General features: G+C 44.1%; 2 protein-coding genes across 5 annotated transcripts; both read right to left on the bottom strand.

The window, feature by feature from the left end:
• Window positions 1-15,528: 15,528 nt before the first annotated feature.
• On the bottom strand, window positions 15,529-19,486 carry LOC140916917 (aquaporin-12-like). Its single transcript, XM_073358814.1, has 3 exons — window positions 18,880-19,486; window positions 16,556-16,672; window positions 15,529-15,689 (listed from the first exon to the last, which is right to left on the bottom strand). The coding sequence occupies exons 1-3, from the start codon at window positions 19,484-19,486 to the stop codon at window positions 15,529-15,531; spliced, it is 885 nt and encodes a 294-aa protein (XP_073214915.1).
• A 17,052-nt stretch (window positions 19,487-36,538) lies between these two features.
• Window positions 36,539-112,741, bottom strand: PAK2 (p21 (RAC1) activated kinase 2). 4 transcript variants are annotated; one of them, XM_073360381.1, is made up of 16 exons: window positions 112,460-112,741; window positions 90,881-90,962; window positions 70,251-70,461; window positions 64,775-64,875; window positions 63,784-63,934; window positions 62,795-62,826; window positions 60,950-61,057; window positions 59,201-59,330; window positions 58,323-58,386; window positions 55,933-55,981; window positions 52,600-52,712; window positions 50,253-50,370; window positions 46,342-46,441; window positions 41,029-41,225; window positions 39,355-39,492; window positions 36,539-38,772 (listed from the first exon to the last, which is right to left on the bottom strand). In XM_073360381.1, the coding sequence occupies exons 3-16, from the start codon at window positions 70,435-70,437 to the stop codon at window positions 38,686-38,688; spliced, it is 1,575 nt and encodes a 524-aa protein (XP_073216482.1). In that variant the 5' UTR covers window positions 70,438-70,461; window positions 90,881-90,962; window positions 112,460-112,741; the 3' UTR covers window positions 36,539-38,685. The 4 variants fall into 4 exon arrangements, with proteins under 4 accessions (XP_073216482.1, XP_073216483.1, XP_073216481.1 ...); XM_073360382.1 differs by lacking the exon at window positions 90,881-90,962 and adding an exon at window positions 111,393-111,443; XM_073360380.1 differs by lacking the exons at window positions 90,881-90,962; window positions 112,460-112,741 and adding an exon at window positions 101,582-101,604.
• Window positions 112,742-132,629: the final 19,888 nt, after the last annotated feature.

The following is a 132,629-nucleotide window of genomic DNA, read 5'->3' on the forward strand; positions in this document are numbered from 1 at the left end:
GCTGCTGCCCATTTTGTACATGCTCTGTGGCTAAATAGAGAACTCCAGGCTCCAGCATTGGCCCTGGGGCCCCTTTCACAAGCACTGCACTGATCCTGGGCATCTGGGCATATCCCTATTAAACACCCATCCTACAGTCTGTAAAGCCCCTTCCAAAGTAGCCGGTGGGTAGGACTTGCTACTCTGCCCACACACTCTAACTCACCAGTGAATTCAACTGACCTGTTAACCCGACTCCCATGGAAAGGACACATGGGTATATTAGACTGGCAGAGTAGGCTTCCCTCATTCTCTTCACCCCCTTCCCCTCACCCCTCCAGGTGCAGAGAGTGATGCCAAGCTCCACCTTCTACTTCTCCATCCTACAGAACCCCATCTGCCTCATGGAGTCCTCGTTCACTACAAAGGCAGGTCCCCCTTCTCCCGTGCCCAGAGCCTGGAAGAATTTCTCAGCCAGCCAGCCAGGTTTTATAACTCCTCGGCCCCCGACAGCCACTACGCCAAGAACCTCATGGCTTTCGACTTCAGCTTCAACCACAATGGCAATTTCTCTGCCAAGCACATGCAGCTGATGCTGCAGTACATCAAAGAGGCCTTCGACCTCCTCCTCCTCTCTGAGTACTTTGACGAGTCCATGGTGCTGCTGAAGGAGGCACTGTGCTGGGACCTGGACAGCATTGTGTCCTTCTCACTCAACAGCAGGGAGGGAAGCACCAGGTCACCCCTTACTAAAGATTACTTTAGTAAATAAACAAAAACTGCAGACTCAGCTTAACACATTAGATAGATGGGTGGGAGGGATAGCTCAGTGGTTTGAGCATTGGCCTGCTAAACCCAGGGTTGTGAGTTCAATCCTTGAGGGGGCCATTTGGGATCTGGGGCAAAAATTGGGGATTGGTCCTGCTTTGAGCAGGGGGTTGGACTAGATGACCTCCTGAGGTCCCTTCCAACCCTCATATTCTATGATTCTATGAGGTAGGATACAAATTAAATTCTCACCCTGACTGATAAACAGGCTGGCAGATTCTTAAGGCACAAGATGCCTTGGCTTTCCTAGGTTTTCTTACCTAAAGATCTTAGCCTGGGAATATAACTTGTCACACTTCAGTCTTTGTTCCTCAGGTGTTTTCAGGTGTTGTAGGGAGAGTGAGGACCACTCATGTTGTCATTGTTCTTTTATATCTTCCTCCCACTTGCTGGAAAGCTTTTTTGCTATGACCTGGGTCAAACAGTTCCCATTGTGTAGAGCTATCTCTGAGGGGTTTCTGTTTCACACAGTTCTTGGGATAATCTTTATGCTTGTGTGCATTTCCTCAATAAGCCACTAACATTGTTTGGCCTCATCCACCGTAACACATTTGAAATACAGAGACATGGTCAATATTCCCAGCTTCAGATACAAAAATGATACATACATACGAATTGGATAAACACATTCATAAATCATAACCTTTCCAATGATACCATACATGAGCCATCTTGCATAAAGTATATCTAATACTCAAGATCCATAAACCTGGAAATCCTGGGCGCCCCATCATCTCAGGCATTGGCACCCTGACAGCAGGATTGTCTGGCTATGTAGACTCCCTCCTCAGGCCCTACGCTACCAGCACTCCCAGCTACCTTCGAGACACCACTGACTTCCTGAGGAAACTACAATCCATTGGTGATCTTCCTGATAACACCATCCTGGCCACTATGGATGTAGAAGCCCTCTACACCAACATTCCACACAAAGATGGACTACAAGCCATCAAGAACACTATCCCCGATAATGTCACGGCTAACCTAGTGGCTGAACTTTGTGACTTTGTCCTTACCCGTAACTATTTTACATTTGGGGACAATGTATACCGTCAGATCAGTGGCACTGCTATAGGTACCCGCATGGCCCCACAGTATGCCAACATTTTTATGGCTGACTTAGAACAACGCTTCCTCAGCTCTCGTCCCCAATGCCCCTACTCTACTTGCGCTATATTGATGACATCTTCATCATCTGGACCCATGGAAAAGAAGCCCTTGAGGAATTCCACCATGATTTCAACAATTTCCACCACCATCAACCTCAGCCTGGACCAGTCCACACAAGAGATCCACTTCCTGGACACTACAGTGCTAATAAGCGATGGTCACATAAACACCACCCTATACCGGAAACCTACTGACCGCTATTCCTACCTACAGGCCTCCAGCTTTCATCCAGACCACACCACACGATCCATCGTCTAAAGCCAAGCTCTGCGATACAACCGCATTTGCTCCAACCCCTCAGACAGAGACAAACACCTACAAGATCTCTATCAAGCATTCTTACAACTACAATACCCACCTGCAGAAGTGAAGAAACAGATTGATAGAGCCAGAAGAGTTCCCAGAAGTCACCTACTACAGGACAGGCCTAACAAAGAAAATAACAGAATGCCACTAGCCGTCACCTTCAGCCCCCAACTAAAATCCCTCCAATGCATTATTAAGGATCTACAACCTATCCTGAAGGATGACCCAACACTCTCACAAATCTTGGGAGACAGGCCAGTCCTTGCTTACAGACAGCCCCCCAACCTGAAGCAAATACTCACCAGCAACTACATACCACACAACAGAACCACTAACCCAGGAACCTATCCTTGCAACAAAGCCCATTGCCAACTGTGCCCACATATCTATTCAGGGGACACCATCACAGGGCCTAATAACATCAGCCACACTATCAGAGGCTCGTTCACCTGCACATCCACCAATGTGATATATGCCATCATGTGCCAGCAATGCCCCTCTGCCATGTACATTGGTCAAACTGGACAGTCTCTACGTAAAAGAATAAATGGACACAGATCAGATGTCAAGACTTATAACATTCATAAACCAGTCGGAGAACACTTCAATCTCTCTGATCACGTGATTACAGACATGAAAGTTGCGATATTACAACAAAAAAACTTCAAATCCAGACTCCATCGAGAAACTGTTGAATTGGAATTCATTTGCAAATTGGATACAATTAACTTAGGCTTGAATAGAGACTGGGAGTGGCTAAGTCATTATGTAAGGTAACCTATTTCCCCTTGTTTTTTCCTAGCACCCCCCCCCCCCCGGACGTTCTTGTTAGGCCCTGGATTTGTGCTGAAAATGGCTCACCTTGATTATCATACACATTGTAAGGAGAGTGATCACTTTAGATAAGCTATTACCAGCAGGAGAGTGGGGTGGGAGGAGGTATTTTTTCATGCTTTGTGTGTATATAAAAAGATCTTCTACACTTTCCACAGTATGCATCCGAAGAAGTGAGCTGTAGCTCATGAAAGCTTATGCTCAAATAAATTGGTTAGTCTCTAAGGTGCCACAAGTACTCCTTTTTTTTTTGCGAATACTAACATGGCTGTTACTCTGAAACATATTATAACCATATTTCCATGAAGAATATTGGGTGTAACATCACACCTGTCCCCTTAAATTACTGCCAGAGGATTGGTCACTGACCAATGCGGAGGCAGTGTGCCCAGCTTCCTCTTTTCTACACAGGGCATCTGCTACCATATTCTCCTTCTCTTTAATGCACACAATCTCCATGTCAAATTCCTGCAGCACTAGGCTCCAGCGTAGCAGTTTGGAGTTTTTGCCCTTGGTTCTGTTCAGTCATATTAACGGTGAATGGTCTGTTAGAATCTTGAACCTCCTGTTAAAGAGGTAAGGCCTCATTTGTTTAATAGCCCACACTATGGCATAACACTCCTTTTCTATAAGAGAGTAATTCTGTTCATTAAGGGATAGCTTCTTGCTTCCTCCCGTTTGCAGCAGTAGAGCACCCAACCCAGTGTCGGATGCATCAGAGCACAATTCAAAAGTCTTATCAAAGTCAGGGCTGGCCAGCACAGGCTCTGCAGACAAGAGTGCCTTTGCCTTATCAAAACCCTTCTGGCATACCTCTGACCAAATTACCTTAGTAGGTTGATGCTTTTTTACACAAGTCCGTGATTGGGGATACAATGTTGCTGAACACTGCCCTCCCCCACCACCCACCCACCCAACCTCCTGTAATAGTTTGCCAAGCCTATGAAGGCTTGGCCCTGTCTTTTAGTTTGGGGCACAGGCCACTTGACAATGGCTTCCACCTTGAGAGGGTTGGGGGTTCCACCCACCCCCCCAACCCAATGTCCTAGATAAGGGATGCTGGCCACCCCATCTTGCACTACGGCCATGTCTACACTACGAAAGTACTCTGATTTTACAGAAGTCAATTTTTGGGAACAGATTGTATAAAGTCGAGTGCATGCATCCACACTAAGCACATTAATTTGGCGATGTGCGTCCACAGTACCGTGGCAAGCGTCGACATTGCAAGCGGGGCACTGTGGGTAGCTATCCCACAGTTCCCGCAGTCCCCGCTGCCCACTGGAATTTGGGGCTGAGCTCCTAATGCCTGATGGGGCCAAAAATTTGTCATGGGTGGTTATGGGTAAGTGTCATCAGTCAACCCTCCCTCCCTCTGTGAAAGCAACAGCAGACAATCATTTTGCATGCTTTTCCCTGGATTGCCTGAGCAAACACCATAGCATGGCACGCATGAAGCCCATTCAGCTCACCGCAGCAGTTATGACCATGGTAAACACCTCACGCATTATTGTGCGGTTTATGCAGAACAAGCACCTGGAAAACCCGGTTAGGAGGCGACAGCAGCGCAGTGATGAGGACATGAACACAAATTTCTCTAAAACCGCGGTCCCCAGCAATTTGGAGATCAGGGTGTTACTGGGGCAGGCTCATGACATGGAATGCCGATTCTGGGCCCAGGAAACAAGCACAGAGTGGTGGGACCGCATAGATTTACTTCCCAGACCAGAAAATAACTGTCTCCCAGCTACCTTCGAGACACCACTGACTTCCTGAGGAAACTACAATCCATCGGTGATCTTCCTGATAACACCATCCTGGCCACTATGGATGTAGAAGCCCTCTACACCAACATTCCACACAAAGATGGACTACAAGCCGTCAAGAACACTATCCCCGATAATGTCACGGCTAACCTGGTGGCTGAACTTTGTGACTTTGTCCTTACCCATAACTACTTCACATTTGGGGACAATGTATACCTTCAGATCAGCGGCACTGCTATGGGTACCCGCATGGCCCCACAGTATGCCAACATTTTTATGGCTGATTTAGAACAACGCTTCCTCAGCTCTCGTCCCCTAAAGCCCCTACTCTACTTGCGCTATATTGATGACATCTTCATCATCTGGACCCATGGAAAAGAAGCCCTTGAGGAATTCCACCATGATTTCAACAATTTCCATCCCACCACCAACCTCAGCCTGGTCCAGTCCACACAAGAGATCCACTTCCTGGACACTACAGTGCTAATAAACAATGGTCACATAAACACCACCCTATACCGGAAACCTACTGACCGCTATTCCTACCTGCATGCCTCCAGCTTTCACCCTGACCACACCACACGATCCATCGTCTACAGCCAAGCTCTGCGATACAACCGCATTTGCTCCAACCCCTCAGACAGAGACAAACACCTACAAGAACTCTGTCAAGCTTTCTTACAACTACAATACCCACCTGCAGAAGTAAAGAAACAGATTGATAGAGCCAGAAGAGTTCCCAGAAGTTACCTACTACAGGACAGGCCTAACAAAGAAAATAACAGAACGCCACTAGCCGTCACCTTCAGCCCCCAACTAAAACCCCTCCAACACATTATTAAGGATCTACAACCTATCCTAAAGGATGACCCAACACTCTCACAAATCTTGGGAGACAGGCCAGTCCTTGCCTACAGACAGCCCCGCAACCTGAAGCAAATACTCACCAACAACCACATACCACACAACAGAACCACTAACCCAGGAACTTATCCTTGCAACAAAGCCCGTTGCCAACTGTGCCCACATATCTATTCAGGGGACACCATCACAGGGCCTAATAACATCAGCCACACTATCAGAGGCTCGTTCACCTGCACATCCACCAATGTGATATATGCCATCATGTGCCAGCAATGCCCCTCTGCCATGTACATTGGTCAAACTGGACAGTCTCTACGTAAAAGAATAAATGGACACAAATCAGATGTCAAGAATTATAACATTCATAAACCAGTCGGAGAACACTTCAATCTCTCTGGTCATGCGATCACAGACATGAAGGTCGCTATCTTAAAACAAAAAAACTTCAAATCCAGACTCCAGCGAGAAACTGCTGAATTGGAATTCATTTGCAAATTGGATACTATTAATTTAGGCTTAAATAGAGACTTGGAGTGGCTAAGTCATTATGCAAGGTAGCCTGTTTCCTCTTGTTTTTTCCTACCCCCCCCCAGATGTTCTGGTTTAACTTGGATTTTAACTTGAAGAGTGGTCAGTTTGGATGAGCTATTACCAGCAGGAGAGTGAGTTTGTGTGTGTATGGGGGTGGGGGGGATGTGAGAACCTGGATTTATGCAGGAAATAGCCCAGCTTGATTGTCATGCACATTGTGTAAAGAGTTGTCACTTTGGATGGGCTATCACCAGCAGGAGAGTGAATTTGTGGGGGGGGGTGGAGGGTGAGAAAACCTGGATTTGTGCTGGAAATCACTTTAGATAAGCTATTACCAGCAGGACAGTGGGGTGGGAATAGGTATTGTTTCATATTCTCTGTGTATATATAAAGCCTGCTGCAGTTTCCACGATATGCATCTGAGGAAGTGAGCTGTAGCTCACGAAAGCTTATGCTCTAATAAATCGGTTAGTCTCTAAGGTGCCACAAGTCCTCCTTTTCTTTTTGCGAATACAGACTAACACGGCTGCTACTCTGAAACCTAGAGTTATCCTTGGGGACCCAGCATATCCCTTAATGCCATGGCTCATGAAGTCATACACAGGAACCCTGGACAGTAGTAAGGAGCTGTTCAACTATAGGTTGAGCAAGTGCAGAATGGTGGTAGAGTGTGCATTTGGACATTTAAAGGGTCGCTGGTGCAGTTTACTGACTCACTCTGATCTCAGCGAAACCAATATTCCCATTGTTATTGCTGCTTGCGTGTGCTCCACAATCTCTGTGAGAGTAAGGGGGAGACATTTATGGCAAATCACCTGGCCACTGAATATGCGCAGCCAGACACCAGGGCGGTTAGTAGAGCACAGCAGGAAGCACTGCACATCAGAGAAGCTTTGAAAACCAGTTTCATGACTGGCCAAGGTACCATGTGACACTTCTGTTTGTTTCTCCTTGATGAAAAACCACCCCCTTGGTTGCCTCTAAATTCCCTGTAAGCCACCCGCCCTCCCCCCTTCGATCACAGCTTGCTTGCAAAGGAAATAAAGTTACTATCATTTAAAAACCATGTATTCTTTATTAGTTGATCATAAAAATAGGGAGATAACTCAAAAGGTAGCCTGGGTGGGGTGTGGAAGGAGGGTAGGAGGGAAGGAAAAGGCCACTTCAAAACTTGTTAAATGACAGCCTTCTGTTGCTTGGGCTGTCCACTGGGGTGGAGTGGTTGGGAGTCCGGATCCTCCCCACCCCTCGCATTCTTGGGCATCTGGGTGAGAAGGCTATGGAACCCGGGGAGGAGGGAGGGCGGTTAAACAGGGGCTGCAGCAGCAGTCTGTGATCCTGCTACCGTTCATGAACCTCCACCAGACGCCGGAGCATGTCCGTTTGATCCCGTAGTAGCCCCAGCGTTGCCCCATGCCTCCTCTGATCTTTCTGCCGCCACCTCTCCTCAGGTTCATTGGCCACTTTCCTGCACTGTGCTACTGTGTCCCTCCACACATTCTGCTGAGCTCTGTCAGTGTCGGACGACTGCATTAGCTCAGAGAACATTTCATTACGCTTGCACTTTTTTCGCTGCCTTATCTGAGATAGCCTTTAGGACGGAAGAGGGAAGCTTGAAACATTTGCAGCTGCAGGAGGAAAAAAGGGAGTGATGTATTTAAAAAGATACATTTTACAGAAAAATGACTATGCTCTTTCACGGTGAACAACACTATTCACATTACATAGCACATGTGATTTTAGTACAAGGTCGCATTTTGCATCTTATATTGAGTGCTTGCAGCTTTGGTGTTAGAGATCATACATGCAGTGCCGGGCAACAGAATTCAGCTTGCAGGTGGCCATGGTAAGTCTTTTGCCTTCTGCAACCTTCACAACAGCAGCGCCCTCCTCTCCCATACCAAACAAAGCACGTTGAGTTGGCCATTTAGTGCTGTGATTTTCCTGTTAACATGCAGGGGCAGAAACCAAACTAACTCCTCCCCCCCGCATCCAATTCTCTGGAATGATTGCTTTACCCCTCACCCCACTGTGTGGCAGGTATCAGGGAAGATCACTGCTAGCCAAACGTGAACAGCTCAGCGCCAATGCCCTCCCCCACCTCACCCCATCCCGCCGCTTAGCTAACTGCAGGGAGGATTTCTTTTCAGCCACAGGCAAACAGCCCAGTAGGAACGGCCACCTCTGAATGTCCCCTTAATTAAATTCCCCTATTTCAACCAGGTTACCATGAATGATATCACTCTCCTAATGATAACACAGAGAGATAAAGAATGGATGTTGCTTGAATGCCAGCAAACACCGGGACCATAAGCTGCCAGGCTTTGTCATGCAATGATACCAGATTACTTGCTACTAGCATGGCGTGGTAAAGTGTCCTACCATGGAGGACGGAATAAGGCTGCTCTCCCCAGAAACCTTCTGCAAAGGCTTTTAGAGTACCTCCAGGACAGCTTCATGGAGATGTCCCTGGAGGATTTCTGCTCCATCCCCAGACATGTTAACAGACTTTTCCAGTAGCTGTACTGGCCACGAATGCATCCCAAGTCCTCAGGGCTACTTAATCATTAAAAAACACTTGCTTTTATAACATGGATTATATTTTAAAAAGGTACACTCACCGGATGTCCCTTCTCCGGCTTGGTTGGGTTGGGAGGGTATTTCAGTCAGGGTGATAAAAAGATCCTGGCAGTCAGGGAGAACAGTGTGCTGTGTGCTCTCCTCAAGCTCATCATTGTCCTTCTCATCCGCAAAATCCTCAGGCATGGCGGAGAGTACCCCATCATCGGAGTCCACGGACAGGGGTGGGATAGTGGTGGCGGCCCCCCTGAGAATTGCATGCAGCTTTGCATAGAAGCGGCATGTCTGGGGCTCTGTCCTGGAGCATCCGTCTGATTCTTTGGTTGTCTGGTTCGCTTGTCTGAGCTCCTTAAGTTTCACACGGCACTGTGTTGCGTCCCTGCTGTAGCCTCTGTCCCTGATGGCCTCGGAGATTTTTTAAAATGTTTTGGCATTTTGTCTTTTGGAACGTAGTTCTGATAGCATGGATTCCTCTCCCCATACAGCAATCAGATCCAGTACCTCCTGTTCGGTCCATGATGGAGCTCTTTGATTCTGGGACTGCATGATCACCTGTGCTGATGAGCTCTCCTGACCAAACAGGAAATGAGATTCAAAAGTTCCCAGGGCTTTTCCTGTACACCTGGCCAGTGCATCCGAGTTCAGAGTGCTGTCCAGAGAGGTCATAATGGTGCACTGTGGGATAGCTCCCAGAGGCCAATACCATCGAATTGCTCTAATTCAAAACGGTGATGTCGATTTCAGCACTAATCCCCTCGTCAGGGAGGAGTACATAAATCCATTTTAAGAGCCCTTTATGTCGACAAAAATGGCTTTGTTGTGTGGACAGGTGCAGGATTCATTCGATTTAAAGCTGCTAAATTCGACATAAATCTGTAGTGTAAACCAGGCCTAAGTTTGGTTTTTGTCTGTCTTTACAACTTCACATTTTGCCCTACAGATTTCTGAGAGCAGTAGAATTCCAGTAAAGATATAGCATAACTTGTAAATCCAGTTTTCCTTTCCCCTAGAGTTTCTGGAGCAAAATATCTTGTTCACAGTCCATGCAAGAAGCTGCACTGAACTTTGTGGAAGTTCAAAGGGTGAAAATTAGTGTCAATCTACCACCTGTATTTGACATTGAAAGGTTTTGCTTTTACTTACAACTGAATGTTTGAGCCTTCTGCCGATAGCCCCCGCTTGCCAATAAGTGATGTCATTTGTAACCCAAGCAGCGTCAGCAGCATCACCAATACATGTTTAGGACTTGCTTCCTACTAATCCACAATGTTCAGTGTTCAAAGAGTTTTTTTCCAGCATCACAAGAGATTTACTCAGATCAATTAATAAGTGGAACTACCTGCAATACGCTGGAAGCTGCACATCAACCATCTTTAATGGGGTTGCATTACCCTTAAAACTCCAAATAAATAGGGTTGGAGTATTTCGGCAAATGAGCAGTTGAGATTTATTTTGGGGAAAAACATTTAACTTGATGTACTCTATTATCCTTCACATTGCTATCTGGGGCATTCAGTGCCTACTACAGGGCTAACTCTATCCAATGGCTGGAAGTTGAAGCAAGACAAATTCAGACTGGAAATAAGGCGAACATTTTTAACAGGGACAGTAATTAACCACTGGAACAATTTACCAAGGGTCATGATGAGCTCTCCATCACTGACAATTTTTACATCAATACTGGGTGTTTCTCTAAAAGCTCTGCTCTAGGAATTATTGGAGGGCTGTTCTGCAGCCTGTGCTATACAGGAGATCAGACCAGACGATCACCACAGTCCCTTCTGGCCTTGGAATCTATTAATTTACTTGTTAAAAAGGGCTGAGATTTTTCAAAGCAGTCTGTGGGATTTAGACACATCTTTCATTGATTTTAATGGAATATGAATCTAAATCTCAGACCGTTTTGAAAATCTCAATCTGGGGTTTAAAATACCTTGCAGGTCCCCTTTTGCCCTCCCTGGAGCCAACAGGACAGGATGCAATGAAACAGACAGAATCAAGTCCTAGCAGTTCTGTGCAACTCACATTATTCACCAGTTTTTATCTCCAGCGCAAACACTCCTGGTACCAGAGTTTTCAGTGCTCGGTTAAACAAGCTCTCCCAGCGAATAGCTGCTGCTTCTTGAAGGATCCTTTGAACCTCGCAGGGTCTCATTCAATCCTGCTGCTAGATCCCCTCCCTGGCACATTTCTGGCTATGTTTGAACATGCAATTGTTTTATTCAGAGATTCATAGATACTAAGGTCAGAAGGGACCATTATGATCATCTAATCCGACCTCCTGCACAACGCAGGCCACAGAATCTCACCCACTCACTCCTGTGAAAAACCTCTCACCTATGTCTGAGCTACTGAAGTCCTCAAATCATGGTTTAAAGACTTCAAGGAGCAGAGAATCCTCCAGCAAGTGACCCGTGCCCCATGTTACAGAGGAAGGCAAAAAACCTCCAGGGCCTCTTCCAATCTGCCCTGGAGGAAAATTCCTTCCCAACCCCAAATATGGCGATCAGCTAAACCTTGAGTCTATGGGCAAGATTCACCAGCCAGGAACGAATTCTCTGTAGTAACTCAGATCCCACCCCATCTAACATCCCATCACAGGCCATTGCGCCTATTTACCATGAATAGTTAAAGATCAATTAATTACCAAAAACATGTTATCCCATCATACCATCTCCTCCATAAACTTATCAAGTTTAATCTTAAAGCCAGATAGGTCTTTTGCCCCCACTGCTTCCCTTGGAAGGCTATTCCAAAACTTCACTCCTCTGATGGTTAGAAACCTTTGTCTAATTTCAAGTCTAAACTTCCCAATGACCAGTTTATATCCATTTGTTCTTGTGTCCACATTGGTACTGATCTTAAAATAGTTCCTCTCCCTCTCTGGTATTTATCCCACTGATATATTTATAGAGAGCAATCATATCTCGTCTAAACCTTTTTTTAGTTAGGCTAAACAAGCCAAAAAAATAGGAACTATGTTAGCAATTCTCCAATCATACAGTACAACCCCTGAGTTTACAGATTCATTAAAAATTCTTGCTAATGAGCTTGCAATTTCGGGTGCCAATTCCTTTAATATTCTTGGATGAAGATTATCTGGGCCCCCTGATTTAGTCCCATTAAGCTGTTTGAGTTTTGCTTCTACTTCAGATATGGTAATATCTACCTCCATAACCTCATTCCCATTTGTCATGCTACCATTATCCCTAAGATCCTCATTAAAGACTGAGGCAAAGTATTTGTTTAGATATTTAGATCACATAGACCTGCCTTTTCCTGGTGACGGTGCTATTCTCCAGTCTATCCCCTGTTCCCTCTGGCTGCAAGTTCTTTCCATTCCTATTCTCCCTTTTAATCCTCTTCAACCCAACCTGTATCCTCCTGAGGCTCATATTTGGTGTAGTCTCCATTGACTCTTCCTCTTTTCCTATAGGACTAGCTGCTCTTTTCCTCTTCCTTGCCCTTCCACCTTCAGTGACTACCTGCTGAGCCCCTTCTTCATTTTCCAACTCTGCAAACCTGTTCTTAAGCTCTATTTCTCCTTCACTAGCCTGTCTTTTCCTCTACCTGGTTCTTTTAGTCACATGCTTCCACTGACCACTTTCCTCACCCAGCAGTCTCCCCTCAGAATTCCTCAGTCCTGCTTCCATCTGCAAGTCTGAGCTTTTCCCTTCAGATACTTCATGTCTTTGCTCCATAATCTGCTCGAACCCCTTTCTAAACTCAACCAGACTTTCCACCTGCATCTCCAAACCTCCGATTTTTATCTCCATCAGCTCTATCAGATGGCATTTCATGCAGAGAAAACTCTTACCAGGTACCCCCTCCAGGATCATGTACATACCACAGCTTCCACATCCAGTCATCTTCATTGTGTCTTCCACTACATGGGTCACTCCCACTGCTGCCTCTGTCACAGCCTTCCCACCTAAATCCTGTTAATCTTCTCCTCCAACAGAGCTCCCACTGAAACTCCCCTGTTTACAGCTCTCTTTGCTAGCTCCTGTGCCACTGCAGCTGTCTGTTATTATTTGTGCTCCAGTAGCACATAGGAGTCCAGCCAGGGACCAGTCCCCTCACTGCGATTTTACCAAACCAGCTCTTAGTACCAGGTAGGAAAAGGGGCTGATGGTAAACCACGGTTTTGCCCTTAAAATGTCTCCTGAGCCCTTAAAATGCTCAGTTAATTCTTAACTCTGCACCCTTGAAGGACTCACCCCAGTATCTGCACTTCTAGCAGAGAACTGGCCAAGCCACACTCTTGTAGCTCAGTGCAATGCTCAAATTGGGCCCAGGGAGCACTGTTGAGCAGCACATGGTGTTCCTTCTACAGCCCTTCCAAGCCCTGCTGTCCAGCTGGGTCTTGGGTCTGGAGTGGTCACATGAGGTGGCCCTGTTTACAGCTTAGACGCTCGTCTTGACCATTTATCACAGAACAATCACATGTGCTGGAGGGATGCTGCCAGGGGTGAAAGTAACTTAAAGGACTTACCGGTACGCCAGAGTCCTGAGTGGGGGCGTGGTCTCAACTGGAAGAGACGATTTAAAGGCCCCGGGGCTCTGGCTGGGAGCCCTGGGGCCTTTAAATCACCCCGGAGCTACCAGCTGCAGAGGCGGCTAGGAGCCCTGGGGCTCAGCGGTGAATTAAAGGGCCCGGGGCTCCAGCCGCTGCAGAGCTCCAGGCATTTGAAATCCCTGCTGAAGCCCTGCTGCCAGAGCTCTGGTGGTGCTTTAAAGGGTCCGAGGCTCCCCGCAGTGGAGCACCGGGCCCTTTAAATCATCACCGGGGAAGCCAATCCGGTCTGGCATGGCGTACTGGCTTTTGCCGGTAAGCTTTATCAGACCGAACCTGCTTACTTTCACCTCTGGATGCTGCACGTGTAAACCCAGCCCATGCTACACAATCACTGTCTCATGACCCCCAGAGAAGAGAATCACCTTGCACACTGCAGGAGTTGATAAAACCATTTGAAATTCACAAGTGAGACAACAGTTTTGTCCTCAGTTTGTGCATTTGAGAGTTCTTGGGCTCTGCACAATATTAGGGACTCTCCCATGAAGGGGCAGGTATTGCATAACAATTGGGGAGCTTGATCACAGGGCCCTCAGATCATAGAACCTCATCATTTCCCTTGTCCCCTTCTGGGTTCTGCGTGCAGATGGCAAGGCTGGGCACAAGAGCTCAAAGTCAGCGTGCTGAATGAACCAAATGGGGGCCTCATTTGGGAACAAGACCTAGTGGAGCCTCAGATTAGTCTGTATAACTTCCCTGGCATACAGCACAGCAACAGAGGAGCATGACTGGCTCGCATGTATTGCAAACCCACTCTGTTCCCTAGCACAGCACAGCTGCAGGGCCATCCCGGCGCCCTTGAGCAGGACCCAGCACTCACTTTGCCAGCCAGTCAGTGCAGTCAGCAGATGGGCTGGATTTACAGATAGGCTCTTAAGGCACATGAAAATAATAGTTTCATTAACAAGGCCCGTCCCCTCTCCTGCTGGGTAACAATCTCTGGGGTGCTAATCAGTGGCCAGACTTTGCCAGCTTTGTTTCTCAGCTCCACAATCAGGAGAAACCATAACTGAGAAAAACAGCAAGTTCAGTCATCTCCAGAGCACACCGAGCTGTTCTCCAGGGCTGGGGCTGCTCATGGTCCACCTGATCCTGTAACACAGGGTGTGGGAGTGGGTGTGGGTGTCTCCTCTGTGGTGAATTTCCCCCTTAGAGTACAACCCGTTATCTAGGGGCAGCAATTACAGCCGACTTTCCTGCTCAGCTTGTATCACTGTTGGCGAAGGAGAAACAGACAGCCCCTGTGGGGCTGGGCTAAGCCTGGGACTGGATTCACCATCAAGGCTGGAGTGAAGCAGGAAAAACTTTCTGACACCCAAGCCCCTCTAGGACAGAGGGGCCAGTTGTGAAACGGTGCAGGACACTTTGGAATGGGCTGTTTCACTGAGCAGTCACTGCTTTGCCTTTCTATTTTTAAAAGGACAGTGCATGGATGTTCCAGGGGAAGAAATTAATGTGCCACTAGAGACAGATGCCTAGTGGGGACTTGCTCCACTATCTGGAGGTAACATTTGTATTCAATGACAGTGACATGACAGAGTTTGAGCCAGAGAGTGGACAGACACGTGTGGGCGCAGCCCTGAGACCCTGCAACAGCAGCAGCCCTTCTGGTGGGGAGCGAGATGGGTGGATGCCTGGCTGCACTGAGGGAGCAGAACGGTGGTGGTGATTTCGTTCCACCTGGGGAGACGGGCTGGGGAAGGTCAGGAAGGAGGGGTGTGCACTGGATGGAAGGCACATGCCCTTTAGGTCGTGCTTATGGCACAGTATTGGAGCCTGTGATCTGACCAGCAGCAGAGTGGTGTGGTGTGCATGGTAGCTGGCGACGTTCTCTGGGGGCTTTCACAGCCAGATCTCCACAGGCCAGCACTGAGGGATTGCTCTCATGTGGCCAAAACAGCTGGTACACTTACACAGTGGCATGAAAAGCCGGTGGTCCCCCCAGCGAGCGCTTGCTCACACATCACAGAGCTGGCCAGGTGTCTTCAGTCCCAGCTCCTGTCACTCTGGCCATGGGAGGAGCCCAATGGAAGGGAGAGATGGGCAGCGGCTAGGGGACCCTCTCACACCCTTCACTCAGCTCTGGGGCTTGGTTCACAGCTGCGGCTGCCCTTCCCCATTGTCTTCTGTCTTTTTGAGCCCAGGCACAGCCTTCCCCTTGGGGGTCCGGTATTTGCTCTTCGGGCTGTAAAGAAGGTTCTTCTGGAAGAGCCTTGGGATCGTCCCCTGGTACAAGAGAAGGGATGCGAGCATCCCTGAAAGCAGAAACAGGGGGATTAGGCCATGTCATTTACCATCTCCCTGTCCCATCCTTTGACACACACCACACAACCTCTCCTCGGGCCAGATGGCACCTGCCCCAACTGAACCAAAAGCCGCTGGAGTCCCTGCTACTAGCACATGGTACTGTCAAACGCCAGAACAGCAAGAGGATTTAACAGAGAAGTGATCCACCTGCAAAAGCAGGGCTGGGATTGGTCCAGGTCACAAAAGAATGGCCTAAGTGAATCAGTTTTCTTTGGAAGCAGCCGTCTGGTGCTGCAGAATATAAGCTTCATTTCACAAATTACAAATCTGGGGTTTATGGGTGTGAGGATAACCTTCAAATTACAGACCGAGTGAAATTGCCACAGCATGGTCTTCCTTCCATGACAGCCTGCAACAATATAGCTCCACGAGATGTGATCATCACCATGTCTTTAACCCTGTCATCTCTCCCACCCCTCTCAGTCCCATCTGCCTCATGCTTTGCAAAGTGCCCCCCCTACCCTGGCCAGTGTTTGGCAAATGACATTTAATGCGGCTCATTTTTGGTGTGGCAGAGTTCCAGCCTGGCTGATGGGGAAGAGGGGTGCTGGGAAGGGCAAGGAGCATCTGGCTCCAATGGCAAGACTAGCCTCCCCCCATAATAAATAAGAACACAAGGAGTTGCCACATACCAGCCGGAGTTCCCAATTTCTATGCTCAATACTTGTCCCTTTCATGCAGGTTCACTAACATGGCAGACATGCTAGGGAGGCTCCACCCCAGCCACATCCTCTGCCCCACTCTCTAGGTTGTGGTCCGGCATGGCCAGTCAGCAATACCTCCTGCACCTACTCGTACCCTGAACATAGCTCACCTGTGAGGGGTCCCAGCCAGTAGACCTGGATGTATTCTTGCAGGATGTTCCCAGAGCAGTGAAAAGTAACCATGGAGGCCAGGGTGGGGTTGAAAAAGGCCCCTGTGAAAGGCCCAGCTGTGAAAGAAGAAAACAAATAGTGTAATGAGTCTCACTTGTTTGACATGGATTTGAAGAAATGGGCATTGGGCAACAGGCAGGATTTGAGAAGTTCTACTGCCAGAACTTTGTGTTTGAACTTTCTGAAAAAGCAGAGTCAAGTCACCTTGAACATCCTTAACTCAGCCCAACGCGCCTGCCTCCATGTCAAATAGATACACACCCCGCTTCCTAGCTGCACAATGTCCAACCTCTGAAACCGACACAGTTCAAACCACAAACCCTACTAGCACCGGACAGCCTGACCCTCATGTCCACTGTGGCTAATGCGGCAGAGTATACATTACCTAACTGCAAGGGTAAACAGCATACAAGATATCTGCAAGGAAAGGTGATGAGTGAGAAGTAAAGGGTTAAACTGGCTGTAAAACATCACCGCCTAGCAGTGGAAGGTGAAATGACTCTTGTCGAGGAGCTAGAACTAAAGACGATCTCTGGAGGAGACCCCACTGCCAGAGATGAGTGGGTGGGTAACGTGCAGGTTCACATGCTGAGTACATGCAGCGCAGCAGGGCTGAGTGAGCGAAATTGTTAAGAGGTGACTTGGTCACAGTCTACAAGAACCTATGTGGGGAAGAGATTTCTGACAGGAGACAGACAGCTTTTCAGTCAATAAGAAAAAGGCAAAACAAGGGCCAGTGCTGGGAAGCTGAAACTAGACAAATTCAGAATAGAAATACAGGGTTTAAAAAAAAAAAAAAACATTGAAGGTAAATAACGACTGGAACTGACTTGTCTAGAGGCACGGTGGATTCTCCATGACTTGAAATGTTTAAAATCAAGACCCGGATATTTTTCTACATTGGTTAGGCACAGAAATCCCCGAGTGAAATCCTTTGGCTTGTATTACACAGGGGGTCTGGCTAGATGGTCATAATGGGCCCTTCTACCAATGAACTACCAATCCTGGAGATGTACGGTGCATAGGCAGTGCTTAATTTGTGCTGGGACTTGCCAGGGCTGAGCCCTGGCACCTCTGGGCCTGGCAGTTCAGAGCCCCGGCAGCACCACTGGGCTTGGCCCATCTGTTATGAAAGTAAAAAGAATTGCTTGAGCCCCACCCCCTCTTTCATTACACATTAAACGTTGTGTCTAGGTGTCTAACTACCAAGATCTTGGGAGGAGAGTGGGTGGTCACACAAAGGTGGGGTTAAGATTGTTTTGTGGGGGGAGGTGAGGAGTGGAGAAGAGAGGTGACGTTAACTGTGCATTGCTGAGCTTCCTGATGTTTATTTTTGGAGTGTAAGCTTCCCTTTGAATTTTCCTGGCTTCGAGGCACGTGTGTTGGTAACTCTTCCCCTTTGGTTTATGGATCTAGAATTACAACCTTATCTCCATATTAGCAGCTGGGTCTGGGAACTGCCTTTGGTTCTGAGCTATTTTCCCATCCCCTGAGCAGTAGGTCAGCAACCCCCTGATGTACTGCACTGATTTGAAAGCTCAGTGCTGGTCGGGAGCTTGACAGTCCCATGTGGGCCAGTCCTCCAGCTATCTCCTTTTGACCAGCCAGAAACTCCACCGAACTGCACCCTAGCTTGGCTCCCTCCCACTAAGCCCCTTTCCCCCGTGACAAACACATCCTTCTGTGTCCTGGGCTGGAGGTCTCCAGGCTTCACAGAAGGCAGCAAAGCTCAGTGTGCAAAATGGTACTGTGCTTTGGGTCCTAGCTTGGGATGTAGGTTCAAGTCCCTGCTTCATCACAGACTCCGTTTGACTCAGGCAAGTCACTCAGTCTCTCCGCTCCCATCTGTACAATGGGGATAACAGCACTCACACGCCATGCGGGGGGCTGGCTGATGCGCTCGGATATTACTGTAAGGGGGGGCCATACAAGAGCCACAGGTAGGAACATTTGTCCTCTATTCAGTGCTGCACTCTGTTCCCCTAGCATGCAGGGGGCTCCTAATATGTAGTGGATGTACCAAGTTCATGGGAAGCCCCATCTTGAGTAAAGACTGCCAGCTGTACCTGCTCGGATGCTGATTTTAGCAACGTGAGTAGAGTTGAATCCAAACTAGCACTGGCTGTGAGCTAACCACTATGTAGCTGTAGGTCCCTGGAGCTGAAAAGCCAATGCATTAGCTCCCTGAGTTTCATCCATGCTCCTTTCCTGTATTTACACCAAGGTGTTACAGGGGGGAAAAGAAATGTAGAAAGCTTCTCACCTGTGTAAGCCAGGGTGGTCACAGTTGCTGCCAGGATGGGCGCTCTGTACCAAGGGTCATTGTGCTGGAACTTGAGAGCCACCAAATGGAAAAAGAAAGAGCAGATGCCTTCCACAAAGATGCCATGGTACAAAGAGGTATGGATAGAGGAATTGCAATCCAGGGCCATTAGATTCTGGATGAGGTGGAAGTCAGTCAGCTCCCAGGACCAGTAGTGTGTGGTGAGAATCCCAGCTGCCTCCATTCCCACAAACTGGACCAGAAGTTTGACAGCAGTAACCACAAAGGAGGAATCCATAACCAGGAATTCTTGGAGAGAGACAGTGGGGTTAGCAGAAGCTCCATCAAAAGACACACCATGAATCAAGTAGAGAATGAAGTGGAGGGTCAGAATCACATCTGGGCCAAAGCCACCACCCCAGGGACCAATATCCATCAGCATCCTCAGCTCAAGGCAGCAAGCACACAACTGTAATGAGCTGACCAGTTCTCTGACAAGATCATGGTACACTCCAAGAGGCAGAAGTCTCTTGGAAACCTGCCTGACCACCTCACAAATAGCCACAACTGAGAGAAAGAAGGCAATGGAAACATTCAAACCCGCCATAACAAGCCCAACAGAGATGGCAAAGCATGAGTGTCACCGTCCAAAGAACAGATCAACCTTTTCTTCCTCTTCTTTATAAAGGCACTTTTAAGCCAACGTGGCACAGCCTGACAGGCCCCCAGTCAGCAGGGTCAAGGGAGTCTTTGGGAAAATCCACACGTGTGGCTACGCAAAGCTTTTAAGGAGCAGACAGTGAGATTCTCCTACCTACAGTATCAGCTGCAGCCAGTGTTGTTAATGCTTGCTGCTCTCTGCTACCCCCACCAGCCTGCCTGTCCCTGTGCCTTCACCCCTAATCAGAAGGGAGACAACCACAGACCCCATGTGACTCACATATCCTCTCCCCTCCTTCTGCTTTAACCATCAGCACTTGCTGCAATTAGAGAACCAATGACCTGCAGCCTGGGGTTTGTTCAGAACTTGTCTTCAAAGTTACGCTGCTGGTTTGTTTTACAACTGGTTCTAGCAAGTGGGTCCAGCAGCTCTCACCCCATGGCAGTAAATCTGGGAAAGCCCAGCTCCTGCCCCAGGGTTATTTTTTGCGAGGCTTTGTTATGAGCCTTTGGCTGCTTTGTTCTGGCCCAGCGGGTCATTCACTGCATAGATTTGCAAACTGGAGCAGAAAGCAGCACTTATGTTGTCTTTGCTTCGGGGGGGCAGAATATTTGGGCAGCTTCTCTCTTTGTTTCAGTGTTTGGGATTGGTTATTGTACAGCACCTTAATGGTTTTTAGATAGTTAGGAGCAGGGAGCTCACGGTGAAAGCCCTGCGCAGTTAACAAGGTGGTGATGAAATGCAAAGGCAGCACAGAGCTTGGGTATGTGTAGGGAAGGACAACAGATGGAAATCTCTTTGCATACCCAGGCCAGGGAAGGCTAACTACATGGAATCCTGAAGAGTCTCATCACTGCATTCCTTTTAGGTCTCCTCCCTCCTCAGCTTCTAAAATACAACTGTATCCTCCAGGCTTGAGAAGTGAAAGGCTCTCCTCTGAGAACCAATGTTCCATGTTGATCAGGTGCCAGGAGACACTAAAGTTCAGGTTTGTCTTTCATTGCCCTCTTGCCCCAGGAAGACAAAGCATACCCTAGGAAGCAGCATAGAGTCCTTATTGCATGCTGGATACAACAGAAAGAGGATGGAGGGAACTGAGACACCAACAAGGAAAAGGAAAACCAGAGCAAAGATGATTTAGGCCTGGTCTACAGTAGGCTTTTATATTGGTATAGCTACCTCTCTCAGGGGTGTGAAAAATCCACATCTGAGAGATGTAACTAAATTGATCTAACCCCGATGCAGACAGCACTTGGTTGATGGAAGAATTCTTCTGTCGAATCCACCTTGGGAAGGTGAATTACCTACACCGACAGCATAGGTAGCATCTACATTAAAGTGCTACAGCAGCTGTAGCATTTTCCCCGCAGTGATCCATTGGTAGGAGACAAGCTCAAAGACAAGTTCCCAGCTCATTCTCCCAAATGTGATAGATTTATTTGATCCCTGTCTCTAGAGGAGCAGTGGAATGGATATGCTTAGCTATGCACTCCACCACCATGTCCTGAATCCCCTGAAACCAAACTCCACACACACTGGTCTTTAATCCAGAACTGTTTTAAATCCTGGAATACCTGAGGAAAGCAATAGCAACTAGCAGTGACGCGATGCACCTTGCTTATTGCATATACAATTCCAGAGGCCTATAGCAGTGGGTCATCTCTTTAAGTAGGGTTGTTCCTAGTGGGCCACAGAAAGACATTAAGAACTAAACTGTGGCAGGGTTGAATGAAGGAGATATGTGATTTGAACTCTTATGATGTAGACAATCAAATGAACAAACTGAAGCACAGACCTATGAAAAAGACAGTTACCTTTTCCATAACTGGTGTTCTTTGAGATGTGTTGCTCATGTCTATTCCACAATAGGTGTGCATACTCGCCACATGCACTGGTGCTGGAAGTTTTTCCCCTAGCAGTACCCATAGGGGGAGTGCCCTAGCGACCCCTGGCGTGGCGCCTCCATGGCACAGCATAAGGGGTGCTGCACTCTCCCCCCCACCTTCAGTTCCTTCTTGCCAGGCAACTCCGACAGAGGGGAAGGAGGGCGGGATGTGGAATGGACATGAGCAACACATCTCAAAGAATATCAATTACAAAAAAGGTAACTGTCTTTTCTTCGAGTGATTCGGGGGGAGGGATAGCTCAGTGGTTTGAGCATTGGCCTGCTAAACCCAGGGTTGTGAGTTCAATCCTTGAGGGGGCCATTTAGGGATCTGGGGAAAAATTGGGGATTGGTCCTGCTTTGAGCAGGGGGTTGGACTAGATGACGACCTGAGGTCCCTTCCAACCCTGATATTCTATGATTGCTCATGTGTATTCCACAATAGGTTATTCCAAGCTATATCTGTTGGAGGTGGGAAGGAGTTCATAAAGTCTCAGGACAGAGAACAGCCCTACTGAACCCGGCATCCTCCCTGGTCTGAGAGACAACTGCAAAATGCGAGGTGAACATGTTAACTGAAGACCACGTGGCAGCCCTACAAATATCCTGAATGTGGACATGGGCCAAATAGGCAGCCGATGAGGCCTCTGCCCTAGTCGAGTGCGCCTTCATAATTGGTGGCGGAGGGATTCCCGCCAGGTCATCATAGGTACGGATGCACAAGGTGATCCGGTTGGAAAGCCGCTGAGTGGAGATCAGCCAACCTTTCAATGCACTCGGCCCAGGTGATGAACAGTTGTGAGGACTTTCTGAACGGCTTAGTCCGCTCCAGGTAAAAAGCCAGAGCCTGTCTCACATCCAGCATATGGAGGCGGTGCTCCTCACTGAACGCATGGGACTTGGGGCAGAGGACCAGCAGAAAAATGTCCTGACCCATGTGATAGACGGAGATCACCTTCAGGAGGCATGAAGGATGTGGGCGAAGCTGGACCTTATCTTTATGAAACACTGTATACGGGGGCTCAGAGGTCAGTGCCCTGAGTTCCAAGCTGAAGTGATCGCCACCAGGAAGGCCACCTTGCACGAGAGGTGTGACCAGGAGCACATGGCTAGCAGCTCAAACAGGGGCCCCGTGAGACGGGCCAACACCAGGTTTAGGTCCCACTGGGGGCCTAACATACGGGAAGAGACAATCCAACCCCTTAAGGAATCGGCCAGTCATAGCATGGGAAAATACCCTTTAGCCCTGTACCCGCGGATGGAAAGCTGATATGGCCCTAGGTGCACCTTGACTGATGAGGGTGCCAGGCCCTGGGCTTTAAGGTGAAGGAAGTAGTCCAGAATAAGATGGATTGGGGCAGCCACTAAGGAAATGCCCCACTTGTCCACACATCTGGAAAACCGAGCCCACTTTGCCAAGTAGGTTCAGCATGTGGAGGGCTGCCTGCTTTCCAGGAGGACGCGCTGAACCCCTTCCGAACATGTCCTTTCCTCCCTACCTAACCATTGAGCAGCCATGCTGTGAGGTGGAGTGCCACTGGGCTGGAGTGGAGGAAAGCAAGTCCTGGTCCTAGGAGATCAGGTCTGGGCGAGATGGCAATGGCCACGGCGGGGCGACCGCCAGGCCCATGAGGGTCCCGTACCAATGCTGCCTGGGCCATTCTGGGGCAATCAGAAGGACCTTGGCCTTGTCTAGTCTTTATCTTTTCCAGGACCTTGCTGATCAGCGGGAATGGGGGAAAGGCATAGAGAAACTGACTTGACCAGGTCAGGAGGAAGGTATCAAAGATAGCGCCCCGTCCCAGCCCCCTCCTGGAGCATAACCGGGGACAGCAACGGTTCTCCTGAGTTGCAAACAGGTCCACTGGGGGAGTTCCCCACACGTGGAAGAGTCTGTGTACCACCTCCGCGTGGAGAGGCCACTCGTGCTGAGTGGAGAAGTCCCTGCTCAAGTGATCCACCCGTGCATTCCGGGCGCCCGGCAGATGGAAGGCCTGTAGGAAGATGTTGTGGGCTATACAAAAGTCCCAAAGCCTGCGGGCTTTACAGCCGAGGATCGGGCCCCACCTTGCCTGTTAATGTAGAACACTGAGGCTGTGTTGTCTGTGAGGACCCTGACCACCTGGCCCTCCAGGTGCGAGTGGAAGGTCACGCATGCCACCCTGAGCTCTTTGACGTTTATGTGGAGGGTCAGATCCTGAGCCAACCACAGACCTTCGGTCTGAACGTTCCCCACATCCCGTGAAACGGAGGAAGCATCTGTGCCCCTTGAATATATGAACGTGGAACTACGTGTCCTGCAGCTCAAAGGTGGTGTACCACTCCCTGGCATCCAGGGAGGGGACGATGGAGGCCAGAGAGACCATGCAGAACTTGAGCTTCACCATGTACTGGTTCAGGCCTCACAGGTCCAAGATGGGCCTGACCCCCGTTTTGGCCTTCGGGATAAGGAAATAGTGGGAGTAGTACACCTTGCCTTTGAACTCCCCCGGTACTGCTTCCACAGCTCCCGGGCCCAGAAGCCGCCCCACCCCCTGCTCGAGCAGAGCCTCATGTGAGGGGTCCCCCAGGAGGGATGGGGGTGGAGGTCGTTGGGCAGGAAGGAAGTAAACTGGAGGGTGTAGCCCTGGGAGATGGTGTTGAGGACCCATCGGTCTGAGGTCACCCGCGAGCACTCCGGGAGGAGAAAACACAACCAATTGGAGAAAGGAAGCTTTATTGAGGGTGGATCCCTGATGAGAACTGGCAGGGTGCCCCTGGGCGTCCCATCAAAACCACCTTTTCCCCGCTTGCTTGCTCTTGGAGGACCCAGGCTGGGGGGGCAGGCAACGACTGCCTCTGTGGGCACCTCTTATAGTCCCGTGACTTCTTATAAGCAGTCTCGTATTTTGAATGGGTGGCCTGAGCGAGAGTCTGCTGCGGCTTGAAATGAGGTTTAGCCGGAGCCAGAACATAGAGACCCAGAGTCTGGAGAGTCATGCGGGAGTCTTTCAGGCCATGCGGCTTTGTATCCATTTGTTCCGCAAACAGAGCTTTGCCGTCAAATGGCAGGTCCTGCAGGGAGGTCTGTGCCTCGATGGACAGCCAGAGAGCAGGAGCCATGACACCCTTCTCATGGACACTGCAGAGGCCATGGACTGCACAGCCGTGTCTGCTGTATCCAAAGCTGCGTGCAGGGTTGCCCTGGCAGCCACTGTGCCCTCCTCCACCAGCACTTTGAACTCCTTCCTGTTGCACTCCTGGAGGGAGTTCTTGAACTTGGGCAGGGAGCCCTACAGATTGAACTCATACTGGCCCAGGAGAGCCTGGGTGTTCGCCACCCATAACTGAAAGCTTGAGGATGAATACATTTTTCTTCCAAATGAGTCCAGCCTCCTTCAATCTTTATTTTTCAGGGTAGGGGCTGGTTGGCCCTGCCATTCCCTGTGGTTGACCGACTCGACCACCAGGGAGTTAGGAGCAGCGTGGGTGTATAAGTATTCATGCCCCTTTGTGGGTACAAAATCCTTGCATTCTGCTGTCTTAGAGATGGGGGCCAATGAGGCCGGGGTTTACTACAGGGCATTTGAAATTTTCACCACCCCTTCGTGGAGAGCCCAGGCTACCCAGCACAGCGCAGAGGACGACAGTACATTAAACAGGGAGTCAGAGGGGCTCCTCCATCTCCTCTGCTTCGAGGTGGAGGCTTGATGCCACTTTAAGAGTTCTTGATGGGCCCGAAAGTCCTCCTGTGGGACGGAGGGAGGAGCGGCCGTAATTGCCTCATCCGGGGAGGGTGAGAAGGACGGTGTGGTACTTGCATGTCCACCGGCACTGGAGGGTCCACCACCTGGTCCGTCTCCGGGTAAGGTGCCGAGGAGGACACTAAACTGGGAGGAGTGGTAGATACGCTGGAGGATAGGGATAGGATACAGAGGGACCTAGACAAATTAGAGGATTGGGCAAGTAGAAATCTGATGAGGTTCAACAAGGACAACTGCAAAGTCCTGCACTTAGGATGGAAGAATCCCATGCGCTACTACAGACTAGGGACTGAATGGCTAGGCAGCAGTTCTGCAGAAAAGGACTTAGGGGTTACAGTGGACAAAAAGCTGGATATGAGTCAACAGTGAGCCCTTGTTGCCAAGAAGGCTAACGGCATTTTGGGCTGTATAAGTAGGGGCATTGCCAGCAGATCAAGGGACGTGAGCATTCCCCTCTATTCGACATTGGTGAGGCCTCATCTGGAGTACTGTGTCCAGTTTTGGGCCCCACAATACAAGGAGGATGTGGAAAAACTGGAAAGCGTCCAGCGGAGGGCAACAAAAATGATTAGGAGACTGGAACACATGACTTATGAGGAGAGGCTGAGGGAACTGGGATTGTTTAGTCTGCAGTAGAGAAGAAGAATGGGGGGGGGATTTGACAGCTGCTTTCAACTACCTGAAAGGGGGTTCCAAAGAGGATGGAGCTAGACTGTTCTCAGTGGTACCAGATGACAGAACAAGGAGTAATGGTCTCAAGTTGCAGTGGGGGAGGTTTAGGTTGGATATTAGGAAAATCTTTTTCACTAGGAGGGTGGTGAAGCACTGGAATGCATTACCTAGGGAGGCGGTGGAATCTCCTTCCTTAGAGGTTTTTAAGGTCAGGCTTGACAAAGCCCTGGCTGGGATGATATAATTGGGGATTGCTTTGAGCAGGCTGTTGTACTAGATGAGCTCCTGAGGTCCCTTCCAACCCTGATAGAATCATAGAATATGATGTATGTCCCACCGGCTCCTTCCTTGGGGGTCTGGAGAGGGAGGCCGATGGTCCTTCTGAGGCTCTGGTCACTGAGCAAGCCCCCACCAGGGCTGCTTCGGGGGCCATGGTGCCCACTGGTACCACTGGGCCAGCCACGGGGCCCGGTGCTCCTGCACCTGCTGGGACACCGGTGGAGCTGGCTGTTCGGCCTGGTCCATCGATGGATGACTACGAAGAAAGGCTGGGCTGACATACGACCTGCTGCTGTCCCTGGACAGGGAGGAGCGGCGGCATTGGGAGCGATGCCGACTATGGGACCACAATCCTGACATGGAGGACCAATACCGTTGGTAACAGCTGCTCCGCGATCGGCTCCAGCGGGCAAACCCGCGAAGGCAGTGCCGTAGCAGGATCCTGGAGCAGGACATCAAACAGGAAGGACATTGACATTCATGCCGTGACCAGCTGTGATAGGCCCTCCGAGACAAGGACCCTTACCGTTGTCTGCCTCGGTCCCATTGGTGTTCGCTACTCAAGGCGGAGCCGTGCTGAGGGTCTCAGTCACACAGAACCCAACCAGCCTGGTGGGCATCGAGGGCAATCTGTGTGGACTTTGCCCTGAACGGTTGCTGGGCGGTGAATGGCATCATGAACGTTCCCTCAACTGAGACCGGTACCGAGCTGCGGGTGACTGTGGAGATCCCAGTGGCGGCTTGCCTCTGGACCGTGGGGCCGATATTGGCTGTGTTCCTGGTATTCACATGGACATAACATCCTGGGCCGCCTGCAGGGCCTCCGGTATGGAGGTGTCAAGGTTCCTTCCCCACTCTGAACTGTAGGGTACAGATGTGGGGGACCCGCATGAAAGACCCCCTAAGTTTATTTCTACCAGCTTAGGTTAAAACTTCCGCAAGACACAAAGTCTTTGCCCTTGGATTAGGTAAAACACTGCCACCACCAAGTGTTTTCGACAAAGAACAGGGAAAGGACCACTTGGAGTCCTATTCTCCCAAGCCCTACACCCCGTTTCCTGGGGAAGGCATGATAATATCATCGTCACCAATTGGTACAGGTGAACACAGACCCAAACCCTTGGATCTTAAGAACAATGAAAAATCCATCAGGTTCTTAAAAGAAGAATTTTATTTAAAGAAAAGGTAAAAGAATCACCTCTGTAAAATCAGGATGGTAAATAATTTACAGGGTTATCAGATTCAAAACAGAGAATCCCTCTAGGCAAAAGCTTAAGTTACAAAAAGACACAAAAACAGGAATAAACATTCCCTCCAGCAGAGTGAATTTACAAGCCAAAACAAAGAAAAACCTAATGCATTTTCTAGATAGATTACTTACTAACTTTACAGGAGCTGAAGGGCTTGTGTCCTTGATCTGTTCCCAGCAAAGGTATCACACAGACAGACAAAACTCCCCCCCCCCCCCCCAAATTTGAAAGTATCTTGTCCCGCATTGGTCATTTTGGGTCAGGTGCCAGCGAGGTTACCTTAGTTTCTTAACCCTTTACAGGTGAAAGGATTTTGCCTCTGCCAGAAGGGACTTTATAGCACTGTATACAGAAAGATGGTTACCCTTCCCTTTATATTTATGACAGGAGGGCATCCAGACATCCGGGGAGGCCTGCTCCAAATGGGCCGGGCTACTCCGCTCGACTTGAGTCGGAGGCCTAGAGGCTGGTGGGGATCAAGGACTGCCTGACATTGATCTAGCCTCTGTCCCAGGTTTACTCTGGTGCCGCGGTGAAGAAGTCCTCTTCCTAGCCTTCTTGGTGTGCCCCGTGGATGGGGAGCGGTGCAGACTAGTCGATGGTGCCGAAGGGTTGCCGCGCACCAACACTGTGGCGCCCAGTGCCAACTTGGAGCGGCACTCCAGAGCCGGGGTCAGAGCCAACTCCATCAGAATAGCCCGGAGCCTAATGTCTGTCTCTCTCTTGGTCAGAGGCTGAAACAACTTGCAAATCTTACCGTGATCGCTGAGATGGGTTTCCCCCAAACAGCATAAACAGTCAGCGTGTGGATTCCTCACTGGCATAGATCACCTGCAAGTGTCGCAAGACTTAAAACCTGGGGCACAGGGCATGCCCTGGCCCGGGCGCTCTAGCCAAACTAAACTAAACCAAACTAACTACAGGTACCAACACTGAACAAAAACAGTTTTGGGGACGAGCTACAGCAAAGCTCGAGCAGAGCAGTTCTGAAGCACCTTCACTGGCCGCAATAAGGAACTGAGGGTGGGGGAGCACACAGCGCCCCTGATACCGTGCCATAGAGGCGCCACTCCAGGGGTTGCTAGGGGAAAAACTTCTGGCACCAGTGCACATGGCGAGCATGCATACCTATTGTGGAACACACACGAGCAATCACTGGAAGAAGAAATCAAGTTTGGTATTAGTATTAAATATTTACATGAAAGCTAACAGAGAGGAAGAATGACCCAGTGCTTTGGGTATTAAGTTTGGGACTCTGGAGCCCCAGGTTGAATTCCCTGCTCTGCTACAGACTTTTCCATAACCTGGGGCAAGTCACTTTGGTGTTTCTCAGTATCCCATCTGTACAATGGGGATAAAAGTACTTCCCAACCTTACAGAGTGCTGAGAGAATAAATACACTGAGTGCTCAGAGACTATGCTCCTGGGGAGCATACAAGTACCACAGAGAGAAATGGCAACACCTAAATACCCCAACAGGGATCATGGCCCATTGGGCCGGGCACTGTACAGACACAGAAAAGAGAATCCCCTTAACCAGACACTATCACCTTCTTCGCAAGGGTAAGTCTCTCACATTGTGTAATCAGCATTTTAATATCCACAAAGAAACCAAGGTCCCAACACAGCTGTATTTAGTTTTATTTTCCCCTTTGTACAATCCCAGAAGACAGGTATTGAATTAACCTTGAGCTGAGCTTTAGGCACTTTACAGTTCAAAATGGCTCCCTTGTTACTGAGTTAACTTGCAGAACACACCAGGACATGAAGACAGAGTATGTACATATTAAACCAATCAGAACAACTCCTTGACCCCTCCTCCCACCTAATTGTTATTGTGGTGGAAAGGAAACAAGGGTTCTTTTCAATGAAGGCACAATAGTTAATTGTGAAGATATAAACAGCCACCCTGGGTTTCTTCCCCACACCGGTGTTTGCAGAAAGAATGCTTATGTCCCTCTATTTTCACCTTTGACTGCTGCTGAAATAAGCATGTGTTGTGCCAGGCATTCCCCTCATGTCTGTTAATACCCAGGCACCCATCATGGCAGCAGCACAGTGCTCTTGTTTTAGAAATTCTTGTATTCAAAGTATGGGACAGTGCAATCTCCCTATCATGGGCTGGGCCCCTGAAAGACAGAAAGCCAGCTTGGGGGGTTCTAAGGAAGGCCTCCCCACAAAGAAAAGCCTCTTATACTGGGTTCTCTGCATAAGCTTTTCAAGCTCACAATACTGCAGCCAGGCTGATCTCCAACTAAACCCAGCTGACCTGTAAAGAGGCCCTGTGAGGAGGTGAGAAAGCACCAGGAAGTATAGGGGGCAGTTCCAGCTGGAACAACACACCACACATCAAATCCTGTTGTTCTTATTCAGGGAAAACTCCTTTCGTGAGTCAAAGGAGCTCCCCATGAGTAAGGATTGCAGGAGATCCGGGCTTACCACCATAAAGGGCAGGTCATCGTGTCTGAATAGAGAAGGTTGAAAGACTGTTTGTACAGATAAGTAGTAACTTATTCCTTAGCTCAGAGAAAGGGATTCTGATGGTAGCATACTACTGGTTAGGCCAACCCAGAGCAGACAATTCCTGAGATCAGAATAATTCACTTCCCCTAAACAGATGTTCCCCACAACCACCATTCAGGACAAAACCACACTCCTTATAAGGACTCAGCAGCTAGTGACCTCCCCCAACTCTGCCATCACCAATTAACTTGAATGCTTTGCTACAGAATGACCCCTTCCTTAGGAGCAGGAGGCAGAGTGGTGAGCCAGAGTGCCCACAAGATTTTTTTTTCCACATCTGAATCTGTCACATATGTCCTGAAGGACAATCTGTCTGAATTTTGGTTCCAACACAACAGGGTGGGTTTAATATTCCAGACACACAGTCTGTGTCTAGGCTAGAGAAGTTTACTGTTCCAAGAACCCCTTGATCCTGCTGACATACTGATATTAACACTCCATGTTCCCACACAGAAGTGCTCTTCCTGGAGTACGTGTGTACCAAATACTATTCAGCAAGCATGAACACTGGCTCAGTCTACACCATTAGAGAGGACACAGGCAGCTGAGCTGACCTGAGTTCTTGATTCTCCAGTTACAAGACTGGACCAGGATACGTTGTTTTAGGAGGAACAAAGTGCTGAACTCCTGGTAGGAGCCTGGAGGTCATCCTAGTTCGCTCCTTAAGTACATGGAGTCTGGTGTCTTTTGACTCATGCTACAGTCGCTCAGCTCAACACCATAAGCCAAGGGTGGGCAAACTTTTTGTGCCGAGGGCCACATCTGGGTGGGGAAATTGTATACAGGGCCAGGCCAAGGGGTTGGGGTGCGGGAGGGAGTGCGGTGTGCAGGAACAGGCTCAGGGCAAGGGATTGGGGCAGAGGAGGGGTGCGGGGCGTATGAGGGGGCTCAGGGAAGGAGGCTGAGGTGCAGGAGGGGTGCGGAGTGCAGGAGGGACCTCAGGACAAGGGGTTGAGGTGCAGGAAGCGATGGGGGCTTAGGGCAGGGAGTTGGGGTGCAGGAGGGGTGCAATGTGCAGGCAGGGAGTTGGGGCTCTGGCCTGGGCCGCCTACCTAAAGCGGCTCCGGGGTGGCATCAGCACGCACGGAGCCAGGGCAAGCTCCCTGCATGCCTGCCCTAGCCACACCACGCTGCTCCAGGAAGTGGCCAGCACCACATCCCTGTGCAGCCCTTGGGGAGGGGAGGGGGGAAGACATGGGCTCCGCGCACTGCCCTTGCCACGCCTCCAGGTACCTCCCCAGAAGCGCCCATTGGCTGTGGTTCCCGGCCAATGGGAGCTGCGAGGGGCGGTGCCTGGAGGCAAGGGCAATGCACAGAGCCCTCTGCCCACCCTGGGGCCCCAGGGACTTGGTGCCGGCTGCTTCTGAGAGTGGCATGGGGCCTGTGGCACCATGGGGGGCAATCCTGCGGGCCAGATCCAAAGCCCTGATGGGCTGGATCCGGTCCGCAGGCCGTAGTTTGCCCACCCCTGCCATAAGCATAAAAGCACAGAAAGACCTAACAAACACTTCTATTGCACTGGTTCAATTTTCCAGTGTAGATATCGCCGTAGGGAGCTGATGTTAATATATGATCCTTAAAAACAAACATTTTTAACCACTGTTACAAAAAGCAGCCACTCTAGCAACCTGCCAAACTCCCTCATTTCTTCCTAGCTTACAGCAAGAAGAATATATTTACCAGCAGAATGAGGGAGGATTTATGCCAAAACTTTTCCAAGACTGAAAGGGTAAAAGTCCAATCATCTGTTCCTTTTAAAATGCATGAAATGGGCAAGAATGAGAAGGGTTTGTTTTAAAAGTAAAACTACCTTGGAGCATGCTTTAAAAGCCAGGCTTAGGAAATCACATTGAGGCCTTCAAAGCTATGTCCTATACCTAACCTGTAATAATGTGTATGTCATATCCTGCAACTGAATGGCATTTAACTCAGGCTCAAGGGAGGACTTGGAAATACATTAAGTTACTAAGAAACAATGAATATAATTACCAAATTATGTAACGACAGCTATAGCATCAATTAGTTTCCTATCTCATGTTAGAGCACAGGAAACGCTACAGAACCAGGTACGCAGTACAACTTGAGTGCACTGAAATTCAAAGGCAAAACCATCTGGGAAGCAGTCCAGGATAGCTCCATTTGTTGAAGTATTATTGCTCAAAGCCTGATAAATATGGCCCTGTTCCCATTTTCATTGAAATCAACAGTAGCTTTGGTATTGATCTGAATGAGAGCAATGAATCAAAGTCACCTGTACACTTGTACTGGAAACCTGGACCCAGTGGGAACCTTTATCAGCCAGATTCCCACTTTCACAATTCTGGATAATCTGGGACCCCCCCACAAAAGGCCTAAATATGCAGGTTACAGATGAGTTTTTTCAGCCTTTCCCAATGAACCAAAGCTTTGTATTTTCACTTGCCTTTCCCAGTTTCCAAAGACAGAGGTAAATTAGCAACCCTAGTTTCTCTCCTTCACTGAATTTATCTTTAGGGCTGTCAAAATTTGCAACAATTATTTTTAAATACTTATTTTAGGCATATGGCCAATTTTAGGCTGATGTGGGACATTAAATGGCACTGATGCTTCCATGAAAAGCAAAATAAAAGATTTGAATAAACTGAAAAGTAAAAAAAAAAAAAAAATCCACAACCATTTCCTATCATCTTAGCCAACACTTGGACAAAAATGAAAGCTGATCCAGATCAGCCCTGTAGGAAACTCCTTCCAGCTAAATTGCCACAATGAAAGTAGGTACTCAATTGCCCCTGAATCTTAGGGCTTTCTCTGCATGCAGGGTTGCACTAGTTTAACTTAATATGAAATTTCAAATTTAGTTAAACAGATGCAAAAGGCTCTGTGGATGTGATTGTTCTGGGTTTAGACCATGCTTATTTTGGTTCACCCGGTAAATAAGAAATGGGTTTATAAAGGACTTAAACTGAAACAAGAGTGCAAGTTTCTATGCAGACAAAGTCTAGCTCTCCTTAATGAGACATGAACTCTAATGTCCACATAGATTACATAAATACTATCAAGCAGTTTTTCTACAAAATTTTTAAAAAACCTAAAATTAAATTCAAGATCTAATGCAACGTTAAGAACATGAAATGAACAAGGGGTCTTGCATACATAAAACCAAAGCTACCATGATAAGGAAAATAAATAATCTGAATAGGCAGAATACTGCACAATCCAATGCCCCAATGTTTTGAGGGTGTAAACATTTCTGGAAGACCACTTGTTTCCACACTTCGCTTGCTGACTGGACATTTGAGAAGGGAGAGAAGCTATTTCCTGAAGTATGTAGAAAGGGGGCAGTAATGGAGATATGCATGATGCATCCTTGATGTTCACAGCAGAAAAATTGTTAACAATGGAAACTTCATCCAGATTTCAACCAAACGAAACTTGGCCCCTAGAAAGGTTCACTTTATTTGTCCTTTTCTTAGTGACAGACTTCAGTACTGATAAACAGTTACTAAAGAGAAAATCCTGATAGTCTATCAACAGGCACTTCTGATCCAGTACCAAAGCCCAGGTAAGTCATTGACTCCTGAAGACTTCTCAATGCTAGCATAAAGCTGATCAAAGAAGATCATAGTCTGTTTAGACGAAAGGGTAGCATTTGTGTTCCATACTACTTGTACTCTATTCTGTGTATCACTTAAATGTGGCACTTGAGGAAATTTTTAATAAAACAATATTCCAGTCTCGTTACGAATAATTTTACTGGAACTTCATACTGCTAGCAGCTCGATCAATGACTACTGGCTTGTCAATTCCAAATCCCATCACTAACAAAATACTACTTTACAGTGCTCTCTCTTGGAAGGTGCAGTGCAGACAGTCTGGTCAGTTCTTTACTATTGGTGCTGCTTTAGCAACAGCCTCCCGGAAAGACCTTGTTAGTTATCTGCTCCATTAAGAGATGGGAAGACAATCCAGATCTGCTCTCCTGGTTTCAAACAGTCAGGAATGGTTATTGGAGGCAGGACTGACTTGCAAATGGAGCTCAGTAGCAAGAAAAGCCTGCAGTTATCACCTGGTGTTGCTGTTATCATTGCTTAGGAAGATTTTGAAGACAAAGGATAACTAAACTGAGATGCAGCTCAAAATAAAAATCATACTGAAACGGAAGTGTGCATGAACAATTTACATTTCTCGCTTAAATTCAAAGTTACACAAACAGAGAACATTCCCCTAAACCCTTTAAAATATCTAACCATTTTTACACTACTTTTACACTACTCTGATCTTAAAAAGATAAAACACTCAGAAAAGGGAAAAACAAACATTTTAAAAAGTTTATTTCTAGCCCTGAAAGATCAAAGTTAATAAACAAAGTAATCAAATACAGTAGTTAATATCGCAGAAACAATTAAATAACAGAATGAGATTAAATTAAACAAAAGAAAACATTAAAATCTGCGTACAGTAATAAAAAATAAAGCTTGAACCTACATCCATTTCCATCTGGCAAAGCGAAGGAGAGAGAGAAAGCAGACCAGAGAGATTTTTCAATTCCAGCTATAAAGACCTTAAACAGTATCCTTGATTTTCCACCCTTTTCTGACAGCAGAGTTCAATTACTCTGATGTGCTGTGAAGCACATCTCTTGCAACTACTCAGCACAGATCTACTTGTATAGTGAATATTCAGATGGGAATGTGTGACCTCATGTGTGAGCAAGCATGTCTACTTGGTGAGAAGTCGGGTTTATTCCAAGTTCTGTGCTAAAAAAATCCTAGAAGACAAACATGGCCTGTTCACTTCCTTTCAAAACAGTACGCTGCCAATCTCTACTCCCGACTAACTATTGTGTTGTGCCACTGTTGCATTTATTCATATGCATATTTGTGATTGTGCCTGTCATCTGCGGTCACCTAGAGATCTGGGAATTCTGGCATGTTCCGAAGCGGTATTTTGCTTTCGGCATCCACTCAAACTCTGACTATTCTCTCTTCACCTGCACTAGTTATTCATCTGGGCTGGGGAGAACAAATGAGCTAGTCTCAGTTCTAACCTGGTCCTTCCTGGGAAAAATGGACACTTGGAAGACATATGTAACATGTTCAGTTAGAAGACTGATGGCCAACCTACTGACATGCAAACTGCACAATGGTTACACAATGAAGCACAGAGCAGCAACTTCCCTATGATTTTTTTTGCCAGCTTACTGACTCTACTTAACTATTTTCCCTCACTTTGCTGCAGAAATTAAAATGTTCCCAATATTTCTGCTCTTTCCTTGACCTCTCCCCTTTGTCCTGATTACTTTCTGGCAACAGGAGCAGAAGAAACCTTATTGTAGAATCATATACATACAAGGGGCACTCTTGTGCGCTTTTTAACTGTAGTTCACAGTACTCTAGGCCACATGAGAAGCAATAGGATGCATTTTGGTAACTCCTGGTTGAGGTTTATTTTTTATTTTTTTAAAAGAATTAAAAGTTTAGAAGTCAGCCCTTAAAGAGATACAGATACTGATCTAGACAGATTTGCTATTGCAAGATCAGAAGGAAGTTTTCTTTATCAATAAGACTGAATTAATAAGTTAAAATTACTTCATGATTTTAAGTTTACCTGCTAATTTCAGAAAAAAATTATATTTATATGGTAGACTAAGTTTTGCTACCTGGGCGTGGGGGGGGGGGGGGGGAGCACGCAGCAGAGGCGCAAGGAAAGCCAAGTTATACTGCTGCACTAGGAGTCTGATTTTCACAAAGTCCATTGCCAGCAATGGACAAACAGGGAGCCACTGATGAGAAAAGAAAAGATAATCCAGTACTCCTTGCTTCTCTCTATGGACAGGAAAATCTTTCACTTTGAGTCACATGTATTGAAACCAGGCCACTGCCATTCTACTGTTTATGGTATCAATGGCTTTCAGTACATAAAAAGTTTGTAAGAGGGGAAGCAGATCTAGAGTATTCAGCCCATGACATGACACTTCCTTGGAATGAAGCATTCTAGTGCTTTATGGCTAGTGGGCTGCGTATTCTTTTGATTTATTCTTCTCGTTAAAGTAATTCAGCTTGGTAGCTGTTACACTAGTGCAGGGGTGGGCAAACTACGGCCCATGAGCCGTTTTAAGCTGGTTCTTGAGCTCCTGTTGGGGAGTAGGGTCTGGGGCTTACCCTGCTCCAGCGCTACAGCTGAGGCACAGGGCATGGGGCTGCTCTACACAGCTCCTGGAAGCAGCCGAATGGCCCCACTCCATCGCTCCAGCTGGGGCGCAGAGTCGGGGGCCACACTACACAGCTCCCAGAAGCAGCGGCATGGCCCTCCTCCGGCTCCTACATGCTTCGCAGAGGTGGTGCCAGCAGACGGGGCAGCATGCAAAGCTGTCTGGCTGTGCCTCCACATAGGAGCCGGAGAAGGGACATACCACTGCTTCCAGGAGCCGCTTGAGGTAAGTGCCGTTCGCAGCCTGCACCCCATAGCCTCTCCCCACGACCCAACCCCTCGATCCCAGCCCGGATCCCTCTCCTGCCCACCAAATCCCTCGATCCCAGTGTGGAGCACCCTCCTACACCCCAAACTCCTCATCCCCAGCACCACCCCAGAGCCTGCACCCCCCGAGCCGGAGCCCTCACCTCCCCCCTGCACCCCACTCCCCCACCCTAGCCCGGAGCCCCCTCTCGCATGCTGAACTCCTCATTTCTGACCCCACGCTGAAGCTCGCACCCCCAACCAGAGTCCTCACCCCCTCCTGCACCCCAATCCCAATTTTGTGAGCATTCATGGCCCACTGTACAATTTCTATTCCCAGATGTGGCCCTCGGCCCAAAAAGTTTGCCCACCCCTGCACTAGTGTTTACAAGAAGTCAGACTGAAGTGTGGTGTTTCTATTTCCTCCATGAATAAGGTATCTTGTTGGCGCAAAGCAATTTGCTAGTGCAATTTGTTGAAGGATAAGTTCTGAGAGAATGAAATCCATGATATATAGGCTCAGGAAGTGAAAGATAATTTGTTCAGGTGCTCTAGGCAGAGCTATCTCTCAGTTACCAAAACCCAGAACAGCCATTTCTATCCGCATATAAATATTGAAATTATTCGTACACAGAAGAAAATAGCCTTCCCACAGTAAAAAGAACATGTGTCAAACTCTGGTTTACACAATTTGTCAGACACCAAATGGAATCATCTCACCCCAGGACCCGGACTCTCTCTGCTTGACATGCACTGCCAGTTGGGAATGCAACACAACTGCTTAGCACCAAATTAGTGGCTATTCTTTCATGTGCATCGTTTGGCACATTACAGTTACAAATTGATCCTTATGAAAATAATCTATAGGTATAAATGCAGCAATCCAAGGTTACTTCTATGGTTTCTACTGTTACTTCAGTTGGCACCATCTCAAGAACTCAACAACTCAAGTTACTCACTAGCTCTTATAGGAAAGCACTTTTTTCTTACACTAAATGTTGTCTTCTGCCATCCTAGCTAGTAAAAGGTCTTTAGTGAGAAGGGGCCATCCTGACATGACGACTCTCTCCAGTCATGCATCAGCCACTCCAGTAAGCCCCTTTCATGTCTGGTGAAACTACTTTCCCGCCTCAGACTGTCTCTCCATAGAACAGCACTTTGGTGTTCCCAGGTGTTCATAAGCTCCTGTTTGAATTATAAAAAAAGAGTCTTGGATCTTCATTTTCCTCAGCTCTGATGAATTATTTGTTCTTTTGATTTCATTAGTAGAAATGGAGCACATATAAAAATGGAAAAAATAGCTCTAATACTTAAATCTTGACAACTCCAAGGTTGTTGCATTATTTGCTTTTGGGAATAAAATTACAACATATACAAAAATTCATTTGATACAAAGGAGGGAAATGTAAAAAAAGTCAAAGGCACCAGCATAAATCCCATAGCCCAAGTAAGAGCATAGATACAACACTTGGTTTTAAGACCAACCGCTACACCACACAAGACATCCCTTCTGCCTTGGCCAACAAGTCTAGGGAAGTTTGGGAGAGGGGAGGGAAGGGGAGGGGGAGAGAGGAGTGGAGAATGGAACCAAACAATGGGGGGGGGGGGCGCGTTTCTTTCCTCAAACATCTGCTCCCTTTTCCTCATATGTGTAGGCTGACCTCCCAAAACCTGAACCACCACAATTTGCTACACTGAGATGTGTCTCTCTTGGATTAGAAGTCCCTGGAGCAGCCACAGATCAGAAAGACAGCTGAACTCTTCTCTTCCCCCTCTCCCTATACTCTACTTACAAGCAGATTTCATTTAAAGTTAATTTTTTAAGTATCTGAGTCATTAATTCTACAGTACAGTCACAGCTAAATTGTATGGTAAGGGGGTAGGGGTAAAATGTACCTTCACATTTCTGTCACACCTGCTGTTAATCTAGTCATACGGGAGATGGCCAATGCAACTTGAAAGAGGACAGGAAAAGGGGAGGAGAAGGAAAGATCAGCAGATAAAATTAATGCCTCTCTCCAAAAGCTTGAACCTGTCATTCAAGTATTGAAAGTACCCAAGAGGGCACAATGAATGGGAACTGTTACAGCAAAGTCATCAAAAAACTTAAAACCCCAGGCATGGGAAGCAAGATTCCTGGCCTGTCTGCAAAAGAGGTGAAAGACCAGTGATTCAGTCCACAATTCCTTTTGGACCCTAAAAAGGGTTTACTTAAAAGTCACCATATTTCATTTCGAGTGTCTTCTGGGTGAGCGTTTTTCCCTTTTGCAGACTTTTTTCAACCCCCCCTAACGAGTAACAATTTTCATATATTATAAAGATTTAAAAAAAAAAAAAATGAAGGCCATGGCAACAATGTTAGCGGTTACTCTTCATTGCTTCTTTGGCTGCCAGGATCAATGGCGTCAAGCTAGACAGAGGTTTGGCCAGTTTCAGGAAAGGATGCTGCCAGGAACAGAGAAACACAGTAAGTTAGTAAGAGTCAAATTTCAAAAACAAACTATTGTATTTACATAGCACTTTCTATCCAAGTTAAGAAAGCACTTCACAAAGGTGCCAATATGCAGCACCTCAAGGAGATATGCCCAATGAATGATCCCATAGAAGAACAGATTTGTTGACAGCTATTCCTCCACATAGCAATATCCAATATCCCTGGCTAGTCCCTGCCGTCCTCTTTCCAGCAACCTTCCCCATGCAGAGATATTCCTTTTTTTGATATTTTCCCTCTACCCTTTTCTGTGTTTGCTGTGCTGGCTACAGCAGCCTCTCTGTTTAACTAAGCTGTGGTGTCACTGAAGAATCACCGCTGGCAAAAAGCGGCCAGTAGTGATTTCAGTAGAAGAATCATCTACATTTGTGTTGCAAATTTTGATTCCTGTGTTTCCCTCCCACTATTCCCCATTAAATGATTCTTCAGTAGGAAAAGGAAGACAAAGACAAGCGTCTGTCAGCACTAGCTGACTACAGTTTTAGTGACCTCCGAATTTCAAGCTTTTGGGAAGACCCCAACATACATATACTTACCTGTAACAGTTCTTTGGCTGATCCTCTTTTCTCTACATCCATCTCTAAACAACGATTTAGAAAATCCCGGAATATTGGGGACAGTTTCTCTGGATTCTGCAGCTCTGGTGTGCCATTAGTTGCTATTAAATACAAAGCCTGCAAACCGAGAGAGAGAGAAAAAGGTCATTACACTGAAGTCATCAGTTAAAATTCTAAAAAATGTGATTTGCAATGTATTAGTATTTCAAGTTAGAAGAAGCATTTATTGAATGGAAAAAGGAAAGGAGATTGACAGAGCAGACACTGACTAGCATATGACAATTAAGTTTCCTCGCTGAATCTTCAATTTGGATGCCTGATGCAGGTACTGAAATGTCATTTTTCTTTTTTCCTGTTATGATCATTATACTAATCATGTAAAACAACCAGGAAGTAAACTTAGACTTTATCACATATATTCTCAAAAGTCTCCCCCTTAAGATGATAAAACAGGAATATGCATGATGGACCTAGGCAGGGTACCTCATTTGAGTATGTATAGTATGCCTTTGTATACTTTGCAACCACTATTCACCACTAATCTAGCTCCTACAAATGAATACATGGGCAGGTTTCGTGCTACAAAACAATAACAATGAGCAACTATGGAATAAGAGCAGCCCAAAGACAGACTCCCACCACAAGGACGCTGAGATAAAGAGCGTTGCTCTATGTGACAAACTGTGGACAGACTAACACTACACATACCTGATTTGGTTAAATATTTGGGCACAACTTCTGAACTCATCTCTCCATTAAGGGCTGGGAATATTAGAGGCAATGCAGTAGGCCTGGTCTACACTTAAGTTAGGTCGGCATAGCTCATTCTCGGGGTGCTGTAGCTATGCTGACCTAACTCTCCAGTGTAGGCACAGCTAGGTTGACAGACAAATGCTTCAGTCAACCTAGCTGCTGTTGCTCAGGGAGGTGGAGTTCCTACAGCGATGGTAAACCCGTATCCACAGCGCCATAGCAACCTATCTGTGCCCCTGTAGCACCCATAGTGTAGACATGGCCTGAGTCTTGAGGGGTAGAAGGAATACAACCTGCTTCTCCTCACATTGGTAGATGCTTGTAAGAGTGGCATTGCACAGCTTTAGCAACTGTCGCTTGCTTTTGTTAGTAACAAGATGACTATAGATACTTAAGAATTTACGGTGATGGACACTATAATAAACATATCCTTATATAAGGAGAAAGAGCACGCTTTGTACTTTGTTCTTTGTAATTTAATTGGATTTACTTTTCTGAGCCTACAGAAGTTTATTGCTGGCAAAAGACTGTCAGTACTCAGATATGAATTCTACTATTTAACTAAAAACAGGTACTGTCAAGATGCCTCAACCATGTTCTGGAGAGACCATCTCTCAGGGTGAAAGGGTAATATCCTCCATGTCTATTAGATCATCCTCCTTTATACTGAGAGCTACCTGCACTAATTACCCTTGATTTTTTCATGTAGATTCCTGTCTATTAGGGACTGCCTTGACTGTACTAAACAGCCATCAGCTGATAACCATTTAAACACTTCTAACCTGGTTTGGATTCAAACCTGTAATCTGTAAATTAAAGGTCCCAAATCTCTTCACATTTCTGAGCCACTGTTTTATATTCATGATTGATGCAGCACTCCTAAAGGATGAAATATCTTACCCTCAGAGGGTTTTCATTGAGGTATGGGGGCTCTCCTTCCACCATTTCAATAGCCATGATACCCAGAGACCAGATATCCACTTTAGGGCCATAGGCTTTCCGTGTGACCACCTCAGGAGCCATCCAATAGGGAGTCCCAACCATGGTGCTGCGCTTGCTCTGCTCTGGGGTGATCTGAGCACAAAAACCAAAGTCGGCTGCATGATAATAAAGGAATTAGTTAATGACAGTTAATTCAGTGCATCCTAGTCTGCTGTGAATCCCATCTCAAAGCCCCAATTATCGAACTACACATTTTTCTATTACTATAGAAACATCTTTTGCATCTGTACATTTGCAATCTCAAAGTTTTCCTATATTTTTCATGTCACAGCAGAAAGTCCAACCAGCAAGCTGATACAAACACTGAAGAATATAGCCTACAACAAATAAAATCATACTTAAAGAATTAAGTTCTTTTTTATAAAGGTAACTCGTGGTCTCCTATAAAAGAGTGATGTTTTGTCTAAGCCCTCTTCAAGCCACCCAGAATTCCAACAAAAAGGGACCAACAACATATGTGAAAACGTTTTTGTGCACTGGTATAGACTTTATACTATGTTGTGTAATGTAATGGTCCTGAACCCGAAAGGATGACACCATCAGACTGGGCTCCAGTCCCAGTACAAAAATAGGGTTACCATATGTCCAGGTTTTCCTGGACAGAGCCTTTTTTTGAGCCTCCTTTTTCTGCCCAGGCAGGATTTTCAAGTAACAGCCATGTCCAGGTTTTTGCAGAGCAGACAAGCTGCAGCTCAGAAAGAGCCCTAATTGGTCCCTCCCCTGCATCCTCAGCTGATTGGTCCATTCCCCTACAAGTCATAGCTGCCAGACCCCACCCACCCAGGTCTCATCTCTCCTTCCTTGTGAAAGGATCTCACAGGCAGGCGCTGACTGCTGGCTGTCGCTGTGTCCTGGGCTTGTGCCAGCTGCCCTGCCACCATGACAGTTTCCCCACCTCCAGTGGGCATCCCCTCCATCACCTCCCATCATTCCTCTTTTTGGGAATCTGAAATATGGTAACCCTATACAAAAATAATTTCGGTATTTATTTTTGTATTTACCAACTTCAGTATTTTAATCACAGGTTTAGCTACTGAATCATTGCACTATGGTTAACAAAGGTCTGGAAGTGAGGCTTTAGATATATGAAGCTACTATAAAGTATATTCCACAGAAAAAGCTTAGAGGAACAAAGCCATCACCTAGATAAGGAAACAACTGAAGAGCAAGCTAGACTCATTCTATATAGATTCATTCAAGGTCTCCATCTGCTGGCTGGAAAAGTGCATTTTCTTATTAGCAGCTCAGATCTTAGACACAGCAAAATAAAGACTTTGCAATGGGGAACAGATTTTGGGTTTTTTTTTAAATCTTTTTGGATTTTTGTTTTTAAATCAGACTATTATAGGTAAAAAGTTATGGTTCAAAATTAAAACACTTGGGGTTTGGAGCATTTTTAAAATGAAACATTTTAAGCTTAGATTTACCAAGGGCCACATTCTCAAAAGACAGGTTTCAGAGTAGCAGCCATGTTAGTCTGTATCTGCAAAAAGAACAGGAGTACTTGTGGCACCTTAGAGACTAACAAATTTATTTGAGCATAAGCTTTCGTGGGCTACAGCCCACTTCATCGGATGCATAGAATGGAAAATATAGTAAGAAGATGTGTGTGTGTATATTTAACATATGAAAACGTGTGTGTGTGTGTGTATATATAGACACACACACACACACATATATACACACACACACAGAGAACATGAAAAGGTAGAGTAAGAGGCTAATTAATTAAGATGAGCTATTATCAGCAGGAGAAAAAAACTTTTTGTAGTGTTAATCAAGATGGCCCATTTAGACAGTTGACAAGAAGGTGTGAGGATACTTAGCATGGGGAAATAGATTGAATATGTGTAATGACCCAGCCACTCCCAGTCTCTATTCAAACCCAAGTTAATGGTATCTAGTTTGCATATTAATTCAAGCTCAGCAGTTTCTCGTTGGAGTCTGTTTTGGAAGCTTTTCTGTTGCAAAATTAAAGGAGTACTTGTGGCACCTTAGAGACTAACCAATTTATTTGAGCATGAGCTTTCGTGAGCTACAGCTCACTTCATTGCCACCTTTAAGTTTGTTACTGATTGGCCAGAGAGGCCAGAGTGTGTTCTCCTTCTGGTTTTTGAATGTTATGATTTCTGATGTCAGATTTGTGTCCATTTATTCTTTTGCGTAGAATCACAGAATATTAGGGTTGGAAGGGACCTCAGGAGGTAATCTAGTCCAACCCCCTGCTCAAAGCAGGGCCAATCCCCAATTTTTGCCCCAGATCCCTAAATGGCCCCCTCAAGGATGGAACTCACAACCCTCGGTTTAACAGGCCAATGCTCAAACCACTGAGCTATCCCTCCTCTAAGAGATTTTTTGCGTAGAGACTGTCCGGTTTGGCCAATGTACATGGCAGAGGGGCACTGCTGGCACATGACATATCACATCGGTAGATATGCAGGTGAACGAGCCCCTGATGGAGTGGCTAATGTGATTAGGTCAGTCTCTACGCAAACGAATAAATGGACACAAATCTGACATCAGGAATCATAACATTCAAAAACCGGTAGGAGAACACTTCAACCTCTCTGGCCACTCAGTAAAAGATTTAAGGGTGGCAATTTTGCAACAGAAAAGCTTCCAAAACAGACTCCAAGGAGAAACTGCTGAGCTTGAATTAATATGCAAACTAGATACCATTAACTTGGGTTTGAATAGAGACTGGGAGTGGCTGGGTTACTCTACCTTTTCATGTTCTCTGTGTGTGTGTGTGTGTACACGCACGCACACACACCTTCTTACTATATATTCTATTCTGTGCATCTGATGAAGTGAGCTGTAGCCCACGAAAGCTTATGTTCAAATACATTTGTTAGTCTCTAAGGTGCCACAAGTATGCCTATTCTCAAAAGAGCTCAACACCAATGTGCTATGATGCTTTTTGGAAATTTTGGCCGTTATTTTAGTACCTAAATGTAAAATCTCTTGAAAATCTGGCCCTTTATTTTTACTGGAATGAATGGAATGCATCAACAATGCATTTTCAGTGCGTATTCCACCCTGCTACTTTGTCCAACCTGCAGATCTCCCACTTCTTTTCAGGCATGGAGAGCACCAATGAGGACACAATCTCAGCAAAAGCCAGGGTTTATCCTAAGGTTTATATTAGTTTGAGAAATAGGATTTCAAACTTTAAAAATGCTTTTCCCTACATTTTAAATGCTAGTACCAGATAATGCTGACAAATGGGTTTCATGCCTGAAAATCTTAACTGCTGCCTGAAGGCAGTTTAGCAAGCTACTATCTACCTCCTTCCCAGTCTCCAAAGCAATAGCAGCCAGTAGCTCATCTTGCTACTCTTTCATAAAGGCTTTCCCCTCTAGGTCTATACCATCATTCACTTACATTCGCTCAAAGGGTCACAGTCAACCTGAAATCTAGGCGACTTCAAAAATGTGACAGAAGCAGCAGCTCTCTTACAGGGCAGCCTATTAAAAACTCTGGGTGCCCCAGAAAAGCCTTGTAGCCTCCACAACACCAGCAGGGAGAAGGCAGGTGTGGGCCTCTGCAGACTATGCAAGGAAAGGTGTTTCAAGGAGACCAAGCACTGGCAGCCCATCCACTCTTCATCCACCTGGGGATCCCCATTGCATTCACACTGACCTCCCACTGTCAGCTTCTTCAGAGACAGCAAAATTGGAAAAAAAAAGATACCTTCACCCACCGTACCATCCTGAGTGCCGAGATGCCCTCAAGACTGCTCAGGCCCCTTCTCCTAGCATGGGAGTGCACATCAGCCACCTCCCATGGACCAGGTCAACCTGCCACCATCTTCACTACAGATACTCCCAGTGGGTTGTGAGGTGGGCAATAGCCCACGCCTCCTTCACCAAATAGAGGATTACAGATTCCATTAACCTCAACAGATTCCACAGCCACCTGCTTCAGCTAGCAAGTTTCTATAGTTACTTTCCCCTGCTCCCCCATGCCATCTCTGCTGATCCCCCTTTTTTCCCTCTTTCAACAACCACCTCTTCTTCATACCTGTTCCTATCACCTATCTCACCTTCAACCTGTCCTTCCTTAAATCCTTCCTCTTTACACATCCTCTGCTAGAATCCTCTCTCCTCCCTCCATTCAATCTCTCCCACTTACACCTTCCACTGCCTTTCACTTGTCACCTCATTAGGAAAGGAGCCTGCAAATAATTGGTTTGTAAACAAAGCAAAAATTCCACAGCCCTATAAATCTGACAGATATACCCTTAAGAAGTGCACTTAATGTACTTGAGTAACCCCATTATGTTTCACTGTTTACCTCTCCCCACTACTGTTTACGAGCTCTCCCATGTATCATAACTGAAATTAGACTACAAGCTCTTGGAACAGGGAACAGTGGTAGATTTCCCAGGTGTTCAAATCCAGAAAGCAGCTTTCGAAGTGTCTCCCCATGTCGTCTTAGGCATCTGTGTAGCGCTTAGCAAACTTTTAGGTGCTCAGTGTGTAAATCTCAATGCACCTCTCCCTAAAAGCACTCCTGACAACAACTGAGATTAAATTCACAATTTTTCAAGTTTTTTTTCCTTTCCTCACTTGCTGTATGAAAGATGCACACAACCACCAAATGCATAATAAGTGCTGTCAGATGCACAATATAAAAAGCTGAAAACAAAAAATATTTTCCCAATCTCTAACATTATTTTTACCTTTGTAGTTAATTTTCTTTAACTACTGTTAAAAGTAAGACAAGTGCCATGTCCAGCACAATAGGATCCTACGTGGTTTGCAGCCTTTAGGCAGTACTGAAATACAAATGTGTAATTTTCATCCTGTCAATTAAATGGACAGTGCAAAAGCATTTGGAGCAAGTTCTGACAATCTGAAAGAAGCCAATAAGGCAGCTCCGATTATTGCCAGCTTCCCTCACTGGCAATCCTTGTATCTTTATCTCACTTTACACTGCAGGTTAACTCACATTTACAAACGCATTGATAAGTTACTTAAACATCCTTCTTGTTTGATACACTCAAAGTCAGTAACTTTCAGATGCTCAGAATTACAAAACCAACTATAGTGGGCAAAATTCTTTTTGCAAAGCGGAATGAATTCCTTTGCTGATTATTAGTAAAAATTCATCTCAACTATCTGTGACAACTATGCGCTTACAAACATACTATTCATTGCAAAACGTTTATAAAGAAGCAGCAGGTTGAAACAACTGTCTGGCACTCACTGAGTTTAACTGATCCATCCATTCCTAAAAGTACGTTGTCACTCTTAATATCTCTGTGGATTACCTGGTTGGCATGTAGGAATTCTAGTGCTTGCAAACACTGTACAGGGGAAGAGGAAAAGGAAAACATTTAGCAAAAGCAAATACAGTTTGTGTTGTGAATCAAAAAGCAAAGTTTATGTGCATATAATGCAATGTGTAAAAAGGTAGCAGGTATTACTTTAAATATCCAGTGGAGGAAGCTCTCATGATGAGAAACCAGACTATTCCCATCCAAAATTCACTGAGGTCAAAACCTGCTTCTTTAACCTCAGAGAATACGCTATTTCCTTGCCATTACAGAACTGCAAACTGAACTAAAGTGCTCACTAGCCAGGCATCATCTAAGATTCCCCAAAGTTCCAAAGCACTTTCACTTTGCTAAGTGTTACTTTTCATAGCTTTCCAGTTGTTGGGGAATCCTGACTATTGAGATCAGTTTCCTTTGGTAGAGTTTCACTATAAGGAGGATGCTTCACTCTTAAATATATGTAGTGCTTGCTATAAGGAAGGGTGCAAAACAGTTTCCTTTATAAAAATTTTTACATGATTCTAGGCCTCTCAATTATTTACTTTTTAGGCTGAAATTTTCCATGTTGGGTTTCTGCCTAAAGGTATTATTTGAGGAAAATCCCTCCAGTTATTTGAGTTCAGCAAAGGTAAAAAAAACCCTTACATTCTTCCTCATTGTAAAAAAAAATTATATTTATTTAAAACTGCAACCAAAACAGTTGGGTTTGAAACTTTCCACAAATTAACCCTTATTGAGAAGTAATACATATGCTCAGTTTAGAAAAGCGGTTTTGATTTACCAGTCATGAGTATTCAGAATTTACACGCTGGGCAGTAGAAATATTGGTTAAGTCAAATGGTGTGCACAGTTTTAAGTAAGTTTTAACCGTAAGTTTAAACTCATTCATGGGCAGCTAGTTAAATGCAGAGTATTAAGTTTCAATTTACTGGAAACTGGAGACAATTTAACTTTGAATTTGACATCTAGACAGATCATTTTAAAAACCACCATTTTCTTTAAACTTAGCTTAATATCTTACTAACTTAGTATAATCTTAATGAGACCAAGAAATGAAGCTGAGTTTGAAATCAACAGCTTAAAATTTTTTGCCTGCTTTTCTTTTTTTAGATTTATTCAAAATCTAAGGAGTTAAGAATATAGCTGGGCTCTGAAGAGCTTTAGCTTTGAAATGATTTAAGGTGAGTCAAGCAAGAGCCCACTCTTGCTGATTTTACATATTCATAATCTTAAAACTTGGCTTGATCTTACTTCTCAAAATCAACAAATGTTTCCTGAATAGGCATGACTTTTACAGATTGCCTTGAACACTGTCCTATCCCTGAATAACTACTGCTTAATACATCACCTAGTGCAGAGGTGGGCAAACTACGGCCCGCAAGATAATTCTGCCCAGCCCCTGAGCTCCCAGCCAGGGAGGCTAGCCCCCCAGCCCCTTCCCTGCTGTCCCCCGTCCCCCGCAGCCTCAGCGCACTGCGCCACCAACTCTCTGGCCTGCCACTCCTGCCAGGGAACACAGGTGGCATGGCTGCAAGCTCCTGTTGCTCTGAGCAGCATGGTAAGGGGACGGGGAGTGGTGGTGTGTGTGTGTGTGGGGGGGTGTTGGATAAGGGGCAGGGAGTCCCGGGGGGGGGAGGGGTGGATAGGGGTCGGAGCAGTCAGGGGACAGGGGATGGTTGGATGGGGCGGAGGTTCTGGGTGCAGCAGTCAGGGGGCGTGAAGTGGGAGGGGGTGGATGGGGGGAGAGGGCCAGGCTGTTTGGGGAGGCACAGCCTTCCCTACCCGGTCCTCCATACAGTTTTGCAATCCCGATGTGGCCCTCGGGCCAAAAAGTTTGCCCACCTCTGATCTAGTGGCTAGCCCTCCAGCTCCCTCAATAGACCCTCCACTGTCCCAGTTTATTATGTTTTGAGGTTTTTTTCTTTGTTTGCTTTATTTTAGTTTAAATTGGTTTAAATCCTTAAAAACGGTCAAGGAGCCTGAATTGATATAAAACCTTAGATTAGTTTAAGCTGATGATGGTAAGCCAGAGTGCTTTAGAATTAATTTAGGTTTAAATTATTGGTCTGATTTTAATGCCATCATTAGAGATTTTAACTGTTAAAACAAGAACCGAGGCTAGGAATTCAGCCTCAGAAGTTTGCTTTGAAAGTGTTTTATGTACTGCAACTGGAAAAGAAAGCTGAGTTTTATTTTGAAATGGCCTTGCTGAAAATTCTCAGATGAAATTGGGAAAGTGCGCTTTACAGCATGGACTATTTCTTCCTAAAGATTTGTCCATCTCTGGTTGTGAACAGACCCTTTAGGTGCTGCAGCAAGATGAACAATAAATATAAAGAAACTGGAAAGGCCAAAAAATTGAAGACAAATTAACTGGGCAAAAAGATTCCTGGAAATAAAACTGCAAATTAGTTAAAACAGATGGCAAACTGGAAATAGCTAAGCAGGAGTATACTTATTTTTATTAAAACTTTATAGGCTAAAAAAAACATTCTTGTTCACACCTGATCTTACCGTAAGTAGTTACTTTTGCCTTTAATTATATCCTCTATTTGCATATGAAGCAGCTCTGGTTTCCTCAGGAAATAATTACCTATCCACACTTTGACGTATGAGCGTGCTTCCCAGCCCTCCCTTGCAGTGCATCATCTAAGCAGATGCCCAGCTGATGCACGCTAAGGGGCTTTTAAAACCTTCCCATGCAGGGCAGATAATATAATTACCCCGACAATAAATTGGGTTTGTGCTGGACTCTTGCATTCCAATTCAGGGAAATTGTTGGGATGTGATGTCAGGTAGATTTTTAAGTCTCCAGGTTTGATAACACACATCTTAAGATCATCACAGCTACAATTTTTTGTTATTTAAGTTATTTTTCAGAAAATAGCTGAACAGAGAAAGCGCGTCCTTCCATAATTTAAATGTCTGAACGGACCACAGAACTAATTAGAGAGAGAGAACAAACATACTCAACCATCCAGTCCATTGCCATGCCAGTGTAGGGTTGTACCCTCTGGTATCCCGTTTTACCCAGTCTATTCATAAGCCTTCCCGGTGATAGCTATTCCACCCCTTCCCCTTGGAGACTACTCCACAGGGTAACAGAGCTCAGGATTTCTACATATTCAGCCCACTTTTTCACTCTCATTACTCTTGGCTATATACACACTCAAACAACCATGGATTTCCCTGTTATTGTTTACACCTGCTAAATACCTGTAAGGTTGTCTTCAAATCTTTCTTTGAAAGTGAATCACTACCACCACCTGAAACTTTTTGCTGTGCTTCTCTGAACTCCATCCAGCCTGTCAGTATCTTTCTGGTAAAATGGTAACTAGAATGAACATAATATTCCAGGTACCAAATAGAAAGGGACACTCCTACCCCAATGCTCCATGATTTGAGGTATCTATATACCAGCCCAAAACTCCATCAGCTTTTATTGCCATGTTGCATTGCAAAATCATGTCTCATTTGCTTTCTGCTGTCACCTTTAGCCAGCTCTATCCATCACTGGTTTCCCTCCCACAGCTTTGGATTGTTTTTCCCCAGATCTTTTAAGTTGCATTTTTTTGTTACTCATTTTGTTATTTTTCTGCACTTATTTATCTCATCTTCATATTTTTTCCCTGACATCACTAGACAGTCAGTAGAATTCTCTCCAATTAAATATCCTCTTCGACATTAGTTAGAAAGCTGCTTAATTCCTCTTTCCGATTATTAGCGAAGAAGTTAAATGAAGGCTGGACATCAAATCAATTGTTGCAGTGGCTGGTGAGTAATGTAAATGTGGGAAGAAGATTGCACTCTCACCCCGTACCCACAGAAACATAACACCCACCTCTCTGCAAACAGCAGCAATCTGTGCCTCATCCATGCAAGTTTCTGTGACCACATCAGTGAGTGACCCTCCTGCGAGGTACTCCATCACAACAAACAATTCATCACCTACAAGAAAACTAAAGGCAGAAAATACAGAAATAAACTCATTTGCCAGGAGTGGAGAATCAGGACTGATAAATGACTGACAGTGTATTGCAGCAACTGTTCAAGAGAATACTTCACAACAGGGCTGATAAAATTCACCCTAGGGTATTTAAGGAAGTAGCTGAAGCAATCATGGACCCATTAGAGTTTTTCAAGGTCAGGCTTAACAAAGCCCTGGCTGGGATGATTTAGTTGGGGACTGGTCCTGCTTTGAGCAGGGGGTTGGACTAGATGACCTCCTGAGGTCCCTTCTAACCCTAATATTCTAGGATTAGCAATCAAATGGATTCATGGAGGAAAGGTGAGGTCCCAGAGGGCTGGAGAAGGGAAAACACAGCACCTGTCTTTAGAAAGGTGAACAATGAGGACCTGGGGAATTATAGACCAGTCAGACTAACTTCAAAATCTGGAGGGATACTGGAATAAATAATTAAACTATCAGTTTGTAAACACCTAGAGGATATGATAAGGAATAACCAGCATGGATTTGTAAAGAACAAATCATGCCAAACCAACCTAATTTCCTCCTTTGACAGGGGTACAGGCCTAGAGGATGGGGGGGAAGCAGTAGACATGATCTATCTTTAGCTTTTTGGCAGTGCCACATGATATTCTCAAAAGCAAACTAGAGAAATGTGGTCTATGAAATTACTAAGGTGTGTGGTGATTGAAAAACTGTACTCAGTCATTATCAATGGTTCACTGTCAAATTAGGAGGACTTATCTCATGGGTCCAATACTATTTAATATTTTCATTAATGGCTTGGATAATGAAGTGGAGAATGTTATAAAGTTTACAGATGACACCACGCTGGGAAAGGTTGCCAGCACTCTGGAGAACAGGATTAGAATTCAAAATGACCATGACAAATTGATCTGTAATCAAGATGAAATTCAATAAGTACAGGTGCAAAGTACAACAATTAAAAAGGAAAATTCAAATGCATACATACAAAATGGGGAATAACTGGCTAGGTAATAGTACAGCAGGAAAGGATCTTGGGGTTATAGTGGATCACAAATTGAACGTAAGCCAACAATGCGATGCAGCTGCGAAAAGGGGAAATATTTTGGGGGTATATTAACAGCAAGACGCAGGAGGCAATTGTCCCCCTCTATTTGGCACTTGTGAGGCTTCAGCTGGAGTCCTATGTCCAGTTTTGGGTGCCACTCTTCAGGAAACATTGTGGAAAAGTGGAGAGAATCCAGGTAAGAGTGACAAAAATGGTGATAGATTTAGAAAATCTGACCTATGAGGGAAGGTTAAAAAACGGGGCATGTTTAGTCTTGAGAAAACAAGACTGAGGGGAAGACCTGATAATCTTCAAATACGTTAAGGGCTGCTATGAAGAGGACAGTGATCAATTGTTCTCCATGTCCAGTGAAGGTAGGACAAGAAGCGATGGGCTTAACCTGCAGACAGGAAGATTTAGGTTAGATATTAGGAAAGCTTTCTAACTATAAGGATAGTCAAGTATTGGAATAGGTTACCAAGGGAGGTTGTGTAACTCCCAAAATTAGAGATTTTAAAGAATAGTTTAGACAAACACCTGCCAGGTGTGGTGTATTTGGTCCTGCCTCAGTGCAGGGAGATAGACTATATGACCTCTTGAGGTCCCTTCCAGCCCTACATTTCTATGAGTTTTAGATCAATTAGGAAAACACGTTTTTAGGTAGACAGACTGGATTTAAAAGCTGGGGCCAAACTTGTCTTACCAAAATGCCGAAAGATCTTTGTTGACTAAAAAGTCAGAATTACAGCTTTGCATATCATCTAAAACAGCACCTCCAGCAGCTCCCCAACCCCAGTTTGGGATATTGGTTTGGTACCGAATCAGAAAAGAATGCTACTTACTGAATCACCAGCCCTACACCCTGCAACATACCTGACTTTTGCCTGGCGATCTCTTAAACCAAATACTCACGGTACTGCCTGAGTGTGTGCACAGGGGGCCAGGCAGATTTTTATTTCAGGGGCTAGCACAATGTGCTGCCTGTGCTACTCGCCACTTGGCTATTTGTAGTGATTTTTAGAGTGCTAGCTCAAGCAAAGCTAATATGTCTGTCTGCCGGAGCTGGGACGCATGCTTCCAGCTGCAGTGGAAAAGTACCCACAGTGATCACAGAATTACAGAAGATGTCAGGTTAGAATCCGGACTCCTGGGAGAAGGAAGATTAACGGTTCGATTGTCTGCATTTACCTGTCTAGGAAATTGACTATGTTGGGATTCTTTAATTCTTTCATTACCAGGATCTCATTAATAATCAACTCCTTCTTGGGCTGCTTCTGCAGGTTTATCTGTTTGATAGCAACCTGAAAACAAGGGGAAAGGGTAAAATACAAGATGAAGTGTTAGTCATACAAACCTGAGTGCCAAACCCTTGCAACACTAAGTAACATTTATAATATTGCAGTAAAAGTGAATTGGCTGATTAGAACAGAGGACTAGACAACGCATGTGGGTTAGTAGTAACAAGGGATGCTCTGTCAAACTGTCCAACACCTTGCTGGCTATAAGCTATGTACAAGGCAGGACTGGAGCTGTGTTTTATAAAAAAGGATAGCAAGTCAATAAAGTGGCAGCATGACTATTCCAGACAGTGAGCCAAATTCAGAAGCGACACAAATGGTGATATAATTACACATCAGAAAGTCAGTGTTGGTGCAGGCAGAAGTAGCTTGCAGCATGAGGGGAAGCAAAGGATAGGGTAATGGCAGGAAAAGAACAGGAAACTATGAAGTGATGTGACAGGCATGTCCTGTTAATTGCATTCCCTGCTGTTAATTCCCCTTCCATTGGCAGTTACACCACTATTAACATCACCCCATCACAGTCAAGGAAATGCAGTGCCAGCAAAAGAGTCACTTCCAACACAGTGCAGATCAGAAGAGAGAGAAGTGGAGTCCTAGCCTCCCATATAAGGAGAGATTTAAAGAGGCCAGGACTTTTCAGCTTGGAAAAGAGGACAGTAAGGGGAGATATGATAGAGGTATATAAAATCATGAGTGGTGTGAAGAAAGTGAATAAGGAAAAGTTATTTACTTGTTCCCATAATACAAGAACTAGGGGCCACCAATTGAAATTAACAGGTAACAGGTTTAAAACAAATAAAAGGAAGTTCTTCCTCACTCAGTGCACAGTCAACCTGTGGAACTCCTTGCCTCAGGAGGTTGTGAAGGCTAGGTCTAACTATATAGGGGTTAAAAGAGAACTGGATAAATTCATGGAGGTTAAGTCCATTAATGGCTATTAGCCAGGATGGGTAAGGAATAGAGTCCCTAGCCTCTGTTTGTCAAAGGGTGGAGATGGATGGCAGGAGAGAGAGATCACTTGATCATTACCTGTTAGGTACACACCCTCTGGTGCACCTGGCATTGACCACTGTCGGTAGACAGGATACTGGGCAAGATGGACCTTTGGTCTGACCCAGTATGGCCATTCTTATGTAGGAAGGGTTTGGGGGACAGAAATGAAATCAGAGCCAAGAGAGAAACTATTAACAGGTTTGAAGATGAGTGATTTTGTAGTGGATACAAGTGATAGCCAGTGCAAGCTTTTCAGGAGAAGGCAATAGGATTTTCTCTATATGTTTTGTTCTGAACAGACTAGCATTTGGATAAAAGTGCGTTTGTGAGGCAAAAGGAGCTGAAAATATGAAGGTGTGAAATGACAATGCCCGAAAGAATGATTCAATAAAGTGAGTGATGAGAGAAAGGCAGACATATTGATAAACAGGTGAGAGGTGAACTTTTACAACATAGCAAGACAAGGAACAAAGAGGAGCTTCGTGGGGTGACAACTTCAAAATTACAGCCATAAAGTCTGAAAAGAAGATCAAGGTTGAGAAATTGAGAGGAATGAGTTGGACCATTAATAACTATGGTATTCTTCTTGCCAAGAACCATGTCCATCTATGAGCTGGAAGTAGATGTTTTATAATTAAGACAGATGGAGAAGGAATGGTCTACTGTCTGATGTGTCATCCCCTCCAGAGCTAAAATAGCGTTTAGAGCTGGCAGCTACATACTGTCTAAATGCTGCACTGAGGTAAAAGAAGTAATGAGGAAGCCATGTGAAAGACGGTTTCACTACTAGAGGGAGGAAAGAGATTGGAAGTGATCAAGTGCTGGATCAATGGTCTGGCACCGGAGATTTCATGGGAACTACACAGAGGATTGGTAGTGCTACTGGAAGGGACAGGGAAAAGCTGACAATGTGATAACCACAGACAGATGCAATTCTGGAGTGGAAGAAATAGTAAGCTCTGTTCAGAGAAGAAGAGATGTCAAGTGGGTGAAGGACTGAATTGGCAGTGCAAGAGAGTGACACTGGAGATTACAGAATAGCAATAGTATCGCTGAAATCAGAAGGAAACCCGGGAGAGGAGCTATGTCATGTTTTGTTGTGATTATTACAATACTGCATATTTTGGTGTACCAGAACTTTAGTTTTTTTGTTTTGGGGTGTTTTTTGGGGTGGGGGTGCGGGAGAGGTCTTAAAGATTTGAGCTATTATTGTACCATGGGTTCTGGAGAGATCGGCAATGGAAAGCATTTTTATAGGGTAGGTTGGTTGAAAAACGTACAGCGAGTTAGTTGTCTCCAACAGGAAGTAAAGAAGGGCTAGAAAAACTGAATCCAGGTATGGGATTTTGTTACAGATGGACAAGCACAAAAAGTGCTTAGTGTGAGACAGGTAAAGGAAAGTACAGGGGGAAATTACTCATTACATCCAGGGTGTGGTTACTCTTAGGATGAAGAGGGAGAAAAGAGGAAGAAGCCAACAGCTATAAAGGTGAGAGGAAAAACTGTAGGTGAGATCATTTCAGCTATTAGCAAAATGAACATTCAGGTGCCAGAGGAGGTGGTGGCAGAAGGAGAGACTGACTGAGCTGATGGGTAAAGCAATTAAAGAAAAGATGATTTTAGAAAGAAGCCAACAATTGTGAATTTTAGTTGTAGGGGACCCATGGAGTAAAAGATGTTTGAAGGAAAACACCAAAGCAAATAGGATGGTGAAGGCTTAACGAACAATCTGTAGATGACAATGATGCCACCACGTCTGCCAGGTGGTATGGGTGTGATCAATGGGAAGAATCTGGGAACAGGATATGTAGAAGGTAGGCTAATTAAAATAGAAGGCATTGTTTGGTGAGAAGCAATTTCCTTATGGGCAAGACTATCATGGTCACAGATGAAGCTATGTAGAAGGCTAAATGCAAAATTATTGGTCAGAATTCAAGACAATATTGCCTACAACACGTAGAGGTTAAACGGCTTTCAAAACCCACAACTCTGAACATCTTGGTCCCTTTGCATTTCATTGGAAAAACAAAATCCTATATTTAGTATTCATCATCTGGTTCCTACAAAACAAGGAATGCACTGTTACAAATGACTATCACAAATATTCTACTGAGAAGTAATGCCAGAGATGGGAGCCACTGGTAAAAAAAACCTTATCCAATTCAATCCGTCACCCATAGCTGCAGATTTAAATGGAAAATATTCATACAGAGCACACAGATCCTACCTCCTGTCCTGTTGCCACGTCGATAGCTGTGAAAACTGTACCTGAAGCCCTGTGAATACAAGGTAAGTGATCAGCTGTATGATTTCAAACCTAACAAGGATATACATGCACAGGCAGATCACAGATTTTTTTTTTTTTTTTTTTAAGTTTTGCACATCTAAAAACTGTCAGGAACTGCCCATTGGGTGAAAAAGTACTACCTTTTGTTTGTAAAAACCTGCTGCTTATTAATCTCATCAGCTGACCCCTGGCTTTTGTATTGTGTGAAAGGGTAAACACACTTCTCTAGTCACTTTTTCCACATCATTCATCATGATGTTGTAGGCCTTTATCATATCCCTCTTTAGTCATCTTTTCTCTAGGCTGAATAGTCCTAATCTTTTTAGTCTCTCCTTGAAAGGAAGCTGTTATATACCCTTGAGCATCTATGCTGCTCTCCTCTGAACCTTTTCCAGTTCCACCATATTTCTTTTTGGGCAACCAGAGCTGGACACAGCATTCAGGGTATGAGTTCACACTGTGGATATATAGTAGCATTGTGATAATTTCTCTCTCTTTCCTAATAGTTCTTTTTGACTGCCACTGCACATAGAGTGGAAATCTTCAGAGATCTATTGACTGTGACGCCAAGAGCTCTTTTTTGGGTGGTAATAGCTTAGACCCCATCGTATATATAAATACACGTATACAGATTTATGTATAGCTGGGATTGTTTTTTCCCCACGTCCATTACTTTGCACTTATCAATGCTGAATTTCATCTGCCATTTTGTTACCCAGTCACCCAGTTTTTAGAGATTACCGCTAACTCCTTACAGTCTGCTTTGGACTTAACTATTTTGAATAATTTTGTATCATCTGCAAACTTTGCCACTTCACTGTTCATCTCCTTTTCCAGATCATTAATGAATACGTTGAACCCAGCACAGGTCCCAGGACAGATAGGTGGGGAACCCTCCTGTTCACCTCTCTCCATTGTGAAAACTGATAACTTATTCCCACCCTTTGTTTCCTATCTTTCGATCAGTTACTGATCCATGAGAGGACCTTCCCTCTTATCGGCTACTTAGTTTCCTTAAGAGCCTTTGAGGAGAGACCTTGTCAAAGGCTTTGCGAAAATCCAAATACACTGTATCAACTGGATTACCTTTGTCCACATACTTGATGACTTTCTCAAAGAATTCTAATAGTTGGCAAGGCCTGATTTCCCTTTAGAAAGCTGGTGAAATCAATAGGCAGCAAGCAGGTTTCATAGAAACAAGAGGAAATACTTTTTTGCACAACTAACCTGTAGAACTCACTGCCATGGCATGTTGTGATGGCCAAAAGTGTAACTGGATAAAAAAAAAACAAACTGGATAAGTGCATAGAGGAGAGATCTATTAATGCCTATTAGCCAAGATGGTCAGGAGTGCAACCCCATGCTTTCAGGGCGACACTAAACCTCTGGTCACCAGCAGCTGGGAGAGGAAGACGGGGTGGATCACTCCCTAATTACCCTGTTCTGTACTCTCTCCCTGAAGTTCCGGAATGGGTCACTGTTGGCAACAAAATACTTGGCAATATGGACCATGGTCCAACCCAGTATAGCAGCTATATTCTTAAGAAAGAAGGGCATTCAAGGAGTACTCAAATAAAAAAGTACTAAATACAAATACCAGCCAGCTCAGAAAGAGCACACTAGTCACCACAGGACCAGCCTCTTCCATAGTAACAGGAAAACTACTTTTCTTGCATGTCAGTGTATGCAAATCCCTATACCTTGTGCTATTCCCAAATATTGGATAAATCAGACAGTCAGTTCTAAAGGGGATTCTATTTCACCCCTCAATCCCCAACATACACACAAAGTATCAAAATATTGTTAGAGGGGATGCAAACACAGTAAGAACAACATTTATATTAAAACAAATTATGCAAGCTCTGCCAGTATTCATCCTTCAACTGAACTTTTATGTTGAAATGATTCATGGAAATACCTAGAGCAAATTACACTAGATTGATAGCACCTTGACCGGGTTAGGAAAAACTTGAATTCTATCACCCTCAGCTTTTCACTAGTCATAACATTAAAAGAACAGATAAGTTTATCTCATGAAGGGGAAGAAGAGAAAAGAGACAAAAGTTCACTTAAATTAATACATTTTCACTCCCATTCAGTATCACCAGAAAGTGATCTGTTTCCAAAGAGACATTAATGCACACACAGAGCCCCATAAAGGAACAGATTCAAAACTTCTATCACTGTTTGAAGTCCCCTGCATCTGATTATTACTGCTTGTACACGGACATTTCTGCTTTAATAAATAGTGGCAAAAGGACAAGAGTACATCACACCTTTAATACTAGTTCATTCTGTGAAAAATTTTGGATAGCTCGACAAATACTCACCCCTGCCCAATTTTTTCATATCTGGTATATTTTTTCTTGGGATCTCCTATGCTCACAATAGTCCCTAAAAAAATTCCACACAAAACATAAAGCCAACCAGTGATTTAAGGGAGCATTCTTCACTTTTTATTAGAGTACGATGTGTGCTTTTTTCTTTTGATTCTTATGGTAATAAAAACAGAGCTTTTTATACAATTAAATTATATTCTTCTGTATGACATTTGTGACTTGTAACACATTTGTGGGATGAATCAGTAATAATCCAGTATTTGTACTGCCTATCTAAACTAAGTCATTGCCTGCTTTGTGCTAGACAATGGCATTGGTTTGCTGAATGAGTGCATCTATGAAGGTTATGGAATTAGGAACAGCAAAAATCCACTGTATTCTGCACTAAAAGGAACACCTCCGTAGAAGCTGATCACTGTGCCACAAGTGCGACATTGACCCTAAAACAGCTTCAAATGGGGAAATTTTGTTTACTTGTTAATTTCCATTCTTCAAGACCAGTCCAGATGCCTGAATACAGTTCCTCCCAACTAGCAGATGACAGAAAATAACCAAGTCTTTTGGTTACATCACCCTTATATGAAAAACGGGGATGATGGCTTAGTCAAAAGACAGTCATTTGTCTCCATTTTCTGGCTAACAGAAACTGCAACCAAACATCTGTACAGATTGTTTTGTGATAGCCTCAGACCATTCATCATGCTGATTTGATATCTGCAGTCTTTTCTGTAACAGACTCCAATAGGTATTATCAGTTCAAAGCAATGTGCTGATCAGGTCTGCACAGACCCCTCCCATATAAATAATGGAATTACTGATAATTAGCATCAATACTGGAGTTTGTATTTTAAAAAAAAATTACAACTCACGTAGCTTTTCCATAATGTCTTCATCTGACATTTTGGTCTTCTTTTTCTGCTTGTCAGCCAACTTGGCAGCACTATCACAAGAGTCACCAGCTGGTGCAGGGATAGGGTCAATTACAGACCGTGTGTAAATCTGTGGCAAAAGAAGAACACTCACTATTAGAACTCAGAGTTCTCTTTGCAACCACTGACTTTCAGGTTCAAAAGTGCCATAAATTCTTATCTGACCACTAGCATTGTTTCACTTAAAACTTTTGGAACCAGGAGCCACTCATTCTGAGAACTGCTGCTTTTGAACACTAGCCAATGTGGCTGCAACACTACTTGATTCTGAAAAACTGACCTGGAGACTTGCTGGACACTGCAGATGGCTAGGGGTCTATTTACTTAGGAAAGGGATCCCTGTTGCCTCTAGCTTCTTTTCTACAGCTGGGGACTCATTGCAAAAGCTGTCCTACAATGTAATTGGTACATCATTGCTTTGCTCTGCCAGACTGGGTGGAAATCTCTTCAAACACTGCAGAAGCATGAATTAAAGAGTCTGGTACTCACCTCCATAAACTGTTAATTTGAAAGCTTAGTTGGAAATACAAACATTACTAAGCACAGTAGTCTAACCTCCACTTTTTTTGCAGGGTGGAGGGAAGGCTTTCTACCCATTTGTTCTCTAACAGGACTTCCTTATTACACCATATGCTGGAATACAGGCTAGGGTTTAACTGCCCCTTCATCCTTTGTACATTTTCTTATTTCTTCAGTCTCTCCTCACATTATATGATTCCCACCCATCATAAACTGCTCTTTATTTAACAGTGGCACAAATCATCTGAAAGGAGATTGTGAAGTAGTAAGCTATACTAAAATGAAGATGCAGCAGATACCTTTGCACAGCCAAATCTTTCGGTCTTGGGGAGCAGAAGACAGTTCACGTGTGTCAACTAAACTACCTAACTGTTCATCATTTGAAAAATTACATAAATTGACAGTTATACTTGCTAATGTGGCAATATTTACAGATCTTTAGACATGTAATGTTCCACCTATATTCTTATTTAAATATCATGTGGCCTATTCCTTAAAGCAATATTCTGTGAACATTGTATACACTCCATACCTACCCCTCAGACAAAGCAAGGCAACAGTGGCAGAGAGGGAAGAGAAGATTACATTTGGCCTTTATAGGAGCGGGGGGGAGGGTCCTCTGGAGGGAGGTTGGGGGGACTTAAAAATGGTGCTTAAAGCTTAACTAAGAATTTAAGTGTTTAAGTTCTCACATAAATATTCTTGTTGGTAGAATAAATTCCCAGACTTAACTACAATGCAGAGGGTTTTTTGTGATGGGATAATAGAAAAAAAATCAGGCACACAACATGTGAGTTTAAGTTTTTTAAAAATGTACATTATCCACAATATCTGGGATTTGCTAGGGGCATTGGTAAAGTTTTCTAATGATCCTCCTTATAATGTGTTTTAGAGGATGAGGAAATAAATTTGGGATTTTTTCAATGTAGCCCTGCAAAATATAGCACTGATTTGGATAATCCTGGTCCAACTGGTATCTGAGAGGTAGCTATACCTAGGAAACAACATGACCTCTAAAATTAAACTAATATACATAAAGTGACATTTTGCAAATAATAAAAAACTTCCCCATCTGTTGTGGGCAGGGACCTGCAATAGACAGAACAGAAAGTAATGTAAAAAAAAAAAAAAAAGCAAAAATTCCAGAGTAAATTAAAAAAAAATACTCACTGATTTTGTATGATCTGGTCGAGGGGCAATAACCGGAGGAGGAACCTCTTCATCATCGTCATCATCTTCTGCTACTGCTGTTGAGGGCTCTGAACCTTTGGCATTGGGCTATATTTTTGTTATTGAATGGAATAACATGGAAATAAAATATTAATATATTAGAAGCAAAGCTGTTATTCTTCCCAAAAATTTTAATCAGCTTATGAGTTTTAAGGCATTTTTAGAATGAGGATCCAGGAATTCTTAGCAATTTAGAACTAAAGTATGCTGAGAGACACAAAAGTATCAGTACATGTATTACAATATTCAGTTTATTATATTTAATTGATCTATATGTTCATAGAATCATAGAACATCAGGGTTGGAAGGGACCTCAGGAGGTCATCTAGTCCAACCCCCTGCTCAAAGCAGGACCAATCCCCAATTAAATCATCCCAGCCAGGGCTTTGTCAAGCCTGACCTTAAAAACTTCCAAGGAAGGAGATTCTACCATCTCCCTAGGTAACCCATTCCAGTGTTTCACCACCCTCCTAGTGAAAAAGTTTTTCCTAATATCCAACCTAAACCTCCCCCACTGCAACTTGAGACCATTACTCCTTGTCCTGTCCTCTTCTACCACTGAGAATAGTCTAGAACCATCCTCTCTGGAACCACCTCTCAGGTAGTTGAAAGCAGCTATCAAATCCCCCTCATTCTTCTCTTCCGCAGACTAAACAATCCCACTTCCCTCAGCCTCTCCTCATAAGTCATGTGTTCCAGACCCCTAATCATTTTTGTTGCCCTTCGCTGGACTCTCTCCAATATATCCACATCCTTCTTGTAGTGTGGGGCCCAAAACTGGACACAGTACTCCAGATGAGGCCTCACCAATGTCGAAAAGAGGGGAACGATCACGTCCCTCGATCTGCTCGCTATGCCCCTACTTATACATCCCAAAATGCCATTGGCCTTCTTGGCAACAAGGGCACACTGCTGACTCATATCCAGCTTCTCGTCCACTGTCACCCTAGGTCCTTTTCCGCAGAACTGCTGCCTAGCCATTTGGTCCCTAGTCTGTAGCGGTGCATTGGGTTCTTCCGTCCTAAGTGCAGGACTCTGCACTTATCCTTATTGAACCTCATCAGATTTCTTTTGGCCCAATCCTCCAATTTGTCTAGGTCCCTCTGTATCCTCTCTCTGCCCTCCAGCGTATCTACCACTCCTCCCAGTTTAGTATCATCCGCAAATTTGCTGAGAGTGCAATCCACACCATCCTCCAGATCATTTATGAAGATATTGAACAAAACCGGCCCCAGGACCGACCCCTGGGGCACCCCACTTGACACCGGCTACCAACTAGACATGGAGCCATTGATCACTACCCGTTGAGCCAGACAATCTAGCCAACTTTCTACCCACCTTATAGTGCATTCATCCAGCCCATACTTCTTTAACTTGCTGACAAGAATACTGTGGGAGACCGTGTCAAAAGCTTTGCTAAAGTCAAGAATCATGTTCATGATTTTAACAACTCTTTTTTATAAAAGACATATCTGAATATTTAAATTACCTCTTCTACTACTCTAAGTTGCTAGAAGCATACGTTAAGTATTTCTCACCATTCTTTAAGTAATATACAGACATCCATGGAAAGCTTTTAGCAGACACAGAAGTATTCATAAACATCCTTAAAACTAAACCCCCTACTGGGCACTTGGTTTCCTGCAGGAAACGTCGGTTAAAAATACAGTTCAATAAAATGTTACTCAATTTATTATGAAGTATATAATATGAGATTTAAATTAATTAAGAAAAACACTAATTGAGTAAGCCTGGAAAGGTGCAAGCAATAATAAATACACTTACTGCTGGTGTTCCTGAAGCAAAACCATCTTTTTCTAAAAACAGCAAGAAGAGTAATAAGTGAATATATATAATTAGTGGAATAATAAATAATAATAAAAGTGGACTTTATAGAAAACATGAGCAACACATCAGGAATACGGACAGTTCATGAGATTTCCCTGCTTCCAACCAGGTGAATTTTCATGGTTGATGAATGAAACACCTACTTCCCTGACTAGATGCAGACAGGTGTTACAAAAACTTCTTCCCCCCCATAGGTCAGGCAATATATATTTCAAATCCTGACCTGCTACATGACTGGATCTCACCTGAATTGAGACTGTTTTGTCAAATTGTGCATTGGTTTTGATATGCATACGAGAGAAAAGATTATGACCAAACTGATAAGGCAAAGATGTGACAAACCCTTATCACCAGGCTATTTTTAGAATGGAAATCTTTTTGATTTAAACAGCTAAAAGGAACTGCATACACTGGAAAAATACAGTCAAATGTTTTTTCCAGCCATTCACACACATCTGTCTACAACTTGCATTAGAAGTGATAAGTTACACTGAATCTTTGGTCCTGTCATTTGGGAAAGTTGAGTCAATGCAAGTTACTGCACAGTAACTGTCCGAAAGCATGTTCTGACTAGAGATAATGGGAGTAATAACCCCTACAGAACTCAACCAGTTAATCAATCTTATAGTTCTACCGTCATAAAGACAGGCCATTAATTAATTGATTTTAGCTGAGTGGTACTGCCATTTTGAATTATCCTGTTGCATTTGTTCTCTTACCCACCTGAAACAGGAAACTGACTGGACAAAGAGTGCAACTTTAGTGGAGCCTTTATTTAGTAGTGTCCCTTACCCATTAGATACTAGTTTGATTCTTTGGCATGGGCCTATCTTCCCAATTCTAAGTAATGACGTACAGGGAAGAGCAGACTGGACTGTAAGAACCAAACTCTTCTTCTGAATGTCTCGTATGTACTTGTCTCTCACCTGGAGCGGAGAAGCTCAGGTACTTCTGTTTTGCTGTGTCTTTGGAGTCATAGAATTTCAGCACATCTAGTACAGCCTGAGGGTTCTTCTTCTGCTCTAGCTTGGTGATATTTGAGGTCTGTAGCAATCGAGCCCATTGCTCTGGCATTCCCTGAAACAGGAGACAACCTTAATACGTAATATTTTTAAGTCATTTAAAAAAAAAATTGGAATGGATTTTCTTTCCACATGTGAGCATTAATCTGTGATTCTAAGTGACTCAAATGTGGTGGGGGTTTCAGTCACTGAGTTCAACATGTGTAGGTGACAATATAAACCAAGCCTTCAGTTAAGCTAGCACAAACATTCAACAGCTCTATCAGGTCTTCTAGCCTACTGGGGCACTTCAGGAAGAAGTTGTGTTCCTCGCAGCCTCCTGCCCCTACACACCCCCTTCTCCTAGTGAGGTACATTAAATCAGCATTCCCCATTCATCACTCAGTCTGATTTTCTATGTATATATCTATTGTAAATGGAAGTGAACTAATCAAAGGGGCTACTTCATTTTTCTACAGGCTAATAGGAATTCTCACTAAAGTTTCTCCCATGTGGTATAAAGTAAAGCATTAGGATTCCAGTGACTAATATTAAACATTTATAGTGAAGTAACACCTAGAGACCAACGAAGGTCTTGGTGTGGCAGGCATTGTAAATGACTTGTGACGGAGATCAGGTTTCAGAGTAGCAGCCATGTTAGTCTGTATCCGCAAAAAGAAAAGGAGGATTTGTGGCACCTTAGAGACTAACAAATTCATTTGAGCATAAGCTTTTGTGAGCTCACGGAAGCTTATGCTCAAATAAATTTGTTAGTCTCTAAGGTGCCACAAGTCCTCCTTTTCTTTTTGTGACTGAGAGTAACAGATTAACTTACACCTTATTCTTAAGTGACACATTCTCACTTCAGCAAGGAACCCTATGGCTTTCTCAACAGCTCTAGGACAGGTATACTTACAGTGAATTCTCCAGTAACAGCATCAAAGCCAACATGGATGGTGTGTTCAAAGTCTGATGGAGGAGAAATTTCTGGCCTTTCCTTTTCCTTTTTCTTGCTTCCTAAAACACGACATTGAAAACCATCCACTTAAATTCACAGAACATTCAGTCACAAGATAGAAGATCCCCAAGATCCCTGTTTAATACAATGATAATCTTTGAGCAGTAATATATTCTTTATATTTATTCTGAAATTTGGACACGAACATTTCATAAATGCATGGAGCACACTGTCCTGCAACATTTTAATTTTAGTTTAAGTTTCAGTGTAAGAACTGCTAACTCATTGCACTGAAAGTTATTATTTATATTGTAGTAGCACTCAAAATCTGAATCAGAATCAGGACCCCATTGTGTCAGGTGCAAAAAAAAACCAACACTAAGTCTCCAGCCTCAAAGAGTATCTCATTTAAGACAAAATGCCAAAGTGGGTGTAACAAGCCACAGAAGGGGAAAAGGGTGATGAATCAGAAAGATTAATAGGTATAAGATCATGCAGTTAGATAGATGAACTATGTGTACAGCCATATTCAGATTCAGTTACATTTTTAAATTAGCTATTTTCTTAAACAAACTATTAGATTATTTCCATTGCTGTCTAATTTTAGGCATTTTACAAAAATCTTTGCCTCTTCCCTTTTTGTTTATATTTTTAAATTAAAATACTAAATACAAATCAGTTCCATCGTTGCCCCTTTTTTTTAAGCTGGCCGTACTCTGCTCAAGGTCCACTTTTATATTATCTCCTCCACAAACTCCAAGTCTCCTTTAAACTAAAAAATATACCCACAATTAAGTTAGTGACACCACAGGAAAGCCAGAGGCACTTACTACTGCTTCCACAACCCTCTTCTTCCTCCCAGGAAGAGTATGTGTCCTTTAGTGGTCACTCCCTAGTGTAGGGAGAAATGAGGGTGGGTGAGGCTTTCATGATCTCTTTGAAGAGAGGGGACTGGGTAACAGGGCATGGGGGAGCCTGACCTACCATCAGATATGTTCAATGTGTGATCTCGGAAACGACTGCAGATTCTGACACTAGGTCCACTTACTGATAAACAGCTACATTTATTCTAGCGCATAAATCCAGTAATAATACCACATTGTGCTTATTATAATAAATGAAGTACAGTGCATTCACAGCACCGATTGTTAAATACCTATTTCTGTCTGACTTAATTATTGCTTTACAAGTTTCCAAACAAAATAAGCTTCTCAGTGAAGGCGACACTATAAGTTTTAAAATAAACATTGCAGCTCAATTTACATTTACTTTGTTTTAAAATCACCTTAAGATGAAGGATTATGTTAAATTTCAGTCCAGGAAATTAAAAAAAAGAAGTTATAAGCAACTCAAGTAACACCACCTCAACTTTATCTGTAATTGTCTTTGGAGATGCAGAAATATGGGGAACAGCACATGCTAGGGTTGAGCAAAGTGGGCCAGACAATGGTTAATAAAAATAAGACTTTATCCATTGGGGTTTCACAGTTGGGTATTCACTCAAATATGGAGCTATCTGAGGATTTATTTTTAATTACCAGCTTTTACTGTATTTCCAATTGTACAGACCCTCACACTAACAGGAAAGGAAAGAGGGAATTAAAGACTATACTTAGAACTGAAAAGCCATGTGGCCTGCCTACAGCTGAACAATACATTGGAAGACATTGCTGTTATAAACAGGATATCTTTAATATGGCTGCACAGGTCTGGAAGCCAAAATGTAAATGGATTGTCAAATGCTCTTATAAAGAAAAATACTTCAACTACAGGATTAGGAAAACTGGATTATCTCTTTATTTGAAAGCATTAGAGAGCATCACTCCTTGCCCAACCTTTTGCTGCTAATTGTGCGGAAACAGAAAATGACTTATGTTCCTCAGAAAGACTGCAGGTTTGAAGCATTTGATGGCTTCTAGAGGACATAACTTGGTGTTCAAATCCCCAGGCATGTGCTACACAAATAAACCCTTCTTCTTTCAATCAAATACACATCTGATTAGTACACTGGGCAAAGACTCTAAGAACCATTGCTCCACCCACATGAACAACAAACCACAGAAACACTTTAAACAAATGCAGGCAGCAGAACTCAGCCAAGAGGCTGGATCAATGAGTCATACTTTGGCAGCAGGTACTTGAGGCTCAATTAACAAGGCCACTGTGAGGCCACACTATTTCTGAACCTCTGATTATATTTGCATTACAGTTCTGTATTTAAAAGGGACTTCCTTTAGTACAGCGTGACTCCTTTGTTTCAAACCACAAATCGGTTTAAGATATGGTCGCTTATTCTCAGCGCTAACGGGAGCTTAGAGTGTTGCAGAAGTAGTAATGTTCTGGAGAGGAGGGAGCACACCTCAGGCCATTTTCCAATTACCCTCATGGTTGAAAGGCTTGAGAGCAAGACATGTACACAGCACTGCTCAGATGGAGGTTAAAATACAGGATCTTTCAAGGTGGTGCTAATGGGGAGCAAAACAAGCAGAAATGTAAAATCCTGGAGAAAACCGAAAAGGAGTACTTGTGGCACCTTAGAGACTAACAAATTTATTTGAACATAAGCTTTCGTGAGCTACAGCTCACTTCAGAAAACCATAACAGCTGATTATAAAATATCAAAACACACTAAAAATGCCCCAAATTACACTGAAGGAATCTTGGCTTAGCCACTAATAAATATTCCACGCAAGAAAGCCAGCAAATACGCATAGTACACATTAGCATGACCAAATGTCTGGAGCCAAAGTGTAGAATGCTTATTTTCCTATTGCAAGTTTTTAACACTATATACAAAGCCAAGTAATATGGCAAAAGAACTGCTGCAGTTTCTGGCTTGCATGAAAACATGACACAGTACGTCCTTGGACTTATTCCAAGGACGATCACTTAAAAAACCAACAAGTAGAATACCAACGCTGAGCGAACACACCAAAGGCGCTATAGTTATAGTGGGGTGTTGGAATTAAAGTTGAGAGTCAATTACTTTTTAAAAGACAATTAATTCTACATGCTCTACATCCTCACACCGACTCGGATTGTCTTGAAATTTGCAGTCCCTCATAGAGGTGAGGGGTAGGGTTAGTGCTCCAAATCTGGGATCTTGAAAAACCCAGCATTTTATAAAATCACTTGGTTCTTCTAATTTGTTTTGTACACACCTTAAACTAAGGCTCTGATCTCCCACAAACCGATTTCAGTTGCTCAGGATTTACCTCAGTAAGGCACGCAACTCACTATCCCTCTGAGCGCTATTCAAGTAACTCAAGTTGTGTAGCTTAGATCGACTTTCCCCTTTAGAGTAGACAAGGTCTTAACTGTTGAGGGCTTGTCTACACAGGGAAACTGACCACCACAGCTGCTGGATGACTTTCTTGTCTGGACACTATTCCAGAATAAAAGTGACCTTATTCCAGAATACATACTCCACTCCCAAAAATATACCAGTTAATGCCTGTTATCCATTGTAGAGAAACTCCAGAAGAATACTGAAAGCTATTCTATGAATATGCATGATCCTGCCTCTGGGGTTTCTTCTAAGAGGTAAAGCATAGTCACGAACTGACTGCTATTGGAACAGACAGATGAGTGAAGAAAGAACTGCCTTAGGGGAAAAGACTCAATATGGTGAATAAATTATTAGAGGAAAAAAGTCTTTCCAAGCAATGTGATGAAACCTGTGTCAGCATGACTGAAACAGTGCCGCTGGGTATATCAGGCATAAGAAGAAGCAGGGAGGGGAAGAGCAGAACCAGGAGGCATTAGGAGGAAATATATTAAATGGAAGTAAAAACAGTGAGGCTAAAACTGCGTTCCTAGTAATAATACCAGATAGTAACATGTTACTGTAGACCAAGGGTGGGCAAACTTTCCGGCCCGAGGACCACATCGGCATTGCAAAACTGTATGGAGGGCCGAGTAGGGAAGGCTGTACCTCCCCAAACAGCCTGGCCCCTGCCCCATATCAGCCCCCTCCCACTTCCCACCACCCTCAAAACTCTCAACCCCCGCCCTGCTCCTTGTCCCCTGACCACCCCCTCCCAGGACCCCTGGCCCTAACCACCTACCGGGACCCCAACCCCTATCCAACACCCTCCCACCCCCCGTGCCCTGATTGCCCCGACCCCTATCCACACTCCCTGACAGCCCCACCAGGATTCCCATGCCTATCCAAGCCCCCTTGCTTCCTGTCCCCTGACTGCCCCCGCGGGGGCCTCCTGCGGGCCCCCCCACCATACTGCTCAGAGCAGCAGGAGCCACAGCCAACCACACCGCCCATGCTGCCCGGCAGGAGCGGTGGGCCACAGCACTGGTGGCGTGGCACACTGAGGCTGCAGGGGAGGGGAGACAGCAGGGGAGAGGCTGGGGGCTAGCCTCCCCAGCCAGGAGCTCAGGGGCCAGGCAGGACAGTCCCGTGGGCCGGATGTGGCCCACGGGCCGTAGTTTGCCCACCTCTGCTCTAGTCCCTCACCCACAAAATCCAACCACACTGATGGCAATACATTTAAAATAGCTCTATTTTAATGTCTAAATATTTGCTTCTCTACAGTGAGGATTTCTAATTCTCAGATATTTGTACATACTTTAGTATTTTTAAACACATGCTTAGCAGATATAGTAATCTCCTAAGGAGAATACCCAGGCAAAAAAATCAATTCAATTCTAAAAGGTTCAGCAATATATTATGTCTAAAGGAGACTCAGATTACACTGTGTCAGGATTTACTTGGTATATATCCTGTTAGCAAATTAATTTGCGATTTTAATTTTTTTCCCTACAGTTCTGAAATGCGGGGAAATTTAAGTTAAGGCTAAAACAAGCTTCCAGGGCTGTAACTTATTAGGCTTTGGGAAGATCTTGATCAAATACAATTTTATAAATGGGGTGCATGTGGAAGAGGAAAGGCTAGTTCGTTATTTATTTGCATTGCAATGGCACACAGAGGCTCCAAAAGGAGACCAAGGATCAGGAACCCACTGCACTATACATGCATGTAACATAAAGGGCTTATAACCCAAGTGTAGGACTAGAGACAAAAAGCAGACACTATGAAAAGTAAGGGGAACAGAGGGTAAAAGGAGTTTTTTGAAGGGTGATTTAAGATGGTAGAATGGAATTTTATTTTGGAGGGGTTTTCTACCATCTACCAACTTAGTTTTAGTGTTTCTCCCTGCAACACTCCACGTTCAAGGGCCTCGAGATGCAAAGGAAAGTTTCCTCTTAGCCAAATCAAACGTGTGTTCTGGACATTAGCACTTCCTTAAAGGAGGTACCATCTGCAGTTGGAAAGACTAGAATAATGAGATCTGATACTCAAGTCCATGATATGAAGATTAGTGTGTGTTTGCAACACTTGCACAGCCAAATGAAAGAGCAAGGAGAAACGTATCCACTACTCATGGAAGATGGTTTTGTCTGCTCTGAGGTATCTTACCTTTCTCAGTGCCAGAGAAGATGGAGATGATTTTGTTCCTAGGTTTTCTCTCTTCTGGTACAGACGGCAGAGGTTTCAAGCTGTGGTTGGTAGACAACTGGTCTTTGCCCCCTGAACTGAAGATAGTACTGCTCATTCGAACGGGAGGGGCTGGTGGCTTATCTTCCATTTCTCCGTTATCAGACATGGCTCTTAATGGCTAGACAAAACCCTGAAATGGAAAATAGGAAACAAGTATAAACATGACTGGCAAACGTAAGGTAACAAAAACACTAGAAACAAATGCTGGATTCCTTCCAAAATTACCAGAAAAACTTACTACAAAGGATGCACTTCCTCTTGAAGGTGTATTAGGCATGTTAACTAAGCTAACACCATCATCTAAATCTCCAAGTCTTTTCTTATCCATTTTATAATTAGGCTTGGAAGGATATTTTTATCTCTAGGTGTCCTAAATGTCAATTTCCCCGTACACAAACTGACAAATATATTTTCATCAATAATAAAAATTTACAGATAGGCAAAGAAAAATGCTGCTTGAGTACTTAGAGTTTGATTTAAGCATATTTGCTTTGTATATTTTGAAATGTGGTGTTGATCATTTGTGTTTCAACTGTTATAAAGTTTTAACCTTTTGAATCTCAACATCTACTGTTAAACAATTGTCTGACCCCCACCATAATTTCCTGCAACTGTGAAAATTTAAATCAATAATCAAAATGCTTAAAACCAAACATCAATATCTCTTGAAATTTTAAAAAATTGAATTTTGCCAAGCCTATTTATAATGCAAGCTCTTTGCGGCAGGGACAGCATTTAGATCTCACACAATGACAAACACTTAGCTAACACTAAAGTAGACATTGAATGAAAATAGTGTTCCTCCTCTCTGCCTAGAAGCACATTTGCTACTACCTACTTTTGAATGGCCTACTTTTACATATTCTGACTACCTTCTTGGTACATCAGACTGCAAGAGAAGTCCCAAAAGTAAACCATGTCAAAAAGTCAAACTAAACAGAATCACAGAAGACAGATATGGAAAAGACCAATTACAATAATTCCAGCAGCCACCACTTATGAATGATACAAACAGAAAGACCTTTTATATGCGCCCTAGAAGCAACACCTCCAATACAAATCCCTTACAAGACACACTACCCCTATTCAATGGAAAAGGAATGACTGAAAGAAAACCTGGCCAGAAAAGCTACCATGTTCTTCCAAAATAACCATTGGTTAAATGTGACTGAACTCTACCTCAAAAGCAAACCTTCAGCTGTCTTATGGATGAGGCTGGAAGTGGCTTAATATACATCAGTAATAAATGTCATCTGAAACCAGCCAGTTCCACTACTGAAAGTCATTTTGCCTTCATTTCCCAGTTGTAAAATGGGTCTTCTCACCTCTGGGAAATGCTTCAAGATTCTTGAATGAAAGGTGCTCTCTCAGCAAAATGTAATTGACCCAGACTGAAAAGCAGCTATGATTACTGAAGCATTTAGCATCCAATACCGAAACATTGTCAATTAAGAAAATATTCAAACTTGGGAGCATGCTGAAACAATTTTTTATTGTTCTTCAGCAGGAAATTTTATGTGGTAGGATTTCCACAAGCAATAGCGATAATAGCCTTGAATATCTACAGTGCCTTTAATTCAGCTGGATCCCAAAAGGTTTGATTGCTTGAACTGACTGTACAATGTACACATTTTATTTAAAGAAAAAAAAAAGCATTAATGCTTTAAGATGAAAAATCTGCAAATGAACAGTTAGAGACCCAGACAATTCAATTTTCCCAGTTCTTAAACCTTCACTCACTCTCATCCCAGAGTTACATTGCCTAAAATTTGCAAAAGTATATTCATAATTACTAAGAGGTTGTTTGAAATGTTTTTTTTTTTAATAAATGAGATTTGATACTCTAGTAATTTGTTAACCTGATTTTTGTGGATAAGAATTTTTGCAAATTGTAGGAGGTAATGTTAAAATTGGGTGGGCGGTACAAACCAGACGGGATGAACACAAGATGAAGAAGAATTAAAAGCAGCGAGCAACAGGAAGGATCCCTGAACTGTTAATTGCCCGAGAATTTAGCATTTTGTTTTTTAAGAAATGTTTAACCGTTAAAGTAAATAGGAGCTGCTCAAATGACAAGACAGAGCTTCTTGTCTCCTGCAAGACAAAGAGAAACCAATGCTCTTAGCTTCTTGATTATTCAAGTAATTGAGACAATTGAGCTAGAACACAGGCACAATGTTGAGGGCTACTAGTGCTTGGCTGCTACTGGGGTTCTTATTAAAAAAAGTGGTGGTGTCCTTATGTTCAAATGCCTCCATTAATACTAAAATGGAGAAAGGCCAAGGAAAGCCAGCACCTAGGTGAGAAGTTCCACATTTGGGAAAACCTACACAGGATTCCCCCCCGCCATAATAGCCTGCTGATTTTTACAGTCTCTACTCATAATGAAATATGGAGCAAACTAATAGAAAACATACACTGTGAATTAAAGTGCTTACTAAATTGCATTTTGGTGATAACTGAGAAGCAAATGGCTCCCTCATTATTCCTGCAACTCTCTCTGTCTTCACTAAGAAAACCATGCCAAGCACCTCTCTTCTCCCTCCCCAAAACTGTGTGAAAAATGGATGCCCCACTGGTCTTCACCCAGTTCAGCAAACTGTTAGCAAACTTTACTTACACTGGTGCAGAACTGGACTGATCCTAGGCACACCAGTAGGGCAACTATTTTCAATGACATTTAAAGGAGTCAGGGTAAAATGTGTACGACATCTTTTATCAACACATCTTATTTTCATATCACAGATATTATGCTGCATAGCATCTTTGTACGTTGACATGTTCTTGGCAGAGAAACTATAAACTGAATGCCATCATCTAGCCTCTCACCAATGAAGGCTGTATAGTGCCAGTTCCTAACTACTAAACAAAGCAGGCTCACTTCAAAGACCACAAGAGTGTAATGTCATATATCATGTACTCTGAAATAGAGCGTAAATTGTTGCCATAAATATCTAAGCAATATAGTTTCTCTACAAATATCTTTACAATGCCAGTTAGTACTATACAAGGGTCCAGTACCTTAACGGTAAACTGGACAGTTGCTAGTTGTCCCTCTCTATTGAGAGATTGACGTGGGACAGCTGTCAATGCTGTGTAATATCTACCTAGAAGAATCTGTCTTCAGACACTTTTCTCTGTCGAGGTAGGAATAGATATGATTGCAGTATCTGAATACAGTGGAGATTTAGTAGTTTAGATTCAAGTGACTTTTTCAAAGCCCAAAGGTTTGCTGAGTTTATCGATGCGTTCAGATTTTTGTAGCTGTACACAGGACCCTCTGTATTTTCCAACATGTACATCCTGAGGCAACAGAATTCCAAAATTTCATTATTTCAAGGTAGGGAATCATAGAATATCAGGGTTGGAAGGGACCTCAGGAGGTCATCTAGTCCAACCCCCTGCTCAAAGCAGGACCAATCTCCAACTAAATCATCCCAGCCAGGGCTTTGTCAAGCCTGACCTTAAAAACTTCTACGGAAGGAGATCCCACCACCTCCCTAGGTAATGCATTCCAGTGTTTCACCACCCTTCTAGTGAAAAAGTTTTTCCTAATATCCAACCTAACCCCCCCCCCCCCCCACACTGCAACTTGAGACCATTACTCCTTGTTCTGTCATTAGCTACCACTGAACAGTCTAGATCCATCCTCTTTGGAACCCCCTTTCAGGTAGTTGAAAGCAGCTATCAAATCCCCCTCATTCTTCTCTTCCGCAGACTAAACAATCCCACTTCCCTCAGCCTCTCCTCATATCTCATGTGTTCCAGTCCCCTAATCATTTTTGTTGCCCTCTGCTGGACTCTCTCTAATTTATCCATATCCTTCTTGTAGTGTGGGGCCCAAAACTGGACACAGTACTCCAGATGAGGCCTCACCAATGTCGAATAGAGGGGGACGATCACGTCAATCGATCTGCTGGCAATGCCCCTACTTATATATCCCAAAATGCCATTGGCCTTCTTGGAAAGTAGGCACACTGTTGACTCATATCCAGCTTCTCATCCACTGTAACCCCTAGGTCCTTTTCTGCAGAACTGCTGCCTAGCCATTTGGTCCCTAGTCTGTAGCAGTGCATGGGATTCTTCCATCCTAAGTGCAGGACTCTGCACTTGTCCTTGTTGAACCGCATCAGATTTCTTTTGGCCCAATCCTCTAATTTGTCTAGGACTCTCTGTATCCCTCCAGCGTATCTACCTCTCCTCCCAGTTTAGTGTCATCTGCAAACTTGCTGAGGGTGCAATCCACACCATCCTCCAGATCATTTATGAAGACATTGAACAAAACCGGCCCCAGGACCGACCCTTGGGGCACTCCACTTGATACCAGCTGCCAACTACACATTGAGCCATTGATCACTACCCATTGAGTCCGACAATCTAGCCAACTTTCTATCCACCTTATAGTCCATTCCTCCAGCCCATACTACTTTAACTTGCTGGTAAGAATACTGTGGGAGACAGTGTCAAAAGCTTTGCTAAGGTCAAGGAACAACATGTCCACTGCCTTCCCCTCATCCACAGAGCTAGTTATCTCGTCATAGAAGACAATTAGATTAGTCAGGCATGACTTGCCCTTGGTGAATCCATGCCGACTGTTCCTGATCACTTTCCCCTCCTCTAAGTACTTCAGAGATGATGAGTGTACACAAAGATTTTGTGGGAGCTACTGGTTCTAGCAAAATGGAAGGTCTTCGAACAGCATGAATCCCTATTAAAGGGACAGTGCAGAGCAGGAGAAAAAACTGTATGTAGGCCTCTTGATAGTGCCAGATCTTATGTGCCGGGAATAAATGACATAGGTGAAATTCAAGGGGCCTGTTCTCTATGGAACTTGGATAAAAATGTGCATATCTGTGGTAGTGAGGATACATGGAGTCACAACCCTAGTGCTATTGATTCGAGGACACCCATTTCGCAGAAAACAGATTTTATTTTAAATCCCTTTTTAAAACCAATTTACCACCACTTGACAGATGTCTGTATGGAATGTTGTTAGAATAAAAATGAGACGTCAATTTGCATAGGCCTCATTGTTTTCAAATATTGTCAATAATTATGTGTGATTGAAGACATGCCAAACAGAGCTAGTTGAACATTTTTCATTTGAATGATTTTCTGACAAAAATGCCTCCTTTGGAGAACCAAAAGTTTCTGTGGGAAATGTTAGTTGTGCCAAGAAATTCAAATTTCTGCTGGAAAAATTGAAATGGCAGATCCCTGCCAGAAAGACACTTGTCAATTTCACTTTCCCCCAGTGAAACTGACAAAAAAAAGCTTTCCTGGAAGGCCAAGGCCCCGATCCTCTACCTCCTGTGTCCCTCTGTCATCACCCAAGCGAGGCTCTGAGTGGCCAGGCTCTGCCTGGGAATGAAACTGACAAGAACCATGCAGGCAAGCAGCCAGGAAGGCAAACATTTCTGTTTCAGTTCTCCTGAAAAAGGGACTTTTTCTTGAAAACCCTTCTCAGGAACAAATACAGCTGCTGGAGAGGCAAGGATCTCAGCAACTCAGGCTTCCCTCTCTGCTCCAGGGCTGGAGATGCACAGGATAAGCTCTGTGATTGACAGACTGCTGTGAACAATAGAAGCTTCAGATATGTCAGTAACTTCTCCTTAGCTAGGCTCCTCAGTACATGCTTTGAGGGTAATTTACTTCAAGGTTTTTCTTCAAATATTCTGTCTGGTACAGAAAGGAAGGCCATACTCTCCTTTTTGTAAAGGAGTTGTACTACCTGCCATTGCTGGTTCAGATTTTCTTTCAATACTGCTGTTTTCACACTTGAAAAATTAATGTAAAGCAGCAACGGCGGGAGATGGGACACTAGAGGGTGAGGGCTTGACTTACTACAGAGAATTACTTCCCAGGTATCTGTGTGGTGGGTCTTGCCAAATTGCTCAGGGTCGGTCTAATAGCTATATTTGGAGACAGGAAAAAACGGTTACTCACTTCTTGTAACTGTTGTTTTTCAAGAAGTGTTGTTCATGTCCATTCCAATCAGGTGTGTGCGCACGCACATGCACAGATGTTGGATCATATTAAAGTAGTTCTGTATTAAAATCACAAATGAGTTTGATTCCCCACAGTTTAAATTCCAGGGTATGACTAATTAAGAGGTCTCTTGGTTTTTGGTACTGTTTCTCTCCCTCTCTGTGTGAAACTTGCAAGCTGCTAATTGTGTTAGTACATTCTAAGACAGTCTGTTTTCAAAGCAATTCTTTGCAACAACAACTACTCACACAGAGAGAGACTCAAAGCAATACTCTAACAGAAAGAGCACCCAGAGACTCCCTACCCTTTTGTTGTATTCATCTCGCTTTAACAATTGTGGTTAAAATAGAGAAAGAGGATTTATGCGGATGGATGTTTGGTGCGGAAATAACTGAATGATCAGGGAGATGCCAGCCTAAGAATCCAGTGTCCATCAGCTGAAGAAGGCATCAAGTGGAAATAACCAGAGGACCCCCCGGAGGGCAGACTGGAATCCACCCAACAGCCTCAAGAATGGGAGAACCAAAGAACAAGGTAACATCTGGCAGCAGGGAGCCGTCAGGAACGTGCTATCTGCTGATTGATTCAGCAACAGCATGATGAAGCAATTCCCATAGACTGGCATAGGAAGAAATTCCTATAAAAATGGACTCTAGAAAGTGAGAACTTTGGGGTCTGATTCTGCAAACCAACTTCCAGGAGCATCAAATGAGCATCTGACAAGGCCCTGGCTCCCTCCTCATGTCCAGGCCACCTGGCCAGTGGCTTGGCATGAGCAACTCTAAGGCTGGTAACTATGATAACAACCTTGCAGAACCTCTGTGTGTGTGTGTGTGTGTGTGTGAATAAATATGAGATTGAATGGAATGTTATAGCTCTAACTAACTGCTTGCTAGGATTCTTTCTGTATTCACAATAAATGTGGCATTTTGCCTTTTCCCCTTAATAAGATCCTGCTGGCTTTTATTTTATTGATATAATACAGTGGCTGGAAGATTTTTCCCCATAGCAGCATCTGTCGGGTTGGTCTGGGCGCTCCCTGGAGTCACACCTTCATGACGCTCAATATAGAGCCCTGCCGACCAGCTACCCCTTCAGTTCCTTCTTGCCAGCTACTCCGACAGAGAAGGAGGGTGGGTATTGGAATGGACATGAACAGCACATCTCAACGTTACTGAGAAGCGAGTAACCATTTTTCTTCTTCAAGTGCTTGTTCGTGTCCATTCCAATCATGGGCCTCGCAAGACAAAGTTCGGGGGTGGGATTGGAGTTGTCCACGGACTGGAGTACTGCTTGTCGGAAGGCCGCATCATCTCTGACCTGCTGGGTGACCACATAGTGCACGGCGAAAGTGTGTATGGAGGACCATGTCGCTGCTCTGCAGATTTCCTGGGGGGGGAATCTGAGCCAGGAACGCTGTAGATGAAGCCTCACCCTGGTGGAGTATGCAGTGATCGGAAGTGCAGGAACACCTGCCAGGTTGTAGCACTCACAGATACAGGACACTATCCATGACGAGACGCGTTTGGATGAAACAGGCTGACCTTTCATCCTGTCTACCAACAACAACTGCACCAATTTTCCGAATGGTTTAGTTCTCTCAATGTAAAAGGTCAGAGCCCTGCAGACATCCCGAGAGTGGCCGCTTCCACTTGGGTCCTGGAGTGGCCTTTGGTCAGCTAGTCATCAAGGTACAGAAATACCTGTACTGCTCCCTGCCGCTGGAATGAGGTTTAGAGTGGAAAACCAGGATGAAGATGTCCTGGTTGATGGTGAAACTGCGACACAACCTTCAGGAGGAAAGCAGGGTGAGCGTCTGAGCTGAACTGTGTCCTTCTAGGACACGGTGTAGGGAGGGTCTGATGTTAAGGCCCTGAGCTCAGACACCCTCCTGGCCGAGGTTATTGCTACCAGGAATGCCACCTTGTAAGAGAGGTAGAGCAGGGAGCATGTTGCTAAAGGCTCAAAGGGGGGCTCCCCCATGAGCCTAGAAAGGACCAAGTTGAGGGCCCAAGCAGGGACCGTTTGATGGACGTGAGGGTATAACCTGTCAAGCCCTGTTAGGAATCGGCTGACCACAGGGTTAGCAAATACTGAGCGGCCCTGCACGCCTGGGTGGAGGGCTGAGATGGTGGATAAGTGCACCCTTCTTGAAGGCAACGAGAGACCCTCCTGCTTCAGATGGAGGAGATAGCTTCAGTGCTGCACATTCTGGACTAGCGTTGGGGGCAAATGGCGCAGCACCAACCAGATTGAAAATCTCTTCCACTTGGCAAGGTACGTGGCTCTTATAGAGGGTTTCCTACTGCCAAGGAGGACCTGTCTAACCTGGTCTGAACAGGAAAGCTCCAACGGATTTAACCACGGAGCGTCCACACAGTGAGACTGGAGGTTCGGGTGTTGAAGACGTCCATGTTCTTGTGTGAGAAGATCTGGGGAGAGCAACAAGGTAATGGGGGCTCCCACAGACATTTCTAGGAGGGATGCGTACCAGTCCTGACAGGGCCAGGCCGGTGCTATCAGTATGACCCGAGCTTGATCTCTGCGGATCTTGAGCAGCATCTTGTGAACGAGCAGTATTGTTGGAAAGGCGTATAGGAGAGAACCTCCCCAATGGAGGAAGAACGGATCTGCACTGGAGCCTGGGCTGTGATTCTGGAAGGAGCACAACTGCTGGCACTTCCTATTGCGTCACATGGCGAAGAGGTCTATCGGGGGAACCCCCACCTCTAGAAGATTGAAACTGTGATGTCCGGGTGAAGGGACCACTCGTGGCTGTGGAACGACCTGCTGAGGTGGTCCTCCAGCTCGCTCTGTACCCCAGGGTGGTACAATGCCTGAAAGTGAACTGAATGTTCTACTCAAAAGTCCCACAGCATGAGGGCTTCTTGCCACAGGGGAGAGGAGCGTGCACCCCCATTTGCTGATAGAGAACATTGCTGTTGTATTGTCCGTCATGACTGAAACACATTGTCCAGTTAGGTAAGGGCAGAATGTCTGGCATACTAGGCACACCACTCTCAGCTCTCTGACACGGATGTGGAGACCCAGATCTGCCTGCGACCAGAAGCCTTGAATTCTGTGGTCTCCCAGATGAGCTCCCCAGCCCAAGTCTGATGCGTCCGTCACCAATGATGGAGATCGCTGTGGGGCAGCAAAGGGAACCCCTGGGCACAACTCCTGAGCGTTGATCCACCACCGGAGTAGAGGACCGGGCCAGGCAGGGTCGCAATCCTGTCCAAGCTGTCCCAGGCTGGGCAATACACTGACGCGAGCCACGACTGGAACGATCAAAGCTTGGCTTGAGTCTGGCATGCTGCACCATGTAGGTACAGGCAGCCATGTGTTAGAGAAGTTTCAGGACGTTTCTTGCTGTAGTGATGGGGAACTGCACGAGGCCTCAGATTATGTGGTTGAAGGCCTAAAAGCTCACCTGTAGCAGGTATGCCCTGGTTTGGGTCGAGTCCAGCACTGCCCCATGAACTCTATCCTCTGGACCGGAGACAGTCGATTTTGCTTCATTTAGGAGTAGACCCAGATTGTCGAGGGTGGCTCTGATAAATGTGACCTGAGCTTCCACTTGGGTCCTGGAGCGGCCTTTGATCAGCTAGTCATCAAGGTACAGAAATACCTGAACTTCGTGCCTCTGCAAGAATGCCGTGACAACTGCCATGCACTTGTGAAGACTCAAGGTGCTGCTGACAGGCCGAATGGGAGAACAGTAAATTGGTAGTAGGTACTGTTGACCACAAACCTGAGGTACTTACAGTGGGGCTGAGAGATTGTGATGTGAAAGTATGCATCCTTCAAGTCGAGGGCAGCATACCAGTCTGCTGGATCCAGTGAGGCGATGGAGGCCAAGGAGACCATGCGGAACTTGAGTTTCTTTACAAACTTGTTGAGTTCTTGCAGGTCCAGGATTGGCCTGAGGCCGCCTTTAGCCTTCGGTAATAGGAAATACGGGAATAGAAACCCTTGCCCCATGCTCCTGAGGAACTGCCCCTAGTGATAGGAGCAACTGCACCTCCTGAATGAGGAGTTGCTCATGAGAAAGGTCCCTGAGGAGGGATGGGGAAGGGGGGTGGAAGAGCAGGAGGGCACAATTGGATGGAGTATCCCCTCTCTACCATTGAAAGCACCCAGCGGTCCGAAGTGATACGGGACCATGCACGGTAGAAAGGGGACAGTCGGGAGGAAAAGGTAAGGCAGGGTAGATCCAGTCTCTGATCTGGTGTGCCATCCTCAACAGCACCTTCAAAAGGCCAGTTTAGGGTCAGAGGGCGGCTTCTGCTGGCCAGAGCCCTGGCCTGAGAATGGGTGTTGCCTCCTCCTTCCACTCCTGTTCCTCCTCCGAGAATCGTCCTCTCGATTCTGTTGATGGAATCTCAGAGGATGTTGTGGTCTGAAGTGTCTTCGCTGTGTGGCAGGAGTGTGCAGGTCCAACGACTTGAGAGTGGCTTGTGAGTCTTTCAGGTTGTGTAGCCTCTTGTCTGTCTTTTCAGAAAAAAAAAGTCATCCTCAAATGGGAGGTCCTAAATAGTCTGCTGGAACTTGGAAGGAAGCCCTGAGACTTGGAGCCAGGTGCCCCTCCTCTTGGCTACTCACATAAAAAACTTACTTTACACTGTATACTCCTGGGGGAATTCTGCACCACTGTGCAATGCAGAAGCAGAAATTAACGTTGCGCAGACTGAATTTCCTCCCCCGCCCCCAAAATGGGCTGCAGTGCTGCTAGCGGCCACTAGGGGTCACTGGACTCAGCAGATCCCAGCTTGCACATGGAAGACACTGCTGTAGGGGGGAGCTAGAGAGTTCCTGGCAGCTGAAGTTCCCAGCATGCCCTGAAGGAAGGAGAGGGCAATGTGCAGGAAACTGTGCAAACCTAGGACCAAGCATCAGGTTGTTTCTCCCTCTGAATCCCTGGGCTTGTGGGGGTAAGGGGGTGGGGGCGAATGGGTGTCTGGGCAAGAGGGGCCCCCACAGCTGGGCTGTTGCAGGGGGCCTGCAGTTGGACTGTGGGGAGGAGAGGGTTCGGGTGTATTGGCTGAAGGGTGGGGGGACGGACAGAGAAATAGTAACTGGGTCTCATAGAGGTTTCTTGAACTCTCTACTCCCTTGGAAATTTGTGTCTCTGTCTGTATTATTACATATACATACATACATACATACACACACACACACATGTATATTTGCTAACAAGTATTTTGAAATAAGTTACCAAAATAACTAAAACTGGCATGATTATGTAATGTTATTTTGAAAAATAACATTTACAGATTCTAAAAATATTGTGCGCAGAATTTTAAAATTTTTAGCGCAGAATGCCCCCAGAAGTAACTGTACTAAAATATTTAGCCTAGAACTACTTGTTTCTTTTTTTTTTTTTTGGCAGGGAGGGGGAGAGATGGGGACTAAAGCAATCAGGGTTAGGGGAATAGAGCACTGGGAAATCCTCAAGACCATCCATTCGATAAGAAAAAAGGCACTTTAAAAATGACAGAACAGCAGCTGTGCAAATTCCTTAGATCTCCTCTTCTGAAGCCCAGCTGATAAGCTGTTAGTTTTGTTTTTTTCCAGAGTACTTGAAAACACCCAAGACTTTGTCCGAATGAGGGATGTGCAGCATTTCAGGAGGAAAATGATCCCAAGCAACATGGTGGGGAGCAGCAGGAAGAGCAGAGCTGCAGACCAATGTGACAAAAGCAGAACAGAATGGCAGAGTGAACAGTGCATTAGTGTTAAATTAGCCACCCAGGTTTAGCCACTTGCGATTATAGCTCAAGTTTTATGAACATGACTTTTTTCACAAGAAATGTTTAATTTTTATTAAATCAATTTTTATCAAAACCTTTTAAAGTCACAAAAAATGTTTAAACAAATATGGGTCCATTTCAAACCCTGCAAAATGGAAACAATTTTGAGTTTGTGATTTTTAAAAAAAAAAAATTTCCACTCACAACACAGCTCATTTTATGATACATGTAAAAGTGATTTTTATTTTTATTAATGGTTAACATTCATGCTGAAAATCAGGTTTACATTGAAGGGGGTGGGGTGTGAACTCTCCTTCCCTATTCAGCCTGCAGGGAAACAGTTTGCACAGAGGCAGGAAGTGCTTTCGAAACCACTGCAGAGAGGCTGGCACTCTGTACAAAGGCTGGAGCAAAAACTGTTGAGTGCATGCAAGATCTGCAGTCTGCCGCTAGCTCTTCTTCACCCACACCTCTTGCCACTACAGAAGGGAAAAGGTGTCTCACTTGGCATAGCTGTTCTTGCATCACCACAGCTGGCTTGCTGAATCATAGCTTTATGGATATGATTGCAAGAAGCATGAAACAATTACAATTCTGACACTTACGAGTAGTTCTTGAATACTGGCAAAACAGGAGCCTAATTCATATTTCTGTGCGACTTTTACCCAGATGGCTTGAAGATACTTCAGTAAGGCACATGAGATTCATATTAATTAGACTTTTTTCCTAACTTCCTGAAATCTCAGACAAGTGGGCCTGTTAGGTCTGGTGAAGAGATGACTGTGGAAAACGGCGCAGGCTGCAGGGATGTGCTGGCTGCTGCTTTCTGTGGCTCCCATTGACCAGGAACAGCGAACTGCGGCCACTGGGAGCTGCAGGGGGCCATGCCTGCGGACGGTCAACATAAACAAAATGTCTTGCAGCCCTCCAGCAGATTACCCTGATGGGCCGCGTGCCGAAGGTTGCCGACCCTTGTTATAGTCAATTATTGTACTAGACTTTTTTTCTCTGTGGGAGGAAGAGGGTTTGAGAACCTGTTGCGTAACCCAGTTCACTCAAGAGACAAATAGAAGATGTGTCGAATATAAAAGTAATAAAGATGAAAAGCTTGAGAAGAATTCTGCAGCATTCTCAGGAGTGTACTACTGATATCAAAGATTATATCAAATAGTGTACTGGTATAGCAAGCTTGTCTGAACACACTCACCTTGATATAGTCCTCTTTTTCTTGAGTGTAAAGTGGGTGGTTTCCTGGGAAACTTGTTAGGCATAGCCCTTAATTGTGTTGGCCCTGAATTCTTTTGAGACTGGCTTTGGTTTGCATTGGTTTCTGAGCTCACATGCCATCCTTTTATGGTTTCCACCTTTGCAAGTGGGTGGGTCATCATGTTTGTTACTGAGGTGGTTCCTGGGATACAGAACTCCCTCCACACTAGAAACCTCATTTGGTTCCTCTCCACTTTGAAAAGGCAGTTTTTAAAGCTATTTTCAGAATAACTTAGTATCCCTATATTTATCTCATTCCCCTGAAATCCATTTCTCTCCTTTATTAAACTGGAAATATGACACTTGTTTTGGAGTGCTTGTACTTCAGCAGGATTTATGTTTTAAATATACTGCACTGTGTTTTATCCTGTTGTATAGCATCCAAGGATTTGGGCAGAGGTAGAGAGGGGAAGAAGCTATATACATATAATAATTTCAGAGAATAAGTATTGAAATATTAAAGCTTTCACATTATAAGCCAAAAATTGTTAAAAACCCAAGGAGGGTTTTTATTTTTATAGTGTTTCAACAGTTCTATTAAACGAATGTCTAAATCAGGGGTCTCAAAGTCCAGGCCCGCAGGTGATCTGCAGCCTGAGAACCTCCCCACTGCGGCCCACAGAGGAGACACGCATGCAGATACACTGCTGGCAATGTCTACTGCAGGTGCTGCCCTCCACAGCTCTCATTGGCTGGGGGAGAGGGACAGAGATACCATCAGTAGTCACCTGGCAAAGTCAGCCATGGAGGCAGCATCACTTTTTCCCCACAATGAAAACAAACAATTCAAAATACCGAACACAACTATCTGATGCACACCTTGCTGCAATCCTGAAGGTTTCAACTGCTCAGTCACTGAGACCAAACATCAACAAACTGACAGAACTGAAGCATTGCCAGGTGTCTGGCAAACACTAAAAACTCTCTGGCAGGTGAAGAATTGTATAAAGTTGTATGACAGTTTTATTATTTATAAGAAATTCAAAATAAAAATTACAATATAAATGTTTTCTTTTCTGAACACCATCTTCAGTGATATTATTGGCCTGCTGGGAGGATTTGAGGACTGGCACTGGTCCTAAGGTAAATTGAGTTTGAGACCCCTAGTCTAAATGATTAGAAAGAAGGACTGGAGGAAATGTCTTATAAGGACTGGTGTGTAGTAAACTGATTTAACACCGAGTGAGAATCAGAATGCAGTTCATGTTATAGCAACACTTGTTCAAGTTCTGGTGAGATAATTATTCTCAGTGCTCCAATCCACGTCTTCAGTGATTCTGATTGACAATTCCTTCATACCCCTTTGTTTATTGCTTTTTGAGAAACAATCTTCTCAAAAAAAAGTTTCCTGAATGGGATAAGGTCTGATTTTTTTTGTTTGTTTATTCTGGAAGGGAAAGGAAAAAAGGTAAAGTTGGTGGCAGACCTTCGATAAGCAGGTATAGATGCTGTGTGATAAATGCTTCCAATCTTCATTTTGGGGCCACTGGTTTTATGAAAGATCTTCGTAGACCAAACAGTTTTTCAGTACAAAGCAAAGTGCAGAGTATGTATATGCACATATATTTTTTAAAGGCTTCCACTGAGCAATAAGTTTCCCTTGAATAGTTCACTTAGTACCGATCATAGCTCACTTCCTCTCTGGGATTAGCTCAAAGCAGTTTTCGGACAAGTTTTTATTTCAGCCTGTTACACCTAGCCACAGCTCACTTCCTGCCCCATCACTAGCAAGCATGTTAGTACAGTAGCTAATCAATTTTAAATGACTTACTCACTCTAGAGAAATTCTAATCTGGTTTCAGATGAACCAATAAATTCAGATTGCTTCATACCAAAAGCAACACACAAAAAGGAACTATTAAAAGCTGAACAGGTTGGTTTCATAAGATTCCTTCAGCTTGATCTGTAGGGGTCCAAAAACTATACTAAGAGTCCAAATTCAAGTATTTTCAAGCTATTTCTACCTTTTAACTCATCAGAAAATTTATTAAAAAACATACTAGTTGCACACATAGAATTGCATGTATCCAGACTTGGGAAATCTGCCGTTGAACTTGCCAAACTGCCAAAATGGAGCCTGTGAAAAGCAAAAACGAGAATAATCTTGACAACAGTCGGTAGGAGTCAAAATGGTAATCCACTCCTGTCAGGGTTCCTTCCCCACTCTGAACTCTAGGGTACAGATGGGGGGACCCGCATGAAAGACCCCCTAAGCTTATTCTTACCAGCTTAGGTTAAAAACTTCCCCAAGGTACAAACTTTGCCTTGTCCTTGAACAGCATGCTGCCACTACCAAGCATTTAAAACAAAGAACAGGGAAAGAGATCCACTTGGAGACGTCTTCCCCTCAAAATATCCCCCTAAGGTCTACACACCCCCTTTCCTGGGGAGGCTTGAGAATAAAATCCTCACCAACTGGTTACAAAATCATCAAAGACCCAAACCCCTGGATCTTGGAACAATGGAAAAATCAGTCAGGTTCTTAAAAGAAGAATTCTTTTTTAATTTTTAATTTTTTAATTTTAATTTTGATTCTTATTTAAAAAAAAGAAAGGTAAAAATAATCTCTGTAAAATCAGGATGGAAAATACCTTACAGGGTATTCAGATTCAAAACACAGAGGATCCCCCTCTTGGCAAAACCTTAAAGTTACAGAAAACAGGAATAAACCTCCCTCTTAACACAGGGGAAATGCATATAAAACAAAAGATAAACTAATCCGCCTTGCCTGGTTTACCTATACTGGTTGCAATATTGGAGACTTGGATGAGTTGGAGAAGATGGATTTCTGTCTGGCCTCTCTCAGTCCCAAGAGAGAACAACCATGTAAACAAAAAGAAAAGGAGTACTTGTGGCACCTTAGAGTCTAACCAATTTATTTGAGCATAAGCTTTTGTGAGCTACAGCTCACTTCATCGGATGAATGCATCTAGCTCACGAAAACTTATGCTCAAATAAATTGGTTAGTCTCTAAGCTGCCACAAGTACTCCTTTTCTTTTTACGAATACAGACTAACATGGCTGCTACTCTGAAACGATGTAAACAAAGAGCACAAACAAAAGCCTCCCATGCCCGAAGATCTGAAAGTATCTTGTTCCCTTATTGGTCCTTTGGGTCAGGTGCCAGCCAGGTTAGCTGAGCTTCTTAACCCTTTACAGGCAACAGGATGTTGCCTCTGGCCAGGAGGGATTTTATAGCACTATATACAGAAAGGTGGTTACCCTTCCCTTTATATTTATGACAACTCCACTTAGTCATAATAATACACTTATTTAGCTTCTATATACTAATATACTGAAGTCAAATACCTCTGACCTTGTAAGGCAGACAGCAATCTTAATAGGGTTCATTGCCACAAGTCTTACCAGATTTAGATAGTCTCAGATAAACTAATGTACATGCCCAATGCCAGACTACATAGCTATAGGAGATAAAAGATGGAAGTTTAAAAAACACGGATATTCACTGGGGGAATGGAACAAACCCTACTCTAATCCCCTCCAACCAAGTGAAGAACTTTAACACTTCATCGATTTATTTGGTTTGACTAAAAGTTGTTAGAGGGCCAGAAAGACTAGATTCAAAAGTTTACGAAACAGTGTTCGGATAAAAGCTCAGAGGAAGTCTAACAACTTCACAACTCATACAAGGGAAATAACTTATTAAATTTACTCACAGGAGAAGCCTCCTCACTGATGAAGCAGAGAACTCACTTGAGCGGTTCCTGCCACATTCCCAAAGCACACACACCACTTCATGCCTGGAAATGTTTAAAAACAGAGGCAGTCTCTCCCTCACATGTCTGTCCCCAGGCTAGGCGCTTTGACAAATCTTAATCTACAAGGGATACAGGAGAAGTTCAGAGTACTACCTTGCAAAATAATAACTTTGCAAGCCAAATGGTGTACACAATAGCAATCCAGGCAAATTCTTTTCATTCTATCCTTTTTCAGGCTCCCACTCCTCCCTATCTTTTTTGCTAGCACACTCAAAAGTAGAGGAGCAAACCTAGGGCAAATAAACAGCTGGAATTTAGTTATCAACTGGACATGGCAAGAAAAAATAAGGTAGCGTCAGAATACCGCATAAAAGCAAATCAGAAAGGTAGCTTCAACATGAATCATGGAGAAAGGATTGGTCTCTCCAAAACTGACTAGTCATATGCTCTACAGTAGACTTAACTACAGAAGAAATATATTCTCATAATGGGGCGTTTTAAAAGTGTTGCAAAGGTTTTGGTACCTCCTTCTAAATAAGGTAGAACGTACTCCAAAGCCATAGACAAGAAACACCCAGAAATAAAATATTTCCCCCTTAGGCCATTTTTGTGTAAAGATGCAAATCTTACATTATGCTAAAAAGCTGTCATCTTAGGTCAAGGGCACTTCAAGTGACATGCAGAGTTCTACTAAGTGACCCACGGCTGACATAAGCCACTCTCTTTCATATTGAGATGGCCCACAACCTACGTATTGCAAATAGCACTGCTGTTCAGTAATCTTCACCCTTATTGCTGACACAGCAAGGCATGATTTTTGTGTAATGACTAACAAGCAAAGATAAACTGCTCTTAAAGCTCCTAGTAGGTTGCCACAGTGGCCCTCACTTTCATAAAATCTACACATCCAGCTACAACAAAAAGCCAAATAATAGTGTGAACAGCTTCTTCAAAAAACCCAAAAGGCTACAGACTCAAATCTGGAGAAAAATCATTTCCTACTATGCTACTCTCAATCACTGACAGATTTCATTAGAAAAGATATGCTCTGTGACTATCTTGCTTTTCACTATTAAAGATGGCATATGCAAAAGCCTCAATACCCAACCATAAACCTTCTGTTTTCTTCCATGACCAAACTAAACCAAATACCAACAACTAATTATAAATTTCTGCTTGTCAGGGTTCCTTCCCCACTCTGAACTCTAGGGTACAGATGTGGGGACCCGCATGAAAGACCCCCTAAGCTTATTTCTACCAGCTTAGGTTAAAACTTCCCCAAGGCACAAAGTCTTTGCCCTTGGATTAGGTAAAACACTGCCACCACCAAGGTGATTTAACAAACCATCAGGGAAAGGACCACTTAGAGTTTCTATTTCCCCAAAATATCCCCCCCCCAAGCTCTTACACCCACTTTCCTGGGGAGGCTTGAGAATAAAAAAGATAAGCTCAGACCAGCCTTGGATTTTTAGGACCCAAAAACCCCAATCAGATTCTTAAAAAACAGAACTTTATTAGAAGAACAAAAAAAGATAAGCAAACAACTCTGTAAGATCAGAATGGAAGACAATCTTTGAGGCAGTCAGATTCAAAACATAGAGAATCCCTCTAAGCAAAACCTTAATTTACAAAAAGACACAAAAACAGGAATACACATTTCCTCCAGCACAGCGAATTTCACAAGCCAAAACAAAGAAAAACCTAATGCATTTTCTAGCTAGATTACTTACTAACTTTACAGGAGCTGGAGGGCTTGCATCCTTGATCTGTTCCCGGCAAAAGTATCACACGGATAGACAAAAGTCTTTCCCCCCCCACCTCCAAATTTGCAAGTATCTTGTCCCCTCATTGGTCATTTTGGGTCAGGTGCCAGCCAGGTTACCTGAGCTTCTTAACCCTTTACAGGTAAAAGGACTTTGCCTCTGGCCAGGAGGGATTTTAATAGCAATGTAGACAGAAAGGTGGTTACCCTTCCCTTTATATTTATGACACTGCTAAATAAAATACACATTTGGCACAAAGACAGTTTTATAGTTGATGCGTGTTAATGAATGTGAGTGAATTATAAGTGAACGAAGCATGAATATATCTATATCTGCTCTATATCTTTGTTCTATATCTTCCAAATGCCAACTCATTAATCACATTTGTTTTATGAGTAATTAACACCCAAGATAGACGGGCACGAAAATTGGGTAAGATAAAACAAAAACAAGCCAGGTTGCTTTATTTATTAGGACTGTAGATGTGTGCATGGTGCAAATACATATTGTTGTGCTCCTCCTCCATTAACTCTGCCCATATGAGCCTGTAGAGAACCAAAGAAAAGGAAATGTCCATCAATTTAAATTCTCTACAGGCTCCCAAGAACCAGTACAGGAGGGGAGGAGGAGGAAGGTATGCAGTGTGTTTACATCACCAGCATATCGGTGATCCCAACAAATGAAGAGATCTGGGTTGTTTGCACGTGCTCATACTTCAGTAGCTGGGAGCAACACACTTTCAAGCCCTTATTTGCACAAGCTGAATTCTTCCAAGCCAAAGGGAAATGTGAATTTTTTTTTTTGGAAGTTTAAAGGTAGAGAAAACTCAAATTACTACTAATTGTTTGTGATATCACAGCAATTTGGACCACTAGTCTGTGCTTGTCATCCCTGACAACGTGTCTTTATTAGGGCTACTGATGAATCGGTTAACTCACGTGATTAACTCAAAAAAACGCAATTAAAAAAATTAATTGTTATTAATCGCACTGTGAAACAATAGAATACCAATTGAAATTTATAAAATATTTTCGATGTTTTTCTATGTTTTCAAATATATTGATTTCTATTACAATACAGAATACATGTATAGTACTCACTTTATATTAGTTTTTATTACAAATATTTGCACTGTAAAAATGAATAAGCAAAAGAAAGTATTTTTCAATTCACCTCATCTAGTAGTTCAATCTCTACTGTGAAGCAAGCTTTTGGCTTCCATTACTTATAATGCTACTGGCATTGACATCACAACTGTTGCACATTAGAATCAATGGTAGAAAGAGTTACAAGATTGGAGAGAGAAGAGACAGAACAAACCTGTCCCCAAAAAAAGCCATTTATCCCCACGTGCCCTAAATTCAGGTCTTTGTAGCTATGCTAGGGGATAGACCATGGATGCAGGTTTATGAGTATTACTACCTCTGAGCTAATGGACCAGTTCCTTTCACTCAGGCAATAGAGACTCATGCTTTTAGATCTAGCGGTCCCTGGAGCACAGTTACACAGTGGTACTCCATGTGGGGAGTTGAGACAGACCTCTGAAGCTTGGGACCAGCATCTCCAGCCACTATAAGTGTGTAACAGTTGCTAATAGCATGGCTCTGTCCCCGTCGTTTCCCCTCCCCACCAGTGGCTAGAATATGTAACTTGCTTATGAGTTTGCTACTAGACTTGAGCTAGTGGATCAGGTCTTTTAGTCCAAGCTGTAGAAGCTCATGTTTTCACATACAAGTGACCCATCCACCCTACAAGCCACCACTGTGTACCACCACAATGTATGGGCACCATCTGCGGGAGACTGAACACAGGACCTGTGGATCTAATAGCATGAGAATGTTGGTGTTGGTAATTTTAAACACATTAGTGGGACACCGTCGCACATCAGTTTTCTAAACTGAACCATAGACAGAGGCAGTACATGGGGGGCATACACGGTAAATTTATAACAAATCAAGAGTAATCTCCATAGGGAAAACCAGTACTCAGTTTATGTCCCTGACATCCAAATGGCATGACTCAGCTTTGTGGTGCTATAGCCCTATCTGAGAGCTACTCACAACATGATGTCCCAGTTCAGCCCTGGAAGAATCCGCCTAGCCACTTGTCAGCAGGAAACTTTCCAGCATGTGTACAGGAGACCTAAATTACCAAGTGATACAAAATGTAAGCTTTTATTGAAAATAGTTTCTGGTCCTCATAATTGCCAATATAATCTTCCAAATGTGAAATGAGTGCAATCCAACACAGGGATGTCTTTCTGGGTCTATAGATGGTTCCACTGCCTGTGGTAGTGCTCAGCATTGCCAAAAATCTCTTGTCAGTTTCACTCCTAATCAAAAACCCTATGTGCAGTCATGAAACTCACAAATCCCTTGAATTTCAGGATGCTATTCATGCCTGGGAAATGTACAAGCCACTGCAAAGACAGGTGCTAGAGCTACTCAGGAAAGAAGGATGAAAAAATACAGAGGCAGGAAAGAGGGTAGCAAAGTACTGCTTCCCAACCTCTAGCAAACCCAGGGAAGGGTTCTTTGTGGGGAGGCAGGGCAAAGATACAAAAACTCTTTTCTCTCTTCTAGTTGCTGGATGGAGGTTAAGTCTCAAATTTCAGAGGCAAATGTCACAGCTAGAACATCCTAGCAAGGTCCAGGAGCAATACCCCTGATAGAAATTCCGACATTCTCTCCATTCACAGCAATTCAGGACTGAAGGAAGGCGTGTGTTCTCACCAAAATGTTTCCCCAAGAACTCAAGGTTGAAGCCCCCTGACTTCATTCATATCTATATTTGGCTAACAAGCATCTGGATAACAAATGTTTCAAGCCCTACTCTACATCCAAGATTAGCAGCTTCAGAAAAAACATTAAACCTAAAGAACAAGGGCACAGGCATGCCTTTCAATGTCTTACAAAGTTATATCAAAAAATTCAATTTTCATTAGACTACTTATTTTGCTGCAATATTTAATAATTATTTCTTAAACAGCACTGATTTGTGTATCTCAAAGATCGATACCAGCAATTCTCAAACTGGGGGTCGGGACCCTAAAGTGGGTCACGATCCAATTTTAATGGGGTCGCCAGGGCTGATTTATACTTGCTGAGACCCCGGGGCCAAAGCCTGAGCCCCACCACCTGGGGCCGAAGCCCCAGGGCTTCAGACTTGGGCATCAGGGCTCATGTTACACGACCCCTGCCTGGATCTGAAGCTTTGGGCTCTGGATGGCAGAGTATGGTATTGCCACCCTTACTTCTGTGCTGCTGCCTTCGGCGCTGGGCCTTCAGTCAGCCGCCGCCACGTTCCGGCCACCCAGCTCTGAAGGCAGCGCCCCAACAGGAGCAGTGCAGAAGTAAGGGTGACATGGTATGGTATTGCCACCCTTACTTCTGCACTGCTCTTGTTGGGGCGCTGCCTTCAGAGCTGGGCGCCTGGCCAGCAACCACCACCCTCTGGTCACCCAGCTCTGAAGGCAGCACAGAAGGAATGGTGGCAATACTGCAATCCCCACTAAAATAACCTTGCAACCATCCTGCAGTCCCCTTTTGGGTTGGGACCCCCAGTTTGAGAAACGCTGGTCTCCCCCATGAAATCTGTATAGGGTAGGGTAAAAGCACACAAAAAACCAGATTTCATGGTGGGAGACCAGATTTCACGGTCCATGATGCGTTTTTCATGGCCATGAATTTGGAAGGGCCCTAAACATGCTACAAGAAGAGAATGATCATGTTTTATCACATACTGAACAAAAAAATTCACCTCTATAAATGGACTTTCCTCCAATGAGTTCCATTCTCACACACACACCCACCCACCCCCCAACACAACAGAGTTACTTATTCCTATCTGCTGGAACAAAAGAGATTGATCTGTTTTAAACAGTACAGCACTGATAAAGCCCATAAAATACCAGCTTTAGCAGATACGTAGAACTAATATTTCTCCATAGTACTTATAGAAGGTTTGTCCACTATGCATTGTAAGCCATGTACCATACTTCCCAAATTGATAAGCATGGCACACAAGGCACACCCTGAGCAACAGAAAACCAGCTAGCAACAGCCAAAACAAAGCACTTTACACATGGAGCCTGCTGCAAAGGGAAATTAGGATTGTTATCTTTGTAAATCACTTGATGCAGAAAACTGACCTCAGTCAAAGTTTCTCTTTGCTGCTGGCTCCATGTATAAAGCACTATTGCTCATCCTATATAGCATAAAAAGAAAAAAGGACGGGGGAAGGATAAGGAAAATAATCCACGTTTTCCCTTCCAAGAATTTCACAGGTCTCTAATGGTTAGGGAAGAGTGATATTTTGATGGCCTAAGAAATTTGTTCACTCCTGCTAATTAAAAATGTTTTCTAATAGAGATGGACAGCTAAAACTACATTCATCTCCAATCTTGAGCAAAATTCCAGAAGACAAGCAAACTGACTTCTGTAAATTACAAAACCTAATCTCATTTCATGTTCCTTGCAGAGGTTGGGAGCACTGAAGAGGCAAAACATGGCTGCCAACAGTTACTTCTCTAAATAAGAGATGTTCCCCATAATTCCCTTACAAATGTTTACCCAGGTGGGATAGGAGACAATAAATCACTTCTAAATTGTAATGGGACAAAAGTAGGGTGGATAAAAATAGGTGATTTTAAATAAATAAATAAATAATAAAAATCCTTTTTTTAATTTAAATCGGATTTTTTTGATAAAATGTTTGAGGAAAAAACCAATCTAAAGACAGTTTTAATTAAGATACATTATAGATCAAAGATATCTCACCATGGAATAGGGATTATAAATTCTAATTCTATAGTATGAAACAATATATACATGTAATATAAATATATGTTTTGAAAAGCTTTGTAAAGGAGTTCCAATAGTTCATGGATTAGGGACCCTATCTTATGGGGTTCCAGCGGCTTCTGTATAGATTATTTAGGTTAATCTTTCTATCTACCCAATGGGACTCGGTGCTCAGTCTAGAAGATACCATCAGAGGTGCTTAGTTTTGTAGTTCCCAAACCATAGATTTGTGTCTCCAGAGATAACATGCTTAACAGCAAAAATGTTATAAATAAATAAATAAATACATAGAGGTGAGAAATAACAAACCTCAACCCTATTGTCCCTCTGCAAATTTGCGTACACAGAGCCAATCCCTTACCTCTCTCTAAAAGTGCAAAGCTTCAAAAAGTTCAGTGAATAGAAGATTGTTGGGGGAGGAATGGATCTGGACAAGGAGACGAAGTCTGGAGATAAATGTGAGAACGGAGGGACAGGCAATAGAAACAAAAGTGAAACTGTTTGAGCAGCATATGCCACAAGTCTTGAGGTCTTTTTGAGTGTAGCATTGATTTGAGATCTACCATACCATTCTCTCGTTAGAAGGGAAAACCTATAATGGGAGCAGACCGTAAAAGACCCAGTTTGGGAATATTTTAATGAAGTTCCTCTACCTGTGGGTAACACAGACATGCATGCAAAATGCAAACATGCAACAAAGAAATGCAAAGCCTGGTTACCCCAATGAAACATCATCATGAGAAGTGTTCCTTCTCAGGAGGAAGCTGCGATGAAGATGTTGAAAGGAACATGTCTGAACAGGATCTTCAGATTGGTCGACTTTTTTATTTCATACTTCTTTCTTAAGGACTGCCTGTCTTCTTTCTGGACTATTCTTGAATTCTCATATTTGAGCAAAAAATATAGCTATTACTCTATAGTACTATCTTCCTTTTACAATTTCACTTTTAAAATAGTACTGTCAGTGAATGCAATGAGTAATACTAAATGAGCAGTATGGTAATAATAACTAAATAACTGCATTGACTTATTTTGTTTAGGAGAATCTATCCTCAACATACAGGATTCTGAAGACTATCCACCTTCAAGATCACCATCATTTCCTATAGTTTCAGAGTTATCTACCAATGATAGTGTTTCAGTCACATTATGTATGTCACATAGCCACAGTATATCACCTGTAACAAAAAGAAAAAAAAATCTCCATCACCCAGAAACAACCATAGATAAGTTTGTAATAAGAACCAGCAGATTACAAAAAGAGGTAACTGATGAAAAAATTGCACGTTTTTTTTTATACAACAAACTCTCCTTTCCGTATGATTGAGAACCCACACTTCATTAACATGGTTCAGTCATTAAGACCAGGATACAGTCCACCCAACAGAGCAGATGTCGCAGGCAAATTGCTGGATAAAGTGTATGAAAGAGAAATTGAGCAGCGTGCAAAAGGTTTAGAGCAGGGATGGGCAAACTACGGCCCGTGGGCTGGATCCGGCCTGTCAGGGCTTTGGATCCAACCTGCGTGATTGCCACCCACATGGCACCGCGGGGCTACAGCAGGCTCCCTGCCTGCCCTGGCCCGCACCGCTCCAGGAAGCGGCTGGCATCACGTCCCTGTGGCCCCGGAGGGGGGGTGGGGAGCGCAGAGGGCTCCGGGCACTGCCCTCGCCTACAGGGAGCGGTGCCTACAGGCGAGGGCAACGCACAGAGCCCTCTGCCCTCCCTGTCAGGGGCCACAGGGACATCGTGCCGGCCACTTCCGGGAGCGGCGCGGAGCCAGGGAGCCTGCCTTAGTCCCGCTGCATGCTGCTGCCACCCTGGAGCCACTCAAGATAAGCAGCGATGGGCCAGAGCCCGCACCCCAAACCCCTCTTGAACCCCGCATCCCAACCCCCTGCCCTGAGCCCCCTGCCACACCCCGCTTGCACCCAACCCCCTGCCCTGAGAGCCTGCTGCACCCCTCCTGCACCCCAACCCCCTGCCCTGAGCCCCCTCCTGCACCCCAACCCCCTGCCCTGAGCCCCCTCCTGCACCCCAACCCCCTGCCCTGAGCCCCCTCCAACACACTGCACCCCCTTACTTCCCAACCCCCTGCCCCAGCCCCTGCCCCCTCCCCACCCAGATGTGGAACTCGGGCCAAAATTGCAAAATACTTCCGTAACACCCACTTTGCAGCAGCTGCTCTGAAAAAAGTGCGAGGAACCAAGCTAATTCTCCCACAAGACGTGCTATGGAACTCAGTAGTGGACTGTTCTGAGCACTATATCAAGAACTAGCCTAATCTGATGACAGTTTGTGAACAAAATCGTGAAAAAAATAGATGGCACAGTCACAGCCAAAGTTCTCAACATTGGACGTAAGAGAAATAGGCTGAGTACCCTGAAGCCTATTTCTGAAGCCTTGAACAAAATGCAGGGAAATCGCTGTTTTATTGCTGACGCTGTTGAAATTTGGAAGGAACTGAGAGATCTTAAAACGAGAAATATGCAATGACAGAGTTAAATTACAAGCATTAAAAAAACAAATGGGACAAGCACTATCTCCAGCTCATTTTCTTGCAAATACTCTCAATACTCGGTACCAGGGTCAAACCTTAACTGCTGAAGAAGAGGAGTTGGCTATGACATGGACATCCAGCAATCATCCCTCCATAATGTCAACTATAATGAACTTCAGAGCTAAGGGTGAACCATTCAAGAAATACATGTTTGCTGATGATGTTTTAAAGAAAGTCACACCAGTGAACTGGTGAAAGTCACTTAAGCACTTGGATTCAGAGACTGTTGAAGTGATAGTCTCACTTTTAATAGCAGTAGCTTCTTCTGCCAGTGTAGAAAGAATATTTTCTACCCTTGGACTAATTAATTCTAAATTGAGAAATCGTTTGGGACCTGAAAAAGCAGGAAAGCTTGTTTTTCTTTTCTAGATTATGAACTAACAGGAAAATGAAGGTGAAGATGACTGAGTTAGCTACAGAAGCCAGTATTTTAAGTTTCTCATGTTGACCTGGCTGACATAGTCCATTTAATTTTTGTGGGTTTTTTTAAATATTTCATTTAACTATTTTAGTTGAAAACAGTTTTAACAAAAAAAAACCCTGATTTTAAAAAACCTGAATGTTTAAATTCAAAAATTCATATGCTTGTTTTCTTAAAATATTGTGTGTTTGTTGTTGAAGAAAAAAATCCAGAATCTATAATGTTGTGTTAATTAAATAAAACAATTTAAATGTCTGTCTGGTGATGTTGCATGGCAAGAAAATCCTCCAAATATTTATGATTAAACTGTTGACTTGGAGATAGTTCACCTCCCAATGACTTCATAAATATCTGCTTCAATTACCTTTGGTAAATGAAATAACCAAACAATCATTCATTTTCTGATATAGCTGTAAATAAATCACTTAAAAAAATGTAGGTTTCAGAGTAACAGTCCTGTCAGTCTGTATTCGCAAAAAGAAAAGGAGTACTAGTGGCAGCTTAGAGACTAACCAATTTATTTGAGCATAAGCTTTCGTGAGCTACAGCTCACTTCATGAGTGTACTGTGGCTCACTAAAGCTTATGCTCAAATTGGTTAGTCTCTAAGCTGCCACTAGTACTTCTTTTCTTTTTTTAAAGAATGTATAGTGTGTACCTTCTAAAAATTAAACCGACATCTAGCTCTGAGTTGTGAAGAATATGTATTAAGGTTATAACAACTGACAAGAATGCACTTTTATGTAGAAATCCATGATTAAATCGAGTCTTCCTGACTAGTGATTTAAATCATGATTTCATATTAAATCAATTTCATTTAAACCAAATCCACCCTGGACAAAGTAAATATGCCAGTAATAGATTCTAGAAAATGTGTCCAGACAGGACTGAATATCAAGAGTAGTGAAGGACTGAGAATCCTGATAGAGCACACTTCAATGTCAGTAGATAACTTGTTATTCCAGAGAAATAAGACTAGCTTTAAATGGATATAGAGAAAGTTAAAGTTTCTTTTCTTGGTTTCTCTCTCTCATTCTTCTTCCTTTCAATTTATGTTTCTTTTCTTGCTTTCCTTGAGAAATTATCTTAAAAATTAGACCAAAACATAAAAACTGTGGTTCCGAGTGCTCTGGTAGGTTCCATAATTGCATCTAGTGACGGCGTGACTATACTGGATGTCTCACAGATTTCTCCTTTAGCATCAGTAGTCTAAGAGTTTACCAAGCATGAGCCTGGCTGTGTCATACACAAGACAAGTCTTGGGGTTTATTCTAACCACAAACTGCATGTTGTGATTAGAGCCCCCATCTAATCCACATCCAGAGGGATGGAAGCTATGATAAATCTTTGAGAGCAAGATACACACAGGATTCTGAAGCAGGGGTAGAATGGACCCTTTAAAGGTAGAATATTAAGAATGAAGTACAGGTCAATTCGAAAGAGTATGACAGACCCAGATTCCCTGACCTATTTGCAACAGAAACGAAACAGTAAAGATTTATAGAAGACTACTCAAAGATTTTTATCTTCTGTTTCCACCTGCTGGGCAAAGGGATAACCCCTGGGGTCTGGAGAGTTCAGGGATAAACCCTCAGTGCTACCAAGACAATGAGGACCTCCAACCCTCCTCAAACCACACATATAAGATGGGGAAGAATCTAAACATGTGAAAGAATTAGCATTCATGAAAGAGAGACGTTAGTAGCATTGCCTTGACACAGCAGCTAAAACAAATGCCAGCACAAGCCTCCACCCTATAGACCTCAATCCTGACTATGCGATTCCAATCACAAGTCTCTATGGAACAGAAACTGACAAACATGCTGATTTATGTCAAATAGTATGATGATTTTGAGACAGAACAAGGACTAATAAACCAGACATGTTAATTTGGGAACAAATTTGAATTACCATTTCCAGAGATACATTCAACCCCTTAACTCTGTACACAGCCTACATCCTATACACACACACACACACACAGTTGTAGGACAATTTGGGGTTGTTGTTAAAACGGTGATGTAGATTACTTATCCTGTCTCCAAAGCTGTTTTACAAGTCTGAATCCTGGCCTACAACATAAAACTGTTTAATATATACTTCCAGGGAGACGAAGTTAAATCACCTTTAATTTTCAGTACAATTGCATTAATAATACTGTAGTATTACCTAACGTTAATTAGCATTTTGATGTTAGCTAAGGTCTTGCCATCCCTTCTCCACTCCTATTAGAGTTGCCTCATTTGCTATAAAAAGAACTATAGATTCTGTGAATAGATAGCGAGAAACTGTTCTGGAAGAGATTGTCTTAAAACTCCCTGTAGACAAAGACATACAGGAGGCAGTTCCTTTCTATCCCCCCTTTTTTTTGGGGGGTGGGGTGGGGTGGGGGGAGAAGCACATATGCTCCTAAGAGAAGCAGATCAGGTATATCTAATTTCTATCCTATTCCCTCTGAAACTGCATCTGAACAGCATTGAATAAATGACAACCAGGAGACGTACTCGTACCAACTCCCTGATTATATTAGTTAGGATTCTGTTTAATACAGAGAATTATTTCTGGCCCTCTAAAGTAAGCTTGGACACATGAATCAACACACTCCACAATCCAATGGCAGGAAGTTAAGATAGACAAATTCAGATTGCAAATAAGGTGTAAATTTTTAACAGTAAGGGTAATTAACCATCAGAACAATTTACCAGGGGTCATGACATCACTGGCAATTTTTAAATCAAGACTGGACGTTTTTCCAAAAGATCTGCTCTAGGAATTATTTTGGGGACACTCTATAGTCTGTGTTATATAAGAGTTCAGACTAGATAAACACAATGGTCCCTTCTGGCCTTGGAATCTATTAATCTATGAAAACTATGTCAGGAACCAATTGTAACTCAGTGCTGTGTAGTCTGATAAATTGTTGAGAATCTTGCACCTGAATTATATCTTGGCATGGAGAAGAGGGGACAAGCACACAAAACACTTTTACTGACTGCATTTCCATACTCAGTATTTTGATTTTAGAAGCTAGGTATTATGGTAGAAATTTAGGATAACCTGTTTTTGTTACTATGAGTACCAAACACTCAATGCTATTTCACACATTAAAAAAGTGGGCCTCTCTCAAAGTAATGAATCATTTAGTATAAACATGTACTTATTTCCTATGTAAAGGAGTATCATGGAAAAATGTAGTAATATTTTGTTGAAATGAATTACAACAGTTAATACCAGTTTGTTTATTTTATGTTTGATCTGCTGGCTGAAATAATATTTCCAACTCAACAATTCAGAAACATTGAGCTGAAACTGGCTAAAAAAAGTGATTAGAACAACAAAAGTTTACATCTATTCAATATGAAATGGACCTGTACTGAAATGACCCTCTCCTCCTAGTAAATGACTATGGCTGAAATTCTCAAATTGGGGTGCTTAAAATTAGGCACCTAAAAGCACATTAAGAAACCTAAATAAAATGGCTCTGATTTTCAGATGTGCCAAGTGACACATCCAAATTAATTTAATGGAAGCTGCAGGTGGTGAGCAGCTCTGGAAATCAAGCCACTTAATGTTGGTGCCTAAATATGCTTAACTTCCTAACTTTAAGCACACCAGTTTCAAAATTGTAGCCTATCACTTCAATATCAATAGCTGGAGATAGTGGTTCTACTTAGATAGATTTCCTCATAAATCAGTTTAATCCATTCCCTTAAGGAACCTGGGATTTTACCGCTTTAGTCAATAGATTGCTCTTTAGTGAGAGAAGAATATCCTCTAGGATTTCTCTTTTCCCCTAGAATTCCACATCCCAAATTTCTCACCACAAAGGCTGTGTTGGTGTAACCCACCCAGGGTCTGAAGGTCCCTCCACAACTAGTCAGCACCACGCCTTCAGTGTATCACAGAAAAGTGACCAGTAAATGAGGCAAGAAGGAGCTACCTTCTAAATCCAGATTAGAGCATTTTAAATGCATTTTTGTCTACCCAGAGGTTTAACAGTTTATTGCATTAGATTACCAAGAAATGCATAAACACTACCCACATTTATTCCCCTACCAAGGTGCACTGCAGATCCAAAGCAACAAAACGTCAGAAGGATGGTCTTGTTTGTTAAGGCAGTAAACACTGTACTTGGATATTCAAGACACTGGGTTCAATCCTCTGCTTTGCCAGACCTCCTGAGAGAGTCACCAAGAAACAAAACTCTTTCTCCCATTAGCTAGAGAAGGATGTTACTTCAAGTACAAACACCCACAAGCTAGAGGCTGATACAAAAAAATTTAAAAAGAAAAAGTTCCAAGCAGAGACCAGGGACAGCATTCTCATTCTCAGCATTCTCAAAAAACACAGTACCCTCCTCTTTCTCAGCACTGAGCGAGGAACCAGCAGGGCCTTGAGCACTGCCTCCGCACTTCACTTGTGGTTGTCTTCCTTTCCATCAGTAGCTTCTCCCTGCTGCTAGTAAGTCTCCACTAAAGTACTCAAGCCTTTGGGGTGTGTCTGAAGAGGGCATGATGGCAAGCATATCAATCACCCTGGCAAGTAGGCTTACTCATCAGTTTAGTAGATATTAGGTAGATTTTTCAAGCTCTGAACATAATGAATGCTAGTATATAATTACAACCAATAAAATAAAAAGAAAAGGAGTACTTGTGGCACCTTAGAGACTAACCAATTTATTTGAGCATGAGCTTTCGTGAGCTACAGCTCACTTCATCGGATGCATACCGTGGGTTTCCACAGTATGCATCCGATGAAGTGAGCTGTAGCTCACGAAAGCTCATGCTCAAATAAACTGGTTAGTCTCTAAGGTGCCACAAGTACTCCTTTTCTTTTTGCGAATACAGACTAACACGGCTGTTACTCTGAAACCAATAAAATATTTGAAATTACAGTGTTTTAAGTCACACCAGCTAGTCTGGTAATCTAGAGTTACTTAGCTTTCAGAGGTAGGAAATACTAGAGGCAGTATGCTCAACTCAGGTGAGGAGAGGAAGTTTTCTAGCTCCCTCTGGCTAGCCCTGGAGGGAGTGCTGTCCATCTCTCCTATTTCAGGGGGGGATGATCACTATGATCCAGTCTGACAGAAAAGTAAAAGAACAAATGAAGTGACAGTAGGCTAAATAAGTTCCCTGCCCCCACCCCATTTAAAAAAAAAAAGTCACCCAGAGTTTCATTTCCATTTAGTCTTATTCACAGTTCAGACACAGGGACAGAACTACTCACCTAGCCAGGTTATAACCCAACATTAGGACTTGAAGCATTCACATAAATTCCCACTGGGCCTCTGCCCAGAAGCTGGATAGGATGCAACCCACTGCCTGGACTGTATCTGGGAACTTGTCCTGAAGCAGGCAAGCTAGTGTTTCAGTGGAATACAGGGGAACCACAGTGAAGGTTAGAACCTGTGTGGGGATAGTGTTAACAGGACATATAGATACAGGTAAAAATACTCTAACGGGTCATTTACTCTACCTTCTGGGCAATGTGAACAATCCAAAAAGGCTGGCAAAGCTTCATTTGCTTATGGGTCTTGGATGAAACTGGGGAAGAGAAAGGGGTGTAACAATGGATGTGGGTACGACCAAATTTGAGACAGACTAAAGTTATTACATTGATGGATGCTCTGGGCCATAAAGATTTCCATCCCAAATATGATCACAAAAGCTGCACAGACTGATGTGGCTATCTTGGTTGTGGATACCAGCAGGGGGGAGTTTGAAGCAGGGTTTGAGACTGGTGGACAGATTCAAGAACATGGGTTATTGGTTTGCTCTCTTGGACTGACTTAGGTACACAAAGGGTGTGATTTACCTCACTGAGATAAGGATGTTATTAGCCATTGACTCAGATATAGATACAACATACACAACCCCTTGATGCAGAAGAGCTGTCTGTGACCACCAAGCACATACTAAATTACACTCAGGCTGCTTGCAACCCAAAGAGCAAGGGTATATCTTCACTGCACAGTTAACCTAGGCTCTTACCCAGGTTTTAGCCCAACCCCCCATTGTCCACAAAGTAAAACCTCTGTCCCATGTTTGGAGGTACTTTATGTCCAGGCTAGCTTACTCAGTTTAGCATTGAGTTGGGTTGGGAGGGTACAGAATCTAAGCTCTGCTCTAACATGGGCTGGAACCTGCCCACTTTGCTGTAAGGATGCAGGCTACAGGCTAAATCATTTGACTAATCAGAGTCCTCCAATGCCCTTCCCACAATTCCCCGCCAAAGAACAAACATTCTCCAGCAATTGACAGGGTGCTTCAGCACAAAGAACCATGGGACATGCCCCTAACACACACGAACATGCAGAAACAGTGACGACCACAGTAACACAGGTGGGGCTTTGCCATGGGGATGCTTGTACCCATGCTAGGCTAACCTAGGTGCCAATCACCAGGTTATCTGTGCAGTGAAGACATACCCTAAAGTAGTACCTTGTACCGATAGTGGTCACCATCCACTATGAGCCTGAGGTACTGCCTGTAACTTTGCCTAGGGAGAGGAAGTATTTTCACAAGTGGAGCTTACTACAAGTTCAAACATGGGTAAGCTCCACCCCTGCAAACTGTGCCTTTGACAGTTTACAGGACTGTATTAGTGCGGATATACTAGTAGCTGGCTACTAAGGGCTAAAATACCCAGTGCTGACAAAATCTAACTCTACGGAACTCCGGAAGAAGAGGTAAAGGAATGCCCACAGCAGCCCTCACCTCTTCTTGGAGACTTCCTAGAAAGAGGAGACTACGTCGGTTAGAGCACTTTGAACTAGACATTCTTTTGAAATGGGACTAGATCAAAGTGCATTAACAAACTTAACATGTCAGCAGGGTGTATACAGACAGGTAACCGGCTGCAGGCTAGAGTGGGGCAGAGTCACACCTCAGTTCACCACAGTTTAACTGTTCGTGTGGACAAGCCTACAGAGACTACTGACACAGGAGCGGGAGTACCATAAGGCCAAAAGTCCAAAGGTGCACAGTACCCAGATGGAAAAAAGTCTGACAGCTGTACAAACTGAAAACTGAAGCCCAAATGATATTCATGGGCCCAAACTAGATGTAGAACTGCAGGAGAATGGCAAGAAACCTGCTTTTTTCAGTTTGGAGAAGTCCACAGCACGAACTCAGATCCATCTCCCACTGGATCAAGGGCTCATCCACAAAGTGTTAAGGGAAGGCTGCTCTGAAGAAAATCTTGCCTAAACCTATAATCCAACAGATCCTACAGAGTAGTAGTTGGGGTTCTGCACTGATGACTGTTCTGAGTGCAATGACATCCACTCCTTCCAAACCTTCAAAGGGTGTTGACTCCTGGTGCTTTATCCAGACATACCCAACTGGCACCCCAATGCTGACAACTGAGGTTGCCAGGCCAAATCAGAGGAGGCCTATGCTTTTCAGGACCCTTAAGATCCAGGAAATCCAACCTCACTGGGTTCCAGCTGGAGCTGACATCAGGATCCTTGTCAGAAAATCTCTCTTGTACCATATGGCACCACCGAAGTGCAAGACCACCAGAGATGCTACCCTCAGCATTTCAAGAACTCTGACCTCAAGTAAGTAGAATACCATCTGGCAATTCCTCATAGTGCATCCCTAATAGAGGATGACATTTCAACTGGGAATTCTGCAACAGGCATCGGCACCAGGACAAGCAGAGAGCCCTTTCTATAAGTTCTGAGACTCATCAGCTCCCATAACACATCATAAGAATAGTATTTTTGAGGACAAAACAATTGGGTCTGGGGGAGTTGAATGCACCATTCCAGAAACATCCCCTTTTCAGTGTCACTCTAAATGTGTTGCCTTTTGAAAAAATTATTTGGGTTTTTAGGAAGCAGGAGACTGCAGGGAAGGGACTAATCTGCCCTAAGGTAGAAAATACTTATGAGGTGTCCCTCAAATAAATTTATGAAATAAATCATGATATATTGGACCAAAAGGCTGAATCACATTAAAGAAGTTCTGAAAGCATGTGCTTATGCTGATAGTTGTGAACTTTTGTGGGTCTGTGATGAGTCAGAGGTGAAGTAACTACCTTCAACTTAACAGGAAGGAGAAATTTTCAGAGACGCAGTCAGAAGCTGCATAATAAAGGCCTTGTTAGCCCAGTCACATCTCCTGCACTAGAGTATCTGCCAGCTGAATTCATTCTTGTTCAAACTAATGTTCAGTACAAAAGGAAGAGGGTGCATATTATGCCAAACCTTACTATGAAAAGAATATATCACTTTTTAAGTTATATTTAAACCTATCATAACTACTTACTGGTTGCCTACTTTCAGCCATAATTCTTCAATGTGACACACTGAAACTTTACCTCTAAAATTCTCAATTGACCATGCAATTAAATATAAAATACTCCTGCATCTGCTTGTTACTATTTAGATACTACAGAGATGGAAGCTATGGAAAACCTTACGATAAATAACTGTAGAATGTTAACATGATACTGTTTTTAATCAATTGTCAGCTCATAAGTCACAACTAAAACCGTAACTCCAATCAAAAAATCGAATCTCAAATTAGTAGCTGGAACACCCTATACACCAAATAGGAAAGCTTAACTTAAATTTTCAGACTTGTTGCAAAGATGTAAACACTTTCAATTTACACTATTCTCTTTCCAGAGGGGAACAACTCTTCAACTTGTGGGAGAGTGTTTAACCACTGCTCTTTTATTCAATTTTGTGACCAATGGAAGAATTAGCATAATACAAATGATGATACTGTAACACATAGAGCCACTATAACCAAAACAGGAGTTCACTGTGCGAGGCACCGTACAAACACACAGTAATGTCCATGCCCCAAAAGCTTACAATCACAAAGACAAGACTACAGTGAGAAGTGAAACAAGAGGCAGAGAAATGCCTAATGTCATTCAGCAGATCAGTGGTAGAGCCAGGATTCCTGAGTACTATTCCAGTGGGTCACACTGCCTTCCATAAAACTCAAGAATATTTTTGTTAACTGTCATAATTCATAATTAAGATTTGATGAAAACTATCATTCTACATTCTAATACACCAGATGATTCCCAACCCCTGTACCTGGATTAAATTGAGATATTAAAAAGCTACAAAAGTAGAAGGTTGGAGTAAATTCAATCCTTGAGGGGGCCATTTAGGGATCTGGGGCAAAAATTGGGGATTGGTCCTGCTTTGAGCAGGGGGTTGGACTAGATGACCTCCTGAGGTCCCTTCCAACCCTGATATTCTATGATTCTATGAAATGTATCTTACCACAACTGTGTATGCAGGGAAAGAAAACTACCACCTTCATTAGCTCAGAGACAGAATTACTCTGATGCAAGATTCAAATACCGCAGCTGTTTGATGGCAACAGGTAACAGCTAATTTTCCGGAACAAGAATAAAATTTCAGTAACAAGTAATCAACTTCAAGTGAAGCAAGCAACCTTGGGCAAATCTGAGTTGGCAGTTTTTGTATACAAAGTCAAGCAGAGGCAATCAAGAATCTTCTGGAATGGATGTCCAGCTCCCATTCAACATTTTACCTAGCCTACCAATATATCTAGGACAAGCATGCCCTAAACAGTATTGAAATGTTATGACAAGGAACAATAATAGAGGACTGCCAAGCTATTAACCTCTCTTCATTCAAATCCATTTTTTAAGGCATACATCTGTAATGATGCTCACAAATACTGAGTCAATCATTCTTTAAAAACTGAGCATCTAGATATGCTCCTGATTAAACTCAGTATCCAGCTGTGGCCATGTCATTTTTCTTCCCTATTTGTCAACCTATCTTGCCATCTCTGAAGTTAGACTTCGATATTTTTGAAAAGGGCCTGTCTTTCTAGTTGTTCTGTAAACGTAAAGCACCTAGTGGGGATCTTTTGCTTTTGAGAACTATACAAAAATCTCTCTCCAGAGATAAACAAGGCAAGATCGTTAAAATGGTTCTAAACACTATTACATAACTAGTACTTGACATAACGCTTTTCATTCACAAACTCCAAAGTGCTTTAAAAAGATGGTTAAGTATCATTAACCCGAGAGCTGCAAAAATCTGCTTGCTTTGCGTGAGCAGATAGCCTGAACTGTCAAGTTAAAATGAGACCTAACCAGCAATTTCTGCAGAAATTTTTAATTTAAAAAATAAATTTCTAGCCCTAATAGCTGAAGAAATGACCTCTGAAAGAGCCAAAACTCATGTACTGTTTTCATGAATCTGCAGACAGCCAACTCCAGTACTGCTGCTGGCCATGGCTTATCCAAGCTGCAGCAGAGTGAAATTTAAAACATTTTTGGTCAGATTTATTGCAGTTATTCAGAACCCAGTGGGCAGCTGTAAAACTGTCAATCATATATTACTACTTTTTGAGAACGCAAGCATTGCAGCTAGTCATAGTGGAAGAGGAACCAAGAAGAGGGTTGATTGGGGAAGGAGTGGTGAAGACTTTACCCCTCCCCCTTCACCCAAAGAGCCCCTATGGGAAGGGTATAGAAGCAGAAACCCACATGCAACAGCCAGGATGCTCTGGAGGTCGTGATGAGACAGGAAGCTTCTTCCTCAGCGAGAGCAGTTTCACATTTATCTGATAACTACTTGCCAGAAGCTAATACAAAATATGACATCCACAATCAGGCTTCAGGAAAAAGACCCAGTAACCTCTCCCTTAGCTGGGAATGATAAAGAGGGCCCCACTGCCCTTGGACTTTGCTGAGGGCCCCACCTTCATAGCTAACTCTGGCAAGCAGGTGTGAAATTTCAAAGGCCTGATCCTCCCCCCATACTGTACCTGGGAAAACAGAAAAGAAGCAGCAACTTGTCTTAGGATGCAGAGCTGAGAACAAAACCCATGTCTCCAAACTCCAAGTACCAAGCTCTACCCTCTAGACCAGCGAACTTGATAACAGGCAGTAAAATGTAGACCAATACCCAATTAAGCTAACATAACTGACTTTCTATGAAATCTTGCTTGAAGATTTCAATCTTGTTCAATGTAAAGCTTTGAAGTACAAGGCTAGCTCCTTCCACTTACAACACAACGATCCAAGCCCCAAAACTGCTAGTTCACGATCTGAACATTTTAATGCCAAAACATTTAACACTTCATACTTTCATCAAAATGCATAATGCAAATATTAAGCATAGTTTCTTTTAATCCTACATTACAGTGATACAAAGAACCCCACCCCTAAACAGAAAAGCATCTCAAGAATCCTTGGTCTGACTGCAATGCTTGCTCTAGTGATGTTCAATTGTAATTTATGCATAATTCTTATTTATGGCATGGTAATATTTTCCAAGCTCTGCTTGACAATTGCAGACTTGTGTTTGAGAGTCCCTTACAATATTTCCAAGAAAATACTACCTAGTTAACATGAGAGGTTCAAAGGAATATATAGCAAGGTAGTATTCTTTTTGAACCTTCTCACTGCTCCAACTGGTTTTCTGCTTTCATAAAGAGAAAAAAGAGCAGTGAAACTGATCATTGTACTTAAGTTTCTCTAATGATCTGGAAAGCTTTACAACCACCTGTCTGAAAAACTGGTTCTACTCTGCTTGAACTGCCAACAATATACATCATTAAAGTTACATTTATAATTTGTTTCATCCCTGTAGAAGTCACAAATACCTTTAGCTATTTGATTTTATACCTTGAGGAGTTATAAAATAGCTTGGAAGGAGGGATATCATCTGATTGGATAAAGTCAGTTTCAAGCCTACAAATTATAAACTATAAATCATATACCTGCTCAACCACTATTGCTCAAAACATTTAAATCATTTTATAAAATGTCACTGGTGAAAACTGTTTCAGATTAATTTAAATCAGGGTGGGCAAACTATGGCCCGGAGGCCACATCTGGCCCTTCAGATATTTTAATCTGGTCCCGAGCTCGCGCCAGGGAGCAGGGTCCAGGGCTTGCCCCATTCCAGCATTCCAGCCAAGAGGCAGGGTGAGGGGGCTTGCCCGCTCTGCACATGCCATGGCTCCACGCAGCTCCCAGAGGCTGCGACATGTCTACCCTCCAGTTCCTACACATAGGGGCAGCCAGGGGATACTGCAAGCTGCCCCTACCCTAAGCACCTCCCCTGCAGCTCCCATTGGCTGTGGAGGGGGAGCACACAGAGCCACCTGGCCATGCCTCCGCATAGGAGCTAGAGAGAGGACATGCCACTATTTCTAGGAGCTGCTTGAGGTATGCACCACCTGGAGACTGCACCCCTACCCCCTCTTGTCCTCCAAACCCATCAGTCCCAGCCTGGAGCACCCTCCTGCACCTCCAACCCCTCATACCCAGCCCCACCCCAGAGCCTGCACCCCCCTCAGCTGGAGCTCTCCCCCCCCCGCCCCACACCCCACCCCCTGACCCAGCCTGGAGCTCCCTCCCACACCCTGAACTCCTCATTTCTGGCCCCACCCCAGAGCCTGCACCCCCCCAGCTGGAGCCCTCACCCCCTCCCGCACCCCAACCCCCAATTTCATGAGCATTCATGGCCCACCATACAATTTCCATACCCAGATGTGGTCCTTGGGCCAAAAAGTTTGCCCACCCCTGCTTTAAATGCTTAAGTTTAAAGTACTTAAATAGGACTTCCACAGCCCGCCAGGTATGTCAGTGTTGTTAATGACTGAGGGGATCCTCAGCAAAATGTTTTTAGTATCCAGATACTTTCCCCATCTAACTCAGCTCCTTCCACTTCCAAGCCTCTGCTATCCTCCTTCCTTTTCTCCCGACCTGTATATTTTGGCAAGACACAAGTTTACAAAGCGCTGCTTGGGTCCCAGCCCAAGACTCCAGCATTAGCATCTTCACTCTTGCCACTACTAGGCCAGACCAATGTTCCCTCTAATTTTTTGCATCCTTCCATGTGTGGAATGAATTTTGTTATGTGCACCAATATCGAGGTGATGTGTGGCAAGGGTGGGGCTAAAAGGTTCAGAGTGCTGGAGGGGGCAGAGGGCTGGGGTGCTGGGTGTGAGGGCCTGGCTAGGGGTGTGGGAGGGGTCTCAGGGCTAGGACAGAAGGTCAGGGTGCGGGGGGTGAAAGCTCTGGCTGGGGGTGCAGGCTCTGGGGTGGGGCTGGGGATGAGGGGTTTGGGGTTCAGGCTTCCCTGGGGCTGCAGCAGGGAGAGAGATCTCCCCCCAGCCCTCTCTCGCCAAAGCAGCTCTGGGACTGGGGCAGAAGCACCTCTCCCCAGCCATGGGAGCGCCTCTCCCAGGCTGTGCACCTGCACAGCCCTTGATAGACTGCTGCGCATCTTAGAAGGAACTTAGGGCCAGACCCTTTGATACTGATGTAGTTTAAGGATGGCATCAAAATAAACCATTTGTTTTTGTTTTGTTTTTAAATAAGCCCTTTAAACACAGCTAGGAGACTTGTTTTGAAAACCACTATTTATCTTCATTGTGGCGACAGCAGAGACACCTCAATTAATGATCTGCTAATCTGCAGCAAGAGTATACTGGCACTGGAAGCTCAGACCAGCTCTCAGCCAACACTTTAGGAGTTGAAATTCCAACCCAAAAAGAATTTGGGAGAAGCGAAAGAAGAAAAAACAGGACAGGAGAGGATAAGTACTGGACTAAAAGTAGCCCTCTCAGTGGGGTAAATTAGAGACCCAGTTAGAGAGAGACTCCCTCTCATATCTGCACCCAAATTTTCTGTCTTAGACATGTGGCTGGTATGTCTTGATCACAAGATAAGTGTCTGATCTCCAGATACAGGTAAGGAGGAATTTCCCCCCAAGTCAGATTTGCAGGGACTCTGAGGGATTTTCGCCTTCCTCCTCAGTATGGGATACAGAGTGCCTGCTGGGATCATCAAGGTACATCTCACCTAATCAGTTTCCTGCCATTGCAAGGACTTTGGTGGCACCTGTCTCTCCTGTTCTCTGCCTGCGGCAAACACTAGTTTAGTCTCCTAAGGACTAAGTGCTTTATTTATCTAGCTGGGCTCAACACAGGGGTATCTGGCTGAAATTTAGTGGCCTGTAAAACTACATAATTTAATGACCTTCTGGCCTTACCCTCTATAGCCTTCTCCTGTGCAGGGCTGGGGGGGAGCAGAAAGAAAAAAAAACTAAAAAAATAGGAAATTAAAGAGAAGAAGAAAACCAGCCAGAAGACAGAAAGTGACATCGACATAACAAAAGAAGAGACAGGGCAACTACATTGAGACAAAACATAAATAAACATGGGGTGCTGATCCACCAAGGAATTCTCCAACAAAAAAACCACACTAATGGAATGCCGCAATATTTGGGTTGTTTACACTACAGGAGAATGTTACAGAAAAAGAAATCCAGTAGAACACAGCTCTTTACCAGAAATATTTCTGTTGGAAAAGTACTTACAAAAACTAAGTCTGGGCAAAACTTTACTAAGAATTCTGTTAATTCTTTTTTGTAAAACTTGTTAAAATTACACAAAAAGAGGACAAATGTGTACCACCCATCTCCCAAAGCATAGATGACCTTTAAGTTTGAGAGAGCAGCCCCAGAAAAAATCAACCCCACAAAAATGTGCTTCTATCATACTATCTATGAGAATTAAAGACAAACAGGATAGGGAGAAACACACGTTGCACTTCGTTTCAGGCCTAAATTTTCATGTCTATTTACACAAATTAAATTTAGCATATATATGCAGCATGACAAAACTATGGGTGTCTTTTTTAAAAAAGCTACATATTATACAGCAAGATCTATAGTGAGCATACCAAAATCAATCATGATAAGGAAATAACTGTACACAGAAATTTTAAAAAACTCAATATTTGTTTCTAGAAAGACAATTTTATTACCAATTAAGTTTTGTTGAACAGGAAGGCACTTCTAAAAGCAGAAAGTGGTGTCTGAAAGGAAGAGAATGGGGGCGGTGGGGGAAGAGAAACTATATTACAACTTTAAAAGCAGAATTAAAGTGAAATAACATGAATACATTGGCTCATTTAAGTCTACTTCTGTCTTATTTATGTGCTAGTTCTTAGAGTGATTACAAGATGGTGTGGTACAAAGTTGTTGCGAGTATGCTTTTGCAAGTACTATTATGCAGCCATCCCAAACTCACCTGTAGCTGTAAGGTTTCAGAGTAGCAGCCCTGTTAGTCTGTATTCGCAAAAAGAAAAGGAGTACTTGTGGCACCTTAGAGACTAACCAATTAATTTGAGCATAAACTTTCGTGAGCTACTGCTTATGCTCAAATAAATTGGTTAGTCTCTAAGGTGCCACAAGTACTCCTTGTCTTTTTACTACGGAAGGTGTTTTTCCATAGCTATAGTAAATTCACCCCGCGACATGGTAGCTACCTCTACAGCGGGGGTTAGATCAACCACCCTGTAATATACGACGGAAAGTTTTTCATAGCCCTGAGCTGCAGCCAAACCCTGATAGCCTTAACGCTACAGCGCAAGGTCCGCACGGGTCCCCACCCCGCCACCCCACACAGGTGTCCCAAAACCCTCACCCCGCCACCCCACCGTGCCAGCCAGCACACGCCACGCCCGCCAGGGAGGAGTGCACCCTCGCACAGAGTTTAGCCGCTGGGGGAATTGCGGGAGCCTGGCGGGGGGGAGCCTGGCGGCGGGTGCCGGAGCCCCAGGTCTCCGTCCGACAGTCTCCGGGCCGGGCCGGGCAGAGAGGGCGCCGCCCACGCCTTAGCGATCCCCTACAAGGAAGCGACCCAGGAGGAAGCGGCAGGGAGGCGCCGCCACCCGCCGGCCTGAGGGCTAGGATTCCGCCCCGCGGCAGGTGGGAGCCTCCCAGCCGCTAGCCGGGCCGGGCGGCGTGTGCGAGGCGGGAGGAACAACCACCCAGCCGCGTTGCCCCCTCACCGCTCCCCGCCCCGGCGCGCAGCGGGCGCTGAACTCACCGGTGGCGGACGGGACTGCCCGCTGCTCCTCCCACGTCCGGAAAGGAGCCGGCCGCCAAGGGGGCTGCGGGGCGGGACCTCTAGTTCGCACGGCGCGGCCGCCGCACGAGCTTCCTGCAATGGCGGCAGCGGGACCCACGGAGGCGGCGGCGGCGGCAGCAGCCGGAGGGGGAAGCGGAACCTCCGCGCGTGGCCACAGCCCAGGAGGGGAAGGGGGAGGGGCCGCCCCTCGCGCAGATATTCACGCGCAGAGCGCGGGGACTACAGTTCCCATGACACATCTGCAATGCGGAGGAAGAAGCGGGGTATACGCGAAGAAGCGCATCGATTGAGGACTATAGTTCCCATGATGCATCAGGACGGTCAGGGTGGCCCCGAGAGAGGCAGCCGACGTTGCGCGGAGCCCGCTAGGAAGTATAGTCCTGGTTAATCAGCACCTGCGCGGCCCCGATTCCCAGCACGGGATATAGGCGGAAGCGCAGCGGTGCCGTAGCCCCCTCCCTCACAAGCCATGTCACATGTCTTAAATGTTGGACTCCTATGCAGCCATACAGCGCCTAGCACCGCGGCACCAATACCCAGGCCTATGCTTGTTCCTGTGTAAAGAGGAGCCACAGGGATCAAAGCAGCACCTCATGGGTCACCCTGTCCAGGCAGCTAAAATCAGAGCTTCACACCCTTCCCCACCACGGCTAGGATTCACTTACCACAAGGGGCGGCCCGCCCATATAGGCAAACTAGGCGGTTGCTTAGGGGGCTAAGTTAAATTCGAGGGGAAAAAAATCAAATCAAAAATAAAATGAAAAAGATGAAAAAAATACAAATAAAAGTAACGAAGATGTCATTATTTCAATTCCTGTGCCCGTATAGAGGGAATATGAATTATAATTCATTTCTCTACATTTCTGAGAATGTATTAATATGTCAAATCTTTTATTTACTGCAAAATAAATAATATTTTAGTGACTTTTTTTTTTCAATTTGCGATGTAGGGTCAAAACGACCAACTCTGCAATTTTGATAAGCAATAACTCAGCCACAATGAAACACATCTGCCAGCGGCAAGAGCTGCAATGCTAAGGACATCTAACTCAAATATACATCAAGGTCGCACAGCCAGAAATTCATGTAGAGGGGAGATATCGTGAGCTGATACAAACGGTCATTTTAACACACATTGCAGGTAGACGGTTAAGAATTGAGCAAATACTGTAGAAAATTGTGTTTCTTGGTGCCAAAGAATAAAGAATAACATCTTTCAGCATTATAAATTCAAAATGTGAGGATCTTTAAGGGTTATTAAGCGTTAGCGTTCTTATCAGGCTGTATAATTATGAACTTTTCTTTCTTTTCACATAATAAATAAGGTCCATAACAGAAAAGTAACAGTGTTAAAGCTTAATAGACTATGAAAGTGATGACATGCAAGCAGGTAACCGTGAGGAAGGGGATTACTTTCCAAACAACCGATGTCGGGTTAGAACGTCGAAAAAGGTCATTTTGTTTCCATGTAAATGCTGTAATTAACTGTTTTAATAGGTAAATGAGTGTATGTTACTAATCATTCAACCTTTAAGCAATGAGAAGACGTATTGGGATGGCTACAATGTGGTTTAAATCACCAACCATGTGGTGTATCAGCCATCCTTCATGCTATAATGCTTGCAGTCGGGAGCACAGTACACAACAATATTCAAATGCCCCATGGCAGAAAGAGGAAAAAGAAAACCCTCAGGAGCTGAGTATTGTAAATGAAAGGCTGAGAAGGAAAAGGACCAAGAAAAACTTCAGGGATCCTTCCTGAAATATCTTCTCTTTAATCCAAATAATGGAAGCAGTTCACAGCATCCAGATGAAGGAATTTTACTTGGAAAGGAGGTTAGCTCACATTCGCATGGAAGCAGTTTGGAACATCAAGATGAAGTTATATTACTTTGAGATGAGGATAGCTCACATCCACAAAAAAGCAGTTTGGAAACTCAAGGTGATTAGAAACTTACTTCTAGACGAAGGCAGCTCACAGCATCAGACTGATATGGAAGTGGAGAAAATTTATTCAGCTTCAGAGAGACATGCAGAAATTGAAGTAAATGAGGTAGAATGAAGAAAGAATGAGGAACTTACAAACAAGTTACAGTATGGGGACCCAGCTTCATGGCCCAGATGTGATGACAGTGTGTGGCAAATTCTCATGGAACATGGACCTGAACAAGTTCATGAATTTCCCTTCCCTAAGGATGGAAATAAAAGAAAATTATCTGCTCAGCATTACAAGAGGAAACACATATTTATTCAAGTGATACCATCATAGGACCTAATCACATTAGCCACGCCATCAGGGGCTCATTCATCTGCACATCTACCAATGTGATATATGCCATCATGTGCCAGCAATGCCCCTCTGCCATGTACATTGGCCAAACCAAACAGTCTCTACGCAAAAGAATAAATGGACACAAATCTGACATCAGGAATCATAATATTCAAAGACCAGTTGGAGAATACTTCAACCTCTCTGGCCACTCAGTAAAAGATTTAAGGGTAGCAATTTTGCAGCAGAAAAGCTTCAAAAACAGACTCCAATGAGAAACCGCTGAGCTTGAATTAATATGCAAACTAGATACCATTAACTAGGTTTGAACAGAGACTGGGAGTGGCTAGGTCATTACACATATTGAATCTATTTCCCTTTAAAGTTAAGTATCCTCACACATTCTTGTCAACTGTCTAAATGGGCCATCTCGATTATCACTACAAAAGTTTTTTTCTCTTGCTCATAATAGCTCATCTTAACTAATTAGCCTCTCACAGTTTGTATGGCAACTTCCACCTTCTCAGTATGTATATATATTTCTTCTTACTATATGTTGAAGTGGGCTGTAGCCCACGAAAGCTTATGGTCTAATAAATTTGTTCGTCTCTAAGGTGCCACAAGTACTCCTGCTCTTTTTGCGGATACAGACTAAAACGGCTGTTACTCTGAAACCTGTCATTAATGGGGAAGAAATTCATCAAAACTGGTTACAATATTCAGTGTCGAAGGACTCTGTGTTTTGCTTTTGCTGCAAGTTGTTTAGAAATGTATAAGTAGGGGCATAGCGAGCAGATCGAGGGACATGATCGTTCCCCTCTATTCGACATTGGTGAGGTCTCATCTGGAGTACTGTGTCCAGTTCTGGGCCCCACACTACAAGAAGGATGTGGATAAATTGGAGAGAGTCCAGCAAAGGGCAACAAAAATGATTAGGGGTCTGGAACACGAGTTATGAGGAGAGGCTGAGGGAGCTGGGATTGTTTAGCCTGCAGAAGAGAAGAATGAGGGGGGATTTGATAGCTGCTTTCAACTACCTGAAAGGGGGTTCCAAAGAGGATGGCTCTAGACTGTTCTCAATGGTAGCAGATGACAGAACGAGGAGTAATGGTCTCAAGTTGCAGTGGGGGAGGTTTAGATTGGATATTAGGAAAAACTTTTTCACTAAGAGGGTGGTGAAACACTGGAATGTGTTACCTAGGGAGGTGGTAGAATCTCCTTCCTTAGAGGTTTTTAAGGTCAGGCTTGACAAAGCCCTGGCTGGGATGATTTAACTGGGAATTGGTCCTGCTTCGAGCAGGGGGTTGGACTAGATGACCTTCAGGGGTCCCTTCCAACCCTGATATTCTATGATTCTATGAAATCAAGCAATTGGTACATGGCTTACTGAAAATGGTTCGAAGGACTGGAAAAACATATCTTCAATTCCCTTTTCACGTGAAAGAAGTACAGAACATTTGGAATGTTTTCAAAATTGGAAAGAACTTGAATTATGATTGAAAAAAGGAAAAACTATCGAAGAAAATTTACATATGATCAAGGAAAAAGAAGAATATTGGCAACAAATATTAGAGCATCTGATTGCTTTAGTGAGAGTTCTCGGTGGGCAAAATTTAGCATTCCGAGGCCACAGTAGAAATGAAAACTTATACACTCCAGCTAATGGAAACTTTTAAAAATTTCTTGAATACCTAGCTATGTTTGATCCAGTCATGAAGGAGCATCTATGTAAAATCACTGATCGTGAAACACAGGTTCATTACTTAGGAAAAAACATGCAGAATGAACTGATTCAAATCCTAGCAAATGCCATTAAAAAGAAAATTGTAGAAGCTGCCCATTCTCCAAAATACTTTTCAATAATACTGGACTGTACACCAGATGTGAGTCATATTGAACAAATGATGATGATCATTCATTTTGTGGATATGGAAAAGTCTGCAGATGAAGATAATGTTGAAGTGCTCATAAAGGAACATTTTTTGAGTTTCGTACCACTGAAGGAGACGACTGGAGCATTTATGACTGAAACTATTCTACAAGAGCTTGAAACAATGTCATTCTCTGTTGAAAACTTACGTGGCCAAGGCTATGATAATGGGAGTAAAGACAATGGTGTGCAAAGGACAACGATGGAAGTCAATCCTAGGGCCTTTTTTGTTCCTTTCAGTGTGCAGTCTCTGAATCAGGTTGTCAGTGATGCTGCTAGATGCTGTTTGGAAGCAAGCAGTTTCTTTGACCTAGTGCAACGTGTTTGTGTGTTTTTCTCAGGCTCAGTATGCCGTTGGGAGATTCTGACTCACCATGTGAATTCTCTAACTGTGAAACTTAGACAAGATGGGAGAGTAGCATTGATGCTTTGAAGCCTCTTCGCTATGAACTTGGAAACATTTATGATGCCCTAATTGAAATTTCTGATGATACTATCTTTACTGGATCATCTGGCAATACGGCATGTTCAGCTACAGAAGCTTTTGCAAATGGCCTTTCCAAGTTCAAATTTGTGACTTCACTCATTTTGTGGTATAAATATCCTTTTTGAGATTAACCTCACTAGTAAGCAGCTTCAGGAAAAGAACTTGAACATACATTCAGCTATTCAAAAACTGCAGCAAACTAAAGAAGTAGCGAAGTTTGTTTGTGAAAATGTTTGTTTTGTCAGTTTCCGTAGCTAGTGGGAAACGTAGCTTCTCAAAGTTAAAATTGATAAAAACATATCTGCGTTCAACAATGGTGCAAGAGAGACATGTTGGACTTGCCACAATGTCAACAGAGCATGAAATAGCTGGAAAACTGGATCTAAAAGAACTAGTGACTGAATTTTCAAAACTTAATGCAAGAAAAGTCATGTTTTAAGAGCACAGAGTGTTTTTTAAATTTGGAGTGTTTTGTAAATACAGGTTAAAGTTCACTGAAGAGTTTTCTTATTTCTTTCTATATTGTATGTGGTGGTAATGGCAGTTAAAGCAGGATAGCGTAATGGGTGATTTTGGATTTGTAATAATAAAAAATATAATTAACATTTTAATTCATTTTTATTTGAAATCGGACTGAAATATCATCTAGCAGTCATGTACAAATCTATTCTGAAAATTTCGTATCTCTATTTTATCTGATCTCAGAAACATTGGTTGGACAGACAGAAGGACTGACAAACCGAATAATTAAGCCCGTTTAAAAAAAAAATGCTTAAAAAAACATTAAAAGGAAAAAAGGGACAAAATGTTTCCCAGTTTACCAGAAACCTCAGCCTAGATCTGCCCTTGGGGTTGGGGGTGGGGGACACCGATTGCATGGTTCACCTAGGGCGCCAGTTGCTGGCAGCTAGTCTAGGGCCGCCCCTGCTTACCACAGGGGGATTATTTCCCTCATTTAAAACAAAACTCATGTATTAATACGTGCCTCAGTCAGACTACAATTGCAGGCTTTTTAATTTCTCATTGTTGGCACACAGGCTATGGAAAAGTCTGAAGTCCTCTGCTTCTCTGAGCTGTGCTTTCCCCTTTTTGGGGCAAAAAGACTTTTTTAATAAATACTATCCAGGTTCAAATGTGTGCTCTTGTCAGCAACCCCTACCCTGCAGTTGTACTGCTTATCTTCTTGCTCTTTGATTCCCTGTTACTTTCATAGAATCATAGAATCATAGAATATCAGGGTTGGAAGGGACCCCAGAAGGTCATCTAGTCCAACCCCCTGCTCAAAGCAGGACCAATTCCCAGTTAAATCATCCCAGCCAGGGCTTTGTCAAGCCTGACCTTAAAAACCTCTAAGGAAGGAGATTCTACCACCTCCCTAGGTAACGCATTCCAGTGTTTCACCACCCTCTTAGTGAAAAAGTTTTTCCTAATATCCAATCTAAACCTCCCCCACTGCAACTTGAGACCATTACTCCTCGTTCTGTCATCTGCTACCATTGAGAACAGTCTAGAGCCATCCTCTTTGGAACCCCCTTTCAGGTAGTTGAAAGCAGCTATCAAATCCCCCCTCATTCTTCTCTTCTGCAGGCTAAACAATCCCAGCTCCCTCAGCCTCTCCTCATAACTCATGTGTTCCAGTCCCCTAATCATTTTTGTTGCCCTTCGCTGGACTCTCTCCAATTTATCCACATCCTTCTTGAAGTGTGGGGCCCAAAACTGGACACAGTACTCCAGATGAGGCCTCACCAATGTCGAATAGAGGGGAACGATCACGTCCCTCGATCTGCTCGCTATGCCCCTACTTATACATCCCAAAATGCCATTGGCCTTCTTGGCAACAAGGGCACACTGCTGACTCATATCCAGCTTCTCGTCCACTGTCACCCCTAGGTCCTTTTCTGCAGAACTGCTGCCTAGCCATTCGGTCCCTAGTCTGTAGCTGTGCATTGGGTTCTTCCGTCCTAAGTGCAGGACCCTGCACTTATCCTTATTGAACCTCATCAGATTCCTTTTGGCCCAATCTTCCAATTGGTCTAGGTCCTTCTGTATCCTATCCCTCCCCTCCAGCGTATCTACCACTCCTCCCAGTTTAGTATCATCCGCAAATTTGCTGAGAGTGCAATCCACACCATCCTCCAGATCATTTATGAAGATAAAAGGGCAACCCCAATAGCCAGGGTGCACTAAAATGCTGCTTCACCCTCAAAAGTCCTAAGGGCCTGAGAAATCCTACAGAAGACTGATAGACATTTATGGGTGGGAGCCAAACAGACAAGCCTCTGGATAAAAACAATGAGGAGTCTGGTCGCACCTCTGGATCATCGTCTACAATCCCTACAGATGGTTGTTATTTGTAAAATAAGCTACTTCAAAATGCAAAATTCCCTAAGTGAGATATTTCCTGAGTAGTTTCAGAGGAACAGCCGTGTTAGTCTGTATTCGCAAAAAGAAAAGGAGGACTTGTGGCACCTTAGAGACTAACCAATTTATTTGAGCATGAGCTTTCGTGAGCTACAGCTCACTTCATCAGATGTTTACCGTGGAAACTGCAGCAGACTTTATATACACACAGAAATCATGAAACAATACCTCCTCCCACCCCACTGTCCTGCTGGTAATAGCTTATCTAAAGTGATCAACAGGTGGGCCATTTCCAGCACAAATCCAGGTTTTCTCACCCTCCACCCCCCCACACAAATTCACTCTCCTGCTGGTGCTAGCCCATCCAAAGTGACAACTCTTTACATAATCAAGTCGGGCTATTTCCTGCATAGATCAAGGTTTTCTCACATCCCCCCCACCCCCATACACACACAAACTCACTCTCCTGCTGGTAATAGCTCATCTAAACTGACCATTCTCCAGGTTTAAATCCAAGTTAAACCAGAACATCTGGGGGGGGGGGGTAGGAAAAAACAAGAGGAAACAGGCTACCTTGCATAATGACTTAGCCACTCCCAGTCTCTATTTAAGCCTAAATTAATAGTATCCAATTTGCAAATGAATTCCAATTCAGCAGTTTCTCGCTGGAGTCTGGATTTGAAGTTTTTTTGTTTTAAGATAGCGACCTTCATGTCTGTGATTGCGTGACCAGAGAGATTGAAGTGTTCTCCGACTGGTTTATGAATGTTATAATTCTTGACATCTGATTTGTGTCCATTTATTCTTTTACGTAGAGACTGTCCAGTTTGACCAATGTACATGGCAGAGGGGCATTGCTGGCACATGATGGCATAGATCACATTGGTGGATGTGCAGGTGAACGAGCCTCTGATAGTGTGGCTGATGTTATTAGGCCCTGTGATGGTGTCCCCTGAATAGATATGTGGGCACAATTGGCAACGGGCTTTGTTGCAAGGATAAGTTCCTGGGTTAGTGGTTCTGTTGTGTGGTATGTGGTTGTTGGTGAGTATTTGCTTCAGGTTGCGGGGCTGTCTGTAGGCAAGGACTGGCCTGTCTCCCAAGACTTGTGAGAGTGTTGGGTCATCCTTTAGGATAGGTTGTAGATCCTTAATAATGCGTTGGAGGGGTTTTAGTTGGGGGCTGAAGGTGACGGCTAGTGGTGTTCTGTTATTTTCTTTGTTAGGCCTGTCCTGTAGTAGGTAACTTCTGGGAACTCTTCTGGCTCTATCAATCTGTTTCTTTACTTCTGCAGGTGGGTATTGTAGTTGTAAGAAAGCTTGACAGAGATCTTGTAGGTGTTTGTCTCTGTCTGAGGGGTTGGAGCAAATGCGGTTGTATCGCAGAGCTTGGCTGTAGACGATGGATCGTGTGGTGTGGTCAGGGTGAAAGCTGGAGGCATGCAGGTAGGAATAGCGGTCAGTAGGTTTACGGTATAGGGTGGTGTTTATGTGGCCATTGTTTATTAGCACTGTAGTGTCCAGGAAGTGGATCTCTTGTGTGGACTGGACCAGGCTGAGGTTGGTGGTGGGATGGAAATTGTTGAAATCATGGTGGAATTCCTCAAGGGCTTCTTTTCCATGGGTCCAGATGATGAAGATGTCATCAATATAGCGCAAGTAGAGTAGGGGCTTTAGGGGACGAGAGCTGAGGAAGCGTTGTTCTAAATCAGCCATAAAAATGTTGGCATACTGTGGGGCCATGCGGGTACCCATAGCAGTGCCGCTGATCTGAAGGTATACATTGTCCCCAAATGTGAAATAGTTATGGGTAAGGACAAAGTCACAAAGTTCAGCCACCAGGTTAGCCGTGACATTATCGGGGATAGTGTTCTTGACGGCTTGTAGTCCATCTTTGTGTGGAATGTTGGTGTAGAGGGCTTCTACATCCATAGTAGCCAGGATGGTGTTATCAGGAAGATCACCGATGGATTGAAGTTTCCTCAGGAAGTCAGTGGTGTCTCGAAGGTAGCTGGGAGTGCTGGTAGCGTAGGGCCTGAGGAGGGAGTCTACATAGCCAGACAATCCTGCTGTCAGGGTGCCAATGCCTGAGATGATGGGGCGCCCAGGATTTCCAGGTTTATGGATCTTGGGTAGTAGATAGAATATCCCAGGTCGGGGTTCCAGGGGTGTGTCTGTGCGGATTTGCAAGTCATTATGCAAGGTAGCCTGTTTCCTCTTGTTTTTTCCTACCCCCCCCCCCCAGATGTTCTGGTTTAACTTGGATTTAAACCTGGAGAATGGTCAGTTTAGATGAGCTATTACCAGCAGGAGAGTGAGTTTGTGTGTGTATGGGGGTGGGGGGGATGTGAGAAAACCTTGATCTATGCAGGAAATAGCCCGACTTGATTATGTAAAGAGTTGTCACTTTGGATGGGCTAGCACCAGCAGGAGAGTGAATTTGTGTGGGGGGGTGGAGGGTGAGAAAACCTGGATTTGTGCTGGAAATGGCCCACCTGTTGATCACTTTAGATAAGCTATTACCAGCAGGACAGTGGGGTGGGAGGAGGTATTGTTTCATGATTTCTGTGTGTATATAAAGTCTGCTGCAGTTTCCACGGTAAACATCTGATGAAGTGAGCTGTAGCTCACGAAAGCTCATGCTCAAATAAATTGGTTAGTCTCTAAGGTGCCACAAGTCCTCCTTTTCTATTTCCTGAGTAGTAGCCAAACATTCTCTAATGATTCTATAGCACCATTACTGTACGTGGCAAAACACAGACAGATTGAGAGCTGGTTTCTTTCTAAAGGAGACAGAGATGGAATAGAAACTCTGGTCATCTACACTTTTGTCTATCGCTAATTCACACTTCAGCTCGGTCTTCCTTTCTTTTGAAATTTGATACATTTCCTCAAAACTTTTTAGAGTGCTGAATAAAATTTATTTACCATGAGTGCAGGAGGGGGTATCCTGCTTCTTTATTGCAATAGGAGACAAAGGACACAAACTGTCTCCTTGAAATCCACATTGTTTCTGAAAAACGAGAAAATGTTTGTCACAAACTCAGAATAAACTAAGTTATGAAAGGACGTCTGGCAGCACCAGGTGGCTGCATCTCACATCCCTACAAATATACTTTACTCATCCTTCCTCTTTCCTTAAGGTTTTTGGGGGAGGGAGAACCAACGCTTGTATCAACACCACTGAAGAGAAATTAACCATGTTTGGGTGGTGTTCTACGTTCCTTAGGCACCACCAGTCTCTGCAGACGTAGCTTGCACACCTTTTCCTTGCCCCACCATCTAAACGCACTGGTAGTTAGGGGGAACAAATGGCAGCAGCTTCCACTGTTGCCATCCTCCACCATTCACCAGTGTGTGGCACTCTTCTAACACAGGGGTGCCAATAGAAGCAGCAGTAAGAACACCTGTTGAATCACTCAGGATGGGTTCGTGTGGTCCTGCCCACATCTAAAGGCCCCTCTCCACAGCCTACGGGGAGTAGCCAGTACACCCAGACATTAACTAAACACAGGGGACAACAAATGAAAAAACTGGGATGGGAGTGAGAGTCAGAGGTTCAAAATCAGAGATCCAGAGGGGGACACCAAGCAGAGACTCCCAAACAGCGCCAACTGCTCCTCATAGATGTCCAGGGAGCCAGTGGACCCTGCCCAGAGGAACTCTTCCCCCAGACAGGAGAGCTAGAATTGGTTAAATGGAATCAATTACATACAATAATGGAAAAGTTCTCAGTTCAGGCTTGTAGCAGTGGTGGAATGAACTGCAGGTTCAAATCAAGTCTCTGGAGTACATCCACGGCTGGGATGGGTCGTTCACAGCTTCAGTTTGTAGCAAGGTTCCTCCAGAGGTAAGAAGCAGGACTGAACACAAGATGGAGATGAGGCAGCTGCCTTTTATAGTTTCTTCCAGGTGTAAGAACACCTCTTTGTTCTTACTGTGGAAAATTAGAGCAAAATGGAGTTTGGATTCACATGGGCAAATCACATGTCCATGCATGACTCAGTTCTTTACAGGCGGCAGCCATTGCTCACATGCTAACTTGAATGTCCCCAGGAAGACTTCTTATGTGGATTGGAATCTTCCAAGGCCCATTGTCAGTTAAGTGTTTCTTGATTGGGCACTTAATTTGAAAATTCCTTTCTCAAGAAGCTGACCAAATGCTTTACTAAGGGCATGGCTACTTGCAGATGTAGAGTGCTGTGAGTTAAACCAGCCCTCGAAGAGCACAATATGGAAAGCGCTGCAGTGTGTCCACACTGTCAGCTGCAAGCGTACTGGCGTGGCCACATTTGCGGCACTTGCAGCGGCATTGGGAGTGGTGCATTATTGGCAGCTCTCCCACAGAGCACCTCTTCCCATTCTGGTGCTGTGGCTTGTGGGAAGGGGGCGGGGCATTCTGGGTCCTGTCCCACCGCCCTTTGATGCATCACTTCGCATCCCAGCAATCCCTGTGCTTCTGTCCACATTTGGCGCCATCTTTCAATGTTTTTTGTACTGTGTGCTCTTTCTTCCCTTTCGTTCTGTGAGAATGGATCCTGAAGTGCTGAGGAATATGCTGATGGGTCTCGCCAGCACGTCACGTTTGACAGTCAAGTTACTCCTTAAGCTACAAACTGACAGTAAGGAGTCCGACAATTATGTTGACTCATGTAATGCAATAATAAAGAATGTTTTCAAAGCCAAAAAAGCCATTTATTTAAAAGAAAATTCATTTACTGAAAAGAAACACAACTGCTTGGGAAACAGAAAGGGCAAGGGGGTGGGATGGGGAACGGTTCAATCACAGATTTGCATATGTCCTGTTCTCATGTCCTATTGCATACCTCCTGTCTGCAGTGCTGTACAATGAGTGTTAGACTTCAGGTTGGCTAAAATGCATGGTGCAGTGGGTAAGGGTCATAGTTTGCAGGACTGGGAGACGAAGCTACAGGTGTTGGAGGCAGCTGGTGGCGATAAGAACCCGGATGTTGGGGAAAGTGGGTTGGAGGTGACATGGGGGCACAGGGGAAAGAGTTTTGGGACAAGGGCTGCAGTGGGGGAGGGTGCAGTAGTGCTCCGCCTGCATGGCTATGAGCGCATGAATCGATTCCACTTGGCGCTCCATAATGCTTATCAGCCTCTCCATGCTTTGGTGCCAGCGCTCCCCATTCTGCTGGCAGAACCTCTTTTCACTTTCCCTCCTGTCATAAATATAAAGGGAAGGGTACTCCTTTAAAATCCCTCCTGGCCAGAGGAAAAATCCTCTCACCTGTAAAGGGTTAAGAAGCTAAAGGTAACCTCGCTGGCACCTGACCAAAATGACCAATGAGGAGACAAGATACTTTCAAAAGCTGGGAGGAGGGAGAGAAACAAAGGGTCTGTCTGTCGGTATGCTGCTTTTGCCAGAGATTCAACAGAAATGGAGTCTTAGAACTTTTAGTAAGTAATCTAGCTAGGTATGTGTTAGATTATGATTTCTTTAAATGGCTGAGAAGAGAACTGTGCTGAATAGAATGACTATTTCTGTCTGTGTGTCTTTTTTGTAACTTAAGGTTTTGCCTAGAGGAATTCTCTATGTTTTGAATCTAATTACCCTGTAAGGTATCTACCATCCTGATTTTACAGAGGGGATTCCTTTACTTCTATTTACTTCTATTTCTATTAAAAGTCTTCTTGTAAGAAAACTGAATGCTTTTTCATTGTTCTCAGATCCAAGGGTTTGGGTCTGTGGTCACCTATGCAAATTGGTGAGGATTTTTACCAAACCTTTCCCAGGAAGTGGGGTGCAAGGGTTGGGAGGATATTGGGGGAAAAGACGTGTCCAAACTACGTTTCCCAGTAAACCCAGTTAGAGTTTGGTGGTGGCAGTGGATATTCCAAGGACAAAGGATAAAATTAATTTGTACCTTGGGGAAGTTTTAACCTAAGCTGGTAAAAGTAAGCTTAGGAGGTTTTCATGCAGGTCCCCACATCTGTACCCTAGAGTTCAGAGTGGGGGAGGAACCTTGACACCTCCACTCCTGCGCTTTTTGATTTTCATAAGGGACTGCTGTATTACTTCATGCAGCATGTCTTCTTTGCTCTACGTGGCCTCTTCCTAATTCTTTGGAATCTTTCAGATGGTGATAACACGGACAGCTGAGATCTCAAGGTTGCATCTGTAAAGGCAAAATGCAACACTTAACAGAGGCAGCATTGTTCACACCATACAGAGCAACGATTCACCCATACTTAGAGAAGAGTACAGTCTAAACAATAGCAGAATTTGCCTGTCCCAAAGCGAGCGCACATAACCCACAGGAACCCCAAAATGGTGAGTAAGCACAGGGTCAAGGGGGACTGATTGTTTCACTGCTGTACTGTCCTCTGGGGTACTGTGCCTTGGGAAGAGCCAACAGCTGAAGGGGGCCCCTATACTGAACACTGTCCCCACATTTTCCACAGGAGTTCATCCTGGAAGATATCTCGCTGGTGAGGGTGACCTGGGAAGCAAGGGAGGGTCTACTACTACAATACGGCTTCCGCCCTGGCCCTTATGCAGCTTCCCCATGTGCAGCAATGGTCCCCCGCCCCTCACAGCACAGTGGCGCGGACATGTTAGCCTGACTGGGACAAGGAACATTGCACAGCTTGTGCATGAGACCTTTGAAGAGATCACTGAGGCCGATTACCACGATGTGAGAGAACACATCAATGCCCTATTCTGCATCTAGGCATGCATGCAGCCCTAACCTTCCTCACCCCAAGAGCCCTCACAGAATAATGTCCTTCCCAAAATAAAAGCAGCTTACCAGGCACGTCCTCTGGTGTTTGTCTTCCCCAAGCACTGGCCACTGTGACTGGCTACCTTCCTCTTAGCTTGAGAACAGCTCCTGGCTGCTTGCATCTGGGGATGCCGGGGTGTCTTCCTCCTCCTCAGCACCCCCGCTCCCGCTTTCCTCCTCCTCCTCCTGACTTGTTGAACTGGGCTCTGAAGTGTCCATGGTGGTCCTCAGAGTGGAGGTGGGGTCGCCCCCAACTATTGCATCCAGCTCTTTGTAGAAACGGCAGGTTGCAGGGCCAGCACCAGAGCAGCAATTTGCCTTGTGGGCTTTGCGGTAGGCATTCCGCAGCTCCTTCGCTTTAACCCTGCACTGCAGGGTGTCCCAGTCACGGCCCCTTTCCATCATGTCCCTTGATATCTTCCCAAAGGTACTGCAATTCCTATGGCTGGAGTGCAGCTGGGACTGGACAGCTTCCTCCCCACACTGACGAGGTCCAGCATCCCACCATTGCTCCATACTGGGGATTGCCTGGCGCATGGAGGCATGGTCACCTGGAAAGATGCACTGAGAGCATTCCATGCCTTGCTGAGCAAACAGGAAGGGGATTTTCAAAATTTCCAGAGAATTTAAAGGGCAGGTCTGATGGTCACCTGACGGCAGGGGGGTAGAGTTCAAAGTGATGACCAGAGTGGCTAGAACAGGCATTGTGGGACACTTCTGGGGGCCGATCAGAGCACATTAACAGACCAGGGCGTGCACACTGGCACCGCGGTGCTCCAGCCAGGACGCACCAAGCATTATGCCTCTTATGGAGGTGGATTACCAGGAGTGCTCCAGCCGCAGAGTCAGGGCACTCTACGTGCCTTGCCAGTATGGACGCGTCGTGAGTTAGGGCGCCCGGGGCTGTCTTAATGCGCTCTAACTCGCAAGTGTAGCCATGCCCTAAGGCTTCTTGGAATCAAAACACATTGAGATGCAAGTACATAGCCAATATGCATAATTTCAACTACAAAAATGATACACACACAGATAGCATAATCATAATCATAACCTTTCCATAGACACCTCACACGACAACCTTTGTACAATATTTGCTGCAAATATATAACAGTGGTTGCAACAGTGATCTATAGTTACAGATTCTGTCAATAACGTCACATAGGGCATCACCCCCCGAGTTTATGGATGCATTAAAAATCCTTCCTCTTGCAATTTCATGTGCCAGTTCCTTTAATATTATTGGATGGAGATAATCCAGGGCCCCCCGTTTGGTCCCATTAAGATGTTTGAGTTTGACTTCCACCTCAGATGTGGTAATTTCAACTTCCATACCTTTGTTCCTATTGGCCATCCTGCCACTGTCCCAAGCTACTCATTACTCTTATTCTAAACTGAGACAAAAATATTCGTTTAGGTGTTAGATCATCCCTGGATTATCTTTATACTCCACCCCATCCACAGTGATTAGCGACACCATTTCTTCTTTCCTTGTTTTCTTTTTATTTATATGGTTAAAGAATCTTTTGCTATTGGGTTTAATTTTCATCTAGTCTGATCTTCTGCATGTCACAAGCTACCAACACCACTGATTGCACAGTAAACCCAATAACCAAATCAGACCAAAGTATTACAGCCCACAGGAGACTAAACTATTATGTGCCACAAGCAGAGAATAGAAGGGATGAGGTATACTGGTGCCCGAGGGCAGGGAAATGATAGAGAGAGAGAGGGAGACCCCAATGATCCTGGCAAATAACCTGCATCCACGCTGCAGAGGAAGGCATATTTAAAAAAAAATATATACCAAGGCCACTGCCAATCTAAGCTGGGGAACAATTCCTTTGCAACCCCACATACGATGATCAGTTGGAACCTGAGCATGTGAGCAAGAACCAGTCAGCCAAACACCTGAGAAAGAGAATGCTCAGTACCACTTCAGAGCACTGACTCATCCTGTCCAGTGGTTCATCGCCAGCAATGGCCTCTGTAATTCTTCAGAGGAAGGAGATAAAAAAAACCCAGGATACTTTTGGGGGGTGAATGGGGGAAGGGGGAAAAGGAAATCCCTCAGTGACACTGGCAAACCAGGTCAGATCAGGGCCACAGGCCAGTTCACTTGTGTATTAGTATAGATCAAAAGCAATTGTTATATGTAAAAGTGTATTCAGGCTAATTTACTTGCTATTAGGACAGATCAAAGTAATTCTTGAATATATAAGTGCGTATTCAGATGTTTAAACTTCACGAAAACGATTGGGTCTTTACTTCTATTGTTCTCACTTATCTATTCCTGTTGTAAAGAAGCAGCAAACATTTGTTTATAACCCTGTAACTAAATTATCCACCAAAGAAATCTTATGAATTGCTAATCAAGTATTTAATGACTTTAATAGAAAACGTTACTTTCAAAGAAAGTGATCATTGCGTGTGATATTCGAGGTTAAAGACTCTGAGTGCATTCCTCACTATCTGTAATCAAAAGAAAAGCCCACATGGTTAGAGAAAGTCAGCTTGTCTTCTGTGAGAAGATATAAATATGGATTCAAAGAAAGATCCTGTATTTCTGGACTGTTTGCATTTTAATATGGCACAATAACTGAACAAGAAGATGGAAACCCCCAGAATTATTCTGGGTAACCCCAAAGGACTTTTGGGAAACCAGCAGTTCATTACATCTCTACCACCATTTGAAGTTTCAAACTGTGATTTACCTGTTATATTTTACATGATTTAACCTCTCAATAATCTCATTCTTTTCTCTTAGCTAATAAACCCATAGTCAGTTTACTATAGAATTGGCTGCCAGCGTTGTCTTTGATGTAAGATCTGGAGTACCAATTGATTCAGGGTAAGTGACTGGTCTCTTGGGACTAGGAGAAACAATGTGGTGCGATTTTAGGTTTAAGTAACCTTTTATCACAAAGTTCAGTTTGTTTGGGTGACTGGAGAGGCTAAGAGGACAGTCTGTGACTCCACTGTAAGACTGGTACAGTGATCCAGGATTTCACAGGCTTGGTGAAATCTAATTATAGAACATACCACCAGTTTGGGGTATCTGCCCTTATTTTCTGACAGTCTACCCTGTGGTATGCACTCTCAGTTGTTGAGCCACTCCAGACACCGCGATATCCTTTGTGACATCTTCAGTGACTGGCCTTGAAGCAGAGATTTTAGGAACAGACGACATAAACCAGAAGAGACCCTCAGGGCTGCTGAGCCCCACCCTTTACCATTAAAACCAACCCCACCATACAATCTCATTCCAATTTGTCAGGTTCTGTCTTAAAACTAATCAAGTTGTTTGCCCTCACAACTCTTATTGGAAGGCTGTTCCAGATCCTCACCACTCTGATGGTTAGAAATCTTCTAATATCCAGCCTGAACTTGTTCACGACCAGTTTATACCCCTTTGATCTTGAGCCAACATTGTCCTATAATTTCTATAGCTTTTCACCCTCCCTGTTGTTTACCTCCCTGCTGTATTCAGAGAGAGCAATTGTACTCTTAGCCCTGGTCTACACTACGAGTTGAGGTCGGATTTAGCAGTGTTAGATCGGTTTAGCCCTGCACACGACAAAGCCTTTTTTTCCCGACTTTAAGGACTCTTAAAACCGGTTTCTGTACTCCTCCCCGACAAGTGGATTAGTGCTGAAATCGACCTTGCTGGGTCCAATTTGGGGTAGTGTAGACGCAATTAGACGGTATTGGCCTCCGACCGCTGTGGACAGCACTCTCAACTCAGATGCACTGGCCATGTAGACAGGAAAAGCCCCACGAACTTTTGAATTTCATTTCCTGTTTGGCCAACGTGGTGAGCTGATCAGCACAGGTGACCATGCAGTCCCAGAAGGTACTGGATCTGATCACTGTATGGGGAGAAGAATCCGTGCTATCAGAACTCTGTTCGAAAAGACAAAATGCCAAAATCTGAGTTACTACAGAAAATTCTTTCCTGGGTATCTGGCTGGTGAATCTTGCCCATATGCTCAAGGTTTAGCTGATCGCCATATTGGAGTCGGGAAAGAATTTTCCTCCAGGGCAGATTGGAAGAGGCCCTGGAGGTTTTTTGCCTTCCTCCATAGCATGGGGCACAGGTCACTTGCTGGAGGATTCTCTGCTCCTTGAAGTCTTTAAACCACGATTTGAGGACTTCAATAGCTCAGACATAGGTGAGAGGTTTTTCGCAGGAGTGGGTGGGTGAGATTCTGTGGCCTGCGTTGTGCAGGAGATCGGACTAGATGATCATAATGGTCCCTTCTGACCTTAGTATCTATGAATCTATGACAATATTTGAAAAAATCTCCCAGGGCATGAAGGACAGAGGCGATAACAGGGACCCGCAGCAGTGCCACGTGAAACTTAAGGAGCTCAGGCAAGCCCACCAAAGAACCAGAGAGGAAAACGGCTGCTCTGGGTCAGAGACCCAGACATGCCGCTTCTATGATGAGCTGCATGCCATTCTAGGGGGTGCCCCTTCAACTACCCCAGCCCTGTGTCAATGGACTCTCACGCAACAGGAATGCGGATTTTGGGGACGAGGAAGAGGAGGAGGAGGTTGAAGCACAGCAAGCAAGTGGAGAAACTGTTTTCCCCGACAGCCAGGAATTATTCTTTACCCTGGATCTAGTACCCTCCCAACCCAGCGAAGATGGGCTCCTGGACCTAGAAGGCGGAGAAGGGACCTCTGGTGCATGTACCTTTGTAAATATAATACACCGTTTAAAAGCAAGAGTATTTAATGATTAATTTGCCCTGAGGACTTGGGATGCATTCACAGCCAGTACAGCTACTGGAAAAGTCTGTTAACGCTTCTGGGGATGGACCGGAAATCCTCCAGGGACATCTCCATGAAGCTCTCCTGGAGGTACTCTAAAAGCCTTTGCAGAAGGTTTCTGGGGAGAGCAGGCTTATTCCGTCCTCCATGGTAGGACACTTTACCACGGCACGCCAGCAGCACATAGTCTGGAATCATTGCATAACAAAGCATGGCAGCGTATGGTCCCGGTGTTTGCTGGCATTCAAGCAACATCTGTTCTTTATCTCTCTGTGTTATCCTCAGGAGAGTGATATCATTCATGGTCACCTGGTTGAATAGGGGAATTTTATTAAGGGGACATTCTGAGGTGGCCGCTCCCACTGGGCTGTTTGCCTGTGGCTGAACAGAAATCATCCCTGCTGTTAGCCATGCAATGGTGGGAGGGGTGAAGCGATCATCCCAGAGAATTGGGTGTGTGTGTGTGTGGGGGGGAAGTTAGTTGGGTTTGTGCCGCATGTTAACCCAAACATCGCAGCCCCTCCTTTTAAACGGCCAACACATTTTAAAGAGCCAACCCAACAGCTGTTTGGTATGTGAAATGAGGGTGCTGCTGTTTGAAACCATCTCTCACACCATACCAGCAGGCCTTCGATATAAGAGGCAAAATGTTACCTTGTAAACGAAGCACACGTGCTATGTAATGTTATGTTAACAGCTTGGTTCACTGTGAAAGAGTCTACCCATTGTTCTCTAAAATGTCTCTTTTTTTAAAGACTAATCTTCCTTTTTCCCTCCCGCAGCTGCAAATGTTTCATCGCTCCCCGTATCATCTCGGTCCCAGAGGCTATCAAAGCTAAGAAGCCAAAAAAAATGCACTCACGATGAAATGTTCTGTAAGCTCATGCAGGCCTCCTATGCTGAAAGAGCCCAGCACAACGTGTGGAGGGAGACAATGTCAGAGTCCAGGAAAGCACAAAATGAACGCAAGAACAGGAGGGACGAGTGAGAGGAGAGGAGGCGTCGGTGTGGTGAGAGGAGGCAGGATGCAATGCTGAGGCTACTGGAGGATCAAACTGAAATGCTCCAGCATATGGTTGAGGTGCAGGAAAGGCCGTAGGAGCACACTAGACCTTTATGGAGGCAGACACTGCATTCAGCAACAACAGGTAAGAACATTAGTGTGTCTGCAAAGGGGGAAAAAGGGTTGCCCTGGCCATTAAACTCAGTTAAAGCTTCTAAAGATTAAGCCTACTAGTCCCAAATTGCTAATTCTGTAATCAAATTCCTACCTCTACCAGAAATTCAGGAATAGACACCATTGCAATTTATCAGAGCAGAAGATTATTTCTTTCAAATTAACTTGAAATAATTAACATAAACATTAATGAAGATAAGTAAAATGCTAAGCAATTTATCCTACGCTGTTCCACATTTACACTACAATGACCAGGCACAAACAAAACTAATCAGTGCACTGATGCTATCCTCACTAGGAGGCACCTAATTTTTAAAGCAAACTATTTGATTAGAAACAACAGCATGCTAGGCTCTGTGCAATTCATAAAGATTCACACCATTTC

The sequence above is a fragment of the Lepidochelys kempii genome, chromosome 9 (genome assembly GCF_965140265.1).
Source record: "Lepidochelys kempii isolate rLepKem1 chromosome 9, rLepKem1.hap2, whole genome shotgun sequence".
NCBI lineage: Eukaryota > Metazoa > Chordata > Testudines > Cheloniidae > Lepidochelys > Lepidochelys kempii.

What these genes read in the sequence shown, in the direction of transcription:
- PAK2 (XM_073360381.1), bottom strand. Translation starts at nt 70,437, where the DNA reads ATGTCTGATAACGGAGAAATGGAAGATAAGCCACCAGCCCCTCCCGTT. An exon ending in ACGTGGCAACAGGACAGGAG is followed by an intron (nt 52,713 to 55,932) that starts GTAGGATCTGTG and finishes CCTTGTTTTCAG; the next exon opens with GTTGCTATCAAACAGATAAA. An exon ending in ATAGTCAATTTCCTAGACAG is followed by an intron (nt 50,371 to 52,599) that starts GTAAATGCAGAC and finishes TTCTGCCTTTAG; the next exon opens with TTTTCTTGTAGGTGATGAAT.
- LOC140916917 (XM_073358814.1), bottom strand. Translation starts at nt 19,486, where the DNA reads ATGGCGGGTTTGAATGTTTCCATTGCCTTCTTTCTCTCAGTTGTGGCT. An exon ending in GACCACCCTGGCTTACACAG is followed by an intron (nt 16,673 to 18,879) that starts GTGAGAAGCTTT and finishes CTTCTTTCACAG; the next exon opens with CTGGGCCTTTCACAGGGGCC. An exon ending in CTGGCTGGGACCCCTCACAG is followed by an intron (nt 15,690 to 16,555) that starts GTGAGCTATGTT and finishes TTCTGCTTTCAG; the next exon opens with GGATGCTCGCATCCCTTCTC.